This window comes from Rhinoraja longicauda, chromosome 5 (genome assembly GCF_053455715.1).
Source record: "Rhinoraja longicauda isolate Sanriku21f chromosome 5, sRhiLon1.1, whole genome shotgun sequence".
Taxonomy (NCBI): domain Eukaryota; kingdom Metazoa; phylum Chordata; class Chondrichthyes; order Rajiformes; family Arhynchobatidae; genus Rhinoraja; species Rhinoraja longicauda.
The window spans coordinates 60,704,399-60,848,577 of NC_135957.1; the positions used below are offsets into that span (position 1 = coordinate 60,704,399).

General features: G+C 43.2%; 3 protein-coding genes across 6 annotated transcripts; 1 reads left to right on the forward strand and 2 right to left on the reverse strand.

Annotated features, from left to right (window-relative positions):
- Positions 1-1,117: 1,117 nt before the first annotated feature.
- On the reverse strand, positions 1,118-42,355 carry scara3 (scavenger receptor class A, member 3). 3 transcript variants are annotated; one of them, XM_078399635.1, is made up of 7 exons: positions 41,643-42,355; positions 41,364-41,463; positions 25,583-25,639; positions 19,169-19,291; positions 16,059-16,157; positions 10,171-11,217; positions 1,118-3,085 (listed from the first exon to the last, which is right to left on the reverse strand). In XM_078399635.1, exons 2-7 carry the CDS (start codon positions 41,368-41,370, stop codon positions 2,688-2,690), a joined length of 1,731 nt encoding a protein of 576 aa, XP_078255761.1. In that variant the 5' UTR covers positions 41,371-41,463; positions 41,643-42,355; the 3' UTR covers positions 1,118-2,687. The 3 variants fall into 3 exon arrangements, with proteins under 3 accessions (XP_078255761.1, XP_078255759.1, XP_078255762.1); XM_078399633.1 differs by having other exon boundaries at positions 19,169-19,294; XM_078399636.1 differs by lacking the exon at positions 19,169-19,291.
- An 86-nt stretch (positions 42,356-42,441) lies between these two features.
- Positions 42,442-69,346, forward strand: clu (clusterin). Its single transcript, XM_078399641.1, has 9 exons — positions 42,442-42,598; positions 49,418-49,545; positions 54,653-54,801; positions 57,452-57,616; positions 61,799-62,186; positions 63,013-63,138; positions 65,002-65,222; positions 67,061-67,275; positions 69,168-69,346. The coding sequence occupies exons 2-9, from the start codon at positions 49,470-49,472 to the stop codon at positions 69,175-69,177; spliced, it is 1,350 nt and encodes a 449-aa protein (XP_078255767.1). The 5' UTR covers positions 42,442-42,598; positions 49,418-49,469; the 3' UTR covers positions 69,178-69,346.
- A 10,211-nt stretch (positions 69,347-79,557) lies between these two features.
- Positions 79,558-103,323, reverse strand: slc35f6 (solute carrier family 35 member F6). Of its 2 annotated transcripts, none has more exons than XM_078400188.1 (6): positions 103,099-103,323; positions 92,364-92,436; positions 91,030-91,201; positions 89,860-90,075; positions 84,837-84,947; positions 79,558-80,887 (listed from the first exon to the last, which is right to left on the reverse strand). In XM_078400188.1, exons 1-6 carry the CDS (start codon positions 103,173-103,175, stop codon positions 80,418-80,420), a joined length of 1,119 nt encoding a protein of 372 aa, XP_078256314.1. In that variant the 5' UTR covers positions 103,176-103,323; the 3' UTR covers positions 79,558-80,417. The 2 variants fall into 2 exon arrangements, with proteins under 2 accessions (XP_078256314.1, XP_078256315.1); XM_078400189.1 differs by lacking the exon at positions 103,099-103,323 and adding an exon at positions 101,513-101,633.
- Between the last annotated feature and the right edge of the window lie 40,856 nt (positions 103,324-144,179).

The following is a 144,179-nucleotide window of genomic DNA, read 5'->3' on the forward strand; positions in this document are numbered from 1 at the left end:
CTGTAGTTATCACAAATGTCTGGCTAGATAGAAGGTAAATAAAACATCATTTAATTGCCAAAATTATGCTATTGCAGCTCTTTACTTTGTATTGAGAAAAAATAAAATGTAATGAATGCATACAAATAATATATATCACTTATTCCTTGTTATTGCTTATTCCCAGATAGAGCAGGAATGGTCCCTAATGTATTAGCAATAAAGATATTAAGTGAGGGAGATGATCAAAGCTGTTCAAAGCATTATTGTACATGTTTTTGCTTGAATTTTTCAGATTTTCAGCAAATATGGAAGCACATGTTTTTTTTAAATACATTCAGGTTACGTCACATTTTTGTAAATTAAAGCAAAAACATTTTTTTCCTACAGTCCCAAATAAAGTTCATGTCAATTTTAGAGGAAGCTTTTATAGTTTTTGAGTGCATGAACATGTTTTATTTATTTGATATGGTATGGTGGTAATGGCAGGGAAGATGTTGTTTCGGAGTGCTAAGATTTTTTTTCTTTTGGACTGCTGGCAAAGTCGAACCTCTGACTTTTGGGCCATGAGTTGGACTTGCATTTAACAACAGACAACTATTTTAGCAAAAGGATACTTATCCCTGCAAAAATATAATGAATATATTTAAGAACATCACTATAGTATTAGGCAATAAGAGTGTTTGCATCATGCAGCAACATTGTCACATATTCTAATCTGTGTGTTATATAATGTAAATTCACTGAATTATTAACAAGCACCCCATTAAGAAAACAAAAGCACATTTTTCCTTTTGGGCGAGTCCTGCCCACCCCTGAACAGTATTCTGTATGACAAACTACTCAGTAGCACCGATGTCAATAGACAATAGACAATAGGTGCAGGAGTAGGCCATTCAGCCCTTCGAGCCAGCACCGCCATTCAATGCGATCATGGCTGATCACTCTCAATCAGTACCCCGTTCCTGCCTTCTCCCCATACCCCCTCACTCCGCTATCCTTAAGAGCTCTATCCAGCTCTCTCTTGAAAGCATCCAACGAACTGGCCTCCACTGCCTTCTGAGGCAGAGAATTCCACACCTTCACCACTCTCTGACTGAAAAAGTTCTTCCTCATCTCCGTTCTAAATGGCCTACCCCTTATTCTTAAACTGTGGCCCCTTGTTCTGGACTCCCCCAACATTGGGAACATGTTTCCTGCCTCTAATGTGTCCAATCCCCTAATTATCTTATATGTTTCAATAAGATCCCCCCTCATCCTTCTAAATTCCAGTGTCAAAGCTGTGAAGCACTATCATAGAACTTGGCACATTTTCATGCTGCTTTGACATTCATTTCCCAATAAGCGCGGTGATTAAACGTGGGATATCTTTCGCAGGAGTAAGTCTGAAGCAATCCAACGCTTTGAAACAACAAATTTTCAGAATTTAACACTATTTATGTAAATCAAGAAACAAATAATGCATTAAAAGTGGATGGAAATTAAAACAAATTAAAAGAACTTAATGTTTAAGGCAGTAAACATTCTGATAAAATTTGTTTATGGATTTAAATGTTAGGTGTAAAATCCCACACTATAGCCAGTTTTCAGAACAGAATAAGCCAGTACAGATGCAACTTCAAATGGTACATGAATATTTTGCATGAGGGTATACATCCAATGGTCCCCACTATGACTATGGTGGAGAGTCACAAAGTGCAGCCCATTTACTATTAATTTAACTGATAATCTGTCCAGCACCTATCAAGCTTGCCTATAGTGACCAACTTATTTTGATGCAGTTGCCCAAAGCCAACCTCAGAAAGTGGCAATCAGGAATTGCTCTTCTGGCATCAAAGCAACAATGTATTTATTTTTATTGTAAGGACATTCAGTGATTAGTTAAGAACCCTATATGGATCAGGCAAAGCTCCTGTGTCGCTCCACTGCACTGATGCCACTGTGGAGGCCTAAAATAGACATTCAGCTTCTTAACTGCACAACACCTGTATTAGGTGTGCATAGTCAGAGGGTATAAATTTAATGTAAGTAGAACAAGATTTAGAGGCGATGTAAGGAATTCACCCAGTTGATAGTTGAAGTTTGGAATGCCACTATCTGAGAGGAATGACACTATCTGAGAGGGCAGTAGAGGCAAGTACCATCATAACATTTAAGAAGTATCTAGAAGAGCATTTAAATTGCTAGGCCATAGAAAGCTAAGGACCAGTGCTGGCAATGGGATTAGTATAGATGAGCACCTGATGGTCTGAAGAAGGGTCTCTACCCGAAATGTCACCTATTTCTTTTCTCCAGAGAAGCTGCCTAACCTGCTGAGTTACTCCAGCAATTTGTGTCTATCACCTGATGGTCAACATGGACAGAGTGGGCTGAAGGGCCAGTTTCTAGATTGTAGCAATCGACAAAACCATCTGACTTTTAGCAGTCAAACCAAAACGACATTTAATCACTGCCATGACGTTTACTGTGTACAATACATTTCAACAATGACTTTTTAAAGTTATTGCTGGCAACTAAAAGTTGCATGTGACCAGGAGTTCACATGTCAGTGACGGTGACTACCTCAGATTAATTGAATCTGTTTCATAGTTTTGACATTAAATTCTGCTGATTAAAATGCAAATAAAGCATACATTTTGTGATACACGGTTATATAATTAACATACAATAAGTAAATCACCAATTAAAACAAAATAAAGTGCTTCGTTTTATGTTGATCCTGGTGGTCCTGGAGGGCCCATTTTCCCCATCTCCCCCTTAAGTCCCGGGGAACCTGGAAATCCAGTATCTCCTTTCCTTCCTGTTTGCCCTTTGGGACCAAGTGGGCCTGGTTTCCCTTGTGGTCCTCTGTCTCCTTTAGGACCAGCTTGACCCTGCACACCAGGCCTCCCTGAGTTCCCTTTATTTCCTTTGGGACCATGTTCTCCCACTGCACCTCTTGGACCTTTCTCTCCACCATCACCAGGGAGTCCATCCAAACCTCGTGCACCTTGTTTTCCCATGGGTCCCATGTCACCCATTTCACCCTTTGGTCCTGCAAATCCAACCTTTCCTTTTACCCCTTGTTCTCCTCTGTTTCCCTTTGGTCCAGGAGGTCCTGGCAAACCTATCGTAACAAAAAACAAAGAATATCTATAAATAAAATTTGGTAGCATTGATCAGAAAGTTAATCACTTTATTTAACATTCCTTTCACAAACACACACACCATTCAGCGTTATCCCACAAATAGAAGATTAGGTAGATTAGATCAGTAGAGGTAGTTGAGCCAGGGACTATGGCAAGAAACCATTAGACAGGTACATGGATAGGACAGGTTTAGTGGGATATGGGCTGGACGCAGGCAGGTGTGACTAATGTAGTTGGGACATGTTGGTTGGTGTGGGCAATTTGAGCCAAAGGACCTGTTTCTACACTGTAGAAACATAGAAAACAAACAAACATAGAAAATAGGTGCAGGAAGAGGCCATTAGGCCCTTCGAGCCAGCACCGCCATTCATTGTGTGACTCTATGACTCCATGAGATAATTGTTCAAGTAATCTGTTGTGGTGACGTTCATTGATGTGGAGCTGTTGGCTTGGGCACCAGAACTCTGTACTCTTCTCTAGATAGTGGGTTGCTTCGTATGTAAATAAACAAGAGATTTTCCTGGATCAAAAAGACAAAACCATGAACAAAGCCACAACTCTTCAATACAGTGGTGATAACCTAAATAAAGTGCTTTCTGAAACAGAACTTCAACCCATAAACTCACGTTCTGCATTATTTGCTTTTCAACTTTTGAGCAGTCAAGCCAACACAATGGAACGGTGGTAGAGCTGCTGCCTCACAACACCAGAGATTCAGTTTTGATCCTGATCTCAGCTGTTGTCTATGTGGAGTTTACACATTCTCACCCTGACAATGTGGAATTACTCTGGGCATTCCGATTTCCTCCCACATCCCAAAGATGTGCAGGTTTGTAGGTCAACTGGTTGTTGTAAATGGCCCCTAGTGCAAAGGGAGTGGATGAGAAAGTGGGATAACATAAAACTAGTGTGAACGGGCAATCAATGGTCGAAGTGGTCATGGTGGGCCAAAGGGCCTGTTTCTATGCCGTGTCTCTACAATAAAGTTCTTGCAGGAAAATAAAAAGCTATTACACGTATTCCTCAATCTGCAAACATCATTGACTCTTTGAGGTATGTGTCTACAACATTTCACACTATTCTTCATTCTGACAAATGGAGCTCCATGCTCTATGCCAAGAAATACACCGCACCAACATTTCCACTTTGTTCAGCCCTTTCAATTTACTAAATGGTGCTGAATAAAATGTTTTCCAGGAACAATTCCCTTTTTGTAAATTGAGGAATGGTTGTATTGTGGAACCAAGAGGAGAGAGGTGTTGCACTAACCCACGTTAGATCCCATTGTCATTGTGACAGCTGCTCATTCTGTCCAGGTTACCATCCTCCCACCCTCCCTCCCATTGACTCCTCTGATCAGCCAGTAGTCCAGCAAGCTGACTTTTGCCCCTTTCTACTTTCCTCCTTCTGCCCATTATTCTCCTGTGCATTTGCCTCTTCTTAGTGAGAATATTTTTTTAGATTTAGATTTAGAGATACAGCGCGGAAACAGGCCCTTCGGCCAACCGAGTCGGCGCCGCCCAGCGATCCCTGCACATTAACACTATCCTACACACACTAGGGACAATTTTTACATTTACCCAGTCAATTAACCTACAAACCTGTACGTCTTTGGAATGTGGGAGGAAACCGAAGATCTCGGAGAAAACCCACGCAGGTCACGGGGAGAACGTACAAACTCCGTACAGCCGGCGCCCGTAGTCAGGATCGAACCTGAGTCTCCGGCGCTGCATTCGCTGTAAGGCAGCAACTCTACCACTGCGCCACCGTACCGCCCTAATATGGGACCGCATGCACAGTAAATCACAATGAATGTGCTTGTACTTTGTTTTTTTAAAGGTCCTAAAACTATTTTGGAAGCATAAGACTGATACGGGATAAAAGGCTGTCAAGGACTGTTATGAGTTTGATCTCTACCAAGTCTCTTCTCAACCTTCTCTGCTCCAAGTAGAACAATTCCACTTTCCCCCAGATTTTCATGCAATAAAGACCACACATCCCTGGAACAATTCCAGCGGCTGTTTTCTGCTTTCTCTCCAAGACATTTACAGCCTTTCTAAAGTCTGGTGCCCAGAGAAAGACCCAATACAACAATGATGGCCAAACCACTGCATTATTGAAGGAAAAAAACTGCAGATACTGGTTTAAATCGAAGGTAGACACAAAATGCTGGAGTAACTCAGCAGGTCAGGCAGCATGTCAGGATAGAAGGAATTCCTTCTCTCCTGTGATGCTGCTTGACCCGCTGAGTTACTCCGGCATTTTGTGTCTCACTACATTATTGAAGTTGAATATCGCTTCTTGCTCTTGTACTAAATGCATATACTTGAAGCTTTCTTTCTTTGTCTTGCCAGTTTCAAAGATCTGTCCCCATTCACCACCTACTTCCACCCCTCTCCCCTGCTGTTCTAGAACTTTTTTTTTTATTCACAAAATGCTGGAGTAAGTCAGCAGGTCAGGCAGCATCTCGGGAGAGAAGGAATGGGTGACGTTTCGGGTCGAGACCCTTCTTCAGACTGATGTCGGGGGTGGGACAAAGGAAGGATATAGGTGGAGACAGGAAGATAGAGGAAGATCTGGGAAGGAGGAGGGGAAGGGAGGGACAGAGGAGCTATCTGAAGTTGGAGAAGTCGACGTTCATACCACCGGGCCGCAAACTGCCCAGGCGAAATATGAGGTGCTGCTCCTCCAATTTCCGGCGGGCCTCACTATGGCACTGGAGGAGGCCCATGACAGAGAGGTCAGACTGGGAATGGGAGGGGGGGGGGGGGCCTGGGCAGTTTGCGGCCCGGTGGTATGAACGTCGACTTCTCCAACTTCAGATAGCTCCTCTGTCCCTCCCTTCCCCTCCTCCTTCCCAGATCTCCCTCTATCTTCCTGTCTCCACCTATATCCTTCCTTTGTCCCACCCCCGACATCAGTCTGAAGAAGGGTCTCGACCCGAAACGTCACCCATTCCTTCTCTCCCGAGATGCTGCCTGACCTGCTGAATTACTCCAGCATTTTGTGAATAAATCGATTTGTACCAGCATCTGCAGTTATTTTCTTATATGTTCTAGAACTTTGTTCCTGTGCCCTCACATTGCACCCTTTACATTCTTTAGGCTTTTGCTTGTTCTCTCTACCAAAATGTGCCGAGTTCCAATTCACAGCTTTAAACTTCATCTGCCATGTATCCACACGCTCAATCTGTTCCGGTTCACTCGAAATCTGGTATCCTCCTCACTGTTTCCGCCACTTCCACGTTTTACGTCATCTGCAGATTTTGAAATCTATCACAGTTCACTCAAGTCCAAGTCACGAATAACTGCAATCACATTCTGGTCAAATAACACTATTTAAATGGTCAGCTTTAATAGAGCAGTTTGAGTCTGATGTTGGGCAGTTAAGCTAAAGAAACCAGAAGTTTTTTTAAATATACAAGCAGTCCCCACATTATGACATTCCTGAGAACAGCACCTAACCCAGAGTAAGTTGGACATGAACAAAAACAATGTGTGGGAGAGGATCACAGAAACTGCTGTAACTGGAGAGCAAGCAGGCACAGGGGCGAGCAGGCACGGGGGCGGGCAGGCACGGGGGCGGGCAGGCACGGGGGCAAGCAGGCACGGGGGCAAGCAGGCACAGGGGCAAGCAGGCACAGTTCTCACTGACTTAATATGTAAGTAAGTGAGCCTGCGCAACAATCCCAGTTTTCTCAGCATGACACAGCCCCTGGTATTTAAAGCTCGGAAGGGGGTGAGTGAGGATAGTAGGGTGAGAGGGCCCTTGGAAATGCTCCATACCCACCCAGCACATGATGTCAGCAGTCCTGAGGCAGCTACTAAATCCATCCCCATCCATCCTGCTGATCTCCAAAACACTCGTTCATGCGTATGGGGGGGGTACATAACAGAAAACACAGAACAATACAGGAACAGACACATTGGCTCATAATGTCTGTGCCGAACACGTGCCACGACCAATCAACTGCATGCACATAATCCATGTCCCTCCATTATCTGCTGTTTCTTCCCAGCTGTTATCAGGCCGAAAAAGGCCTGTTTCCGGCTGTATATATATATGATATAACTGAATCATCCTACCACAACCAGAGAGCAGCCCTGAACTACTATCTATCTCTTTTGATATCCCTCAGACTATCCTCGATCGGAATTTGCTGGCTTTACCTTGCACTAAACATTATTCCCCTATCATGTCTCATATAAATGGCTCGATTGTAGTCATGTATTGTCTTTTGCACACAACAAAAGCTTGTCACTGTACCTCGGTACAGGTGACGATAAACTAAACTGACTGCATACCAATGTGCCTAGTCAAATCTGCCTCCCCTGACAGCACATTCCAGGCAATCACCACCCTAACATATAACATATAACAACTACAGCATGGAAACAGGCCTGTCCGGCCCTACCAGTCCACGCCGACCATTCTCCCTGACCTAGTCTCATCTACCTGCACTCAGACCATAACCCTCCAATCCCCTCCTATCCATATACCTTTCCAATTTACTCTTAAATAATAAAATCGAGCCAGCCACCACCACTTCCACCGGAAGCCCATTCCATACAGCCACAACCCTCTGAGTAAAGAAGTTCCCCCTCATGTTACCCCTAAACCTTTGTCCCTCAATTCTGAAGCTATGTCCCCTTGTTGGAATCTTCCCCACTCTCAAAGGGAAAAGCCTACCCACGTCAACTCTGTCCGTCCCTCTCAAAATTTTAAAAACCTCTATCAAGTCCCCCCTCAACCTTCTACGCTCCAAAGAATAAAGACCCAACTTGTTCAACCTCTCTCTGTAGCCTAAGTGCTGAAACCCAGGCAACATTCTAGTAAATCTCCTCTGTACCCTCTCCATTTTGTCGACATCCTTCCTATAATTTGGCGACCAGAACTGCACACCATACTCCAGATTCGGCCTCACCAATGCCCTGTACAATTTTAACATTACATCCCAACTTCTATACTCGATGCTCTGATTTATAAAGGCAAGCATACCAAACGCCTTCTTCACCACCCTATCCACATGAGATTCCACCTTCAGGGAACAATGCACAGTTATTCCCAGATCCCTCTGTTCCACTGCATTCCTCAATTCCCTACCATTTACCCTGTACGTCCTATTTTGATTTGTCCTACCAAAATGCAGCACCTCACACTTATCAGCATTAAACTCCATCTGCCATCTTTCAGCCCACCCTTCCAAAAGGCCCAAGTCTCTCTGTAGACTTTGAAAATCTACCTCACTATCAACTACTCCACCTATCTTAGTATCATCTGCATATTTACTAATCCAATTTGCCACACCATCATCCAGATCATTAATGTAAATGACAAACAACAGTGGACCCAACACAGATCCTTGGGGCACTCCACTAGACACTGGCCTCCAACCCGACATACAATTGTCAACCGTTACCCTCTGGTATCTCCCATTCAGCCATTGTTGAATCCATCTTGCAACTTCACTATTAATACCCAACGATTTAACCTTCTTAATCAACCTTCCATGTGGAACCTTGTCAAATGCCTTACTGAAGTCCATATAGACAACATCCACAGCCTTGCCCTTATCAATTTCCCTGGTAACCTCTTCAAAAAATTCAAGAAGATTAGTCAAACATGACCTTCCAGGCACAAATCCATGTTGACTGTTTCTAATCAGGCCTTGATTATCCAAATAATTATATATATTGTCCCTAAGTATCTTTTCCATTAATTTTCCCACCACAGACGTCAAACTAATAGGTCTATAATTGCTAGGTTTACTTTTAGAACCTTTTTTAAACAAAGGCACAACATGCGCAATGCGCCAATCTTCCGGCACCATCCCCGTTTCTAATGACGTTTGAAATATTTCCATTATAGCCCCTGCTATTTCTGCACTAACTTCCCTCAATGTCCTAGGGAATATCCTATCAGGACCTGGAGACTTATCCACTTTTATATTTTTCAAAAGTGTCCGTACCTCCTCTTCTTTAATCCTCCTAATTTCCATCACTACTCTACTTGTTTCGCTTACCTCACATAATTCAATATCCTTCTCCTCGGTAAATACCGAAGAAAAGAAATTGTTTAATATCTCCCCCATTTCTTCCGGCTCAGCACATTACTGTCCACTCTGACTCTCTAATGGACCAATTTTATCCCTCACTATCCTTTTGCTATTGACATATCTGTAGAACCCCTTGGGGTTTACTTTTACATTACTTGCCAAAGCAGCCTCATAACCTCTGTTTAAAAAAAACTTGCCCCGCACATCTTCTATAAGTCAGGCATTTGTAACGTGGATAGGATCTATAATTCACAAGCATCTTCCAAATTATATAAAAACAAACAACTTTGTCAGAGGTTAGATGAATCAATAAATTGCACTCTGGGCTTACATAAATACAACGTTTTTTATTTATATACATTTTGCTGATTGCCATTGGACACAAGGTGCATTAGTTTTTACTCATAATTCAAATAAATTGCAAATACTTGTGTGTTTATGACGTACCTCCTCATAAATGTCATCTCATCTATGTCCTACAAAGGCAATCCCTTATTTTTATTAGGCCAATAGATTTGAGAGTTAGGGGCGTCAGTGGCATGTGTCTTTTTTGGTTCTATTAGTTTTATGTATCCTTTGCTCATACTTGAACCAAGAAAGCACACGTACTGATTCTTGAAAGATCAGTACTAATGCCTCCACAATCTCAACAGCCACCTCTTTCAGAACCCTGGGGTGCAGTCCATCTGGCCTAGGTGACCTATCCACCTTCAGACCTTTCAGCTCCCAAGTGCCTTTTCCCTGTAATAGCGACACTCCTCAGTAATTATGAACTATAATTGAGATTAAGATTTTACATGATTTATGTAGGAGCACATAAGGCAGGCCTGCAAAACCATTGCAATATGAGATAGGTCAAGTGTCTGATGACTTAAAATACTATTCAGTTGCACACTCAATCCTTCCACCATTCACCCATTTTACTGTTGCACCGACAACCATAACAACTGGAAATAAACTGCAGACACTGCATGTTTGTATTTAAAACAAAATGTAAAAGATGTTCACCTCTCAAAATTGTGAAGTTTTTGATTGCTTCCCCATGTTGCAAATTAATAATTTTCATTTCTTCCATAACGACACCAAGTTTGTTTATTTCTTTATTAAGTGTTGAGCTTAAGAGATTATAGCGTTGTCTTAACATATTAGTGGTGCCCTGAATAATGTCGAGGGAAATGTTGAGGTGGTAAAGTTCTTCTGAATGCGCTCCCAGTCCACTCGAACAAGATGCCCTTACATCGCTGATATATTTGATCATACTGTGCACGTGGTTATTCGTGGCATTGATGTTGGCCAGTATGGTATTAATTTCAGTTTCATGAGAAACCATTCGCCCCATATGGGTTTCAAACCTCTCTGCTGTTCTATTTTCATAATATTTTGCATGGTAGAGAATGTCCTGAATATTTTCTTCATGGTCGTCAAGGTAGGTGGATATATTGTCGAACTGCTCGTGCACGGACAGGAGTTGCAGGGTTAAGTCGTGCATGAACTCAGAGTTCTGAGAGATTGTTTGGAGCGTGGCGGCCAGAGTATTCTGAACACTTTTCACCATGCCATTCATCTTGCTCACTGCAGCCCTTAAGACTCCAAACACTTTTGTCGAGTTCTGCCAGTCTGTCACTATCTTCCGTAGCGTTAAGGTTTCCTCATCGTTTTTTCTTTGAATCTCTTCAAGCCATACAGAATTCTGGTTAGTGGTGATGTTAATATGTTGTACTCCAATACTTATATCATACTGATCCTGGGACAGTCTTATCATAAACCCATCGAGTTCCTTTACAAGTGTTTGCAATCCATTTACTTTCATTGAAAACCGTTCCATCGTTCGGTTAATCTGCTGAATAGACGCTGTATAATAGGTAACCTCCTTACTGATTCTGCGGTTGTCAGACGATAGTGTTTGATGATTTTGAACGATCTCATCCAGCACTGGCTCTTGTGCCAGAAGTAATTGCTGTATCTGTTCAAACTCTTTCTGCAAGTCAACAATCTCTTGAGCAAAGTGAGAAACTTCACGGCACGAAGAACAATTGTGGCTGACAGATTTTTGATCTAAGAACGAGAGGGAGTGATTTTTAAAATAAGTTATATTGTTTTACAAATCTCTCAACTTTTGTTGCACTCTCTGAAATTGACCTTCTACTTCCTCGTGTAATTATTGTAACTTGCAATTCGTTGTGCAGATGCAATCAATAACTAACAAATGTATACAAGAATCTTTATGATTATGTAACTAGGGTGACACAGTGGCTCAGCAGTTAGTGTTGTTGCTCCCCAGCTCCAGAAACCAGGCTTTAATTCTGACCTCTGGTGCTGTTCGTGTGGTGTTTGCACATTCCACCTGTGGTCGGGTGAATTTACTTTGGGTGCCCCAGTTTCCTCCGACATCTCCAAAACATGTTGGTTGATTAATTGGCTGCTGTAAATTACTCCAGGTGGACTTACGTGGAAAAAAGAAATAATGGAAAGTCGATAGGCCTGTGAGACTTTGATAGAAATATAAAATGATGAAATGGATAGATAGGGTATATAGTCAGAGTTTTGTTTTTCCCTATTGTGGAACTGTTAAATATTCGAGGGCATAGCTCTAATGTGCGAGGGGGAAAGTCTAAAGGAGATTTATGGACAAGTTTTTAGGTGCTGGAACCCACTGTCAAGAGGACATTTATGAAGCATTTAGACAGACACATGAAAGGACAACGAATGTTAAGGAATGTGTTTAACATATGATGAGCCTGGGCCAGTACTCACTGGAGTTTAGAAGAACGAGGGGGGACCTCATTGAAACGTAATGAATTGTGAAAGGCTTGGATAGAGTGGATGTGGAGAGGATGTTTCCACTAATGGGAGAGTCTAGGGCTAGAGGTCATAGCCTCAGAATTAAAGTATGTTCTTTTAGGAAGGAGATGAGGAGGAATTTCTTTAGAGGGTGGTAAATCTGTAGTATTCTTTGCCACGAAAAGCTCTGGAGGCCAAGTCAATGGATATTGTTAAGGCAGAGATAGGTAGATTCTTGATTAATATGGGTGTCAGATGTTATGGGGAGAAGGCAGGAGAATGGGGTTAGGAGGGAGAGATAGATCAGCCATGATTGAATGGCGGAGTAGACTTGATGGGCCGAATGGCCTAATTCTGCTGCTATCACTTATGACCTTATGAATGGGGGGTTATGTAGCAGATGTGCAGTTTAAATGTGAATTATAGTTTGCAAAGGCTGAAGGGCCTGTCCCTCAGCTGTACTCTATGTGTTCAATTTGCCACAATACCACTTCTTTGCAAGTACAGTTTTGCAAGATTAATTATTTCATAGACAAATACACGTTAATTATATTCTCTTGAGACAAACATTCAATGGCTCAGTCATAGGCCATTTCTCCCAGTTATACAGAGGGTGCTCACCTGAGGAAAATGGCCTTCACCACATTCTCAGTGTAACTGGAGACAGACAATAGAAATACCATCTGCTCCGTGTGGGACTCAGCTTGCGATTCCGGCGGCAGTATGTATGGATGAGGAAGCCCTGAATTCCTGATAGTTGCTCGCCAGAACTTTCCCGACAGCATATTAACATTAGACTCCACATGATGTGCTAGCTTCTTGAAGCTCAGCCATCCTTGTGCTGTGGAATATGTCTACTGTACCTTTGCCAGGTTACACTTGCCAGAGATTTAGCTTCTCCCTTCTTTTCAATGGAGAGGAATGGTTGCAATGAAGAGTTGAGTTTCAGAAAAAAATGTTTGTTAAAACTTAATTTACTGAAGCATAATTGATTGTTGTTGTGCATTGTTCTCAAAACCAGGGGGCACAGATATTAAGTAACGGTTGAGGCATTAGAGGGAAATTGCACATTTTTTCACCAGAGAATGGATGTTGTCTAGATCTTTTTGACTGAAGGGGCGGGTTCATCAGGCAGACACCCACAACATATTGAAACAGTACTTGGATGTGCGTCTGAAGAACTATAACCTGCAGGGCCATTTTGAGGGGGAATTGATCCAGAGATACAAGTGGGATTAGATCGGGGGATTCCTTTTCCACTGGCACAAACATGATAAACTAAATGGCCTCCATTGTATTGTAAGTTTTAAAATCATTGCAGTATTATAAGTGCCCGTTACTCCTTTTCATAACTGCAATAATCTTTTTTTTTCAGCACATGTGATTAACTTTTGATTGTTGTGAATGTTCACAAATGATCAAACTATTTGACAAATCTGAGGGGAAAAAAAAGACACAAGAGCGCTGGGGTAACTCAATGGGTGAGGCAGCTGGAAGATACGGAAAGGCGAGGTTTCTGGTTAGGACCTTCCTTTAGACTAATTTGAAGAAGGGTCTGAGGGATGTTCCAGACCCAAAACATTGCCTTTCGAGGTCGTCCAGAGATACTGCCTGACTCGCTAGGTTACTCCAACACTTTTCTGTATTTTTTGGTAAACCAACATCTGCAGTTCTTTGTGTCCGACAAGTAGAAGATCTGAAGAAGGGTCTCGACCTGAAGCGTCACCCATTCCTTCTCTCCAGAGATGCTGCCAGTCCCTCTAAGTTACTTCAGCATTTTGTGTCTATCGTAAGACTAAGTGCTGGTTGGAAATAGGAGTTAGCCAGCTATCAAATCATTTATGGGCAAGGCTTGATCCTTCTGATGTCTCTTGGAGCTCTGCACTTCCCACTTCCTCAATGGGTTTTCTCTGGAAGATCTGCTTTAGATCATTGTGAAAATAATGGATATCGGAAGAAGCACACATAGCTCGCCATTGCCAGGAAATTCTAGGTCAATAAATATTATACTTACCACACACTCGCATCTCAAAGCCAGGCAACAAATAATAGATGTAGAAACAAAGAACTGCAGATGCTGGTTAATACCATTAGGCTGAACACTTGCGTTCAATCTGCCAAGGCCTACTGGATCTCCTGGTGGCTAAACATTTTAACACCCCTTCCCATTCTCACTGGCATTTCTGCCCTGGGCCTCCTCCATTACCAGAGTGAGGGCACATGCAAACTGGGGGAACAGCACCTCATATTCCGTGTGGCTAGCTTAGAACCCAACGATATAAGCGGCAAATTCATCAATATTAGGTAACCTCTACCTAACACTTGCCCATCTTGCCTCCCTTGCATCTCTCCCCTCCCCTTTCCCTCCCCTAGGCCCACCTGTACTCCCACCTATTTATCCCCTGCAACCCCCGTCCGCCCCAACTTTCCTCTCTCCTTGGCTTCACAATCTGCAACTCTTCAAATTGCAGAGTTTCACACTTATTGTTCTTATCTCTGGCCTTTGTTCCAACTATTTGCCTGTCAAAACAAAATCCTTACTGGTGTCGGCCTGTCATTCTTCATCCTGCCTATCCCCTTTCCAGCTTTCTTCTCTCCCCACACACCCTCCACTATAATCAGTCTGAAGAAGGGTCTCAACCTGAAATGTCACCTATCGATGTGCTCCAGAAATGCTGCCTGCTCTGCTGAGTTATTCTGGGACCCCTATTCCAGTCCCCACCCCAGTTCCCATCTGCCCACCATCCCTCTCTCTGGTTCTACATTTCCCTCCTCACCTCCTTTTCTTTTGCATTTTGTCTTTTCCAATTATAACCTCCAACCTTTGTGAATATCTACATCTCTCCTTCCCCCAGCAGAGTCATCTATCGATGAACCCCCTCCTTACCTGGATCCACGTACCACTTGCCGTGTCTTGACCCACCTCTTCCCCTCATCTCTTTCCACCAGCTATCTCACTTCCACTCCAGTTATGAAGATTGGTCTTTCCAGATGAATCTGAAATTTCATCTATACATTTGCTTCCTCAGATACTGCTTAACCCACTGAGTTCTTCCAGCACTTTGATCCATATATAAATTGATTTTAGCTGGTGTATAATATGGCATCAACCATGGAATCACTTTGGATTTTGGTGCTGTTGACTTATGCACTATATGGATTGCATTAAGTTGCAAATCAAACAGATTACTGATGCAGTATATATTGCCTCAAATGGTGTTTGCACGGTTTATGCCTTAACCCCATGGCAGTTCTGAAAAAGCTGTGTGGTCTCTAATGTGCAGAAAAGAAGAAGCTAAACACAATGGTCTTCAATTACATTAAAGTTGGTGTTTAAGATAAATTGTAGTTCCTATTTCGATGACATGTCTATACATTGGGTGCTGTGATTAATACCTTTATAATCTTTGACTAATTGGCAGTTGGACTGATATGTAATACTGCAGGAGCTATCCTGTCACCTGGCACCATTTGCCTTGCATGACCTCAAACTGACACAATGGTAACTCGAATACACCCACAGATTTCCTTAGCCCACCAAGACATTTCATGCCCTACTAAGAATTAATAATTTATTTTATATTTCTCTTGTTTTCCTGTAAGCAAAGGGAATGCAATTGGACTGCAAGGTTATTTCACATTTATTCACAAGGAACTGCAGATAGAGACATATAAACATAGAAAATAGGTGTAGGAGTAGGCTATTCGGCCCTTTGAGCCAGCACTGCCATTCAATATGATCATTGCTGATCATCCAAAATCAGTAACCCCTTCGTGCTTTCTCCCCATATCCCTTGATCCCGTTAGCCCGAAGAGCTATATCTAACTCTCTCTTGAATACTCTCTGCTGGAATCTTGAGCAAAACACAAAGCCATGGAGGGACTCAGTGGGTTAGGCAGCATCTGTGGAGGGAATGGATAGGTGGTTTTGGATCAGGGCCTTTCTTCAGACTGTGTGTTTTCCTCCCACATCTCATCAATCAAGTGCAATCACCTTCAAATATTTTAAACTTCTGGATGAACAATTTTGCTCTTTGTTTCGTTATGAAATATTACATACAGTTCTACAACGACAAGATGGATGTCATTGACAAATGTGTTGTGGTGTCACTCACCAAGCTCTTTAATATTCACTTGCACAGAGCTAATCTTTGTATCGTAAAATGATTGGGCCATGTTGGTATCTTCGGTTATGGAGTCAACCTTTCTGAAGACTGCAATATACAACAAGAGGTTACACGCCCAAATGTCACACACAGCAGCAAACAAATGTGTCTTTAATGGATGATAATGCCCAGTGACCAATTCAATTTATGGCTGAATCATATCATAGATCAACTTCCTGGCAGCTGGAGGCGTCACAAACAGCAGTGCCTAGGTGAACCAGTCATAATATTCAAATCTGAATTCATTCTCCCATCCATAGAGGCCCAGGCTGGGAAAGGCGAGAAGGGAGAAAATAAGCCTGTGCTATTTTCAGAGATTCGGAACAATAAGTGGAATGAAGAAGATTCTCTGGTTATTTTGTGGCTGAGTAGACTGATTAAAGGATTTTCATATTTAAGTGGTTATTAATATTTAAAATGGGATCAAGTAACTGTGCCCAAAGAATAAATCCATATTTCAAAATTCAGCTCATTAGTTCATGGCACATTTGAAAGGGTTATATTGTTATGGAATTTACAACTCATTAATTGTGACAAATGGAAGCTGAATTAGCAAAGCATTTAGCCTCCATCTGTCACCTTAAACATTGCGATTTTACAAAATCCCTTCACAGTCTCTTGAACATTTAAAAAGATTAATAAAATTATCTTAATTTATAATTTTTAAATGGGCACAGTAACAAAATAGTACAAACCTCTGAATATGTTCTTAAGTCTCGGTCTATACATGAAGTGTTGTTGGTTTTATACATTGCACTATGGCCACTCATGCGGCCTCCAAGGTGATAACCACCTTCTGTGTTTTGGGAGGTTTCTCCTCTGGCCTCAGCATCTTAATATCCAGCAGCAGAAGGACCCTAGACTGAGGTCCTTCCCCATCGCGCCTTTGCATTGTCATGAAATAGCACGTTGGCCTTCATTGCGAGAGGATTTGAGTTTCGGAGAAGGTGGTCCTACTGCAGTTGTACAGGGCCCTGGTGAGGCCGCACCTGGAGTATTGTGTGCAATTTTGGTTTCCTAATTTGAGGAAGCATATTATTGCTATTGAGGGAGTGCAACATAGGTTCACCCGGTTAATTCCCAGGATGGTGGGTCTGACGTATGATAAAAGAATGGGTCGACTGAGCTGGTATTCGCTGGAATTTAGAAGGATGAGAGGGGATCTTATAGAAACATATAAAATTCTTTGAGGATTAGACAGGATAGATGCAGGAAAAATTTTCCCGATGTTGGGGGAGTCCAGAACCAGGGGTCGCAGTTTAAGAATAAGGGGTCACAGGTTAAGAATAAGTTTAAGAATTAGGACTGAGATGAGGAAAAACTTCTTCACCCAGAGAGTTGTGAATCTGTGGAATTCTCTGCCACAGAAGGCAGTGGAGGCCAATTCAATGGATGTTTTGAAAAGAGAGTTAGATTTAGCTCTTAGGGCTAAGGGAATCAAAGGATATGGGGAAAAAGCCAAAACGGGGTACTGATTTTGGATGATCAGCCATGATCATATGGTGCTGGCTCGATGGGCCGAATGGCCTACTCCTTCATCTATGTTTCAATGTTTCTATGCACCAAATTACCGTGCATCCCTCTGTATGTTCTCTTGCAGTCAGGATTATGCCCCTGGACATCTCACTGTGGTGGAAGGCTAACAGGTTTTGGGCAGAGCAAGAGTGTCACTGAGTTGATGGTCTTCCAGCAATACTTAATACTTGTCTCTGTGTATCCCAGGAAACAGCCCATGAATCAATGAATCTTGTGTTATGCAAAGTCTGCAAAGAGGTGAAACTTACAAAATTCTTAAGGGGTTGGACAGGCTAGATGCAGGAAGATTGTTCCTGGTGTTGGGGAAGTCCAGAACAAGGGGTCACAGTTTAAGGATAAGGGGGAAGTCTTTTAGGACCAAGATGAATTTTTTTTTTCACACAGAGAATGGTGAGTCTGTGGAATTCTCTGCCACAGAAGGTAGTTGAGGCCAGTTCATTGGCTATATTTAAGAGGGAGTTAGATGTGTCATATTGAATGGCGGTGCAGGCTCGAAGGGCCGAATGGCCTACTCCTGCACCTACTTTCTATGTTTCTATGCGAGTGACTATTCCCTCCCCGTGGCAGCCATCCCAGGTGTAGGTTGTGAGGGGAGTGATTTTCTAACCTTCCGGGATGGATTTGACCGGGAGGGGTTCTCTCATTGTCAGCCAAGCGAGTTCTTAATGCTTTTCGGTGAGTTTTAGTGACAAGGCATTCTGCCAAATGATCTAGGCATTCTGCCAAATGATTCACGCAGTCTGCTCGGGAAACCAGCCCGGAGGATCCATTCAGCCTTGGTCTCACATTGTCTGCAGAACATTCCATGTGGACCACTGCCGGATGGACTGAAGGACTTTACCATGAATGATAGGTAGTGCAGCAATATCCAGCTGACTGGGACAGGGTTATCCTTAACAGCATGCAATGACATTTGATGCCAGAATAATTTGGTTCCAAGTACTTCTTGATGTAGCCACACCTGAAGTCAGGAGAAGGGTAATGTTGGGTATGTTTTTACACCATTGTCCATTGGACCCGCTACAACCTTGATTCCCAGATGAACCAGAGGACAGCCCAGGTGATTGCCAGGCGCAGGAGCAGCGAATGGGCCACATCTGGCCAAGTACAAACAGCACACAAAGCACCTTGCACCCGTTATTGAGAGAGTGCCACACCCACAGTCCCATTAGTGTTAGACCTTTCCTGTCGGTTCCAGACAATTTGTGTTGCATGACTCAGCCCTTCTCACATGCACGAGTTAAAAATCTTTCAAATTATCCCAAAACGTCTCTTGCCAAAGTGATTACGATGGTAGTCCCACTGCTCCTGTTTCTCCTTTAGGGTGGTAATGGAAAATTTAGTTACGCAGCTTTCACCTGTGTCCTATTTTAACTGCTTTATGCGGGTCTGCACTATTACATTATTTTTGTCCTGCACGATGACATTGATTCATTCAGCGTTTCATTATTCATGCAAATTGATTGATCTATTAGATCGATTAGAAAATTCTGAATTGGGTCCAAATAACAGATCCACCTTACCTACAGATGCCAACACAGCAACAGCTATGATGAGACAACTAAAAAATATGTACAGCACTTTCACAGCCACACTTATTGACCATGGAGCGTGGCATCTGCAACAGCCGGGTCTTGCGGTCCTCTCTGCTTCATTAACAAACAGAATTACATCTGTAAGTTAAGTAAGAAGATCTCCAAATATTATTAAAATTACATAATTTGTACTTATTGCATGCACTTCCTGTAAATTTTAGCATTAGAGTCGTACAGTTATACAGCAAAGAAACAGGGCCTTTGGCCCAACCCATCCAAAATCAGCTGAGGCTTTTAATAACAAACACCAATAATATGGATTATATTCCATCCAGTCCTGGCTTCAAGGATTTCAAGTTATACCAAGATACTTTTCCCAAGTTCACAAGTCACAGGAGTAGAATTAGGCCATTCGGCCCATCGAGTCTACTCCGCCATTCAATCATGGCTGATCTCTGCCATCCCATTTTCCTGTCTTCTCCCCACAACCCTTGACACAACCAGTGAAGAAAGCCAATGGAATGTTGGCCTTCATAACAAGAGGAGTTGAGTATAGGAGCAAAGAGGTCCTTCTACAGTTGTACCGGGCCCTGGTGAGACCGCACCTGGAGTACTGTGTGCAGTTTTGGTCTCCAAATTTGAGGAAGGATATTCTTGCTATGGAGGGCGTGCAGCGTAGGTTCACTAGGTTAATTCCCGGAATGGCGGGACTGTCGTATGTTGAAAGGCTGGAGCGATTGGGCTTGTATACACTGGAATTTAGAAGGATGAGGGGGGATCTTATTGAAACATATAAGATAATTAGGGGATTGGACACATTAGAGGCAGGAAACATGTTCCCAATGTTGGGGGAGTCCAGAACAAGGGGCCATAGTTTAAGAATAAGGGGTAGGCCATTTAGAACAGAGATGAGGAAGAACTTTTTCAGTCAGAGAGTGGTGAAGGTGTGGAATTCTCTGCCTCAGAAGGCAGTGGAGGCCAGTTCGTTGGATGCTTTCAAGAGAGAGCTGGATAGAGCTCTTAAGGATAGCGGAGTGAGGGAGTATGGGGAGAAGGCAGGAACGGGGTACTGATTGAGAGTGATCAGCCATGATCGCATTGAATGGCGGTGCTGGCTCGAAGGGCTGAATGGCCTACTCCTGCACCTATTGTCTATTGTCTATTGACACCTGTTCTAATCAAGAATTTGTCTATCTATGCCTTAAAAATATCCACTGACAGCCTCCACAGCCCTCTATGGCAATGTTCCATAAATTAACTACCGTCTGACTAATGAAGTTCCTCCTCGCCTCCTTTCTAAAAGAGCGCCCTTTAACTCTGAGGCTGTGACCTCTAGTCCTAGACTTTCCCACCAGTGGAAACATCCTTTCCAATCCACTCTATCTATGCCTCTCATTATTTTGTAAATTTCAATGAGATCCTCCCTCAACTTTCAAAACTCCTGTGAGTAGAGGTCCAGTGCTGTCAAATGCTCATCATATGCTAACCCACTCATTCCTGGAATCATTATTGTAAACCTCCTCTGGACCCTCTCCATAGTCAGCACATTCTTCCTCAGATATGGGGCCCAAATTTGCTCACAGTACTTCAAATGCAGCCTGACCAGTGCCTTATAGAGCCTCAGCATTACATTTCTAAAATTCCCTCTCCATTCCCAACTTTTGGGAAGTCCTGGTCCATTACAATTGGCTCATGGAAGAAAACTACTCCAGTTCATGTATGCAATACATGAGATGCCCGTTCCAGTTAAATCTTCCATAATAAATAATTATGCTAAATCATGAGGTGTAAACTTCAAAGATGGAAGAAATGACTTACCCTCATATCCAATCAATGTTTCCACAGTAGATTATTGGGCTTATTGCGTAGCACCCACTGCCTGGCACCTATACCAACCATAGTTAGACAGAAGACTTTTTTTTTCCATTTTGCTTTGGGTGGGAGATTTTGTGCTTCCAGTCTCCTCCCTGCCATGCAATAATATTAAGATGCAGAAAGCCTTGTCGCTGGGCAGGGCTCCACTGTGATGGATCCATCTACCGTGGGCGGCACGGTAGCGCAGCGGTAGAGTTGCTGCTTTACAGCGAATGCAGCGCCGGAGACACAGGTTCGATCCTGACTACGGGTGCTGCACTGTAAGGAGTTTGTACGTTCTCCCCGTGACCTGCGTGGGTTTTCTCCGAGATCTTCGGTTTCCTCCCACACTCCAAAGACGTACAGGTATGTAGGTTAATTGGCTGGGTAAATGTAAAAATTGTCCCTAGTGGGTGTAGGATAATGTTAATGTACGGGGATCACTGGGCGGCACGGACTTGGAGGGCCGAAAAGGCCTGTTTCCGGCTGTAGATATATGATGATGATGATGATGATGATCTAGCTCCCTTCCACCTGGATGACTCTGATCTTATCAAAAGTCAGCTGATCATGAATTCTGGCCAATTGAGAACACTTATTTTACTCATACTAAGACATCACAATCCTAATAAGAAGGATTACTTCTTTACAGTTTTATGGGAACTCCATTCACCTGAATTGGGCAGCTTGGCCATTACAGAGAGCCTGGAATCAGCCTGCGAGTCACATATTGGCCTGACAGGATAAAGACAGCAGTTTTTTTTCCTTATATAACCTCAGTGGATTAGATTGATTTTACAAGAATCTGGCAGTTTTCTGGTTATTTTTTACTAATACCAGCTTTATACACAATTTTATTTAACTAATTGAATTTAAACTACCCAACTTCTTTCTCTGGATCATTAATACAAGCCTGCCTCTTCATTTCATTACTCAGACTGTTGCGAGATGAAATTCACAAGTACTTATATCAACCCAAGGTTGATTCCATTTACCTTTATTTAAGGAAATGGAATATATTTTATGTATTTTTCCTCACACACATCAGCAACAAACACACTACCAAACAAGAAGTCCAAATAGCCTTGCAAAATATGTATCTTCTTGTGTGTGCCAATCGTACCTCACCCAATCAGTGATTACACTGAGATTGAAGAAAGTAAGCTGAAATAGTGCATTGCACTGGGGTAGAAAATTTTGACTTTCCTTTTTAAAATTCCCCATATATTTTTCTATTGACATTGCGAGAGTACATTAAAAAGGGAGTACTACTCTTAAGGTTTTGCTTTGAACCATGCTAAGGAAAACATTTTCGTCTCAGATGCACAGGCAGCTACGATCACAAGGAGTTTGTACGTTCTCCCCGTGACCTGCGTGGGTTTTCTCCGAGATCTTCGGTTTCCTCCCACACTCCAAAGACGTACAGGTATGTAGGTTAATTGTCTGGGTAAATGTAAAAATTGTCCCTAGTGGGTGTAGGATAGTGTTAATGTACGGGGATCGCTGGGCGGCACGGACTTGGAAGGCCGAAAAGGCCTGTTTCCGGCTGTATATATATGATATGATATGATAAGATCAGCGAAACCAAGTGTGTACATTCTTGTTAAAATTAATCTAGGAATCAATGTATTCCTGAGTATAATAGTCAGGTTTCTCCACAAAGCAGTTTTACTTTCAGGATCTGACGTCTACTATTGAATAAAGCAATGATGAACGTTGATATTATTTTAATGCTGCTACCATATTTTAATGTTTTCTAGCAAGCAAGGAACTTTAGAAAATAACTTTTCCAGTTAGGCAAAAACTGTAGTATCAGGTTATTTCAGCCAATTTTCTGTTGATTTTGGAACTATGAACTGACTACTGCTATTTACGCCTTCCTTGGTCTCACGAGAGACTAAGAGCTCTTTGAGAGCAGCTCTAAAAAAAACATCTCTCATCAGAATATTGTCAAAATAAGCTTTGTGATTGTATTAAACCTTTCTTGATCACAAGAAGCAGATATAACTATTATTTTCATTCTGACTGACATTCAGTTTCCGTGTCATTGCAGATGAATAAAGTGTGATGAAGAAGATTGAGGAAAAGAAAGTTCTTTATGGGCATTTGAGCCAAATAAAATTGCAAACTCTGAGAGAAAACAAAATTGCCATTTGTTGTTGTATATTAAGGGAGTACAAAGGATTTATTGGGCAGTTCATGATCTATGACTAATTAGTGATCTTGCTTTGATTTTAGAAAGTCTGAAGCACAACTATTCCAGCATAGAATGTGTAGCATTGGTCAAACAAGACAAGATGGTACAACTCTGAAAATATGAGTCCAGAAATTAGACATACATTTTCAGAAGTGGGGTGTGGTAAAAGAGTATAATCTGGCCCAGAACATATAATCAGGAAGGAAGTTTTAATTCAGGCTCTCTAAATCGAATGGGTGGTACGGGGAGAACAGAGTAGTTGGTGGGGAAGGGAGGATAAGATGACAAGGCTTTCTTGATGAACTCTGCACAGTTGCTACCAGGCACACCCAGCACACACTGAGTAAAAATTCTCAGAAATGCTTTGTGTAGGAAGGAATTGCAGATGCTGGTTTGCACAGTAGACACAAAATGCTGGAGTAATTCAGCAGGACAGGCAGCATCTCTGGAGAGAAGGAATGGGTGACGTTTTGGGTTGAGACCCTTCTTCAGACTGAGAGTCAGGGCAGAAGGAGATATAGAGATGTGGAAGGGTGTGTGAAGACGAGAGATCAAAGGGGATGCAGTTCAGGTTAAACGTAGAATGGATCATTGTTAGCTGAGGGGAAGGTGACAACGAGGCATACAATCAGTAAACATTTAATCATGGGACAGTGAAACTAGTCGGAGAACTAGGAAGGGGGAGGGATGGAGAGAGAGGGAAAGCAAGGGCTACTTGAAGTTAGTGGTCAATATTCATACCGCTGTGGTGTCAGCTGCCCAAGCAAAATATGAGGTGCTGTTCCTCCATTTTGTGTTGGGCCTCTCACTCTGACAGTAGAGGAGGCCCAGGACAGAAAGTGGAGGAGGCTAGTGATAGTGGAGGAGGCTCAGGACAAAAGGAAAGTCCAGCATTTTGTGTCTATCTTCTCAGAAATGCTTTGTTTAGCAATATTTAAAATGTAGAATTTGTTGAAGGGACAACAAAAACTCTCCTTCACTATTTGTTCCATGGTGTTCTCCAGCCATACTGGACTTCCAACATCTCCACAGGTAGATGCCTTGACAGATCCATACTGATGTTGGCTCCCCATAGCATGAACGTAAATGGGCAGCACAGTAGTGCTGAAGATAGTGCAGAGTTTCATAGTTCCAGCGGAAAAAAACAACCCACTCAAAGAACTCAGCTGGTTGAATAGCATCTGGGGGAGTGGAGTCAGGGAAGTAACTGTCAATGTTTCTGGTCAAGACCCTGCATCAGGACGGGTCCTGACTAATGTCTGACCTTGTTTTGATCTTAGAAGGTCTAAAGTGTAACAAATGCAGAATGAGAGGCACACATGGGGAAGACAGTCGGAACCTTTCTCCCCCGGGTGGAAATGCTCAACACTAGAGTGCATAGCTAAAAATTGAGAGTGGGAACTTTTTTTTTTTACACACTGAGAGTGGTGGGGGCATGGAACATACTGCCGGGGGTGGTGGTGAAGGCAGATGCAATAGTGGCATTTAAGAAGCTTATGGATAAGCCCATGGAAGTGCAGGGAATAGAGGGATATGGATCATATACAGGCAGATGAGATCAGTTTAACGGCATCACGTTTGGCACAAACATTATGGGCCATATTTGTTCCTGTGGTTCAATATGGTTCCCCTGCTATACTGCTCTATGTTCTGTGTTCTAAATTAAAGTCTTGATGTAGAGTCCCAACCTAAATGTTGACAGTTCCTTTATCTCCACAGGTGCTTTTAAATTGTTGAGTTCCTCCAGCAGTTTGTTTGGCACCTCCAGATTCCACCATCTGCTGTCTCTTGTGTCTCCAGTTCACAGTACCGCGACCCGAGTTTGATTCTTCAGTACCGTGTTTGTGGATTGTGCACCTTCTCTCTGTTAACTCGTAGGTGTTCCCCAGAAATGTGTTTCCTTCCACATCCCAAAGACATGCTGATTGTCAGGTGGATTGGAGACAGTAAACTCACCACAATGCAGGCGGATGATAGGAGAACCAAGGATGTCAATGCGCTTTGGTTACAGGAAAATAGGTGGTAGAATAAGATTAGTATAATTACCCTGAACGCTAGCATAGACTTGATGGGCTAAATGCCCTCCTGCTAGATGGTAAAGAAATATTAAATAACATGAAATGACTCTGCCCACACTGGTCAGGGAAAGCACCAGATGGAGTTATGCCCAGATACACTCATCCACTTAAGAGGACGTGCTGAATGTTTTGATTTAGTCCCACCACCTAGCAAACCTATAATATGGCATTAACATGGTTTCATAGGATTAAGCTGTAATGTGAGGAAGATACATAATATGGCATTAACATTGGTTTCATAGGATTACGCTGTAATGTGAGCGGGATACAAACCACTTTGTTCACATCTGAAGGAATGCATCTCTTCTTCTTCTGCAGAGAAGTCGTCGTCTGAAACACAAATGCAATACTCAATTCTAATGGAGATGGTTTTGAATGACATCCGTCGTGGATAGGACAGGTTTGGAGGGTTATGGAGCAAACACGGGCAGGTGGGACGAGCGTAGCTGGGACATGTTGGCCAGTGTGGGCAAGTTGGTCCGAAGGGCCTGTTTCTAGTCTGTATCACTCTATGACTGTGTAGGCAAGTTGGTCCGAAGGGCCTGTTTCCACACTGTATCACTCTATGACTCTATCTATGACTGTCACCACTGAAACCACTATATAAAATTACATTGTCATACTCAGAGGAATGGATCACAGTGAAGACAAAGGATTTAAAATGGGTAGAGAAGGAATAAGGAAGTAATCCTTCCTAACTGGTGGACCCTGGCCTCGGTACCACTAACAGCATCATCAAAACTCCAAAGCCACACATCACACTTCCACTGATCTACCAATTCATCACCTTACTGGACACATCTGTTTAGTTTAGTTTAGAGATACAGCGCAGAAACGGGCCCGTCGGCCCACCGAGTCCGTGCCGACCAGCGATCCACGCACACTAACACGATCCTACACACACCAGGGACAATTTACAATTTTACTGAAGCTAATTAACCTACAAACCTGTACGTCTTTGGAGTGTGGGAGGAAACCGGAGCGCGCGTGGAAAACCCACGCGGGCACGGGGAGAACGTACAAACTCCGTACAGACAGAACCAGTGGTCAGGATCAAACCCAGGTCTCTCGCACTTTAAGGCAGCAACTCTACCACCGCGCCACCGTTCCACCACTGTATTCTGGGTTATTTAACAAACAGCTGGTCTTTTTGTGAATTGCAGGGCTCTTCAAACAACGAATAAATGTAACCAATTGATCTATTTTTGATACCAACTGAGCTAGAAGTGATTACCACAATAAAAACGTTATACTCTTGAGACAGGAAATGATACATTTATTGAATGTTTGCTATGGGGAAAAAAGAGCAGAATAGTAATAATTGACTCAATTATTAGGCAAAAATCCTTTAAACTGTATTATTCCAATTGGATATCTGATGCAATTGAATAGCAATAAATGATATATTTTAATCTGAGGTTAGTATAAATACTCATTACAGCAATTGGGTAAAAAAAAAGTAAAAGGTACTGGAAATACTTGGCAGGTCAAGCAGCATAGGTGGAAAGAAAAACAGTTAATGTTTCACGTCAGTTATAATGTTGGAAAATTTCCCTCTCTATTTGGAAGAATTTGTTTCCATTTGGGAGATAATAGGATTTTGTGGGATACTGATGTGCTATTTTCAGGGGAGTTAAACAGGAAACATAGTGGGAGGTGGCAAGTGCATTTGAAACACACATTGGTGCTTCATGTCGGGAGTATACAGAGTCAAGCAGTGTTGGTCTGAATCAGAGAGTTAATGTTTCATGAGGCCATGTCTAAGCAGGAAAGCAATGATATGTATGCCAACTGTAAGAACACATCCAACTGGCACTATCATTGACAACTATATCAAACTTCGATTATTTCAGTCAAACAGAGTTCAGTGCATTAAGGCATCATCATTTGCATGTGAATCCCAAGGCATAAAGTGCTATGAACCATGTACAGTTTGAATCTGTAATTCAAAGTCGAGCAACAAAATGCAAATAACCCAGGTCATTACAGTGAGATAGAGTGATACATTTTACCATAGTATTACCTTTCTACAAAATCTATAGATCCTCTCCTGCTGGCTGGCACTGTGCACATTGCCAAGCAACATCAGAGCAGGACTCTAATGACGCATAACTAGAATGAATCATCAGGTTCATTTATTTACAGAGTTCAGCACAGAAACAGGCCTTCGGGCCCAAATTGTCTATATTGACCAAGGCGTCGATCCAAGCTAATCCCATTTGTTAGCACCTTGCCCAAATCCCCATAAACCTTTCCTATCCACATACCAGTGCAAATATCTTTTAAGTATTGTAATTGTATCTGCCTCTCCCACCTCCTCTGACACCTCATTCCATATTTCCACCATCCTCCATGTAAAAATCTTGCCCCTCAGATCCCATTCTGGAAACATAGAACAGAGAAACATGGGTGCAGGAATAGGCCATCCGGCCTTTCGAGCCAGCGCGGCCATTCAATATGATCATCTAAAATCAGTACGCTGTTCCTGCTTTTTCTCCTTATTCCTTGATTCCTTTAGCTCTAAGAGCTAAATATAACTCTCTCTTGAAAACATCCAGAGAATTCCACAGATTCACAACTCTCTGAGTGAAGAAGTTTTTCCTCATCTCAGTCCTAAATGGCTTACCCCTTATTCTTAAATTGTGACCCCTAGTTCTGGACTCCCCCAACATCAGGAACATTTTTCCTGCATCTAGCCTGTCCTTTACGAATTTTATATGTTTCTATAAGATCCCCTCTCATCCTTCTAAATTCCAGTGAATACAAGCCCAGTTGACCCATTCTTTCATCATATGTCAGTCCCGCCATCCCGGGAATTAATCCGGTGAACCTACGCTGCACTCCCTCAATAGCAAGAATGTCCTTCCTCAAATTAGGAGACCAAAACTTCACACAACGGTCTCATCAGGGCCGGGTACAACTGCTGTAGGACCTCCTTGCTCCGAAACTCAAATCCTCTTGCAATGAAGGCCAACATACCATTAGCTTTCTTCACTGCCTGCTGTACCTGCATGCTTGCTTTCAGTGATTGATGTACAAGCAGACCCAAGTCTTGTTGCACCTCCCCTTTTCCTAATCTGACACCATTCAGATAATCGAAGATAAATCACAAAATGAGTAACTCAGCGGGACAGGCAACATCTCTGGAGAGAAGGAATGGGTGATGTTTCAGGTTGAGACCCTTCTTCAGACTGATGTCAGGGGAGTGGGCGGGACAGAGATAGCATGTAGTCGGGGACAGTAAGACTGATGGGAGAACTGTGATGGGGGAGGAGATGGAGAGAGAGGGAAAGCAAGGGCTATTTGAAGATAGAGAAGTCAATGTTCATACCGTTAGGGTGTAAGCTACCCAAGCGAAATACCAGGTGCTGTTCCTCCAATTTGCACTGGGCCTCACTCCGACAATGGGGAAGGCCCAGGACAGAAAGGTAAGACTGGGAATGGAGGGAGATAAAGTGCTGAGCAACCGGGAGATTTCAGTTTCTGTTTTCTGCTGCACAACCGCCAACAGCTGGGCTATCAGGTAGGTTAAGGCAGACTGAGCGGGGGTGTTCGGCGAAACGATCGCCGAGCCTGTGCTTGGTCTCGCCGATGGACAGAAGTTGACACCTGGAACAGTGGATACGTCCGGGTTGGGTCCGAACTGGGAGGTCTGGAACCGGAGCTGGAATCCACGAGGTAAAAGATGGAGGCGCAGGCACGTCCCGAGAAAACAAACGTGGCTGTGATAACGGGTCTGGGTTAAGACGTGGTCGTAGAGTCGGAGGGAAGGAGGTATCACTGAGGGGGAGCAGTGAGAGAGGATGTAGCTGAACTCTTGTTGGAGAGAGGAGGAGAACTTCTTCTAGGTAGACATACCTTGAGGAGATTTTGCAGTGGAGTGGACAAAATGTGTAGGAAAGAACTGCAGATACTGGTTCAGATAATAATCTGCCTTCCTGTTCTTGCCACCAAAGTGGATAACCTCACATTTATCCACATTCTACTGCATCTGCCATGCATCTGCCCACTCACCCAACCTGTCCAAGTCACCCTGCAGCCTCGCAACATCCTCCTCGCAGTTCACACTGCCACCCAGCTTTGTATCATCCGCAAACTTGGAGTTGTCACATATATACTAGACCAAGTGGACCCGTTGGGCCCAAACCACTCCTGCATTGGTGCAGCACCCTCTCCTCCCCCACCCTCTCCTCCCCCACCCTCTCCTCCCCCACTCTCTCCTCCCCCACTCCCCCCCCCCCAACCCCTCCTCCCCCTTTAATAGGAACCTGAGGGGCAACATTTTCCAGTGTTTAGAGGGATAAGGCTCAGGTGAGGGGAAACGGGACAAGCTTGGATGCTGCATCTTGGTCGAGGTGGACCAATAGACAATAGGTGCAGGAGGAGGCCATTCGGCCCTTCGAGCCATGACCGACATTCAATGTGATCATGGCTGATCATTCCCAATCAGTACCCCGTTCCTGCCTTCTCCCCCTGACTCCGCTATCCTTAAGAGCTCTATCTAGCTCTCTCTTGAATGCATTCAGAGAATTGGCTTCCACTGCCTTCTGAGGCAGAGAATTGGGTGAAAGGTATGTGACAAATAAACGACTATTGACTATTGACTACTATTCCATGCTGTGTGACACCATGACTCTAAGCAATGTTCCAATGCATGATCACAGGCATTTTACAGAATTCAAATCCATATGAGTACCAGTCCAAGGTGGAGTATGGAAGCAGCAATAAAATCCTTCACACCCATTCTCTGTGCAAGTTAATACTTGCAAAAGACCTTTGTTATGGAATTTTGATCTTAAGGTCCATAGTAGAAATTAAAAATTCATGACAAATCCGCTACAGTTATTATGGTTCATGACATTGTAGATGTCACTGGTGTTACCATGACAGCATCCTTTGTAAGCACCAGACCTGGCTTGACCTCGGTCCCAAGTACTGCAGCTCTATAATCATGTGGGAATGTGACTCAGAAGATACCTGGCCTTGTGCCATCTACACTTACTCCTCTTCAGCTTTGAATTGTGTCTCAGCTAAACTCCCTCTATAATCTCCAAGAAGCTCTCTCAGGCATCAGCCCTCTGCCACACCAGCCCTTGGATTATGGTTATAATGTTTTGCTTCATTGGTACATCTTGGTTCATTCAATTCTGTTTCTGTGAAGAGGGCAATTGTGCACAAATCTAACCAATTGGCCAGATTAAAACAATATTAACATTGCAGCATATTAACAATGATTCTTCACTCTTCATATAAATTCTCATAAAAGTTATTAGCTTGAAATGTAAATTCTCCTTTTTTTTCTTCACAGATGTTGTCTTAGTTGCTAAGCATGTTCAATATTTAATGATTTTATTTGAGATTTAGAGCATGTGCAATTTTTTTTATTTTTAACTTTAGCATTTCTTAATGCCTTCGACAATGTTAGCCATGCATGTGAGTGTGTACATAAGTGTAATGATTTTGGCTTGGTAAGAATAAAGAAAGGGAACTATAATAATTATTAGCTTGGTGAGACTTTCTCTCTGGACCCTCCATTATCCAAACAGTCAATCTTCCTTCACCACCATCAGTGACCAATCTTCTTTGTACCTCCCGCTCCCTCTCAACCAGCATCCCTCCCTTCCCCCAAACTTCACCAAACCTTCATCCCCTGTCCTATTCTCTTGGTATTCACCGTCAGCCCTCTGCCACCCACTCTTCTCCCAAAATGCAAGAATATAAATACATGAGGATACAAATATGTCTTGGTCAACATAGAAAATTTGGACTATGGGGGCAGTTTCTGTGCTGTGTAACTCTATGAATCCCAATGTTGCAAGGATATAAATGAACTGAGAAGGTAAAGCAATGTGGACTCCCAGGCACGCTAAAGAGGTTATTACAAGTGTACAACACCAATATCAATACTGGGATGTTTCTGCTTTCCACAGTCAGCTATGTACATAATGATTTAAATTTGCTACTTGTAAAACTGAAGAGGGCAGGAGGAGGGAGGTTTTGGGTTTTGCTATGATTATATTGAGGAAACTAGTTAGATCAACACAGCAGATAGACACAAAAAGCTTTTTTCAGTCTTAAGAAGGGTCTTGAACTGAAAGTAGACACAAAAAGCTGGAGTAACTCAGCGGGTCAGGCAGCATCTCTGGAGAGGAGGAATGGGTGACGTTTCGGGTCGAGACCCTTCTTCAGACTGATGTCAGGGGAGGGGGCGGGACAAAGATAGGATGTAGTAGGAGACAGAAAGACTTGTGGGAGAACTGGGAAGGGGGAAGGGATACAGCGGGAAGGCAGGAACTATCTGAAGTTAGAGAAGTCAATGTTCATACCGCTGGGGTATAAGCTACCCAAGCAAAATCTGAGGTGCTGTTCCTCCAATTTGCACTGGGCCTCGCTATGACAATGGAGGAGGCCCAGGACAGAAAGGTCAGATTGGGAATAGGAGGGGGAGTTGAAGTGCTGCGCCACCGGGAGATCAGGTTGGTTGCGGACTGAGCAGAGGTGTTGAGTGAAACGATTGCCGAGCCTGCGCTTGGTCTCGCCGATGTAGAAAAGTTGACATCTGGAACAGCGGATACAATAGATGAGGTTGGAGGAGGTGCAGGTGAACCTCTGCCTCACCTGGAAAGACTGTTTGGGTCCTTAGATGGTGTCGAGGGGGGAGGTAAAGGGACAGGTGTTGTATCTCCTGCAGTTGTAGGGGAAAGTACCTGGGGGGGTTGGTTTGGGTAGGAAGGGATGAGTGGACCAGGAGTTACAGAGGGAATAGTCTCTGCGGAACGCAGAGAGGGGAGATGAGAAGATGTGGCCGGTAGTAGGATCCCTTTGGAGGTGGCGGAAGTGTTGGCGGATAATTTGTTGAATGCGACGGCTGATGGGTGGAAGGTGAGGACAAGGGGGACTCTATCCTTGTTACGAATGGGGGGAGGGGGAGCAAGAGCGGAGCTGCGGGATATGGAGGGGACCCTAGTGAGAGCCCCATCTATAAGTAAGAGGGGAACCCCCATTTCCTAAAGAATGAGGACATCTCCGATGCCCTAGTGTGGAACACCTCATCCTGGGCACAGATGCAGCTTAGACGGAGGAATTGGGAGTAGGGATAGAGTTTTTACAGGAAACAGGGTGGGAAGAAATGTAGTCAAGATAGTTATCTATGGGAGTCAGTAGGTTTGTCGTAGATGTCAACCACTAGTCTGTCTCCTGTGATGGAGATGGTGAGATCCAGAAATGGTAGCGAGAAGTCAGAGATGGTCCAAGTATATTTAAGAGCAGGATAGAAATTAGTGGTGAAATTGATGAAGTCAATGAGTTCTGCATGGGTACAAGAGGCAGCACCAATGCAGTCACCAATGTAGCAGAAGTAGAGTTCAGGGATAGGGCCAGTGTACGCCTGGAACAGGGATTGTTCGACGTCCCTTACAAAGAGGCAGGGATAGCTAGGGCCCATAGCTACGCCTTGGATTTGGAGGAAGTGGGAGGAATCAAAAGAGAGGTTGTTGAGGGTAAGGACCAGCTCTGCTAGGCGGAGGAGAGTATTGGTAGATGGAAATTTGCTGGTGCTGCGGTCGAGGAAGAAACGGAGGGCTTCAAGACCCATGGTGTGGGATGGAGGTGTAGAGTGACTGGACATCCAATAGTAAAGATGAGGGAGTGGGGGCCTGGAAAACGGAAGTTATTGAGGAGACGGAGAGCATGTGAGGTGTCTTGGACATAGGTAGGGAGGGATTGGACAAAGGGGGATAGGATGGAGTCGAGGTAGGTGGAAATTAATTCGGTGGGACATGAACAGGCAGAAACAATGGGTCTGGCAGGATAGTTCTGTTTGTGGATTTTGGGGAGAAGGTAAAATCGTGCCGTGCGGGGCTGGGGAACGATAAGGTTGGAGGCTTTAGGGGGCAGAGAGCCGGAAGTGATGAGATCAGTAATGGTGTTAGAAATTAAGGCCTGGTGCTCGTCTGTGGTCATGGTCCAAGGATATGTAGGAGGAGGTGTCTGAGAGTTGTCGTCTGGCCTCAGTCCGGTAGAGGTCAACGCGCCAGACTACCACGGCACCTCCCTTGACGGCGGGTTTGATAACTAAGTCGGGGTTGCTGCAGAGTGAGTGGGGGGCTGTACGTTCAGGAGGGGAAGTTAGAGTAAGTCAGGGAGTGGAAAATTTGAGGTGGTTGATGTCCCGCCGGCAGTTAGAAATGAAAAGGTCCAGTGAAGGTAGATGGCCAGCTGGGGGAGTCCAAGAGAAGGAGTTCCAGTGGAGACGGGAGAAGGGGTCATCACTGGGTGGTGAGGACTCCTTCCCATAGACAAAGGCCCGGAGGCGGCGACGGAAGAAGAGCTCCACATGGTGGCGGACCCGGATCTTGTTGAGGTGGGGGCGGAGGGGAACAAAGGTGAGGCCTCTGCTGAGGACAGAAACTGTCTTGAACTGAAACGTCACTTATTCCTTTTCTTCAGAGATGCTACCCGACCCACTAAGGTACTCCAGCTTTTTGTGTCTATCTTCAGTTTAAACCAGCATCTGCAATTCCTTCCCACACATTAGATCAAAACAGCAACAGCTCAGAGCTAAAATTAGCGCAGGTTGGCCACCTAAGTATATTTTCTTAATAGTTATAAAAATTAAAACAGTTTGACCAGTGAACTCCAGTTTTGCTGCACGGCAAGAGACAAGGTGGGTTGATTATAACTGCAGACTTACCTGCCTCAGCAGAAGCCAATGCTGAAATAGAACCTATGCCCTTATTTTTGAGTAGGTTACAGGCACATGGCTAACTTGCACAGACCGGCCAGTAGCACACTTTTAGGTTGCAGAATGGAAAACTGCACTGGCATTTAAGAGGCTAGGGCCTGTCTTTAAAGGGGAGGCTCCTATTCACATAAAGTTAAATAAACAGCGCACAGTGGAAACACCTGGCAATGTAGCCCTTTCAATGTTTGAGAATCAGTGCTCATGATGCAGAGAGTGCCTTCAAAAATGGTGAAGGCGGGTCGCACAGTTCCAGTAAAAGCACAGCTGCAAACCTTCACAGAAAAACGTACTTGACCAAGCTACTGCAGTCATCCGATCTTTCATTCCTGGTCGCATATCAAGAAATCTGGTGGTAACAGGAGCAGAGTGAAAATAACCTCTGCAAAAATGTGTGGAAAAAAATTGAGGCATCTTGAAGCAACAATTCAACAAAATTGAAACCAAGCTGCCTTCAAATTCTGGGAGATATTACATTAAAGAACAAGATATATCTTTGCTGTATCAGGAGATGCTACAATATGGGCAGCGGAAGTTGCTAGCTGAAGAATTACCAGCAGATGTTCAGGCATTTCGGGGATCGCTCGGTGTGGTCAGCACCATGGATGCAGAAGTCAGTCCTCATTTCCTAACAGATATCATTTGGTCCACTGATCAAAGTCGTTTCCAACGTCGCCCTTTCTCCAAGGAGCTTCCAGTCATTCATCAAAATTACACCGGCAGATGTGAAGAACTCCCACAGACTATTTTTTGAACTGTTTTGCGGCATTCTTTTTTAAACTCTTACGTGTTGGAATCAGTTTGCTTCAATAAATAGTCTCTATAATTTCTATGGGCGGGTAAATTGCACACAGAACTAGTTCATCAGCCGTTGTGGATCCCCTCATAGAATAAGGGTACCAGGTGCAAACACTGACTTGTAGACAATCGACTATAATCTTCGTGAAGGGTGAAGTTTGTTTGAGAGACTATTCAACCTACTTCAAGGAGTCTGATGGTAAGGTATTTCTTACCTTCTTATAGTGAGAATAAAATTTAGAACAAATAAAAACTAAAACACGGTGCATTACTTAGTCGGAAAAAAAATCACAGCTATTAGGTTATAAAAAAGCCAACCTTCTAAGTAAAAATTATTTAGAAAACAGTCTCCGGACCAAAACATTGACTCTGTTGCTCTTCCCACAGCTGCAGACTTATACATTGAGTATTTCCAGCATTATCTGTTCTTGTTTACTAAAATGTAAACTAGCCACAAATACTAAAACACCCTCGGCCTTAGTTTAGTTTATTGTCACGTGTACCAAGGTACAATAAAAAGCTTTTTGTTGATTGCTATTCAGTCAGTGGAAAGACTATACAAAATTACAATCTTGTACAGATACAGGATAAAGGGAATAATGTTTAGTGCAAGATAAAGTCCAGTGGAATCTGATTAAAGATAGTTCAAGGGTATCCGCCGAGGTAGATGGTAGATAGACACATAATGCTGGAGTAACTCAGCGGGGCAGGGAACATCTCTGGAGAGAAGGAATGGGTGACATTTCGGATCGACACCCTTCTTCAGACAGAAGATGGTAGGTCAGAACTGTTCTCTAGTTGGTGAAAAGATGATTAAGTTGTCTGATAATAGTTGGGAGGAAACTGTCTTTGAATCTGCGGGTATGTGTTTTCACACTTCTGTACATCTTGTCTGATAGGAGAGGGGAGAAAGAGTGTCCAGGAGGGACTCGCCTTAATTATGCTGGTGGCTTTGCCGAGGTAGCATGAAGTTTAGTTTAGTTTATTGTCACGTGCACTAAGGTACGGTGAAAAGCTTTTGTTGCATGCTAACGAGTCAGAAAGACAGCAGAAAGAAGTGTGGACTGAGTCAATGGAAAAGAGGTCGGTTTGTGTGATGGTCTCAGTTGCGTCCACAATTCTCTGCAATTTCTTGCGGTCTTGGATGAAGCTGTTCCCAAACTATGCTATGACACTTGTTGCTGAGGCCAGCAGGTGGTTATTGGTGGTGGAGGGAGGGGTGAGAAGTTGATAGAAATGGATGCATTTGGTAGTCATCATGTTCGCTACTTGCAAAATCTAATTTAACTGGTCTAATAAATGAGCAGACAAATTCATTTCCATGCCTCACATTCAGAGGCAGCAGAATATCCTTATGCAAATGTTTTATTTTTGCTCCTAACCACCTTGAAAAGGGAAACATTAAAGACGTACAGGTATGTAGGTTAATTGACTGGGTAAATGTAAAAAATTGTCCCTAGTGGGTGTAGGATAGTGTTAATGTGCGGGGATCGCTGGGCGGCGCGGACTTGGTGGGCCGAAAAGGCCTGTTTCCGCGCTGTATATATATGATATGATATGATATGATTAATACATTTTTAGTTGCTGTAGTTCCTTATTGCACACATGCGATTTTTGCTGCCAACATTTTGTTTTGCTTATTTACCTGGCATTTACTTACAGCCTTTGGTGCTATTACACAATGACACTCATGAAGCACATGTATATCTGTTCAAATATAGCAATGCTGCATTTTATCTCTCAGAAAATCTTCCTATCAGATGAGCATATTTCTAATACGAAACGTTTCAGAACATCACGACATTATAAAATTCCGCTATTAACAAGCCTCAACCAGAGCAAGGTCTAGAAATAAATCACAGAGTCTTCACAATTCTCTTGGTTTTATGTTTATATATACCAGCTTTGGCTCAGTGGTTCTACTTTTTCCATTAAAAAAGATTTTACGTTTTGTGCCCCTCACATGAGACTTGGCTGATACTTCCTTGCAAAACCAAGAAAGTTGTGGACTGTTGCAAGTGCTATGCTTTGATTGCGACATTAAACCAAGGTCCTGTCTGCCCTCTGTGATTGATGTAAATATTTCCATAGCTCCATAGAAGAAACGTGTAGATCATCTACCCAGAATCCTGGCACGCAGTTATCCCTCAACCAGCATCATAGTTTATCTCATCAACCAGCATCATAGTTTATCTCAGTTTATCTCAAATTATTCTCAAACGGAAAATGCCAAGTGGTGTCAATCAAGTCAAGTCAAGTCAAATTTATTTGTCACATACACATACTCGATGTGCAGTGAAATGAAAGTGGCAATGCCTGCGGGTTGTGCACAAAAATAATTACAGTTACAGCATATAAATAAAGTTAATAAGTTACTAAACATAGCACAAAAAGTGTCGACAAAAATTTAGTCTCTGGGGTTATCAAAGTTGACAGTCCTGATGGCCTGTGGGAAGAAGCTCCGTCTCATCCTCTCCGTTTTCACAGCGTGACAGCGGAGGCGTTTGCCTGACCGTAGCATCTGGAACAGTCCGTTACTGGGGTGGCAGGGGTCCCTCATGATCTTGCTTGCTCTGGATCTGCACCTCCTGATGTATAGGTCCTGCAGGGGGACGAGTGTAGTTCCCATGGTGCGTTCTGCCGAACGCACTATTCTCTGAAGAAGGGTCTCAACCTGAAACGTCACCCATTCCTTCTTTCCAGAGATGCTGCCTGTCACGCGGAGTTACACCAGCATTTTGGGCATATCTTCAGAAATTCAAATAGTTGTCTAAATTGGGGATAATTACTCAGCCCAACTGTATACACACAGGATTGCAAGATTCTACAGTGCATCACTGGAAACAATGAAATTGGCTTTCAGAATGGAGAAGACTTTAACTTGTCAAATCCATATAAAGCTAACCACCTGGTCATTATCACATCGTTGTTTATGAAATATTAATGTGTTCAATTTGAATGTTGTGTTTCCCACAGTACAATTTTGTTGATAACCATTCTATGCCAAGAGAGGCCATAAAAGCAATATCATTCATATGGGTGTGATATTATAAAATTCTCACACTCATTTCGAGAGCATGAAACCAAGGATTCTTCATCCCTTTCCATGTGGTCTATATCTCTCTCATACATCTGCTTGCATTTGAAATAATTAAAATCAGGTACTGCCGCAGGCAAGGAAACATCACAGACCCATGTCCTATCACCCAGAGATGTTGTTTTTGAGAGAGTGGACCTAGGGAGGAAAAGTATTCAGCTGGAGTTCGTGGTACCGGACACCAAATTCATCTCATGTCCATGTGGGCTACAAAGTGTATGGTCCACTTGAATATTATGATTACTGTGATGGTGGTACAGTGGCACAGGGGGAGGCAGATATAGCAGACCTGGGCTTGATCCTGACCTCAGATGCTGTCTGTGTGGAGTTTGCACCTTCTCCCCAGAGTGAGACCGTAAGTGTTTCTACCGGCTGCTCCACATCCCAACAAAGTCCGGGTTTGTAAGTTAATTGGCCTCTGTAAATTGCCCCTAGTGTGTAGGGAATGGATGAGAAAGTGGCTTATCATACAACAAGCATGAACGACTGATCGATGGTCAGCGTGGACTCAGTGGGCTCAACGTTGGTAAAACTTACTTATTCAATTCTATAAAAATTACAGTGTGAATATAGTTAGCATAAGGATTGAAAAGTTAAAGGTGTTATTTTTTAGTTGACAGAGTCAAACTCCATCCATCACCAACACCAACAACAAGTCACAGGCTATCTGCCACGAGTACAAACCAGGAAAATTAATTCTTACATTTCTCTAATTTTCCATTATTCATTGCAAAGGCTCATCCTAAAATTCACAGCATTGCAGGTGCCCTGAAAGGATGTGTTCTCAGTCCTTACTATACTCCCTATTCGCTCATGACTGTATTTGACTCTAACTCCATCTACAACTTTGCAGAAGACACCACTGTGGTGGGCCGAATCATAGATAATGATGAGACGGAGTACAGGAATGAGATCGAGAATTTAGTGACAATAACTTCTCCCTCAATGTCAGCAAGATGAAGCAGCTAGTTATTTTCAGGAAGCATGGTGGAGTACATGCCCCAATCAGCAGTAAGTGGAAATAACTGAGAGCTTCAAGTTCCTTGGCATTAATATTATCAATGATCTGTCATTGAACAACTGCATTGATGCAACAACCAAGAAGGCACACCAATGGCTCTTCTTCCAGAGGAGGCTAAGGAAATTCAGCATGTCTCCAGTGACTCTTACATACTTCTACAGACGCACAATAGAAAACATACTATTGGGTTGCCTCAAAGCTTGGTTTCAGAACAGCTCTGCCCAAGACTGCAAGGAATTTCAGAGAATGTAGCCCAGTCCGTCATACAGCTCAGACTTCCCATCTACACTTCATATTGCCTTGAAAAAGCAGCCCACATAATCAACCTCATGTCCTACCCTGGTCATTTTTTCTTCTCCCTGATCCCATTCAACAGAAGATAGAGTAGCTTGAAAGCACACACCACCAGACTTGGGAACAGCTGTTTTCCCTCTATTATCAGGCTTCTGAACAATCCTTTCATAAGCTAGAGTACTGTCCGATTCACCCTTACCCCATTGTGGACATTAGACTTTGTCTATGAAATTGATGCACTACAATGTTGAGAACTATAATTCTGCACTCTGTATCTTCCCCTTTGCTCTACCTATTGTACTTGAGTTTGATATGATTGTATTTATGTATAAAATTATCAGATCTGATTAGATAGCATGCAAAGCAATGTTTTTTTTAAAAACTGTATCTTGGTACACGTGACAATAATAAACCTTCAAAAAAATGCAGAGTTTAGTTAAATATCATGCATATAGTTCAATCAAGATATAGTCCAATGACTCAGACTGCACACAAAATCAATCAAAAACAAAATGCAAATCACTTTAAACCAAAATCTGGATTGGATTTACAACCCCAGGAAAATGCTACCTGAATCCAGATGTTTTAGTTATGGTGTAAAGTCAATTGTTAGATGGAATCCTCTTAACTCTAAAATGGCTTTCCCTATTTTCTATTTCAGTATTTTTCTAAAGTAGCTCACGTGAAAACATGGAGACATTTTTTTTTTTAAACGAGCTCCTAGGACTCACACCTGCAGGGATGAGGAATGGTGAACTGCAGAGCCTTACTTTGCTAATTTCACGTGCTCTCCTGCTGAGTATTTCCTGACAGAGTAACAAAGATTCTCTCAATTAATCAACGGGCACTGCTGGCCTTTTGTTATCCATTATTCCAGTACATCTATGAACCTGGACAAAGCCTTCCGATTAGGGTGATCATCCCAAGCAAACTTGATCTCATCCTCACCTATGGTTATAATTGTAGGAATCTAATTCAAGTAAACACTGATTGCTCTCCACCCAACCCACCCTTAACCTAGCTGCATTTCAAAGAACTGTAGGTCATTATAGCCATTATCTCCAAACTTAACCTCAATGTATCAAATTAGCAGCTTGTAATTTAGGGAACACCTTGTGCAGCCTGTTTACTGGCAATATTGCCAACCTAACGTTTTCTTATTTTCCTTGCTCGTCATCTCTTGGCTCGCTCATCTCTTGGCCTGATCGAACAAAGTCAAGTTTATTAACTGAGTTAGCGTTCACCCTATGCTTACCACACACTGCAAGTAGTGCTTTTTCTAACTTTTTCCTAAAAGGCCCAGTTGTAATTTTTTAATGTTATTATAACTCTCCTTTCTAGATTTCCCATCTATAAAAGCATACCTCTCAATGTATCTTATTCATCCTTTTCAAAATCCTCCATCGGATCACACCTTGACCTCTTGCCTCCAGCGAAAGCAAAAACCATCTCATGCAAAAACCATCTCATGCATGCAATCTAACTCCTGGAGTTCTAGTACATTGTGGAGAATCCACCCTCTATTGCAGCTGATGTCAACATATCCCTTCTGAGGTATATGGTACTCTAGTTGCGGTCTAACCAGGTTTTTCTTCAGCAAAGCAACATTTCCTCTCATTTTCTAGCCCCATAGTAATAAAAAAACTTTCATTCCATTATCCTTCTGGATGACTGCTGAAAGGAGTGCTACAGTTACATATTAATTGACCAATACATTCCTTGAAGGGAATGTTCCCTTCTCCAATGTTATTCATAATTACTTGTATACAAAGTTTGAACAAATACAAACTGAAATTACACAACAAACTATTGCCTAACAAAGGATGTTTCATCGTATTTAGGTTCTGTTACAATTTATGAAATGAGATCCAATGATAAGGTAACTGCACAGCTTGATTTAAGAATAGTTTCAAAATCAGAAACCCTCAGTTATTCAGTTCAAAACCTTTACGCTCTATGTACTATTGGAACGAGCATGAATACACATATATAGACTTGCATATATACAATCTAGTTCACCACGTTAACCTTTCAGAAATGCAAATCTATAAAATTATTTTTTTAAACTGTGTGAATAAACATGCTAACAAAATTAAGCACCAACCTTTCATGTTCTCTTGTTATTTTTTATATCCGGAGAGCGTCTGCTGCATCTCACAGTAAAGAAACGACTTTCTTGGAAACGTTAACCAGACAAGAACTTCCTGTAATACAGTAAAGGTTCAGGATAACGTGGTGTTCATAGCTGAAAACAATTAATTGTTAAGAAAATTACTGTACTTACAGTCTGTGTTCACATATTCAAATGTGTATCACTGACTATATTTAAAGAAATTAAAACCTTCTTGTGTTATTTGGGCAAAAAAATGTCATGATTACATACCTACTTGTTTTCATCGAATTTTCCTTCATGAAAGCATGTCTGGAAAACGCAGACTGCAACCAAAAACTTCAACTAATCCTTCTTGTTCTGGAGCCTGAATAAACTTCCTCACCGAGAAAAAAACAAACTGAATGTGTTTTTGTCCAAGCGACATGTTTTGCATGTTTTGACCTCGCCTTATTTTACATGAACACTTTCAGAGGCGCTTGCACCAGCCACAGCGTTTGCGAGCTACCCGGGGGACCACAATTGGACCAAGCTAATCGTTAACAAAGATCTTTGGGCTGGGAATGAAACATGATAATATTATTCTGACAAGTGTGCTTTTAAAGTAGGATAAAGTTAGCCAATCGCTCATTTTCAACTGAAATTTCAGAAATGTGACAACAAAAACACAGCATCACAGCCAACACGTGTGAATGCAATAAACCTATACTATTAACCCGACCTGGCAAAAGAAAATTAGTTATCTCAATGTAATGGGATGATGGTTCTGAACACCAGCGAAAATGATCAGTGTCAAATGTTGTGCTTTCAGTGAGGTGATGATCCCTGGTGTTCAGTGATTTCAGGTGAGGTGGAGGGGAAGGCGTGAGAGGGGAGTGAGATGGTGCAAGTGCAAGTGTGTACAAGTACAAGTACAAGTGCAAGCAGCCCCCTGGACTGCCCGCTGGCTCAGGGTGCCGCCGAGCGCCTGCAGCTTGTCTGTTGCCGCCCACTGCTGGGGGAGGGCGGCATCTGCAGCGCCAGTGGCTGCCTGTGTGTGCATTGGTTGGGAAAAGACACAGTCCATCTCGACTTTTCCAGAAAGACCCAGAAAGCTGTTCAACATTGCGTATTTGGTGACTCAACAGTAATTTAAATGTAACCTTGAGTCCCAGCATAAAAAGGCCCCAGTATAGCTGGCGAGGCGGAGATCAGCGGGGCAGGAAAGGAAGCCGGCTACTGTGTACAAGGTATGAACGAACGCAAGAAAGAGGAGCTGTGGGAAATGATCGCTCATGATTCAAGAGAGGGCTGCTGCTGCTGCTGCTGCTGCGTAAATGTTATTTAGAATAGACTCGGATCTTTATTATAATTGAATGGTTTGATTTGGGAATGTGATGCTTCAAAATATAAAAAAGGAATGCGTGAAAGGAACATAATATGAATATAAAAGGAATAATCCAAAGGCTAAGCCAAACAATATTGGCATTTATAAACATGCATTGAACAAGATAAGTTTTTTTTATATTGAATGAATTGCAGGTGGAGCAAACTGTTCTTAGTTTTGTTGCACGTTCTTATGAAAACAAGAGCCCGGTGTTTGTAATCTTGTCTAACGTAAACAATTCTTCTTTTCTGCCAATATTTTATTTCCTTGCTCGGCTCACACCTGAGGTTCAGAACGTGAGGGAGAGTTGAAAAGTCTGACCTTAGGAGGTAGGGATGCTGATGCTGCAAAGATACATTATTCGTAGTGTGAAGGTATTGGGGGAATTCCTACCAGTTCTACCATATAATTAATATGATCACTTGGGTGTTATTATTTAGTGCGTTTGTAAATCACATGAGGGAATGGTGGTAATGGGGTGTTAAGTAGTGGTTAAATCCTTACCCATTTTGATAAAATAATTTAATAAAAACTGAAGCCTGGAAATGATCAGATTGTAGATTCATCATTTTTGTGTTGTATGAAGCATTCTCAATGTTGTTTAAAATCTGTTTGTGAAATGACGCACTTTAGGCAGCTATACATAATTAATCTCCCCTCCCAAAACTGCTTGATAGTTGCAATTTTAAATAGTTTGGATCCACCCTTAATCACACAAACGAATTGTCCAGTTAGTTAAACTGAGGGATATAATAAACAAATTCCCTATTAAAAAAAAGTAGTGTAGTGGACAGGAGAGAGTGTGGGAGCACCGAACTGGTTGTGGTTCCATGGGGTTACCATCATTTTTTTTCAGTAGCTGGTTGTTTGCAAATGATGCATATAATGGATATGAGGCAGCATTGAGCATTTCCATTGTCAAGGGAAGAGAGCACACGTGAGTTACGCAGGGGAGACGGGGATAAGTTGCATGGACTTGCTCTCGCTACTTGCCGAGCTGAAGCAGATTGCTGCCCCCTCTTGTCCAGACTTGGAAGAGGAGCCAAATAGGAAAGAAATAAGAAATTGCGAGATATTCGGTTTATTATGTTTTATATATAAGAAAGGCGATGTTGTAGATACCAAAGCTTAGTGTTCCTTGCATTGTCATTGTTATTTGAAGTAGACTTTTGTCAGGCTCGTTGGCACACGTCCAAAACTGCAGTCGCATGTTCCAAGCTGCCGCAATCTGACTGCACCGTGGGGATTTTTTTAGACCAAGAGTTACGTGCTTGTCGCCACAAATGACCTGAACTTTGATGGACCATATTCATTAGATTAATGCACATATAACAGAAACATTTTGTTTTCAAATTAATGTGTTTTAATTCTGGAAAATATGACTTGAAGTCATCTTCTTGCTTTAATCGTATGTTTTTGAACTATGTCATGAACCGCCCAGAGATGCAGATCTAAATCGGAAACATTCACAGAGTTAAAGAGTAAGATTATATGCTGCCAGACATCTTTGTATACAACATGGTTCAGTATTTTTAATTTTAATTTTGCGATCATACCATTTTAATCAAAAGAATAATTTGTTACGGTATGTACAAAGTGGAATCGCCCACCTTTTTCAGATGACTAGATGCGATCACAAATAACTTTGTTTGAATATACAGTAATGTAGAAGGAGACATTGGATAACTAAAATAATAATAATAATATTTGAGTTTGGCAGAACTACATGTAAAAGGCTCAATTTCTCATGCAATGTTTGATTGGGAAGCATCGTTTTATATCTTTCAGATATCTTGCACCAGTTTGTTAATACGACTTATTTCTACAAACGTAATATCTGCTTGTTTTGGGTGTTAAAAAGAAAAGCTAAGTTTGCAGTGATCCCAAGTATGTCCAATGTTAAAATTGATTTACGGTGCATGAATTGGTGATACATTTTTAATAAAATGAAAATATCTTCACTGCGGTCACGGAGACTATTTCATGACCTCTGGGTATCTCAATTTTTACCAAAATGAAGAAAAAAGTGTATTCAAGTAAACAAAGTCTTGAAAATGGCAATTTATTAAGAGCCTAAATATTTTGATATCCGATCTTTTGCATTCACCTGAAAGATTAGGTATAACTTTGATGTATGATTTCAACTGAAGGATGAAGTCTTTAACAATATCACAGTACTGGACAAGATGCAAGCCACAACTTGGGTTATGGTTTGCATGGAAACATTGCATCTCGGTTGCAAAAATGCTACTGTTGAGCTAAAACTGAAAGCAAAGAGGCACTGCACATCCCCCATATAGATTAACAATAAATCCAGATGTGTTCAGAACAATTACAACTATTAAGTTGAAGTTGTGCGTACTAAGTCTTTGTAAGAGCGTTAAGAAAAAGATCTCTGGTTCTGAGGATCAGATCATGATTCCCCTTTGCCTTGAATTGCAAATAATGGGAGGAGCTTGGATAATTTTACTGCAATTAATTGCCTCGTCTGCTCTGATAGCACTGCCAAAAAAAAACAGCCTCTATCAACAAGGACAATGTGAAGCACAACCTCTCGCCACAAGGACAATGGCAGTACAACCTCTAGCCACAAGGACAATGGCAGTACAACCTCTCGCCACAAGGACAATGGCAGTACAACCTCTAGCCACAAGGACAATGGCAGTACAACCTCTAGCCACAAGGACAATGGCAGTACAACCTCTAGCCACAAGGACAATGGCAGTACAACCTCTAGCCACAAGGACAATGGCAGTGGATGAATAGGAATACCACCACTTACTGGTAACACAATTAACACAATATTTGCAGTTGAGAATATTATCCCTGGTCCTTCAACATTACCAAATCCTGGAAGTCCCTACCCAACTTTACTATTTTGAAAGGTCATTCGTCCTTCTCAAGGATAGTTAAGGAGGGGAATAGAAGATGGCCCTGCCAGAAACATGCTCGTCTTGAAATGAATAAATAATTACTTCAGTGCTGCATACTTTCAGCTAACATCACAGTAATTTACTGGAATGGCAACTTCAGAACAGCTTATGGTACCTTGTTCAGCTTGTTCAGCTGTTTCTTGTTCAGCTGCTCGTGGCTAAGGTGCTTAAAATTGCTAATTTAAATTTTAATCATTTGCATTCCTTAGTATATTCATAATAAAATGGAGAAATTAAAGTATACATTTTTGAGCAATGGTACTTGTTCAATAAATGCCTAAATGATTTTTAAAAATTATTTCAATTATCGGGTAAATATTTCCAATGCCTGACTGATTATTTTCTATTAACTTGGCCACTGACGATTTGTAAATGGGATAAGAAAACTGGAGTTGAGGGTTTAACCATCATCACAGCCAACAGATATTTTCAGTGAATACAATCTTAATTACACCAAGGAACCTTTTCTTCTGTTGCTATTGAAAATTTGCATTTTGGTATTCAGCTGTTTAAAGCATTCTCCAGCAGATCACAACAATACTTCATTTGTGAATGATTCATGGGTCTAATTTTGTTGGATTAAAATCCAAGTACTTGCAGTTATGCGATTTTCTTGATGACCTTTTTATTTGTCTGCATTGTGTAGACATTACCAATGTCAACATTTATTATCATTCCTAATTGCCCCAGAACTGAGAAATGATGTGAGAATGAACAGATTCTTGTTACATATAGATCATATCAATTGAAAATATCTGGTTTCCTTGCTTAATAAAGATCTGTAGACCTGATCGGTTCTTTTGAAAATGCAATGTTTTATGTCTGATATTTCGAAGTCTTCCAGATGTATTTAATTACTTGAATTAACTTCCTTGTTTCTGAGATTTGAATTTATTTCTCTAGATCAACGATCCAAGTCTGTGGATTTAACAAAAGCTTCTTTCCACCCACAGCCTGCTGCAAGTAGACGTGCAGTAGGTCAGGAGTCAAGAGGTTTTGAAATAGTGGTATTAACACTGTTCAAAAACCAAATGGCATTAAGGAATGCCTTTCAAAATGCTTGTGAATATCAAAGGTCTGGTGGGAAAATAAGTTTATTGAAGTAATTTAGAGATAGCAAAGATTGAGCCTTTTATGATTCGTGTATTTGGACCAATAGTTTACAAATATGTTGATTCTTGTTGACCATTATTTACTCTTCGTATCTAGAAGTCTATTTAAGTGCATCCAAATTTGGATCAGACTAGCTTGAAGCCATGCCTGCCCTTTGAAGAAAATGAGAGTACAAAGCATGCAACTGTGGTCTTGCCCTGTCAGAGATATTTCCTTTATCGTGTCTATTCCTTTCCCAGATTCTCCACATCTCAAAGCTAAATTGTTTTCTCTTTCTCCTAGTTTTGACAGAAGATCTCTGACTTGAATTGGTGACCCTTTCTCTTTCCACAGATGCTGCCAACTCTCTGAGTGTTTCTCTTTTTATAATGGGGAAGGGAAACTGATCCAAGGATCTTAATGCAGGAGCATTGACGCCTTCAGGAGGTGATCTCATTGAAACATACAAAAATTATTGCAGGGTTTGATAGGATAGATGTAGGGATGATGTTTCCCTTGATTGAGGTGTCTAGAGCCAAGGTTAACAGACTCAAAAATAAGGTGCCAATCATTCAGGACTGGGATGAGAAGAGGTTTGTTCACCCTGGATAGAGAATCTTTGGGATACACTACTCAGTGTCTCATGTCTGTGTAGACTCGGTTACCTGAAAATATTCAGGAAAGAAAAATCTATATATTGGATAATAAGAGAATCAATGCAAATGGCATTAGTGCAGGAAAGTAGCATTGAAGTATGCAAACAGCCAAGATCTTATTTAAGGGAAGTGCAGGGATGAGAGTATGAATGGCCTACTCCTGCTTCTACTTCACGTGTCCTTATGCAGGTTAGGGACTATTATAAAGAGAAACCAGCCATTCAGTTTGGCAATCACATCAGTGCTTGTCCTCAAAAATACGAGCTTTAATTGTTCATGGCTATCCTAAATGTTCAAATGTCATCATTTTAGTCCCTTAGAAGCAAAATAATGTTTGAGAATGGAATTATAATTTTCAGTATATCCAGTGTTTAGCCTAGTTGGGTGCATTCAGAGGTCTTTAGGATTTATTAAAAATTCTGCAGTAATGTATTCAGTTTATTGCAAAAATATCTATAATTAGGTCTCCATAATGGTTCTGTGCTACAAATAAATGGAATGTTTCTTTTGTGGAGTATCAAGCACAGCAGGCAAACAAAAAAATCCTAAATGGGGGGGGGAAGGAGATGCAGATTTCAAAATGATGCCAGTAGCATTCTGTCACAAACATGCATTAAATATTTGCAAATTGCAGGTAATGACTACGAGAGACTTGTTCTAAAAAGAAATGGCGAACAAATATTTCCCCATTAATTGTTAACCCGTACGTTGGAGTTCTGTAAAGTGTGTTGGCCTTATGATTGTACCCTTTTTAATCTGGGCAAAATGATTTACTCCGTCCCTTGGTAACACAATGTGCTTACAAGGCATCGTTGTTTACCTAACTTGTTCTCTCTTTACCACCTTTCTTAATTTCTCAACTGATAAACTCGTCATCTGGAATCTAACCTTGAATGAGCCATAATTTCTCTGTGGATTCTCTGGTGCTAAAATGTTCATCCATTTCTTAGTTCTGAATTTGAATTTGACTACTGTCCCTTTGGGTGGTCTGCCACGGACCCTTCTCCAATCTTGTGCTCCTTCATCTCTCTGCAGTTTATATCCCTAACCTGCACCTATTTAGAGGCAGGAAATATGTTCCCAATGTTGGGGGAGTCCAGAACCAGGGGCCACAGTTTAAGAATAAGGGGTAGGCCATTTAGAACGGAGATGAGGAAAAACTTTTTCAGTCAGAGAGTTGTAAATCTGTGGAATTCACTGCCTCAGAAGGCAGTGGAGGCCAATTCTCTGAATGCATTCAAGAGAGAGCTAGATAGAGCTCTTAAGGATAGCGGAGTCAGGGGGTATGGGGAGAAGGCAGGAACGGGGTACTGATTGAGAATGATCAGCCATGATCACATTGAATGGTGGTGCTGGCTCGAAGGGCCCAATGGCCTACTCCTGCATCTATTGTCTATTGTAAACAAATAATGGTGGTGGCTTTGCAAATCTTTCAGTCTTAACTTTTCAACTTTTTTTAAAATGTGCTATTTCCCCTTGACTCTTTCTATGATCCTAATATGTGGGTAGCTCATCCAACGCAGGACCTCCTGAGGCACAATTTTACCAAATGTGATTCCGCTCCACCCCTCCTTCCAACCTTGAAGGTCTCATGACTTGCCTAATGTGATTCTGCTCCACCCCTCCCTCCAACCTTGAAGGCCTCATGACTTGTAAAGGATCATCTTCCTATCTTATCAATACCACCATGGAAAAAACAGGAACATATCTTCAATCCTAGATTTTCATTTTCCCAATGTCTAAAACTTGAAATGGCTGACTCTACTGAAATTGCTCTTTCTCCAAGATTGTTTTTGTATTTTTGAAACACAATTAGTAAGATAACTGGTTTACATCTTGAAACATGTTTACATCTCCTGAGTGAATTGAGGTAACAAGACATATTAAAATCGGTTCCTTTTTTGTAGACTGCTTCTTCAATTGACATAATTGATGGATTACACATTCTCTCTGGTTTGATAACATTCTAATCCAATCAACATTTATTTCCTTGTCGTTCAGACAGCAATTTGCTAATCCACATTCAAATCAAGAGAAAAGAACAGAAGACATCATGTTAACCTTTTGGGTAGTTGTCCTGCTTGCTGTGAGTGAAAGTTTGCAACAACATCCACCGGAGAAACTCAAAGGTGAGTGGTGTTTAAGATGCTCATGGTTAAACTCTCTAGTACTTTGTTTACTACCAAACCCCCTCCTGGTTCATATTGTGCATGTCCCACTCTTTATTTTGCTCTGTTGAACTTTTTAAAATGGTGGCTTAAACCAAGCTTTTGCCCATGGCTTTCCCTCTGTTTTCTCAATGTGACTGGCTATTCATACTGTTTGATGGCATGACTGTTTCTGAGCACCTCATGTACCTCAGACTGTCCTTGATAATGAAATAAATGTCAGAACAGTGGAAGGTCCCAGCTCAGACATTGCTAGATGTTTATTGGCAGCTTTTCCATTTTGTAAAGTCAGCAGAGGGTGCTATCACTTCTCAGTTGACTGTAAATCCAAGGCAAAGCCAATTGTCGTCCTGCTTTATCGAAAAGTTAAAACAAAAAGTATGCTGCACAACAAACTGCACCTTTACATCCCTGGAGTACTGTGCTGAGTTCAATTAAGTGTTCTCTTGCAATGCATGTAGTTTCATTTCCAAGTTCCAACCATTACCAAAATACTCTTAATTTTTTGGTGTAACATTTGGCCAGAATGATTTGTTTTCATCTTTTTCTTGGCAATAATCAATATGCACATAGCAGCCAATGTTGCCTGCCCTTCTCTATTTACGGGTGGAGCTCAGGTACTTGGACACAAAGTGGGACTGACTCGCTCTGCTCACGTCATGTGTCAAATTTAACATGCAGAGTCAAGCATGTTGCAATTAATCAAATCATGGAGAAACATCACCAGCCAAATTGTGAAATGAAAAAGATTTTTGAAAAACATAGTGTTCTAGGATACACTAAGAGCTAAATATTAAGTCAAAAGAATGAACTAGGACAGTCCCTTTAAGTTATTAGTGTGACCGCATATATGCACTTATACTGCTGGTGACATTGCATATATTGCAACTATCAAAAGGATACACGAGAGCTATGGGTCTCTTGGCCCACCGTATCCATACTACTGGCTATCCCACCTGGGACCCTCAAAGTACTATGTTCATTGCCAGCTATTTGTCAGAGCCTTGCCGTCTCCTTCCTTGCCTCTCGTATCAGCCTGAGATATATCTCATCTGGCCATTGGGATGTACCCACCTTTTAAGGCTACTGTATTCTAATACAGGACATCTAATCTCCTTTTCAATGGTAACTAGTTCTACAATTCCACCGTCCTACTGCCTGATTTCTCCTACTGAAATGTCCTTCTCTTTTGTGAAATATTCATTTTATAGTCTCGCCTAGATCCTTTTCTATTTTCACTTTGGTCTCTATTGGGTCGTATTGTTTCCCCGGTTACCCTCGACCATAAAACAATAGTAAAGAGCTTGAGATTTTCCTTAATCTCGTCTACCAGTGCTATTTTGTGCTGCCTTGGTTTCTTGGCTTTTTAAATTAACCCTTTGGACCTTCTACCCTCTCGTGGCCCTCTCCAGTTTCCAATTCTCTAAACCTGCTCTGAGATATATATTTTTTCCATTATCCAACCCGTGATATGAGGAGACATTAAACAAACTGGAAATGTTCCCAATGGTAAAGAGAATGTTGAATGCAGATATAATTAATGTTTCAGAATTTAAAAAGGATTATATAATGAAGAGTTGTCTCAAGTTATATAGAATCGAAGAAGCAGAGGACGTGGAAGGAAAATGACTATCAAATCTGAGAGAGTCTCCGAGTGGGTTCCCTTGAGAGATGATGGAAGCAGCTAGTAATTATTATGTCATGTTCAAATTGAATTCATTTCAAAAAATATTTATGTTAAAATGTGGACATGATTTTTTTAAATTTGGACTATTGGTTCAATTTATTTGCTATTTTTAATTTGGTGTTTAGCAAAATCATTAATTTTAATTATTACTAGATGACCCGTTGGGTTCCCGTTGTTACTAAAGGTTCTTTAGTAACTTGTCAGTTTCTTTGTTGAACTAAATTAAGGCGCATGTTGCAATAAAAAATGCTTGAACAATTCGTTGGGCAGAAAGCAGCCAAAACGGTGCACAATAGCGCACCAATTTGAACGAAACTTGATACTGCACACCGCAGGCGAATGGTGAGTAAGGTGCCCCTCAAGTTGTTGCACTTCCGTGTACCGTTTTGGCTGTATTTCGGGAACATGTATACAAGATGAGATTTTTAGTAATATATACATATACACCGATCACCCAAAATATTCTGACCACTGACAAGCTAAATGAATAACACTGATTATCTTGTTACCAAGGCATGTGTCAAGGAGTGGGATATATTAGGCAGCAAGTGAATAGTCAGTTCTTGAAGTTGATGTGTTGGATGCAGGAGAAATGGGCAGGAGTAAAGACCTGAGCGACTCTGACAAGGACCAAATTGTTATGGCCAGACGACTGGGTCAGAGCATCTCTGAAACGGCAAGGGCTGTGGGGTGCTCCCGGTCAGCAGTGGTGAGTACCTACTGACAGTGGTCCGAGGAGGGACAAACCACAAACCGGTAACAGGGTGTTGGATCCCCAAGGCTCACCAATGCACGAGGGCAACGAAGGCTATCCTGTCTGGTCTGAACCGACAGAAGGTCTACTGTGGCACAAGTCACAGAAAATTTTAATAGTGGTCATGGGAGGAATGTGTCACAATACACAGTGCATCGCACCCTGCTGCGTATGGGGCTGCACATGGAAGACCAACAGCATATTAGGCAGGTGGACATAATGTTTTGGCTGATATATATATATATATATATATATATATATATATATAAATACTTTAGTCAAGAGAGGCAAGGACATTCAGCATTTAAGCACAATTGTGTTGACAACCTTACCAGACAAGCAATATTGCTAGTGATTGCAAAGTGCAATTTTGTTGACCATTGCAGATTTCCTTCCAGTTTCGTTTGAGTTGTCAGCATGTAGGCAGATACTTACAGCTAGGTCATTTTGTTTCAAGGCTTTTGTTGGGATGAATAACTTTTGTTACTCTGCATTGTAAATCATTTTCACAAACTTCTGGCAGTAAAGCCACTGTGTATGTGGCAGAATTCCAGTTGCATGGGATCTTGTAGAATAGCTCACTATTGTGTCGATACACGATTTAGCTTGGTGTCCAATTGCACCTTTGCCCAAGCTAATGACTTTAGTTTGAATTAATGACATCTGCATTTTCCTGAAATAGAGACTGGATTTTTAAACATGTAATTTGATATCCATTGACAAGTTCAGGCTTTCCTTTCTTTAATTCCTTTAGCAAAATGTTTGGCTTTTCATAAAGACACATGTCTTTTCTTACGGCCAGTTTTTTTACACTTTGGTGTTTTTTATACCACCATAAGGACACTTATTAACACATCCAGGTGACAAATGGGATTTGTGCACTGGTCAATGGTTTAGTCAGATTTTGAAAAACTGATTCTGAAAGCAAATTCTGCATGGTTGTCATTTATTGCAAACAAAGTTTTATTGATGGGTGAAATTTTCAAGTCAGACTTTGGTATTGAATTTATTGGTTAAAACTGAAAATTAAAGTCCTAATTATAATAATTCATTCTGTATAGCATATTTGGATGCAACTAGTAGTTTTGGACCTATGGTTTCCACAACATTTCCATTACTGGGGTTTCACCTTGCTTCATCCATCTGGTGTAGACACTGATTGTTGGAATAGACAACTCCATTTTCAACATATCACGTGATGTGAAATAAATGGTTGTTTTTCTAACCTAGAACTTTCTATGAGTTTCAATTGAACTAAACAAATCCAAAATTTGATTCCGACATGTGTCACATTTGTAAGACATGGCAGAGAAGTCGTTTGAATTTGGTTTATGATTAGACTGAGACGATATGTTCCTTTATTGTTGCCCATGTCAACTGGAAATGTCCATTTGTGGATGATTAGTGATAAGTTTAGTTTGGATTAGCCCAATACGTTCCTGATTGAATTGTTCACTTGTATGAAGTGTAGCATAACAAATACTTACAACCCAGCAGTATGACTATTGATTTCTCCAAGTAACCCTTGCATCCATTTTCTCTCTGTCCCCTCCCCAACCAAGTCATTGAACTAACTTCAAAGCCATCTTGTTGAGTCTCGCTGTCTGCAACTCGTATTCATCGAGGGCACAGCTAACAATGAGTGGCCTGTTTCCTTTATCATCTTTTTGCATATCTTTCATTCATTTGTTCTATATCTCTCTAGGTCATCGTCTATATCTCTTGTTTCCCTTTCCCCTAACTCTTAGTCTGAAGAAGTGACTCAGCCCGAAACATCACCTATTCCTTTTCTCAAGTGATGTTGGCTGACCTGCTGAGTTACTTCAGCTTTTTGTGTCTATCTTATGAAGAAAAGCTACTTTGAGGCAAGGTATTAGTGGCCACACATCGGTTAGGAAATGGAATATATATCAGACAATAGACAATAGGTGCAGGAGTAGGCCATTCAGCCCTTCGAGCCAGCACCGCCATTCAATGTGATCATGGCTGATCATTCTCAATCAGTACCCCGTTCCTGCCTTCTCCCGATACCCCCTGATTCCGCTATTCTTAAGAGCTCCATCTAGCTCTCTCTTGAATGGATACAGAGAATTGGCCTTCACTGCCTTCTGAGGCAGAGAATTCCACAGATTTACAACTCTCTGACTGAAAAAGTTTTTCCTCATCTCTGTTCTAAATGGCCTACCCCTTATTCTTAAACTGTGGCCCCTGGTTCTGGACTCCCCCAACATTGGGAACATGTTTCCTGCCTCTAACGTGTCCAACCCCTTAATAATCTTATACGTTTCGATAAGATCCCCTCTCATCCTTCTAACTTCCAGTGTATACAAGCCTAGTCGCTCCAGTCTTTCAACATACGATAGTCCCTTCATTCCGGGAATTAACCTAGTAAACCTACGCTGCACGCCCTCAATAGCAAGAATATCCTTCCTCAAATTTGGAGACCAAAACTGCACACAGTACTCCAGGTGCGGTCTCAGAGTGACATTATGTTTAAGTAAATGAGCAGAACATGGAGAATTCATTGGAACATTGAAAGTGTTGGGATGAAAAATTAATTGCTTGAATAATTGCAGTCTGAAATAAAGGTTATGTAATAACTGAAGTTGATGTGTTGTACATTCTAGAGCTTTCAACTGATGGACAAAAATATCTAAATAAACAAATCGATGCTGCTATCAATGGAGCAAAAGTTATGAAATCTCTCGCAGATAAAAATGACAGAGAACACCAAATGTTTCTACAAAATTTGGAACAAACCAATAAGCGAAAAGAGGTATGATTACATGTTCTACTGGTTCAATTTGGAACATTTGTACAGTAAAAACAAATTTTGCATCACAACAATAATACAGCCTTTGAAAACATAATTATGGTCATACTTTTTTTCTCATGGCTTTCGGTATCTCAGATTGATAACCCTGAACTCTTGGATCTTGAGCTAATCTCCCGGTGTGGGACGAATAAAGGAATATATTATTATTATTATTTTAGCCTTGCTTTCCATTGTCTTTTGTAGTTCTGGCAGTAAACAAAGGAATTTACTTTCTCAATCTCACTTCCTCTTGTTTTGTGAAGTGTTGTTTAAAGTCTTGGACATGCCCAAATTATGATTTGCCATTTTATTTCCAGTTGCATAACTTGACATTTGACATGACTTATTGAAAGTTGTGTCTGCTAAAAAAGGATTACGGTTTCCATCGTGTTCAAAATTATAACAAGCAATGCATTCAGAAGACACTGTCTTTCAAAATGGGTACATTAAAAGGCAAATTTACTCAAATCTATTTATTAATGTGCTAATGATTACACCATGCACTCATTTTTAATTGTATTATTATGCCCTTACAAGTAGCACAGACATTTTCAGCCAAAACGTCATTGCCAAATTATTCACGATTTTGCAATCTAACCAAAAGCTGCATCTATCTAATTGAAGGACAAAGGTGGTGCCATTAAGTCTATTGGCATTCTTAACATTACTATCATTTTTAACTTAAAATAGAGTTCTCACATTCTTAATTACTGAAGCTGATGTTCACTGGAAGAATGTCCAAACTCCGTACAGACAAGCAACTGTAGTCGGGATCGAACTCTGGTCTCTGGCATTGACAGGCAGCAATTTTACCGCTGCACCACAGTGCTGCCCTCTTAAAGTTTCAACTGTTTCATTAACATTGCCTCTGTCGTCTGTGGCTTATGAACTATTAAACAATTTACTATGAAAGTAATCTGATCAAGCTCCAAGCGATTACCTTTAATTTCTTTGTCACCTCCCTATAATTGTGGTGTTGTGAAGTAGCATGATATTGCACCACATCAGTCTGCTAACTTTGTCTCCCGTCTCCAAGATTGTGGAAAGAATTTGCTGACCCAGCTGTTGATTTTTCTTCTAATCTTTACCTTTTAAATGCTTCCAATTCTATTCCACCCCTCTACTCCACCAACAGAAGTGGCAAACTGAGTGTTGTCGCTCTACATTCCTGCCTCAGTTAAATTGAGTTGAGGGCAATTTATCTACATGTATTTGGTGGGCAATTGAAAACATAAGTCGTGGAAGGTGTTGGGGATGTAATTCCAGGTGATCACTTGTTTGATCCAGGCCTTAGCACTTCAGTTTCAAGCTTAATCTGATAGCAGATGCTTTCTGTCATCTGGATCACTGAGCAGGAATGATAATATGACACTAATAAACTAGGTGTAGAAAAAGACTTCCCTCTGGTCAGACATAGTGTGTCTGCTGTTTCCCCCAGCACAGGCGTGAGAAACACAAGGCTTTTGAGGAAAAACCTAAGATCTTGCGTCACTCGTTTCCCTTTCCCCTGACTCTGTCTGAAGAAGGGTCTTGGCCCGAAATGTCACCTATTTTCTCCAGTGATGCTGCTTGACCTGCTGAGTTACTCCAGCTTTTTGTGTCAATCTTCGGCTTAAACCAACATCTGCAGCTCCTTCTTACACATCTTATGTTTAACTTGTGTTCATTTTGCATCCCTTCTTAAACCCGACTTGCTGCACAATGCAGAGTGCAAGTGGTCTGGAGAAAGAGGAGTTTAAAAAGAGACACAGTTGACAGGGTAGAACAACTGATGTTGCTCAGACTAGACATCTAGAACTGGCACACAGTCTCAGAACTAGGAGTTGGCTGTTCAGAACTGAGATGGAAAGGTAGATTTCTTCACTTGGATGGTACAGTGTCTACCCAGTAGGGCTGTGGTAGCTTAGATTCTGAATGTATCCATTAGTCACCTTTCAATAGGTTCTTGGATACTGAGGGTACTGAGAAATGTAGGGTTAATGCAGGAAAGTGACATTCGGGTAAAAGATCAGCCCTAATCCTATTAATTGAGGGAAGAGGCAAGTGGGGCCAATTAGCCCACTTCAGCTTCTGTTTCTAGTGCTTCCTGTACCATGGTACATGTGACAATAATAAACCTAAACCTCCTTGTGCTCATTCAGTTATTTCCCACCAAAGGATATACTGAACCAAGTATTTAATTAGATTCATTGTCCCTTCTCCCATTTGACTTTGCCTAAATTGTTAGATTAAACTGGAAATTAAAACATTCCTTCATATTTTAAGTTTATAAAGATCATGCTTAAAATTATTCCAAGACATCCTGAACTGTTTAAAAAATGAAAATATAGTGTCATGCTGACTATTAAAGAATGAGTTATTATTTGAGTTCTAATACCAGTTAAAAAGATGGTTTGGGGATATTAAAGCAGTACTCTGAAAGTGCACCGAATATACATAACAAGTATATTTTGAGTGAAATGAGGCGAGTGTGTTGAATGACTAAACTATCACAAATGGGTATTACAACATCTATTTCATGGATGAAGACGGGACAATTGTGTTTGAACTTAACCATGTGTGAACTATACAGTGGCAAAGTAAACAAGTTTTTCTTTTTACTGTTAATCAGGAGGCACTTACAGCTGCCAAAGATGCTCAGAAAAAGCTGAATGAAGTTGAGCAATGTCAAAATAAAGAGAACCTCTGGGAAGAATGCAAGCCATGCTTGAAGCAAACTTGCACACAGTTCTACTCTAGAGTTTGCAGAAGAGGCTTCAGTATGGTTGAAAAAGAAGTAAGTAATATGTAAGAAACCTTTCAAGTGTCTTATTACTTAGAAAGTGTACTAAGATGTTTAACATTATTAAGAGATATGCCATACAGAAAAAGGCGCTTTGGCACGTTGTATCTATGCTGACCACTAAAAACGAACCTATACCAATCCCATTTACCAGCATTTGGTGTGTACTTGTATGTAGTGCTGATTCAGTTGCGAATCCAGACTCTGTTTGAATGCTGCCAGAGTATCTGTCTTCATCATTTTCTCAAAGAGTGTTCCAGAGTGCAATTGGCCTTTAAATTAGAACATTTCATCCTTGGATACACTCTAAACTATTATTCATCTTAAATCCATGCCCTTTGGAATTAGATACCTCTACCATGGGAAATAATTCTTGCTATCTGCCTAAATTCTGTATAGCACTGCCAGGTGCTGTCACAGCCGCCACTGCTATGGTACCATGAAAAACTAGCCCAGTCTCTCCACTCTCTCCTCGTGCTTGGGATGGAATAGTTCATCCATGTGAATCTCTTCTGCACTCCCTCTTAGTGTAATTATGTCCTTCCATTAGTGTGGCGAGCAAAATTGGCCTGGCCAACCAATGTTTTGTGAATGTGTACCAATGAAAGAGCCACTCCAGGTCCCTGCTAACGAAGGCAAGCAACTTTATGCCTCCGCCACCTGTTCTGCCATTTTCAGGATTGTTTAGGCGTATACACCAACATTCCTTTGTTTCTTAATGTTCCCTTGAGCTCTATCATTGCTCTGCCATTTTACTAGGTGATCAATATCATTCTCTAGCCTTTCTACCTTCCTCACTGTTTAGCTGGCTTTGAACAGTTGTTCTATCAAAGGTAATACTGATTATTACAGTGTACTATGAGAAATGGGAGCATTTATGCAGTTGAAAGAGACCAACACTCTTGAGCTTTTCCTCTTCATTCTGCTCTTTCTATATAATATAAACTACATTCTGAAGGCAAGAATACAATTTTATGAAGGGAGAAATAAAAATTGAATATTAAAATCTGCTAAATATATGGCCAGTGGAACTTATTGTGCACAATTTTGGGTGGCTTTTGCTACATCCCATAGATTTAAACAGAATCCGAGCATTCCTGCAAATATCCTGTTTTGGGGCATTGACAGCATCAGCCTGCATCTAATAGAACTGAACATTTGTAATAAAAAGCAGAGAAATGTCACAAATTGAGAGCTCATAGCTTGTAATATTGTGAAGGTCTCTTGAGAACATGATGAATTGACGACTCTCATGATTTGAATTTTTTAAAATCCAAATAAATATTCACTTTAATACTACTAGTTGCTGTTCTCACTTCGAATGCATAAATGACAAACTGCACAGTCACTCACTCTTATAATTTGAAAATAAGCTAATTTCTGTACTAACCCTTTTGCCTATGTTATTGTTTAATCTTGACAGTGCTGAAGTAAAACTTTTGTACTCATTCCCCACACTATTTTTTAGAAAGCTTAGCTGCACCAGATTTACAAAGGTCAAAACTGTTGGCATGTGTAAAACTGAAAAATACATCAGTCCTGCTGGGCTTGGACTTTTGAGATAGTTTAAACAATTCCTCACTTATTGTTCTTACTAAATGCCTATCCAGATCAACCGCAGTTAATCATTTGATAAATCTGAATCACTTAATATCTTATTCAGTTTTACAGATTGAGAATGATCAGCCATGATCACATTGAATGGTGGTGCTGGCTCGAAGGGCCGAATGGCCTACTCCTGCACCTATTGTCTATATATATACATAACTTCAGAGACACCCCCACTTGTATTGTTAATAGAAAAGTTTTAATTTATTACTATCATCTTTACCGAGATACAATGGGGGAAAAAAAACAACCAAATTTACAACCAAATGTAAAAGAAGAGACAGTGCAGAAAATAGTGTTACAGCCACAGAGAATAAAAGTGCAAGGGCAGCAACGACGAAGATTAGAAATTATCCTAGGCCCATGAGAGGTCTATTCAAGAAGCTGTTCCTGAATTTGGTGATACGTGCATTCAAGGTTTTGTATCCGTTGCCTGACAGGAAAGGAGAAAGAGGAAATGTGAGTTCCCTTTGATTATGTTAGCTGCTTTCCTGAGGCAGCGTGAAATGTAGATGGCGTTGATTTGAGTGGGGGGCATGATAAACACAATTCTTTGCAATTTCTTGTCATTTTGGACAAAACAATTGCCATACCAAGCTCTGGTGTACCTGGATAAGAGGCTTTCAATGATGCATCTGTTTTAAAAAAAAAATAATTGGTAAGAGTCATTGGAGGCATACCAAATTTACTTTCTTCTGAGGAAGCAGAAGTGTGCTTGAAAATGCCTGGGAAAATGAAACCCTCAACCATCTCAACTTCAACACAGGGGCATGTACTTCACGCCGTTTCCTGAAGTTAATGACCAGTCCCTTTGGTTTGCTGACATTGAGGGTGAGGTTATTGACTTGACACCATTTTACTAAGCGATCTATTTCCTTTCTGTGCTCTGTCTTGTCATTGTTACATCTGGCCCACTATGGTGAAGTAATTTGCAACTTGTAAACAGAATTTGGTTGCACAGCCATGAGAATACAGAGAGTACGGTGAAGTGTTGAGAATGCAGTTTTTTGGGGCACTTATGAATTATCGTGGAGAATGTTTGGTCCTCTGTCCTTACTGATGGAGATGGCAATGACCCAAGCATCACAAGAGTTCCTGGTCAATATTTATCATGACAAAATAAGTTATTCTTAACATCACAGCTGATTAACACCCTTACTTTATAAAATAAAGTTTGCAATCTATGTAGAGTTTCACTTTCCCTTCAGTCCTACAATGGCTGTTTGACTCCCAGTGCTCTAAGAAGTAAACTGGAAGTAAACCACTAACGTATTTGGAGGCAGGTGATCAGGTTGGAAGAACACTAACCAAATTAGTTACTGTTACTCAAAAAGCAATAATCCTGACTATTTCATCCAATAATTAGAGCAAACACTCTAATTATTGCCTGACTCAGTAGGTCAGGCAACATCACCTGAGAGCACCCAGTATAATGTGTCAGGCTCACGAGAACCTTTTTGTGACATGAAATGTTAACACTCCATCTCTACAGATGCTGTGTGGTATTTTCAGTATTTTGGGACTTTTTAGATTTCAATTTAATTTTCCTATCCTTATCCCTGGGTTACTGCTGCCCCACTAGCCAAGTAGACCATCCAATCATGGGAGGTGAAAAGGTTTGTGGAAATCCTCAATAATTCATGCATTGCTTCATTAGGAGCTTCACGCTTTTTCAATGTTTGCCACTGACTATTGTTCTCGGCAGGCAAATCAGTATTCTTGCTCCATGCAGCTTTGACCACAGAACATGCAAAAGTAATAGCATAGGGACAGGCTCTTTGGCCCACAATATCCATGGCAAACATGATGCCAAGTTAAACTAATCTCTTCTGCCTACTCATGATCCACATCCCTCTATTCCCTACATTTCCCTGTGCCTACCCTAAAGGTTATTATCACACCTGCCTCCTCCACACCCTTGGCAGCATGTTCCAGTTTTTCTTTTCCACACATCTTTGAAACTTTGTCCCTTTCACCTTAAAACGATTCTCTCTACTCTTTGACATTTCGACCCTGGCTGTCTATTGCACCTATGCCTCTCATAAATTGATATAGTTCCATCGGGTCTCCCTTGACCTATAACATTCCACGTTTATCCAACCTCTGCGTATAGCTAAAGCCCTCTTAATCCAGGTTGCATTGTGGTAAACCTCCTCTGCATCCTTCCTGTAATGGGGTGAACAGAACTACACACAATACTTCAAATGCAGCTTAACCAATGTCCTACTGTCTTTTACCGTGACCTCCTGACTTTCATGTCCCCAGACCAATGAAGGTGAGCATACCATATGCCTTCTTTACCACTCTTATCTACTTGTGTTGCTGCTGCCAGGAAGTGCTCCAAGATCATAAGGACATGCAGAGATGCATCAGAGGAAGGACAAAGAATGTTTTGGTTGCAATTCTTATACGGATTAATTGAAATTTGTCATGCTGATATAAGTGAACATAAATACCTTTTGTGTTTTTGTTTATCAGTGCAACTTATTTGGAATGAAAAGTAGACTGGGAAAGAACTGCTATAAAACATCTATAGAATCTGATCGTCAATTAATTTCTCCCAAACAGGTTGAAAAATTCCTTAATGATACACCAGCAGTTTCTGTTTGGGTTAATGGTGATAAACTGGACTCGCTGATTGAAAAGAATGACGAACTGGGTGAACAATTTGAACATGTTGAGAGACGGTATGAAGATATGGATGAACTGTTCAAAGAGAGTATAAAGGTCTTTGAAACAATGGATAGAATGCCGAGTAGTCCCTTCGACAGCATTGGAATTTTCCCAAAGCATTTTTCCTTGTTTCCAGATTACTCCTTTCCCCAGTTTAGACCCAACGTCTTTGATGGTCATGGAATGCTTTCCTCTTTCTTCGACATGACTCAGAGGATGTTTGACAGATTCCATAAAATCGTGCATGATCCCGAATTAAATAAAGAACCATTTCCTGAGGAAGGTAAGCAATAATCATTGGTACCGTTTTACTCTATTTTAAACAGATGTTTTATAAAAACCATAACCTTTAAATTTGCCTGCAGCAATCTTTGGCCAATCACCAGAAAAATATAAGAACATTCAGATTTAAAAATTGGAAAGGTGACAAATAGTTGTCGGACAGTATTGAAAAGGGGGCATTTGTCCTGGCTAAGCTTGGGCGTTTGGCTTGCAGAAGACTGGGCTGTATGAAGAACTGCCTGTGAAGTGCTGCACAGTTTATCGTTCAGTTTCTATTCCACTATCAGATTCAGTTGCTGAAATGATAAACAACATTCGTAATTAACCAAAACCCTTGGATTGTCTGCACTGAGTGTTTGGGGGTGGGGAGAGATGTAATAGTTACACTTATTTTTTGGATTGGTCTCTTTCTCATTAGACATAACATATTGTTTGACCTCTCAAAGTTAATTAAAATTAATGAAGAGATGAACTGAGATACAAGATTGAAAAACTGCAATGAATGTGCAGGGTGAACATACAATTGGAAAATAAACTTTTGTTATAAATGCAAGGTAATGTTTTAGAATCGGAGATTTGGCCCTCTGGTCAATGACGACTGCAAAGTACCCACTGGATTCAGACAAATCCTATTTTACACACCTCACATTCCAATTGTGGACACTACCCTCTGATTCTATCACTCATCCACACCCTGGGGGAAGATGTTTGTGATCATAAACTCCAGAGAAGATACATTGGTAGAATGATATTTTTCCAAGCTATCCATTCTCTGAATTGGTCCACAATGTTTGTTTTTAAATTATTCTTTTCATTTATTTTAATAGAGGAACAAAATGTGACATCACCAGATGGACAGGATCAACTCATTTGTCATGAAATTCGTCGGAACTCATCTGGCTGCATGAAGCTTTCCAACCAATGTGAAAAATGCAAGGAGCTTATGTCGTTGGGTAAATTAATACATTCAGACAAACATTGAGAAAGGATGCGCACAAATCTATTGTAAAAAAGGGGCCGTTTTGTAGGAAGATTAAGATCTTATTTGAACATAATCGATAGTTAGGGGAAGTCTACAAACCGTCTCAACTGTTAAAGCAGCAAATACATTAAAGTAAGTGAACTTAATTATATGAAGAGTGTAAGAAAATAACTGCAGATGCTGGTACAAATCGAAGGTATTTATTTCACAAAATGCTATTTCACAAAATAATTATATGAAGATGTCAGAGATTTCCCTAACCTTGCACAGTTGTGCATAAAGTCCCCAAAGAGTAATGTTAAATTATTGGAGGCGAGGAGGGGAAAGATTTTAAGAATCAGAGGGGTAACTTTTTCACACAAACAGTTGTAGGTGTATGGAACGAGCTGCTAGGAGGTAGTTGAGGCAGGTGCCATCACAATGTTTAAGAAACATTTAGACAGGTACATGAATAGGACGGGTTTAAAGGAATATGGCCAAATGCAGGTAGATGGTAGATGGGACATGTTGGCCGGTGTGGGCAAGTTGAGCCGAAGGGCCTGTTTCCACGCTGTATGACTCTGACTCTATCATTCATCTGAGTCACAAACCATCTCTGCTCTTGTGAGATAGAAACAGATAACTTGAACTAGTGTCCAGGCGAATGCTTATTCCTCAACTAATGAACATTAATAATGTGAAAACATTACAATTATGAATGCAAATTCCGTATATGCTCACATAAACATTTTCTTTAGTTTAGAGATACAGCACGGAAACAGGCCCTTTGGCCCACCGAGTCTATGCCGACCAGTGATCCCCATGCACTAGCACTATGCTACACACTAGGGACAATTTGCAATTCTTACTGAAGGCAATTAACTTATAAACATGTATGTCTTTCGAATGTGGGAGGAAACTGGAGCTCCCGGAGAGAACCCACGTGGTCACAGGGAGAACGTACAAACTCCGTACAGACAGCACAAATAGTCAGGATTGAACCTGGTCCTCTGGCGCTCTAAGGCAGCAACTCTACCGCTGCGTCACCATGGCACCCCAGTTTTTGTATGATGACAAAAACTCTGCACAAACGTAATTAAATCGGTTGTGAAAAAAAGGTAATTCTTGTTAAAAGGATTTTGAGTACAAGCATACCTGGAAAATATTGATGTATTGGAACCAAAGAGAAGAATGGAACTAGAATTTAATGTAAGCAAATAGTATACCGAAGATTGACACAAAATGCTGGAGTAACTTAGCGGGACAACTCTGGAGAGAGGTGATGTCACCCATTCCTTCTCTAGAGATGCTGCCTGTCCCGCTAAGTTACTCCAGCATATTGTGTCTATTTTCAGTGTATAAGAGCATCTGCAGTTCCTACCTACACAAGCAAATAGTATAGACGCGATTAAATGAAAGCTGGAAGGACAAGGTACTAGGGGGATTGTATTGATGGATGAAATGATTTGGAGGATAAAGTCTAATTGGTGAAATCAATATAAATGAAGCTGACATAAAATAAAATTATGTTAATAATTTGCATTAATTCAACATGCAATGAATTGCAGAGGGCAGTTGCTAACTTACCCACTTGAAGTAGCTAATGTTGGAAACTAGTAAATTATTTAACAAATTGGTGTAAATTGCCATTCCACAACAAACTTTGCCTGTGGTCATACACCATTATTTTCCCTTTCACGATTATACCGAGAGACATCCTATATCTTGCTAATAATGTTTCTCAATTGGACACTTACAAATATAACATTCTGAACAATCGTGAACCTGTTGATAACAAACCGGACACTGGTTTAACAATTTTGGATATTTCTATGATTGATTTTCTCTTTTCCAGAGTGTTTTGATGCCAATCATAAACCATTACGAAAGTCATTTGAAGAATCCCTCTCAATGGCAGAGAATTTTGCAAGGAAATATGATAATCTAATGGAAGATTTTCAAGAGTACATGGAAAATAAAACAAAGGAGTTGGAATCTCTTAACAAACAATTTGGATGGGTGTCTAAGTTGGCAAATTATACAAAAGGCCCAGATGGATTTTTCAAAATTAAAGCAGTAAGTTTGGACATTGACACATGGTGGGGGTTTGTCATGTGGACGTGGTTGTATGCTAGGAGAATTAATTTGTGTAACATTTTAAATATTTATGCAATAACAGAATACATACCATTTTTGGGAAGAGTTTGAACTATTCCAAATATCAGCACATGCAATCTATTCTATAATTCATATGTGGTACCACAGCAAACTCTTCGTAAGGATTGATTGGAGCATACCGGTTAAATCCAATCATAGTCATACAGCATGGAAATCTGCTCTTTGACCAAACTCGTCCTTGCCAACCAAGGTACAGCTCGTTTCATATACCCACTACCCTTTGTGTGAAAAAGTTGCCTCTTGGGTTTCTTAAATCCTTCCAAGTCTCACCTTAAACTTAATATCCTCGGGTTCTTTTTTCCCCCTACCCTGGATAAAATACTCTGCATTCACCCGATCAATTCCCTTCATGATTTTATACACCTCCATAAGATCACCCTTTAGCCTCCTGCATTCAAAATAATAAGGGCCTAGTTTGCCCAATCTCCCTATAGCTCAGGCTCTCAAGTCCTGTCAACATCCTCGCAAATCTTCTTTGCACTCTTTCCAACTTAATGATGTCCTTCACAGAGCAGGGTGACCAAAACTGAACAAATATTCCAAATGTGACCTGACAATGTCTTCTACAACTGCAATATGTCCCTAACTTCTATACTCAATAACCTGTCTGAAATCCAATGTACCAAAAATCTCCTTTAACACCCTATCTACTAGTGTCACCACTTTCAGGTAAGTATGTACCTGTAACCCTACATCCCTCTGATCCACAACACTAAACATTCCCCTACCATTCATCCTGGTTTGACTTACCAAAATGCCGCATCTCTCACTTACCTACATTAAACTCCATTACCTACTCCTCTGCCTATTAGCTCAACTGATCAAGATCCTGTGCAATTTTTGATAACCATCTGCACTGTCAATGACAGCACCTATGCAAGTGTCAGCTGCATGTGTATTTTTTCTGCTCGGGGCATTCAACTGCAACCATGCTGAACTCTAGATCTCCAACATCCTCCTCAACAAAATAGTAATTTACTCATCAGTTGCTTCAGGACTTCATCTTATCTGCTTATTGCAGCCCTTCTTTGCTTATTCCTGTTCTCCCACTTTTGTTGTAAAACTCTACGATGCAGATTTGTTACACCTTTGAATTTGTAAATGCTGAACATTGCAGCAGACTTGTTGGTTTACTTTTTTTGCTAACCTATATGCAACAGATGATTTCTATTAGAGAGGCTGAATTATAGTAGGAATTATGAGCTGACAATTTTTATTTCCAATATGTACAGATAATGACTAGCTGGTGTGCTGACTAGCATTTTTTTTAAAAACCAAAACATTCTGATACTGTATAGCTCGGCTGACGTGCAAAGCCTGTCTTAGGGACTGCCTTCAGGCGGCCAAAAGAGTTTCCTCCCACTTTAACACTGAACCTCAGGGGCAGTTTTTTTCCACACCCTGAGGGTGGTGGGTATATGAAACAAGCTGCCAGAGGACGTAGTCAAGACAGAAATTATAACAGCATTTAAAAGACACTTGGACAGATACATGCATAGGAAAGGTTTAATGGGATATGGGCCAAACGCGGGCAGGTGGGACTAGTGTAGATGGGGCATCTTGGTCGGCATGGCAAGTTGGGCCGAAGGGCCTGTTTCTGTGCTGTATGACTATCCTGATTACTACAGGAAATGCATGATAACAATAATATTCCTGGCAGCTCTTAGTCAGAAGGCTATATTTTAAACCAATTGTGTACAGCTGAAGAGAAAATGTGTTATTTTTTTCTTATGCAGATAATGTCAAAATCTGATAACAACAGTACATCCAGCATTCCTGAGACCAATGTCACTGTCCAGATATTTGATTCACCCCCATTTACTTTTGCCATCCCTGGAGACTTCAACTGGGATGATGCAGAGCTCTCAGAAATGCTGTCACAGAAAGCATTGGACCTTTACAATGAGAAGAAGATTTTAGAAGACTTACCAACTAATCAGCTGGAAACCATGTGAGCATCAAATTTTTCTTTACTGAAGCACTTATTTGCACTCTTTACCTCTAGAACTAACAATTCATATTCCCTCACTCTTTATATATTTGAGATCCAAGCCTGCTGCATATATCCTAACTTGCTTCGAATTCAGTCTTCTATGGGCTTGAAAAGAGTACATAAAACTCATCATTCAAATCCAAGGAGTTGTTCCTGAATATTCCAGCTTTACAACTCCAGGGTATTTTTACTCCTTCAATATCTCTCCGATTATCCTGAATGTAATTAGTCCATCATTGTCCAACTTTTCCTTCAGGTGGCAAGATCCTGAACTCTGTAACTCTATTCCTAAACACTTCCCCCCATCTCTCTCTCTCTCATTTTATTTAATCCATCTTTTTGCCCAGACAATGGTTATCAGCATCAATTTCTCCTTTGCGTCAAGTGCTTAGTTTTAGTTTTGGGATACAGGCCCTTCGCCCACACCAACTGACGATCCCTGCATATTAACACTATCCTACACACTGGGGACAATTTTTACATTTACCAAGCCAATTAACCTACAAACCTGTAGTATAAGAAAATAACTGCAGATGCTGGTACAAATCGATTTATTCACAAAATGCTGGAGTAACTCAGCAGGTCAGGCAGCATCTCGGGAGAGAAGGAATGGGTGACGTTTCGGGTCGAGACTCTTCTTCAGACTTCTTCAGTCTGAAGAAGGGTCGCGACCCGAAACGTCACCCATTCCTTCTCTCCCGAGATGCTGCCTGACCTGCTGAGTTACTCCAGCATTTTGTGAATAAAATAACCTACAAACCTGTAAGTCTTTGTGTGGGAGGAAACCAAAGATCTTGGAGAAAATGTCAACCCACATGGTCATGGGAAGAACGTACAGACAGCACCCGTAGTCAGGATCAAACCTGCAAGCTCTAATGCAGCACCTCTACCGCTGCGCCACCAGGCCACCCCTTTTGATAGCACTGCTGTGAAGCACTTTATCTATCAAGACTGTTATTGTATAGATTTGCCTTAATTATGGCACATGTACACCAAGCATACTTTAATACTCCCAACCTTTCAAAGGCCCCACAACGCTTAATTTCAAGCAAACCAGTACTTGCCCAGCAAATAGTTGCATATTTGAAGTGATCAGTTCCCATGTCCAATATTTTAATTGTTTTATTGGGATTCTGCAATGCCTACAAGATTGTAAAAACACTTTAATTACTGACATTGTCTCTGTGGTAATGTACAAGTACACAATGAGCAGTCAATGTAGCTCCTTAAAGGGATCATTGCTATTCTCCCAAAGGTCACTAGTATGGGATCAAAATGTTATTAATCCTACTGCCCTCCCATGAATTGACACTGAGACACTAGACTTTGCTGGAATGCTTTCCAAACACAGCTCACTTTAAAAAAAAAAAACATACACTTAACAAGAGCTGTAAAGCAGGAGATGCCAAGTTTTCACTCTTCTCTGTGCCTTCAATAAAATGAGGACCAACAGTCAGCTTGGTTTGGTCTCAAATTCTGTCACTCGGGTGGGGAACACAATTTTTACACTCCCTACCTTTCAATTTAACTAGTGTCAAAATTACATACGTTTACATACCACATTTCACTTTATGTGTTGCAAAATATGGTTTGATTTGTATGTTGACTTCAAGGGTGTGGAGCTTTCTATATCCAAGTACTTAACATAACTGAATTTACCAATAATTAATGCTCACGGTGCAGTATTGTCTGTGACTCATTTCTCCACAAAATCCTTAATCTACAATTAACTTGAAGATTGAAACTGTGGTGGTTGCTTGTTCAGCGTTTGCAGTAAGTATTTGAATTATGCACATAACCACTTTAATGCAAGGTTTGAAAATCCCAATAACTTCTCCCTTGCTTTACAGAGAAGCGTGAAAGGAGCAAGTTCTTGCTTTACTTGCTTAGAAGACTACTTCCATAAACCTTACTGGGTAGCAAATAGGTTTATAGCACAAAACTGCTGAGAATCCTCTGCACTAATGTTACTGGCATACTGCACTGCTGCAATCACTTAACATGAACTATTAAATAAATGCTATTGGAAGCAAGTATTGTGGCTGATTTTTAAAACAGTTCCTTCACTTAGGATTTACGGTGTATTTGGAGGCAAGGTAATGTGCAAAGACCCTAGTCTTAAATTTTATAGGGAGGGCTATAGTGTCAGATATCAGCTCTCATAGGTGATAATGTTGTAGTCCGTGGCCTATTAACAGAATAGTCAGACAACCAAAATCATTTAACCTCTTTATTCTACTCACCCAAGTCAAGTCAAGTCAATTTTATTTGTATAGCACATTTAAAAACAACCCACGTTGACCAAAGTGCTGCACATCTGATTAGGGGGGAAAAAATGAAACATTCAGTGGCAGGGGAGCGTTTAGAAATGCTCAGGAAGCTAGTGTAGTCTCTCTCTCTGAAAGCTTACATTTACACACCTTTTATACCCTAAATACATGTGCCAGTAGTTTTCCATCACTGCCTTATATGGCAAGTTTACAATGCCCTATAAATCTTTGTGTCTTTCGGGACCTCCGTGTCTGTCGTGACCTCTTCTTTCTTGGGAACAAAGGGCAGTCCATATGGCAAGATGTTCTTCTTAACACTTCAAAGCTTTGAGGCCAATTGCTGATATCAGAGGATACGATCAGCCATAAACCACGCTTCCATGCTGACAACAGGATGTCCCAGGAATAATCCGAGCTGGAGCTTTTACACTCCTGCAATGAAACCCACATTGCTGCATTCGTAATGTTAGCCCTTACATTCCCCTCTTTGATTATGCTACAATCAGTCTTTTAAAGTGGCCGATTGACAAATATTTGGCATATACATGGACCGAAGCAATAACAGATTAACAGAATCCCAACAATTAACACAACGATACTGCCATAATGGATAATCGGCCCCCACAAATATCCTAAACCAAACCAATCCCATCCTGAAGCATTTATTTGATTTTGGGCTAAATCCGCCCCTATTTTCCTAATCAAGCCAAGTCAATTTTATTTGTATAGCACATTTAAAAACAACCCACATTGACCAAAGCGCTGTACATCAGTTCAGGTACTAAGAACAAACATACAATGGCACACAAACATAACAGCACACACATAAACAGTTCACAGCACCCCCTCAGAGGGCTCAAACACTAAATGCTCTTTCTATAACCTCCTTCACATGCCCCGCAAAATTGGTGATATTAGAGGATACATCTGGTACAAATGTACAACATTCCTGCCCTATCATAGCACAGGTACCCCCTTTCTCGGCTAGCAGGAAATCTAGGGCCATACGATTCTGGAGAGCGACAAGACGTAGGGCCATCATTTCAGTTGTTAGCTGGCCTATTTGTTCCCGAGTCTCGTACAGTCCATCAGCAGTACAATTCGCTAATTGTTCCAGGGCACTAGCTAAGTTTCTAATTTCAGTTCCCGCCCGAGCGGTTCCCCATCTCGGGAATATTATCCACCAAAACCTCTCAACTCCTGATACAGTTCGTTTAGAGCGCCACTCTAGATGCTGTGGAGGATGATTTATAATTCGTAAATGTGGGATTACAAAAGCTAGATAACAGCACCCTGTCCAGGTCTCATAAGATCCCTGATCATGCTGTGGTGAAAGTCCTGGTAACCAGACATGCCCAGCTCCCACATATTAAGTAAATCCCATTAAGAGGCCTTGGGGGAACTGCAGTACTGATATGGGTGCATGTGCTGAATCCCACAGACAGGCTCCATTTGGTCTAGATCCCATTCTGCAGAAACAAGTTGTATTTATTGGTGTTTCTGGAGAGTCATGAGGAGAATTAACTTGTATCCGGGGCCAATTCACCTGTGTTTGATTAAGATAGGGTCTCAAGGACCACCCATTAAAACATTGACATCCACAGTCATCTGATTGGTTGTCATAATCCGTACACCAATTATTGGGGCCAGGGCTCTGTGATTGATTCAAAAAGAACCGGGCAGACCTGGTGTTCTAAAGCACCAGCTCACCCTCCGAGCAAATGGTTATCGCTCTCAATACTAGGCAGTAAATAAGTCAATAGTAAAGCGTGCACGGAATAGGAGTAAGGAAAGGTGTTATCCATAAAATAGTTCACCATGACGTTGCTACGCCTGATTAAAAGCTTTGTCAACTTGTAACAAGAATTTAAAAATACCTGGACTGAAAGACAAACAAAATTCCCATGTAACCTCCAATTTTTCCAAAGTACAAGGCAAATTTATTTCATAGTGTGCCATTTGCTCATTCCACTATACCTGCAGCTTGTGGATGATGTACGCAGTGGAATTGCTGGCGGATATTTAACTGTTCGCACATTTCCTCATTAACTTTGGCTGTAAAATAGGGTCCATTGTCCAAAGTGCTCAATGTACACACTAGTCCAAACCTCGGCACTATTTCTTTCATCATACAGTGGGTGTCATTCGAATTTAACTCCGTTTGATTCTGCATTACCCTTTCCAGTTCTTTTTCTACCTCTTCATTCTGTCTCCAAGTCATTACATCAGATAACCATCCTGAAAATTGCATTTCTTGTAATCCTTTATCCCAAGCATTTTGTAGTTTTATTCCTTCTCCCATCAATCATCCTCCTCTCTGTATCTTATTTTGTAGGGTCTCTATATGGAAGGAATTTAACATCCCTATTGCAGTCCCAACACCTCCATGTTACATTCACTCTGCCTCCTGGATTCATATTCTATCCTGGCGGTCAAATTTAACACATTCGGGGATCTAACCATTGGGGTACAAGTTGTATACATTCGTCTTAAATGTCCTACATTGGATTCTTCCTGGGTAGTCGCTCGTACTGACCAGATTATTACTAGGGGGTGCGTTCCCTCTATCTGGGTAACATTGGTACACGCCAACCAATCATCTTTCTTCAGAATGCAAGTGCTGCTACTTGCCCCCCAGCCGTTCCAGCCCTTTCTGCTCCATTCCCTTAACGCAGTTTGATTACTCAACCATGCGGTTCCATTTCCTCTTTCACAAGTCATGCTTACGTTCCATTTAGTGGTCAAATTGGCCTTCCCTTGGTTATGTGTAATAACCATTAGTTGTCCTTTTGCTGCATACCCTCCGCACCCCTCAGGGCATTGTACTTCATACTTCTCTACTGCGCATGCTGTGTTGGCTGGACATGTAAAGCCCTCCCGCGTTCTACTGCAAGAGTCCCTTCTCCAGTCTATTCTTCCCCTCATCTCTTCTCGTAGGGACGACTGATGTAACCCTCGAGTTCGTCTAGACCGACCCTGATACGGCTGCTGCTTCTTACATGGAAAACTAAATTCATCTGTCACGCATTGGAAATTAAACTGGCACAAAGCATGTCCACAGGGTACAACCCAATAGGCTTGGTCTCTCAATTGTTTAGCTCTGGTCTTATTAAACCATCCTGAGCAGGGTCCTATTCTTTCTGCCTTCCAGGGTATTGTGCCATTGCCTCCTCTGCATATCATCTGATCGTCTTTACATAAATGTCATGGAGTAAATACAGATTAACCACAATCCCATATAGATCTTGAGTGCACTTCCCCTAATAGCAGGAGTAACAATAGCAAAATAGCAACATCAATAGCAAAATCAATCCATCAGCTAAACACATCAACAATAACTAAGCAATACTTATAACTATGTTCACGTGGCAATTCAATAAAATCAATTTGTAAACCCCAATGTATTTTGGGGTGATACCATGTAGCATTTATTACATCCAACATTCCCCTCTTACCAGCATAGGTAAGAGAGTGCACATAATGCCACAAAACAGGTAAAAGAGCGTTAGGGACACAAACTTTGCCAGAGGCAGTAACCCAAAGCGAGTCACATTCGCGAGGGGAACACCCATCCTGGCTCCACTGGTGTCTCTCAACCTCGGGGGCGTCCCCCTGAAGCTGGCAGATTTCCAAAACACTGGGCATAGCGGTAGTTGCAGAAAACTGCTGTTGTTCACCTGAAGAAACTAAAATGGTAGGGGTCAGGGCCTCTGTGCGTGCCAATGTGTCAGCCAATGCATTCCCGAAAGAAATGGGATCCTTGACAGATGTATGCGAATTACATTTAATGACAGCCAAGGTTTTCGGGAGTGTTAAAACCCGCTAGTAGATTTCGGACAAACATGGCATTTTTAATAGGAGTGCCTGCTGCAGTCAAAAAGCCCCTGTGCTGCCACAGGTTACCAAAATCATGTGCAACCACAAAGGCATATCGTGAGTTGGTGTAAATATTAGCACGTTGGTCAGCGCAAAGGTGGCAGGCCCGCGTGAGGGCAAATAATTCAACCTGCTGGGCAGCATGAGGTGTACTGAAAAAGGCGAGGGTAGGCAGTATCCTCAATCTCTAGCGCCGATTGTACGGATTCTTGTTCGTGGCGCAACTTAACCCTTTCACCAATGGTTGTCTGGGACCCATCCATGTTCCCTGATGCTGCCTCATAATCAGGGGGTTGTCCCGAGTATCCTGGCGGGGAGGATAGAACTGGGACTGGCACCACCGCAGCCGGTGGCTCTGCCTCGTCACCCTCGGATTCCTGATTACCTAATAAAGCCGCTATAAACTCCATAACATAACAATAACATAACAAAACTTTATTGTCACTCGGCACAACACCGAACAAAATTTCAGCAGTCACAGCAAAAAAAGAAAAGAACACAGGACACACGACCCCAACACAAACATCCATCACAGTGACTCCAAACACCCCCTCACTGTGATGGAGGCAACAAAACTTCCCCTCTCCTCCCCCCCGCACCCATGGACAGACAGCTCGACCCCTACCGAGGCAACCGACACGCACAGCCCCCGCAAGGGGATGGAAGGCCCCCCGGCCGAGCCGCACCGGGCACTGAAACGTCCCGCGGCCGCACCGGGCGATGTTAAGTCCAGCGGCCGAGCCGTACCGGGAACCGAAACATCCCACGGCCGAGCCGCACCGGGCACTGAAACGTCCCGCGGCCGAGCCGCGCCGGCGATGTTAAGTCCCGCAGCCGAGCCGCGCCGGGCACTGAAACGTCCCGCGGCCGAGCCGCGCCGGCGATGTTAAGTCCCGCAGCCGAGCCGCGCCGGCGATGTTAAGTCCCGCGGCCGAGCCGCACCGGGCACTGAAACGTCCCGCGGCCGAGCCGCGCCGGGCACTGAAACGTCCCGAAGCCGAGCCACACCGGGCACTGAAACGTCCCGCGGCCGAGCCGCACCGGGCACCGAAACGTCCCGCGGCCGAGCCGCGCCGGCGATGCTAAGTCCAGCGGCCGAGCCGCACCGGGCGATGGAAGGCCCCGCGGGCGAGCTGCGCCCCGGGGAAGAGACCTAATAAAAGAAAGGTTTCCCCCGCCCCACCCCCCCCAACACACCCACCCCCCCCCCCCCCCCACACATACACAGCCAAAAACAGAAACAAAAACCATCCCAACACCGACACAAACAAAAAAAAAAGACAAACAGACTGCCAGAGAGCCGCAGCCGTTAGGCGCAGCCAACTCCTCCCAGGAAGGCAAGTGGTTCGGATTCTGACTTTTGTTGTTGTTGTGCGGGATATATCCCTTTGGTTCCGTTTAACATCCCGTTTTAAATTCTGCTCGGGTATCACGGTCAAGTCTTAGATCATACACCTTACATTCCGCTTGCAAAATATTGCATGTTTTCGGTATTCCCAACCTATCACACACTGATATCCCTCTACTACTTGCATTTTCCCTCCAACTTCGCTCCCTCAACTCCTGATGGCGCTTCTGCACCCCCTCTCTCCATTCTTTAATCCTCTTTGATAGTCTCTACATTCCATGTACCTCCCACTGGCCAGGCCTCGTTTCCTAATCTTTTCATTAACGAAGCAAATAAATAAATAAATAAATAACACATGTGTTGTACCGGGGCACCGCCATCACTCTTATCCAAAGACTGTCCCATATGTCTGATTGCCAATTATCCAAAATTATGTTACCAATAAATACTGCCAATAAATATTACCAAACGATCAATTTCACCCAGACCAAGACAATGACAACAAGAGTGACTGCCCCTGCCCTTCCAAATCCGGAACCATCCTTAGCAGTTCGTCTGTGAATCTCAGTTGAACACGAAATCAACCCCAAACGAGGGACTTCAGTGTCTGAAAGACGTCAACGTCCGGGGTCTCGAACAACGGTCGAGAAGTGCACTCTGTCCCCTTCGGACGTGTTTCAGTCACCGCTGCCTCTTAGTCATTCGTGGTTGACGGTGCCAAAGAGATCCTGCCGACTACGCCAAATGTTGTAGTCCGTGGCCTATTAACAGAATAGTCAGACAACCAAAATCATTTAACCTCTTTATTCTTCTACTCACCCAGGTGGGAGAGAGCTTAGATACCGGGCGGAGCGTTTAGAAACGCTCAGGAAGCCAGTGTAGTCTCTCTCTCCGAAAGCTTACATTTACACACCTTTTATACCCTAAATACATGTGCCAGTATTTTTCCATCACTGCCTTGTATGGCAAGTTTACAATGCCCTATAAATCTTTATGTGTCTTTCGGGACCTCCGTGTCCATCGTGACCTCTTCTTTCTTGGGAACAAAGGGCAGTCCATATGGCAAGATGTTCTTCTTAACACTTCAAAGCTTTCAGGCCAGTTGCTGATATCAGAGGATACGATCAGCCATAAACCGCGCTTCCATGCTGACAACAGGATGCCCCAGGAATAATCCGAGCTGGAGCTTTTACACTCCTGCAATAAAACCCACATTGCTGCATTCGTAATGTTAGCCCTTACAATAAGAAGGGACATTAGACTAAAACACAATGCAAGTGGGGCTATAGCCTACTACTAGAATGTTTTTATTGCCATCTCACCTCCCCAATCAAACTAATTCTGCAGCTTGAGCCACTCCTGGAATGTTTCATTAGTATACTGCTCAATTTTAAATAAAGTTATCTACCTTTACTGCTTAGTCTTCGAGAAGCATTTGAGTTCCACACTTAATTAATTTACAACCCCAGCTTTCATATATTTCAATTCCTTCAATTTATCAATTCAGATAAAAAAGTGTTAAAATTATGAACCACAATTCAAGGCTGAAGTAGTACCTAAAGAGTTAGGATCCAAAAAGTCACAACAAGCGGAAACAGGATTAGGTCAAGGTTCACAAATATTGACCATCTTCACAGGGGATGGGAAAAAGTGAGGAAAATTGGAAGAGCAATAAGCAAATTGTAGAGCTCAACACCTCAGCTTTAATAATGCAAAAAAATTAAACTGGGGAAAGAATAAAAATAAGCTGCTTTAACTTTGTGGAAGGTAGGAATGCCAAGATGGTGAAAATCTCATTTGGAAAAGTAAGGACAGTGTGGGAATTTGCAAGGGAAGTCACACCTGACCAACTTCAATATTAGAGATTAATAGTGTATTGGATGTGGTCTATGATTCCATCAATGCCCTACACAAGGTCAAGTCAAGTCAATTTTATTTGTATAGCACATTTAAAAACAACCCACTTAAAAACAACCCACTTAAAAACAACCCACGTTGACCAAAGTGCTGCACATCTGATTAGGAAAAAAAAAAGAAACATAGTGGCAGGCAGCCAAACACAACGGCGCGGCCATCTCGAACAAAATGTTTAACTAAAGCAGAATGGTGTCCCGCGGCCGCGCCGCACCGGGCGATGGAAGTGGTCACACTAACACCCATGGGCTCAGTGGCTTGGGTTAAATAAGGTGATAGTTCATGATAATTTGCTATTCATAGGATATAGGAACATGGCAAAGTTCAAATTATTACATGTGCAGAAAAAAGGAGGAAAGCTTTAGAGGAAACTCTAGGTAGTCTGTTTGGGTAGAAGTGGCAATGGAACTCAGTCTTGAAGCAATTAGCCCCAGTTTAGTAGAGTATGGGTTCAATTGCCTCCTGGTGTAGACTTAAAATGGGAGATGCAGCTTGGTCATTACCTTGCATTATCTTATAATCAGAACCATCCATTGACCCACAGCAATCTGCATGCAGCACAGTAATCCAGATTCCTACTCATTTCTGCTATTACACCAAGCTTCCCTTGATCAGCAGAGCAGCTAACACATACTTTGGCTTTTACTCTCAAATTCTAGTCCAGAGACAATTGTGGCACTGGGTAAGGAAACAGCTTTAGGACCAAACATCACTACTCTGTAGAACCGTCTCCACTCCACTGAGAAAAGCCTCTCTTTACCAGTACTAACATTTTGAAATCCCAGAATTTTCCATTTGTGAACTGAAGAATCCTCAGTTAGATGATAGCAACACCACTCGCAAAATCCTAATACTGGCTCTTGAACTGGTCCGAAGAAGAGCCCCCAACTCGAGACATCATCAAACCTTTTTCTCCAGAGATGCTGCCTGACCTGCAGCTACATCAACACTTTGTGTCTATTTTTGGGATAGATCGGCATCTGCAGTTCCATGTTTCTACTGGGGGAAGTGTCAGACAGCATCTAGTGGGGGAGGGGAAAGGAATTGATAAGGAACTGAGGTGTTTGGAGTGAAAGGCTTGAAAGAGGGAACCTGGGTTGCATGCAGGTTTTCCCCACTGTATCCCAGTACACACGACAATAAATCTATACCAAATGAAGGTGAGAGCAGGAGTAAAACTAAGAGTCCCTGATGTTGGAGAAATTGGCATTTATGTTGTCAGGTTATAGACAATCCACATGTTCCATGAGGTGCTGCTCCTCCGGTTGGCGTTTGGCCTTATCCTGGCAGTGGAGGAGGCTGAAGACAGATTGGTGTGGGAATGGGAATGGGAATGAAGATAATTTGCAACCGGGAGCAACAGATAGGCATGGTGGACCGAGTACACGTGTTTGGCAAATGAGTCAGTAGTCTGTGCTTGGTCTCACTTATGTAGAGGCCACGTTGAGCACACCAAATATAATAGAACTTAATGTCTGAATTTCCAGTACTAAAGCAGCAAGATTGCTTCCCTGGAAAAATGCCAGGCAGCTTTTGCTCTCTCATATACCCAAATACTTGCTGCAGATGTAGCCATTTTGGTCAGCATCAACTCTACCTCAAATAGGTTAGCAATCAATTTTCAGTTCAAATCTATTAATTTTGAGCACCATGTTGTTATACAACACATTAGATTCCAATTAAAATCCAAGGGAAATTCCAGCCAATTACCTTCCTGTGATATACTTTCTAACCCCTCTTTGATTTGTTGATAATTTGAAGCTAGTTTCTCTATCAGCCGACTTATTGACAACTAAGATGGCTTCTGAAAACAAAATACTAGCATTCTTGCAGTCTGAAGTTAGGAATATTCTGGTTAGGCATCATCCAATGAGATACCAAGTTAAAATGTTAGGATGATCGTAGAAGCTGGCTTCTGTTTCAGGAACTCCATGAGCACGGGCAAGGTTATGAGCTTGTAGTACAGTTCTCATAATCCAGGAAAGAGTCTCCATCTCAGAGCATTGAGTGCCAATTTTGGTATTAGTCCAAGATTTATTTAATGTGGGACCATACTTGCCAGTAGAAACATTGCTCACTCAAAATCAATTTGAAAAGATTTAACATCGATATAGCCCCATTTCCAAAAAGCAACAAAATCTAGGATATTGTTGTACACAATGTCATGAAGACAGGCATTTAAATTAAGTGGAAATTGAGTCTTATAAAAGCCTCAAAGAATGAACTATTTCCTTAATTAAACTGGCTGGAAGTGTAAGATTTTAGTGGGAGCCAGGGTTTTCAGAAGTACTTTTCTACTGAGTCATAGAGTGATTCAGCATGGAAACAAGCCTTACAGCCCAACTTGCCACACCAGCCAACATGTCCCAGTTACGCTTGTCCCACCTGCCTGCATTTGGTCCATATCCCTCCACACCTGTCCTATCCATGTACCTGTCTAACTGCTTCTTAAACATTGGGATAGTCCCAGCCTCAACATCCTCCTCTGGCAGATTGTTCCATACACCCACCACACATTGTGAAAATGTTACCCCTCAGATTCCTATTAAATCTTCCCCTTCGCCTTAAACCTATGTCCTCTGGTCCTCGATTCGCCTACTCTGGGCATTTACCCCATCTATTCCTCTCATGATTTTATGCACACTGCTTGTATTGGATGCACGGGTACAGGTAGACAGTGGGCAAAACCTTGCCCAGATAAAGTGGATCTGGAGATTAGTATGTGAGAAAGGTGGTATTAACCAACCACATATTTGTGGTCAAAAATCAAGCACAGAGAATGCAATCTTAATTATATTCACAATAATGTAGAAATGGCAACCTGCTGCAGTGAAGTGTTATATTCTTTATCGGCATAAAAAGGTCACATTTAACATTCTGCTGCAAAAATATTTCACATGAAAGCAACAATCTCTTTACAATTGTAGACAAGCCCATTTAAATTACTCCCATTGATCAGTAAATTAATTCAATGTAAATTTCAAGTCAATTTAAATTGCAAATAACAGTTAGCACTGGTAACCATTTAAAAAATCAATACAACAGCAATTTTAAATGATTCTGGCAATACTTTGTCCATAAACATGAGATAAATGTTAGAGGGAAAACAGTTATACATGGTAAACAGATCACGAGAGTTACAGATAGTCATCGCATCAGGTTTTCATTAAAGTGCTTGAGCTTCCAAAGGCCTCCACCAACAACTGCACCACCAGTAGATTCAGGTATTGCAAAGCTGGGTAGAGAAGGGTCAGGCTGACAAATTCATTTGCTCTCGTCAGAACACCAAAGTTGTGACAGTGGGGGCTAATAATGGCCTACAATGGACAGATCAAGGGTTTCACCAGGAACACCTTGAAGGGGAGCACTTAGGTTTACTGACTATTACCTCGAGTTGTGGAAGATATAACATAGGTGGATCGTTCAGCCAACCAAGCCAGATGTTTCAAACAGATGTTACTTTAGCTGCCTTGCTTGGAGTTCGAAACCAGGTCTCTTAATATATCTTTCCCCAAAATACGCAGCAATATTGTGATCCAGGAAACTTGACTCCATAATCAGCCATTCGAGTGTCCGTTTTATTCCTCCCCGCTAACGTAATTCTAAAACCACCAATTGTTAAAGACAAAACCTCCTTTGGTCATTGTATGCAAGAAAGGCATTGTCACCCTAAACTTTAATCCATTTAATTTTCATGGACTGGAATTTATGGAGTCTTTTTCAGTCAATAATTCGTCCCTTTCAGGATTTTCCACCCCAGGGCTCTGGTACCAAGGAAGCCTTTCTAGGATTGGTTTATGGAACCCATTGTAGAGGGCTGCACCTGTCAGTAGGATTATGAAGCCCAGGATTTGGAGACCATGGAATTGTTCCCAACCCACTGCGAGGCTCACTATCCAGATTATTATGGTTCTTAGACTGTCCAGAACCATTCGCGTAGTTGCACTGATTTCTTTTGTCACGCTAATACCAGCAAAATTGAAGAAAGAAATGCTCAAAATATTTCCCAAGAGGGCCAGAACAATTAATGGCTCCTTTCCAATTTGGCAGAAAGCATCAAGTGCATCTTCAAGAACACCTCTTGGGTTGCCACCAAATTCCCCCACTGGGATGAAGTACATTGGAATCAACAGCAGAGTTAGGATGATGAATCCAAACATGCCTAAAGACAAATAAATAATTAAAGTCAAGATATTTAAGACAAGTTAACCTAAATAATGCAGCAGACGTGAATCAGATTAGCAAAAGAGCAGATGACATAGGTAGCAATTGTTATGAATTTCACACTCGCTGGATTCATAAATTTGAAACTACCAAATAAACATCAGTTTTTGCTTCAAAGTGTTAATAATCACCTGATAGGTATCAGTTAATAGTGCAATTTGCAGCATGCTGGATTGCCAGAGAAAAACCCTTAAACATTTAGTGACAGGAGAATGTTTGAGCTTTGGGCAGGCAAAACAATATTATTCCATGAGTAACACAAGTAAAAAAAACTAATTCAAGATCTACCTTTGTGCATTCCAAAGTAATTTTAATTCTGACAGACTGGGAAATGTTGACCTAAAAGCTGAATGTCATTGTACTTTAGCCACAACTCCAATACTTGTGCACACCAAGGATCTACAACTAAAGGTAGTGTTATAAAAAAGGGCAGGTTGTTTATGGGGGAAATCAGAAATATTTTTTTCACCCGGCAGAATGTTGGCATCAAGGGGCAGCAGGTTCTCAACATTTCTATAGCAGTATCTAGAAAAGCAATTGAATTGCAAAGACATTGAAGGCCATCTTCCAAATGTCGGTAAGTGGGATTAGTATTGTTAGGTGTTCTATGATTGGCATGGACAGGAGGCTGAAGGTGCCATTTCTCTGCTTTATGACTCCAAGCCTACTGGGCTTTGCTTTAAAATCCTTTGGGAACTTGGGTCAAGGCACTAGCAATGGCTTTCGTTAGTTAAGGCACGTTATTTTTCAATTCACGTTAGGAGTGGTAAATCAGTTTCCTACATTGTTATTAGAATGGGTTGCATCCAAAAGTAGCAACTGGAGTGGGGAAGTGAAAGAGGAACTTTTTTTGCTTGCAAAAATAAAATTCCTAGGAGCAAAGATGATTGCAGAAAGCAGTGAACATTGCCTAGTCCACCTAATAATACAATACAATACAATATATCTTTATTGTCATTGTACCCAGGGGTACAACGAGATTGGGAATGCACCTCCCATACGATGCAATAATTTAAGTAATTTAGACAGCAGCAACCCAACGAAACGAAACAGTTGGGACTTTGCTTTTGTCTTTGCACTACAAAGAATCAAAGTTTTTACCAGCCAAACACTAGTTTAAGGGATCTCAAGCTTACACTAGCACAACCCCTTGAGCAAGATGGTACACAAATGTTCTCCACAAAATGAAATTTAAACAAGCTCAATATGCACAAAAAGACAGAATGCAGAAATTTATCTTTCAAGACAAATAATTTTAAGTTGAGAAGTTTCCTCCTTAATTCTTAATAAATATCCAATTGTGAAATTTCTAGTCATCCACTTTAAAATGTTTTAAGCCAATATGTTCCCATTCTTCACCACTTCAAACCTCATTTACTGCAATTGGTAATCCCAATGAGGCCCCCTTTAAATTGGTGAGACTAAGTGAAGTCTAGATGACTGTGTCAAACATTTGTGCCCTGTTCAAAGCATACTGGTTCTCCTCGCTGCTAACAATCTTTACTCCCTTTCTCATGTAGACCTTTGTCTTTGGCCTCCATTGTCAAAGTGAATCCACATGCAAACTGGAGAAACAGTACCTTGTATTCCACTTGGGTAGCTTACAACTCAAAAACATGAACATAGAATTCTCCAAATTCAAGTTAACCACTCCCTTCACCTCGATAACTTCCGGTTTCCAGGCCCCCACTCCCTCATCTTTACCATGGATGTCCAGTCACTCTACACTTCCATCCCCCACAAGGATGGTCTCGAAGCCCTCCGTTTCTTCCTCGACCGTAGAACCAGCCAATCCCCATCTACTAACACTCTCCTCTGCCTAGCAGAGCTGGTTCTTACCCTTAACAACTTCTCCTTTGACTCCTCCCACTTCCTCCAAACCAGAGGCGTAGCTATGGCCACTCGCATGGGCCCTAGCTATGCCTGCCTTTGTCGGGTACGTCGAACAATCCCTGTTCCGGACATACACTGGCCCCATCCCCAAACTCTACCTGCGCTACATCGACGACTGCATTGGTGCTACCTCTTGTACCCATGCAGAACTCACTGACTTCATACACTTTACTTCCAATTTCCATCCTGCCCTTAAATATACTTGGACTATCTCCGACATCTCCCTCCCATTTCTGGACCTCACCATCTCCATCACAGGAGACAGACTAATGACTGACATTTACTATAAACCCACTGACTTGCACAGCTATCTGGACTAAACTTCTTCCCACCCTGTCTCCTGCAAAAAGCCTATCCCCTACTCCTAATTCCTCCGTCTACACCGCATCTGCGCCCAGGATGAGGTGTTTCACACTAGGGCATCAGAGATGTCCTCATTCTTCAAGAAACGGGTCTTCCCCTCTTCCATTTATAGATGAGGCTCTCACTAGGGTCTCTTCTACATCCTGCAGCTCTGCTCTTGCTCCCCCTCCCCCCATTCGTAACAAGGACAGAATCCCCCTTGTTCTCACCTTCTACCCCACCAGCCAGCGTATCCAACAAATCATCCGCCAACATTTCCGTCACCTACAACGGGACCCCACCACTGCCCACATCCTCCCATCCCCTCCCCTTTCTGCGTTTCGCAGAGACCGCTCCCTCCGTAACTCCCTGGTCCACTCGTCCCTTCCTAACCAAACCACCCCATCCCCGGGCACTTTCCCCTGCAACCGTAGGAGATGGAACACCTGTCCCATTACCTCCCCCCTCAACCCCATCCAAGGACCCAAACAGTCTTTCCAGGTGAGACAGAGGTTCACCTGCACCTCCTCCAACCTCATCTATTGCATCCGCTGCTCTAGATGTCAACTTCTTTACAACGGCGAAACCAAATGCAGGCTCGGCGATGGTTTCGCTCAACACCTTCGCTCAGTCCGCCTTAACCAACCCGATCTCCCGGTGGCTGAGCACTTCAACTCCCCCTCCCAGTCTGACCTTTCTGTCATGGGCCTCCTCCAGTGCCATAGTGAGGCCCACCAGAAATTGGAGGAACAGCACCTCATATTTGGCTTGGGCAGCTTGCAGCCCAGCGGTATGAACATCGACTTCTCCAACTTTAGATAGTTCCTCTGTCCCTCTCTTCCCCTCCCCCTTCCCAGTTCTCCCTTTATCTTCCTGTCTCCACCTATATCCTTCCTTTGTCCCGCCCCCCTGACATCAGTCTGAAGAAGGGTCTCGACCCGAAACGTCACCCATTCCTTCTCTCTCGAGATGCTGCCTGACCTGCTGAGTTACTCCAGCATTTTGTGAATAAATACCTTCGATTTGTACCAGCATCTGCAGTTATTTTCTTACACTCCCTTCACCTTGGTGCACACATTTCTCCCACCATCTCCCGATTATTCCTCCCCAAACCCCACCAAATCACCCTTCTCCCCCCCCCCCCCCCCCCCGTACACTCATCTCCCATTCAAGGCCACCATTTCCCTCATCACCCCTTCCCTCTACCTCATTCCCTTCCACGGCACACCTCTTCAGCTTTACATCTCACTCCTCGCCTTGTCCTTGTCGCCTCTGGCCTTTTTCACTTACTCTACCCATTTTCAAACCTCTCCCCCTGCTCCTCCCCCAATCACTTGCCAGGCTTTGCCCTGCCTGCCACCATTTTTCCAACTTTCTCACCATGCTCCAATCAGTCTGACGAAGGCCCTAGATGTCCATTCCCTCCACAGATGCCACCTGACCCATTGAGTTCCTTCAGCACTATTTTGCTCAAGACAGTTTCTAGCATCTGCAGTTTGTCCCCATATTCTCAATCTTGTTGAAAGAAATCCCATTAAGATTGGCCAACTCCTCAAACAAACCACTGCAATGGTGGAAAATGAAAGCATGGTCACGTTTTATGGCACACTCACTTAAATGGCTTAACAGTTCCAAAGACGTAAATATCATACCTTCTGTGCCCACAGCTCGAAGTGGGTGGACATCATGTTTCCCAACAAATTTTTCCTCTAGCACCATCTGAATAGCAACAATTATTTGTGCCATGACAATAAGGAGGTCTCCTAAAAGATGAATTGAAAAAGATACCAAATAGATTGAATGACTGTTGGCCCATTTTACCCTTGACACAGGTGTGAGACTACAACTTAATTTAGTCTATACAATTTTAGCATGAAACATACAGTTCCACTGATTAGAAGATAGAAACCCCACGATACAAAAAGCTGTTTCTGTGGGGAACGACAATTGTCTGCCCAGGTATACTCGGAAGGCTGTTTGCTATTAAATGTCACAGAACTGGGATGGGTCCATGAACATGTGCGAGATTGGGTGTTAGCAGTCAGCAATGATTAAGCATCTTGCAAGTTTGTGACTTGGATTGGTCAGGAGGCAAGCTAGAGATTTGAGATAAATAAACGAAAGCCCAATGAACTGAAGGAAAAATAGGATAAAGGACCTGTGCATGTCCATACATTAATTAAAATATGTTTAGATAAAATAGATTTTATTATTAATACTGGATAGGAGATAACTTTCCTTAAATAACTCATTGTAAAATTTGAGACCTGGTGGGTTACAGTAGAACAAAGAACTTGATAGCACTTGGTACGTTCTCAAGGCTGTTACTTCAGCCTCATTAACATCAATTCCAACTTGTGCTGCATGGAGTTTGCTTGTTTTCCTTATGACCACGTTTCAATTTCCTCCTACATCCCAAAGTGTTAGTAATTAACGGGCTGCTAAATTAGGAATCATATAGGTAAATGGTAGAATGGGGGAATTAATGGAAATGTGATAGGAATAATGGGATCAGTGCTAATGGGTACTTGAGAGAGCATATTGCTCTGTTCCTCGGGCGACTCTGGGTCTCTCTAATCATTGTTTAGTTCACCTTATTCCGACCTACAGGCAGAAACTAAAATCTGCTAAACCTGTGGTCAGAACAGCGAAAAGGTGGACAAGCGAGGGCATTGAAAAACTACAGTCCTGCTTTGACCGCACTGATTGGAATGTGTTCAGGGAAGCAACCACAAGCCTCGATGAGTACACAGACACTGTGACATCCTATGTCAGCTTTTGCGAGGACAGTTGCATTCCCAGGAAGTCCCGGATCTGGTTCAACAACAAGCCCTGGTTCACAGCAGAACTCAGACAGCACCGCCAGACAGCAACAGATGAGGCCTACAGGAGCGGGGATACAGACCTCTACAGGCAGGCCAAGTACAAGCTGAGAAGAGGAATCAGAGCTGCCAAGGAAAGGTACTCTGAGAAGCTGAGGAGCAAGTTCTCAGCTAATGACTCTTCTTCAGTTTGGAAGGGCTTGCAAGAAATCATCAGGTACAGGAGGAAAGCCCCACACTCCTTGGACAAACGTCAGCTGACCAACGACCTGAACTGCAGGTTCGAGAAACAGAAACATAACCCTGGAACCCCCAACCCCCCAGTCACCACTTCACACGTACTCAAAGACTGACTACAGTTTGCAAAGACTGGATCCGACCCCACCCACTCCTCCCCAAGCAGCAATTCACACCAACTCAAAGACTGGCCCTTTACCTACCCCCCCCCCCCCCCCTCCCATCCCCCACCCCCCACCCCCACCCCTCCGCAATCACCAATTTGCACATCCTCACAGAATGACTCCAGTTTAACAATAGAAATTGCGGAGGTGGAGAGGCTATTCAGAAAACAGAAATCTCCAGGACCGGACAATGTTTCCCCCTCTACCCTCAAGCTCTGTGCCGAACAACTGGCACCGATCTACAGACATTTCCAACCAGTCCCTGCAAACCTGTCATGTCCCTGCCTGCTTCAAGGTCTCCACTATTGTCCCTGTACCCAAAAAGACAAGGATCACTGGTCTTAATGACTACAGGCCTGTCGCACTTACCTCTGAAGTCATGAAGGCCTTTGAAAGACATGCTGACCCAGCTGAAAAACATCACAAACCCCCTGCTGGACCCCTTGCAGTTTGCATATAGGGCCAATAGAGATCAGTGGACGACGCAGTCAATCTAGGCCTGCACTTCATTCTCCAGCACCTAGACCACAAGGGGACCTATGCCAGGATTCTGTTTGTGGACTTTAGCTCTGCTTTTAACACCATTGTGCCAGAGCTACTACACTACAAACTCTCCCAGCTGACTGTGCCTGAACCCCTCTGGCAGTGGATCATCAACTTCCTGACAGACAGGAAGCAGCATGTGAGGCTGGGAAAGTACATCTTGGACCCGTAGACCCTCAGCATAGGAGCACCGCAAGGCTGCGTACTCTCCCCTCTCCTTTACTCTCTCTACACCAATGACTGCACCTCCACAGACTCCTCTGTCAAGCTCCTCAAGTTTGCGGATGACACTATCCTGATTGGACTGATCCAGGATGGGGAGGAATCTGCCTACAGATGGGAAGTGACACAGCTGGCGTCCTGGTGCCATCGCAACAACCTGGAGCTCAATGCTCTCAAGACAGTAGAACTAATTGTAGACTTTCGAAGTGATCCCCCTCCCCTCCCCCCACTCACCATCAACAACACAAGTCACATCTGTGGAGTCATTTAAGTTCCTTGGAACCATCATCTCCAGGGACCTTAAATGGGGGGCCACCATCGACTCCACAGTCAAAAAGGCACAACAGAGGATGTACTTCCTGCGGCAACTGAAGAAACACTATCTGCCACAGGCAATGATGGTGCAATTCTATACTGCTATCATTGAATCCGTCCTCATCTTCTCTATCATGGTCTGGTTTGGCTCAGCCACCAAGCACGACATCCGGAGGCTGCAATGGATCGTTTGCACAGCTGAGAAGGTTGTTGGCTGCAACCATACACTGCAAGGGCCAGGAAGCGAGCGGGCAAGATCATCTCTGACCCCTCTCACCCTGGCCACAAACACTTCCCTCTGGAAGGCGACTCCGGACTGTCAAAGCAGCCACAGCCAGACATAAAAACAGCTTTTTTTCCCACGAGTGATAGTTCTACTCAATAACCAAAGTCTGTAGTCTCTTTTTTGCTCTGGTTTATTTTCACCCACATGTTTAGACCATAATGGTGTATCCTTATTGTTTTGATGTGTTTATGCTTTATTCTTAATTGTTAACTGTATGTTTGTGTTGTCAATTGTGAGCAGAGCACCAAGGCACATTCCTTGTATCTGCATACTTGGCCAATAAACTTATTCAATTCAATTGATTGGTAGCGGCCCATGGGCCAAAGGGACAGTTACTGTGCTGGAGGAAGCCAAGATGCCCAACTGAAACACCTAAATCACCTACAAAATAGACAATAGACAATAGGTGCAGGAGGAGGCCATTCGGCCCTTCGAGCCAGCACCGCCATTCAATGTGATCATGGCGGATCATTCTCAATCAGTACCCCGTTCCTGCCTTCTCCCCATACCCCCTGACTCCGCTATCCTTCAGAGCTCTATCTAGCTCTCTCTTGAATGCATTCAGAGAATTGGCCTCCACTGCCTTCTGAGGCAGAGAATTCCACAGATTCACAACTCTCTGACTGAAAAAGTTTTTCCTCATCTCAGTTCTAAATGGCCTATCCCTTATTCTTAAACTGTGGCCCCTTGTTCTGGACTCCCCCAACATTGGGAACATGTTTCCTGCCTCTAACGTGTCCAACCCCTTAATAATCTTATACCTTTCGATAAGATCTCCTCTCATCCTTCTAAATTCCAGTGTATACAAGCCTAGTCGCTCCAGTCTTTCAACATATGACAGTCCCGCCATTCCGGGAATTAACCTAGTAAACCTACGCTGCACGCCCTCAATAGCAAGAATATCCTTCCTCAAATTTGGAGACCAAAACTGCACACAGTACTCCAGGTGCGGTCTCACTAGGGCCCTGTACAACTGCAGAAGGTCCTCTTTGCTCCTATACTCAACTCCTCTTGTTATGAAGGCCAACATTCCATTGGCTTTCTTCACTGCCTGCTGTACCTGCATGCTTCCTTTCAGTGACTGATGCACTAGGACACCCAGATCTCGTTGTACGTCCCCTGTTCCTAACTTGACACCATTCAAGGAGGATATTTCTAAGGAGGCAAAGACAACGAAGGAAACATTAAGGCAATAGCTAAAATGCCAGTGGAGTCATCCAAATGGAGACTGGGTCTGTGCCCAACTGTCCTTGGTGGGTAGGGTAGTGCTTGTGTACAGGATGATCGCTGGTCAGCACAGACTCAGTAGGCCAAAGTGCATGTTTCCACGTTGTATCTCTAAAGTATATGTCTTTAAATTTTAGAGCTTCTGAAACTTAAGTAATAAGCTGATGCAGTTCTATAAATGTAATAAGGAAGCCAATGCAATTCATCCAACCCAAAACTATTCATCCCCAAGGAAGTATTTAGTTTCGTTTAGAGATACAAACCCTTTGGCCCACCGAGTCAGTGCTGACCAATGATCACCTGTACATTAGTTCTACCCTACGCACTGGGGACAATTTATAGGAGCCAATTAACCTATCAACCCGCACGTCCTTGGAATGTAGGAGGAAACCAGGGTCGACCCACGAGGGCATGGGGGGGGGGGGGGCATCGTGAAGGGGAGAGGAAGAACAATGGAGGACCCATGGTGGGAGGACTGCTGAGAGGGAGAACAATGGACAACAGGGAGGGGGAGAGGAACAAAGGACAATGGGGACCTGGTGTTGGGGGGGAACCGATGCATGTGGGGGGGGGGGGTGAAGAACAAAAGGAGGAGCCGGCGTATTTTGTAACTTTGCTGTCAGTGCCGTAGGTGGCTGCTGTTTGTATACATTGGGTATACAAGCAAAGAATTTCACTGCCTAGTCACGGAGAAAATCCACACGGTCAAAGAGAGAACGTACACACTCCATATAGACAGCACTAGTCAGGATCAAACCTGGGTCTCTGTCGTTGCAAGGCAGCAACTCTCTATCGCTGCGCCACCCTATTCGATATGGATCTACATCCAGAGTGGAGGAAATAACAAACACATCATTACCTGTTATCACCCGAGATAGGTGCTGTCCTGGCCCACTCCTTCCACTGACAAAGTCCGCCAAACCAACAACGACAAGTCCACAGATGGTGAAGAAAATTCCTACCCACTGGCTGACTATTAACTTGCGGCCCAAGAAGGCAACAGAGAGCAGTCCTGTAAAGACAATCACAGCTCCTCGAAGCATCTGGAAGCTGGAGGCATTGGTCAAGGTCAAAGCTGGGGAGAGATGAACAAACATAATAGGTGTTAGAAAATGTAAAACTAGAAAAAGCAAATTCACAACAGGTGGGGAGATAATTTTAGACTTTGGAGATACAACGTGGAAACATGCACTTTGGCCTACTGAGTCTGCGCTGACCAGCGATCATCTTGTACACTAGCACTACCCTACCCACCAAGGACAATTTAGTTTTTACCAAAGCCAATTACCCTACAAACCTGCACGTCTTTGGAGTGTGGGAGGAAATGGGAGTACCGGGAGAAAACTCAGTCATGGGGGAGAATGTATAAACTCCATACATACAGCACCTGTAGTCAGGATCAAACCCAGGTCTCTGATGCTGTAAGGTAGCAACTCTACAGCTATGTCGTCCCTATTGCGAATTGGGATGTTATGGGAATATAATTGAAAACACAAAATTTATATACGATAGTGTTAGCACCATGGCTAAGTTACCAGACTAGTAACTTGGGTGCCTGAACAACCAAACACTGATACAAATCTCAACACAGGAGTGTAGAATCTTTTACAGATGGAGATACAGCACAGAAACGGGCCCTTCAGCCTACCGAGTCCGCACCGACCAGCGATCCCCGCACATTAACACTATCCTACACACACTAGGGACAAATTACATTGATGCCAGGCCAATAAATCTGTGGAGTGTGGAAGGAAACCCAAGATCTAAGTAAACCCACCCAGGTCACAGGGAGAACACACAAACTCCGTACAGACAAGCACCCATGCCAACCCCAATTAATCATCTCATTCTTATTGTAGCCCTGCAGTTTGCCTTTCACAAATTACCCATTTTTTTTCATTACTAGTCAGCAAAGAAACAAATACACAATGCCACCGATTGACTCTATATCCCCAAGGCCATTCCAAATAGGAGATGCATTTTAATCACAAGGTTATATAGACATTCTTCAAACACTCAGTAGACTTACCAATGTACATAATGCTCGTGGCCAGCATGTCACACAGAGCAGGTGGAAGGAAAATGAAAGAGGTGAAGCTCCTGGCAGAAGCCATTTGTGGTTCTGGTTTTTGTCGATCATGGCACAAAACTATGTAGAAAACAACAAGACAGCAGACTTCCCCAAGGAACATTCCCACTGCCTACAAACAACAAAAGTGTTAAATTGTGTGTGGTCTTGTTTAAGGTCAGATAGCATTGGCTTTCAAGTGAAGATTTTAAATACTAGTGTAAAGAAAGCATGGAACCAGTTTGTTTTACATACAACAGATTTCATTTCTGAAGAGGTGACCAAATGGATTGATGAGCATGGTTGGAAACATTGTCTCCAAGGTACCACATGTTAACAACACGATATAGATCAACTGGAAAAGTGGGCACAGGAATAGCAGATAACATTTAAAATCAGACAGTGAGATGGGATGTACTTTGGGAATTTAAAGCAGGTCACTTAAAGGAAACCAGACAGGACCTGCATAGCAAATGGCAGGACCCTGGGAATGTTGAATAGAGATCATGCACAAATTCCTTGAAAATGGCACCACAGGTCGACAGGTCGTGAGGAAAGAATACGGTGCGCTATTCATCAGCAGAGGCACTGAGAAAACAGGCTGGGACACACAGGTTGTACAAAGCATTGCCTTGGCTGCACCTAACAGCATTTTGTGCAGTTCTCGTTGCCACACAGGAAAAAACAAATATTAACCAGAGGATGCAGAAAGGATTCAGAAGGACACCACTTGGTTTGGAGGCTGCAAGTTAAAAGAAGAATTTATATGGGCTGAAAGCAGAGGTAAGATGATTGAAGTATACAAAATTGAAAGGCGTAGATATGATAGGCAGAGTCTATTTTCCCATGGTATCCAAAACTAGAGGGTATCAATTTAAAGGAAAGAGGAGGTTTGAAAGGGATCAGAGTGACACATTCTCTCTTTCTCTCCATCCCCCTCCCGGTCTGTATTGAGCAGATAGACAATAGACAATAGACAATAGACTATACCATAGCATGTGGAGTATACCATAGGTGGAGAAGGCTGGAAAGTACCATTTAATAGGCATCTGAATCTTAACAGGTACATGAATGAGTGGGCAGAGTGATATGGAATTAATGCAGTTGAGTGAAATTAGTGTAGATAGGCATGATGATTGACATGGACATGGTGGTTCTATGTTGCACAATTATGACTAATATTTTCTTGCCTCATTCATCATTGCTCTCATGCATGGATGGAGTGGTTGATGAGAGTACCCACAAGTTAAATTTTCACATGTTATGGCAGCAGCTGCTAGCTAGCACATACTCGCCTGAAGGAAAGGATGATTGAACTTGTGTTTCGCTGATCCATGGCAACCCCCAGCACTGAAGTCATCTGCCCACCTGACAAGTTTAAAACAATTGTGAAAATAATGCTTTGCAACACACTGAGATCTTTGTCATAAGATCATAAGTGATAGGAGGAGAATTAGGCCATTCGGCCCATCAAGACTACTTCCCAGATGGCTGATCTATCTCTCCCTCTGAACCCAGATTTGTCATTTGATCTTAGCTTCTACCAACATTTTCCTTCAACAATAAATGTTAACACCTTATAGCCATGAATAACACAAGGAGTCTCGACAAAATGTGCGAGAAGGCATTTAAAATAAGAGTTGCTAATTCAGTTGGAGTCAGCAGTCTTTCCAAACAGAAGTTCAGTAGACCATGGAGATATTAAAGTACTAACCACATTGCAGAAGGTCTAAAGTCACCAAACCAAACATTTACTCCTTTGAGGACTTTTAGCAAACCCAACTTTAAGGATAAATCAACCAGTTGTTTCATGGTAACTATCACCAGTGACCAATTAAACTTTTGTATTAACTGAATGTTATAAACAATTTGCAGCTATTGTACCAAGATTTGAATTCTGGATGAGTTCCCTGACAATTTGCACCTTAGTCACTACAGCCAAACTCACACTATTCAGACTGAAGGTCTGAAGAAGGCTCCCGACCAAAAACATTGCCTATCCATGTTCCCCAGACATGCTGCTTGACCCATCGAGTTACCCCAGAACATGATCATCTTTTTGTAAGTCAGCATCCATTGCTCCTGGCGTCCATAACAAGTGTTTATTTGTATTCACTACCCAACTAGTTTCTATTTAAAATGTAACAGCTTAGGCTGATAAGCAAGCCAAACCCATTAATGAGTATTGTGAGTATTATTAGGCAATTTCCATCATCGCCCCTCATCTAAATTCTACCCATTGTAGACCAGGGCCAGGAAACATCAACAGCAAGATTACCAATGATAATGGCAGTACTCAATATGAACTGGACGAGGGAGAGTTGTGAGGAGCAATCACAGGCTCATTTGATATCCATTGTACAAACAGGGAAAAAGCATTTCCCCAGCCAAAATACATGGATGCCAACTGTTGCCTCCATCTTATCTGCTACTACCTTGGCATTAGACAGAAGCCATGCCTTCATGGTCATAAATAATTCTGTATCACAACCTTTATTTGAAGAACAAATCCTTGTGGATTAAAATGTGGACACATTTATGGTACTGTCTTTGACTAGTAATTGACCAATAGTTGGCAAGATGTGTAAATAGTTGGCAACGGCTATTTGGCTGAGCACAAGCCAAGACAGGAGTGCCTTCAGGATATCCTGCTTCCAAATGGACTGATCGCTGGGTGTAATACCTCTAGCAGGAAGAACTAAGCAGGCTTTGCATTATAAGAATACAACATCCCAAATGAGGGATTTAGAACAAATTTGGCAAGCTATGAACAGTGAGACAAGACTATCATGGAATATAGATCCGTTACAGATAAGTGGAGAAGTGGCTTCGGAGTTCAATGTGACCAAACGAGGTATCACACTTGGGACGTCAAATGCAAGGGGAAAGTCTTGAACACAAATAATGTACAGAAGGACACTAAATGCTGGAGTAACTCAGAGGTCTTTCTCTCCAGAGATGCTGCCTGCCCCACTGAGTTACTCCAACATTTTGTGTCTCTCTTCGATTTAAACCAGCATCTGCAGTTCTTTCCTACACAATGCACAGATGGATCAAGTCCAAGTTCATAGCTTCTTGAAAGCAACAAGTAGATAGCAGTAAAGGCTGCATATGGTATACTGGTTTTCAGTGGTCAGGGCATTGGACACAAGATTCAGGAAGTCATGTTACCCGAGATTTCAATGAACTTTGGTTAGACTGCTTTTAGAATATTGCGTGCCATACTGATCATCCCATTACAAGAAGCATGTCGAGCTTTGGAGAGGGTACAGAGGATGTTTTCCAGAATGCTGCCTGGATTAGAACTATTAGCTACAAGGACAGGTTGGCCAAACATGTTTTCTTTGGGGCATGGAGGTTGAGGGGAGATCCAATAGAAGTACATAAAGTTATGAAAGACAGATAGGGAATAAAAGAAAAATAAGTGCAGGGGTGGGCCATTTGGCCTTTCCGTCAATATGATTATGGCTGATCATCAAAAATCAGTACCCCATTCCTGCTTTTCCCCCCATATCCCTTGATTTCTTTAGCCCCAAGAGCTAAATCTAACTCCCTCTTGAAAACATCCAGTGAATTGGCCTCCACAGCTTTCCGTGGCAAAGAATTCCACAGAGTCACAACTCTCTGGGTGGAAAGGTTTTTCCTCATCTCAGTCCTAAATGGCCTACCCCTAATTCTTAAACTGTGACCCCTGGTTCTGGACTACCCCAACATCAGGAACATTTTTCCTGCATCTACCCTGTCCAATCCTCTAATAATTTTATATGTTTCTATAAGATCCCCTCTCATCCTTCTAAATTCCAGCGAATACAAACCCAGTTGACCCATTCTTTCATCATACATCATTCCCACCATCCCGGGAATTAACCTGATGAACCTAAACTGCACTCCCTCAATAGCAATAATGTCCTTCCTCAAATTAGGAGACCAAAATTGCACACAATACTCCAGGTGCAGTCTCACCAGGCCAGCATGCCATTAGCTTTCTTCACTGCCTGGTGGATTGAAGCCTTGCCAACTACAAATGAGACAGCCGAGACTACGGTAACACTTATTTTAAAACAGATTATACCTCGCTTTGGATCCTTTTGTGTGGGACCACGAGGGACAATGAATATGTAATTCATACTCAGGTTTGCTCACCCACACCCACGTAGGTGAATAAAAAGGCACCGTTTCTTTAAGGTGTCTAATGTGGTTCTTTGTCTGAAAGCGTGGAAAACGAACTTCAACAAAACTGGCAGGCTCATACCCCTTAATTCCAAGACTGTAATGCTTCATCATACTTAGCTTGCACCCACTTCAAAAGAAACCACAAGTTGGAGAAAGAAAAATGCAATGCTGGAGTTGTACTGAGGGCTGGGATATCAACATTCCCTCTTAGACCCACTTAATGGCAGGATTCATTCGTACCCTGCATTCCACCTCCAGACCTGGATGCAATGAAAGATATTCAAGTGTAGATCAGTGTCTCAGAAGTTAATAGGAACACGAAATTCACCAGATTTAGCAGTAAAGTGAGTTGATAAAGGCTAGATCAATAATATTGAATGCAGGTGCATCATTTTCAGTGCTGAACATTTGAAGCGATTCCCATCCCACTAACTAGAGCAAAAGAAAAAGACAATAGAAACACATTAATTGTCTTTACCACTTCTAGTCCATGTAAAAAGGAATAAATAGCAATTACTTCATACTGTTGTAGTGCAATAAACATAAAGGGAAAAATGTGTCATGAGCAGGTGCTTAACCTTTAAGCAAGTCTACATCTTTCAATATGGCAGCAGAAGTAGATAATATAGTCTGCTCTTCAGCTGAATAGAGTCATGGTTCAGCCTCATGGGGTCAGATAGCTAAACATATATTCTGCAACTGATTATTCACAGCCCTCCAAAGACTTGCAAAGACTTACAGGGACTTATTCCAAAGACTTACAACATCAAATGTTTCTCCTCAATTTACTAAACCTGAAGATCTATAGCCTTTACTCAAACATCTAGCCACACCCAGTCCAATGCTAATTCACTCACTTCAGTACAGGTCATTCCTTCATCTGTGAATCAACACTACACCTCCATGGGACTTGTAGCTGCTAACACAAATTTGTAGATACCAAGTGGATGGGGAAGACAAGTCCCAGATCCTGCAACCCAGCGTTTAAGGCAGCCATGGAGGTAGGGAATGCACTGGTTATCATTTTCCAACAATCCACTAATTCTAGAATAACTTCCAGATTGGCAGGTAGCAAATGCAACTCTAGTACTTGAGGGTTAGGAAAACTAGATCTGTTAGCCTGACCATACACCAGGAATAAACATAGATTAGAATGTATTAACTATTAAACAAGATAATTGGAAAATATTATCAGTGTTAACACAAATGTAAAAACCAGTAACAGCACAAACTAGCCCTTCTGCCCACACCAGTTACAATATCCAACACATCCTGCAATTTCAGCTTTCACCAAACCAGCCTATTCAAACCATTGCCTCATTTCAGACCTCAGTGGGATTGGAATCCTTTGAGCACTTAATGGTCCCTGGTCATGTCACAACAAGGTTTAAATCCCAGAGAAAAGAACAGTGCACCACAAAAGGTCAGCAATTTCAATGCATTTATGGGAACTTGTCACATCACTCAATATACCAGCACTGGCAGCATGCTGGCAAATCTCCACTATCCATCTCCAAGGAGACTGTAACAAGCACAATAGACAATTAATAATGGGATTTATCTTATTGGGCAGGCTGAGCTGATACTCTTGTTTATAAGAATTGAGAAGATTTAATTTTAAGATACAAAAAATCTTATAGGATTAATGTTTTCCACTGGCCAAAGGAATCTAGATCCCGAAACACCCAATTCGAGATATTTTCTTTATTCTACACTTACTCCCCACCATCTCCTACTGAAAGCAAGCTTGTTTTTTCCCCCTAGTTCTGACAAAGGTTCCCAGATCTAAACATTAACCATTTTGCCTTCCACAGATACTGCCTGATAAAATGAGTTTGTCCAGGATTTATAGAATGCATTTCAGAGTTCATCATTCTGAATTGACAAGAGAAAAATGTCTTCAATCAGGAGTGGGGCAAACCTGTTATTCTCTAATAAAGAGGGCCATGAAGGCTCACCAAGTATATTCAAGGCAGAATAGATTTAGAGAAAGGAAATCATGGAATGTGTATTTAATGCATACACTAAAGAGGGACACAGGCAAATTCAACCATGATCGAATTGAATGAAACAGCAGTAAAAGGGACAAAGGGCCCAATCCTGCTTCCATGTTATTTCTTTAGAGACCGAAGCAGCATCTGGTATTGTAGGTGAAGCCTTCTGCAGTCAACATAATCTTGCACTCCAACCGACAAGCAATACACTACTTGCTCTGATCAACATCAACTTAAAAGACAGACTAAAAGTCAGAATATTGGATTATAGAAGTTGAGAGGTTAAATTACAGTTGTACGAGACATTGATGAGGCCACATTTACAGGCCATATTTAGACCATTGTGTTCAGTTTTGGTCACCTCCTTATAGGAACGATGTCAAGCTGTAACGGGTGCAGAGAAGATTTAAGAGGATGTTGCCTGGACTCGAGGGCCTGAGTTACAGGGAGAGGTTGAGCTGGCTAGGACTTTATTCCTTGGAGCGCAGGAGGAGAAGGTTGTAATAATAGAAGTGTACAAAATCGTGAGACGAATAGATCAGATAAATGCACAGTCTTTTACCCAGAGTAGGGGAAATCAAGAACTCGAGGACAGGATTAAGGGGTGGGAGATTTAATAGGGACCCAAGGGGTAACCTTTTTTACACAAAGGGTAACTTTTTTTACACAAAGGATACATGGAACGAGCTGCCAGAAGAGGTATGGGTAAGAAGGAACTGCAGATGCTATTTTAAACCGAAGATAGAGACAAAAAGCTGAAGTAACTCAGCGGGACAGGCAGCATCTCTGGAGAGAAGGAATGGGTGACGTTTCGGGTAGAGACCTTTCTTCAGACAGGTTAGGGATAAGGGAAACGAGAGATTATAGACGGTGATGTGGAGAGATAAAGAACAATGAATGAAAAATATGCAAAAAAGTAAGGATGATAAAGGAAACAGGCCATTGTAAGCTGTCGCGTTAAATTGAGAAACTAGTGCGACTTGGTTGGGGGAGGGATTGAGAGAGTTTGAGTGCCTGGGCTACCTGAAGTGAGAGAAATCAATATTCATACCACTGGGCTGCAAGCTGCCCAAACGAAATATGAGATGCTGTTCGTCCAATTTGCATCTAGCCTCACTCTGACAATGGAGTCCGCATCGCAGAGGATCTGACGTGGGCAACGCACATTGCCGCACTGGTGGGTAAGGCTAAGCAGCGCCTTTACCACCTTAGACAACTGAGGAAATTCAGAGTGTCTCTGAGGATCCTTCATTGCTTCTACTCTGGGGCTGTAGAGAGCATCCTGTCCGGCAACATTACAGTCTGGTTTGGGAACAGCTCTGCCCAGGACAGGATAGCCCTGCAGAGAGTAGTGCGTTCGGCAGAACGCACCATGGGAACTACACTCGTCCCCCTGCAGGACCTATACATCAGGAGGTGCAGATCCAGAGCAAGCAAGATCATGAGGGACCCCTGCCACCCCAGTAACGGACTGTTCCAGATGCTACGATCAGGCAAACGCCTCCGCTGTCATGCTGTGAAAACGGAGAGGATGAGACGGAGCTTCTTCCCACAGGCCATCAGGACTGTCAACTTTTATAACCCCAGAGACTAAATTTTTGTCGACAATAATAGTAACTTATTAACTTTATTTATATGCTGTAACTGTAATTCTTTTTGTGCACAACCCGCAGGCATTGCCACTTTCATTTCACTGCACATCGTGTATGTGTATGTGACAAATAAATTTGACTTGACTTGACTTGGAGGAGACTGAAAACAGAAAGGTCTATGTGGGTAGACACAAAATCTCCAGGAGCTGGAGATCTCCTCAAGGTCTGTGTGGGAATGGGAAGGAGAATTAAAGTGTCCAGCAACTGGGAGATCAGGTTGGGTCAGGCGGGCTGAGCGAAGGTGTTCTGTGAAACGATCGCCCACATTTGGTACAGGAATCCACATCTTGAAAAATGGATATACTAGAGGAGGTTGGAGGGGGTGCAAGTGAACCTCTGCCTAACCCAAAAGGACTGTCGGGGTACCAGGACAGTGGAGGGAGGAGGTATAGCGACAGGTGTTGCATCTTCTGCAGTTACAGGGGAAGGTACCCGAGGAGGGGGTGGTTTGGGTGGGAAAGGATGAGTTAACAGGGAGTTGCGAAGAGAACGGACTCTGCAGAAAGCGGAAAGGAGTGGAGATGGGAAAATGTGGCTAGTGGTGGGATCCCATTGGAGGCGGTAGAAATTTTGGAGGATTATCTTTTGTATGCGATGGCTGATGGGGTGGAAGGCAAGGACTAGGGGGACTCTGTCTCTGTTGCGACAAGGGGGAGGGGAGCAAGAGCAGAGCTGCGGGGTACCAAGGAGACACGAATGAGGGCCTCATCTATGATGGGAGAGGGGAACTCTCATTCCCTAAAGAATGAGAACATGTCGGATGTTCTAGTATGGAACACCTCATCTTGGGCGCAAATGCGGCGCAGACAGAGGAATTGAGAGTAGGGGATAGAGTCTTCGCAGGAAGCAGGGTGGGAAGAAGTGTAGTCGAGATAGTTGAGGAAGTCAGTGGGTTTTTAATAGACGTCAGTCAATAGTCTATTTCCTGTGATGGAGATGTGAGATCAAGAAAGGGGAGGGAGGTGTCGGACAGAGATGATCCAAGTAAGTTTGAGTGCAGGATGGAAATTGGTGGTGAAGTTGATGGTCCATGAGTTCTGCATGGGTGCAGGAGGTAGCACCAATGCAGTCATCAATGTAACGGAGATAGAGTTCAGGGATAGAGCCAGTGTACACCCATAACGGGGATTGTTCAATGTACCCTACAAAGAGGCAGACATAGCTTGAGCCCATGCGGGTGCCCATAGCTATGCCTTGGATTTGGAGGAAGTGGGAGAAGTCAAATGAGTTGCTGCTGAGGGCGAGAGACAGCTCCGCTAGGTGGAGTAGAGCATTAGTAGAGGGAAATTGGATGGTTCTGCAGTCGAGGAAGAAACAGAGGGCTTTAAGGCCTTCCTGGTGGGGGATGGAGGTGTAGTGTGACTGAACGTCCACAGTAAAAATGAGAGAGTGGGTGCTCAGAAAGCAGAAGTCATTAAAGAGACGAAGGACATGCGAGATATCTTGGACATAAGTCAGAAGAGATGGACCAGTGAGGAAAGGATGGGGTCGAGGTACGTGGAAATCATTTCCCTGGGACAGGAGCAGGCAGAAACAATGTCTGCCAGAGCAGTTGTGTTTGTGGATTTTGGGAAGAAGATAAAAACAGGTTGTGCGGGGCTGGGTAACGATAAGGTTGGAGGCTGTGGAAGGCAGACGGCCAGAAGTGATGAAATCAGTAATGGTTTTTGAGATTATGGCCTGGTGCTCATCTGTGGGATCATGATCCAAGGATAAGTTGGAGGAGGTGTCCGAGAGTTGTTGCCTGGCCTCAGCCCGGTTGAGGTCAGCGCGCCAGACTACTATGGCACCTCCCCTGTCGACGGGTTTGATTATAATGTCGGGGTTGCTGCAGATTGAGCGGGAGGGCTGTACGTTCAGAGAGGGTGAAGTAAGGGGAGTGGAAAGGTTAAGACGGTTGATGTCACACCAGCAGTTAGCAATAAAGATGTCTCGAGAGGGTAGAAGGCCGTTCTGGGGGGTCCAAGTTGAGACAAGTACCATCATAATGCTTAAGAGACATTTGGATTGGTACATAGCTAAAATGGCAGCAGAGGGTTATGGGCCAAGCACAGGCAGGTGGGACTAGTGCAGATCGGGCATGTTGGTTAGCATGGACAAGTTGGGCCAAAGGGCCAGTTTCTACACTGCATGACGCTATGACAAGCAATCACATTTCCACGGATGCCATTTTATACATCAAGTATTGTAGCATTTACTTTTGTTTTAAACAGAGTGAAGCATGAGAAAAATTAATGTTTTGGATTTCATTGAAGTGTACAGCTCCACATACTCTGGTACCTCATTTTTACGATTCACTTCCTTCCCTTACCCCCACTTCCCATCCAAATTTGTAATTTAAACACGCATGTAATTAAAATATACAGTTTAAAAAACAAATGGCTAGATTGAGGTCCTCACAGTGCAAAGTGCCTGCCCTTCAACAGTTGAGTCCCGTTGGTTACTAGGGCGCAGAGGAAAGCCCTGCAGTGTGACCCCAGTCTTCTTGCCTTGGGCTTGGCAGCTTTTAAGGCGAATTAAGTGCACAAAACAAGGGTCGAAATCCCACAATGGGATCACGGCGTTAAACCCTGTTTAAGGTATTAAACACTCTGCTTAATGCAAACAACACAATTTAGTCCATACCCTGCCTTGCCCCACAGGAGGCCGAAATTAATTTCCTACGCCGGATGGGATCTCGAATAGATGATATTAGGAACAACGACGCTGGTGGATTTCAAATAAACTGAATTAGAAGAGGATTTGTAAACAAAATCTCCAAATGCAAAATGCTAGCAGATTATCCGTTGAAAGAGTGAGGGAGTGAGTGGGGGGGGGGGGGGGGGGAGAGGAGTGGGGAGGGGGGTGGGGGAGAGGGGAGTGGGAGGTGGGGAGAGGGGGGAGGGGAGAGGGGGAGGGGGAAAGTGGGAGTGGAGAGAGGGAGTGGGGGGAGAGGGGAGTGGGGGGAGAGGGGAGTGGGGGGAGAGGGGGGTGGGGGGAGAGGGGAGAGAGGGGAGAGAGGGGAGTGGGGGGAGAGGGGAGTGGGGGGAGAGGGGAGTGGAGAGAGGGGGGTGGGGGAGAGGGAGAGTGGGAGTGGAGAGAGGGGGGTGGGGAGAGGGGAGAGAGGGGAGTGGAGAGAGGGGGTGGGGGAGAGGGGAGGGGAGTGGAGAGAGGGGGTGGGGGAGAGGGGAGGGGAGTGGGGGAGAGGGGAGGGGAGTGGGGGAGAGGGGAGTGGGGGAGAGGGGAGTGGGGGAGAGGGGAATGAGGAGTGGGGGGAGAGGGGAGTGGGGGGAGAGGGGAGTGGGGGGAGAGGGGAGGGGAGGAGAGAGGGGAGGGGAGGAGAGAGGGGAGGGGAGGAGAGAGGGGAGGGGAGGAGAGAGGGGAGGGGAGGAGAGAGGGGAGGGGAGGAGAGAGGGGAGGGGAGGAGAGAGGGGAGGGGAGGAGAGAGGGGAGGGGAGGAGAGAGGGGAGGGGAGGAGAGAGGGGAGGGGAGGAGAGAGGGGAGGGGAGGAGAGAGGGGAGGGGAGGAGAGAGGGGGAGGGGAGGGGAGGGGAGTGGGGGGGGAGGGGAGTGGGGGGTGGGGGGTGGAGGAGTGGGGGGTGGGGGGTGGAGGAGAGGGGGGTGGAGGAGAGGGGAGTGGAGGAGAGGGGGGAGTGGAGGAGAGGGGGGAGTGGAGGAGAGGGGGGAGGGGAGGAGGGGGGAGTGGAGGAGAGGGGGGAGTGGAGGAGAGAGGGGAGTGGGGGAGAGAGGGGAGTGGGGGGGAGGGGGGAGGAGAGAGGGGAGTGGAGGAGAGAGGGGAGTGGAGGAGAGAGGGGAGTGGGGGAGAGGGGAGAGGGGAGGAGGGGAGTGGGGGGGAGGGGAGTGAGGGGAGAGGGGAGTGGAGGAGAGAGGGGAGTGGAGGAGAGAGGGGAGTGGGGGGAGAGGGGAGTGGGGGGAGAGGGGAGTGGGGGGAGAGGGGAGTGGGGGGAGAGGGGAGTGGGGGGAGAGGGGAGTGGGGGGGAGGGGAGTGAGGGGAGAGGGGAGTGGAGGAGAGAGGGGAGTGGAGGAGAGAGGGGAGTGGAGGAGAGAGGGGAGTGGAGGAGAGGGGAGTGGAGGAGAGGGGAGAGAGGGAGAGGGAGAGGGAGAGGGAGGGCTTCCATCAATGAAGCAAGCTGCAGCTGAACGAGGTGCCCGTCTCTCTCTCTCTCTATATATATACATATATACACACACTACACCACACCAGTCACTTACTTGGCCGACAGTGTGTTAATGGAGCCAGTGACGAGCATGGTCGCTGCCAGGCACAACTGATACTTGGACCAGGCCATCGTAGAGCTGAGATAAAGCAGAGTGGGCCGGGCATGCAGCGGCTTTATAAAGAGAACTAACTCCAGTTCCCAGTCATTACAGGAACCAGAGAAATCACATGATTAGTCAGCTGAGACCTGGTCACACTGAGCAACTGCAACAAGCAACAAGCAACAAGCTTCGTGCAACCAACCACCAGCAGGCTGAATGAAAGACAATCCCAACTCATCCAGCCTTCATCTGTGGTGGTGGTGTTGTTGTTGTTGTTGTTGTTGTGGGGGGGGGGGGCTTCAATTTACTGGGGGAGTAAATGTTTGTGATTTTTTAAACCAGCTTCATATTTTGCAACAAAAAAAAATAATCTCTTAACTTTCACTTTCCCTTCCTGTGGGATTTAGAATTTTAAAAAAATGTAAACAATTGCAGGGCCTTTGGGGAAAGGGGGAGTGAAGGGATATTTATTTGGACCTTTTGCACTGCATCATTTTCAGTTTTCTGATGCTTAGTTTTCTCATTCCATGGACCTCAACAGTTGTTGAGACAACAAAGCAGTCATGTGACATGTTTTGCACTGCTTCTAACTGAGGTGGCAATCTTGTGGAAGTGAGTTTTAAAACAATCACAGATGTCCCCAAACTCTGAGAATTAACCTTGTTACTTAAAATTGGCAGTAGATAAAAGGAGTCCCCTAATTAAACCCGATTTTTAACCTTCAGATAGATGATTAGTAGTTCTATTGTTACAGTTCTTTTACTAATGAATGATTAAAAACAAAAGTTTTAGGCTTGTGACTTTTAAAAGATTAATTTAAGAAGTCTGAAATAAGTTGCTTTCCAATTGTGTAAAATTACTAACATAATTACTTGCATAGATAGAAATAAAAGGCATAATTTAGAACTCCATTACAACAGAGGTGATAGTAAACCAGTGCCAGTTGGTATGGGATATTGGTGACAAAGTGGCCAAACAATCAGTAAAAATGGGTTGAATCAGCAAGCTTGCCGATTATGACTACTAGTAAGAGATTTGTGTTACAATGTCATCAAGGTTTGGAATTAAATATTTCAGGATACTTAATTTTTATACGGTGTAGGTAAAATTAAAGCCAAAGGTGGAGGGGCAGGTAGTGTCGAGAAAGCAGAGGGACTTGGGAAAGGATGGAAAAGTTGGCAGGGAAGTGGCAGATGGAATGTAGTGTAGCAAAGTGTGGAGTCATGCATTTTGGTCGGAGGAATAAAGGCGTGGATTATTTTCTAAATGGGGAGAGAATCCAGAAATCGGAGGTGCAAAGGGACTTGGGAGTGCTGATGCACGATTCCCAAAAGGTTAATCTGCAAGTCGAATCGGCAGTAAAGAAAGCAAACACAATGCTAGCAGTTATTTTGAGAGGGCTTGTATACAAAAACAGGGATGTAATGCTGAGGCTGTATAAGGCGCTGGTCAGGACGCATTCGGAATGTTGTGAACAATTTTGTGCACCATATCTGAGGAAGGATGTGCTGGCTCTGGAGAGGGTCCAGAGGAGATTTACAAGAATGAGTCCAGGAATGAGTAGGTTAACATATGATGAGCGTTTGACGGTACTGGACCTGTACTTGCTGGGATTTTAGAAAAATGATGGGGGACCTCAATGAAACATACAGAATAGAGAAAGGCTTGGATAGTATGGATGTGAAGCAGATGTTTCCACTAGTGGGAGAGTCTAGGACAAGAGGTTAAAGGACCTCAGATTTAAAGGACGTTCGTTTAGGAAGGAGATGATGAGGATTTTTTTTAGTCAGAGGGTGGTGAATCTGTGGAATTATTTGCCACAGAAGGCTTTGGAGGCCAAGTCAGTGAATATATTTAAGGCAGAGATAGATAGATTCTTGATTAGTACAGGTGTCAGAGGTTATGGGGAGATGGCAGGAGAATAGAAACAGAAAATAGGTGCAGGAGGAGGCCATTTGGCCCTTCGCGCCAGCACCGCCATTCATTGTGATCATGGCTGATCATCCACAATCAGTAACCTGTGCCTGCCTTTTCCCCATATCCCTTGATTCCACTAGCCCCTAGAGTTCTATCTAACTCTCTTTTAAATTCATCCAGTGAATTGGCCTCCACTGCCTTCTGTGGCAGAGTATTCCACTTCACAACTCTCTGGGTGAAAAAGTTTCTTCACGCCTCAGTTTTACATGGCCTCCCCTTTATTCTTAGACTGTGGCCCCTGGTTCTGGACTCCCCCAACATTGGGAATATTTTTCCTGCATCAAGCTTGTCCAGTCCTTTTATAATTTTATACGTCTCTGTAAGATCCCCTCTCATCCTAAACTCCAGTGAATACACCCCCAATCTTTCCTCATATGACCGTCCCTCCATCCCAGGGATTAACCTCGTGAACCTACGCTGCACTGCCTCAATTGCAAGGACATCCTTCCTTAAATTAGGAGACCAAAACTGCACACAATACTCCAGATGTGGTATCTCCACACAATACTGCAGAAGGACTTCTTTGCTCCTATACTCAAACCCTCTCATTATGAAGGCCAACATGCCATTCGCTTTCTTCATTGCCTGCTGTACCTGCACGCTTACTTTCAGTGACTAGTGTACAAGGACACCAAGGTATCGTTGCAATACCCCTTTACCTAATCTAACACCATTGAGATAATAATCTGCCTCCTTGTTTTTACAGCCAAAGTGGATAACCTCACATTTATCTACATTATACTGCAGCTGCCAAGCATCTGCCCACTCACTCAACCTGTCCAACTCACCCTGCAACCTCCTAAAATCCTCTTCACAGTTCACACTGCCACCCAGCTTTGTGTCATCTGCAAACTTGCTACTGTTACTTCTAATTCCATCATCCAAATCATTAATGTGTATTGTAAATAGTTGCGGCCCCAACACCGAGCCTTGCGGCACTCCACTCACCACTACCTGCCATTCTGAAAAGGACCCATTTATTCCTACTCTTTGCTTCCTGTCTGCCAACCGGTTTCTATCTATGTCAATACCCTACCCCCATTACCATGTGCTCTAATTTTGCTCATCAACCTCCCATGTGGGACCTTATCAAAGGCTTTCTAAAAGTCTAGATACACTACATTCACTGGCTGTCCTTCATCCATTTTACATGTCACATCCTCAAAAAATTCCAGAAGATTAGTCAAGCAGGATTTCTCCTTCATAAATCGATGCTGACTGGGACCAATCCTATTACTGCTACCCAAATGCGCAGTTATTACCTTTTTAATAATTGACTCCAGCATCTTCCCCACCACCGATGTCAGGCTAATTGGTCTATAATTCCCTGTTTTTTCTCTCGCTCCTTTCTTGAAAAGTGGGATAACATTAGCTACCCTCCAATCCACAGAAACTGATCCTGAATCAATTGAACATTGGAAAATGATCACAAATGCATCCACGATTTCTAGAGCCACCTCCTTGAGTACCCTGGGATGCAGACCATCAGGCCCTGGGGATTTATCGGCCTTCAGTCTACCCAATACTATTTCTCGTCTAATGCAAATTTTTTTCAGTTCCTCTGGCCCCCAAGATCATCTGTCCTCTAGTACACCTGGGAGATTGTTTGTGTCTTCCTTAGTGAAGACAGATCCGAAGTACCTGTTCAACTTTTCCGCCATTTCCTTGTTACCCATAATAATTTCACCCTTCTGCCTTCCCACATTTGTCTTTACTAATCTTTTTGTCTTAACATACCTAAAGAAGCTTTTACTGTCCTTCTTTATATTCTTGGCCAGCTTTGCTTTGTACCTCATCTTTTCAGCCTTAATTGCCCTTTTTGCTACTTTTGTCCTTTGAAAGTTGCCCAATCCTCTGGCTTCCTGCTACCCTTTGCTACCTTATACATCTTTTCTTTTAGTTTTATTTCATCTCCAACTTCCCTTGTCAGCCACAGTTGCCTCTTACTCCCCTTAGAATCTTTCCTCTTTGGAATGAAATGATCCTGCATCTTCTGGATTATGCCCAGAAATTCCTGCCATTGCTGTTCCACCGTCACTCCTGCTAGTATCCTTTTCCATTCGACCTTGGCCAGCTCCTCTCTCATGCCTTCATAATCCCCTTTCATCAACTGCAACACCGACATTCCTGGTTTAACCTTCTCCCTCTCAAATTGCAAATTAAAACTAATCATATTTTGGTCACTGCCTCCAAGCGGTTTCTTTACCTTGAGTTCCCTTATTAAATCTGGTTTATTGGACAACACTAAATCCGGAATTGCTTTCTCTCTGGTAGGCTCTAGTACAAGCTGCTCTAAGAATCCATCTCGGAGGCACTCCACGAACTCCCTTTCTTGGGGTCCAAAACCAACCTGATTTTCCCAGTCTACCTACACATTGAAATCCCCCATAACCACAGTTGCATTACCTTTGTGACATGCCAGTATTAACTCCTGCTGCAACATACCCCCTATATCCAGGCTACTGTTTGGGGGTCTGTAGATAACTCCCTTTAGTGTCTTTTTACCTTTACAATTCCTCAACTCTATCCACAGTGTTACCTCTCGCAAGGGACTGAATTTCATCCCTCACCAACAGAGCCCCCCCACCTCCTCTGCCCATCTGCCTGTCCTTTCCATAGGACGTATAACCCTGAATATTCAGTTCCTAGTCCCGATCCTCCTGCAGCCACGTCTCTGTAATCCCCCAGAATGGGGTTAGGAGGGAGAGATAGATCAGCCATGATAGAATGGCAGAGTAGACTCGATGGGCCAAATGGCCTAATTCTGCTCCTATCATTTATGATCTTATGAGTTATGAACTGCTAATATCCATGTGGTTAAAATACTCTTTCAGTGCTTTCGGCTGGGGACTTCCAGATGCAATAATGATGCTGAAATGGTGATATGCTCCCAATTTAGGTTGATTTGTAACATGATGGGAAATTACAGACTGTACTATTCCTATGGACCTTCGACCCTTGTCTTCTTTATATTAGAATTAATGAGTTTAGATGTTCTTGTCCAAGTAGTCTTGGAGAACTGCTGAAGTGCAACATGTACATAGTTCCCAGAAATGGGCATCGCAGGTAGAGAGGGAGATCAAAAAAGCATTTGTCTTGCTGGCCTTAATCAGTCAAGGAATGGAATATAGAAGTTGGGATATTACATTACAGTCGTACAAGACGTTGGTGAGGCCACATTTGGAGCATTGTGTTCAGTTTTGGTCACGCAGCTGTAGGAAAGATGCCATTACGCTGGAAAGAGTGCAAAGATTTATGAAGATGCTGACAGTACTCGAGGGCCTGAGATATAGGGAGAGGATAGAACTTTGGTCGTGCAGGAGGCTGAGGAGTGATCTCATAAAGGTATATAAATAAAATTATATAAAATTATGAAGGGAATAAATAGTGTAAATGCACAGAAGCTTTTCCCCAGTTTGGGCAATCAAGAACTAGAGGGCATAGGTTTAAGATGAAAGGGAAAAGATTTAATAAAAACCTGAGGGGCAACATTTTCACACAGAGTGGTGAATATATGGAACGAGATGCCAGAGGAAGTAATTGAGGTAGGTTCAATAATAACATTTAAAAGACATTTGGACAGGTGCCTGGATAGGAAAAATTTAGGATATGGGCCAAACATGGGCAAATGGGACCAGATTAGATGGAGCATCTTGGTTGTGATGGATGTGTTGGGCCTACATCCGTGCTTCTGTTTCTGTTTTCTACTGCACAACTGCCAACAGCTGCGCTATCTCGTGCAGGTTTTGCTCGCGTGGATAATATGGAACTTGCATGCTCTATCACTCTACATAGGTAGTACAGGCTGCACGATAGCCCGAGGGAGATAATCTATTTGTTGTTGGGTTGAGTGAAAATCAAGTGAATTGTTTTGTCCTGGATGATGCCAAGTCTCTGAAGCAGTGGGAAAATTAACCTGTACAATTAAGTGGAGTCCTATTTATGTCTTGATTGTGGTGGGGACGCTTAGAAAAATCATGAGATGGATAACTTGTCTGAAATAAACTTTGACCTGCAATCGTAGCCACAGTTGCCGCGTCAGTTAAGGTTCTGGTCAATGGCAATTTCTGCGATGTTGATCTTGAGGGAATTTGCAAAGTTATAGAATGTCAGGGGAGGTAGTGAAACCCACTCTTGATGGTGATTATTGACTGCCACATCTGTAGTGTGAATCTTTTTTTTGCTACTTACCTGTGAATCAGATCTTTCTACCTGCAGACATGGCCATTTTCACTATCTTCGAAGCTGAGAGTGGAATTGAACATAGCACACTTAGCAAATATTCCTTCAAATATCCCTTCTTCTCACCATCTGGAGGAAAGCTTGTTGAGGAAACACCTAAATATGATTAGATCTGGCACACGGCCTTGAGGATCCCATGCAGTTCCAACCTGCAGTTTACATGGACAAGCACAATCATCTTTCTTTATGTTATTTGATTTTTTTTTTAGATTTAGAGATACAGCGCGCAAACAGGCCCACCGAGTCCACACCGCCCAGCGATCCCCGCATATTAACACTATCCTACACACACTAGGGACAATTTTTACATTTACCCAGTCAATTAACCTACATACCTGTACGTCTTTGGAGTGTGGGAGGAAACTGAAGATCTCGGAGAAAACCCACGCAGGTCACGGGGAGAACGTACAAACTCCGTACAGACGGCGCCTGTAGTCAGGACCGAACCTGAGTCTCCGGCGCTGCATTCGCTGTAAGGCAGCAACTCTACAGCTGCGCCACCGTGCTGCCTTATGAATTCATAAAGTTATACAGCCCAGTTATTACCGGCCCTTTGCCATGTAATGTCCGTTGACTAACAAGTTCCCAAATATAATCATTTACCAGCACTTGGTCTGTAGTCTTCAATGCCTTGGCTATTCAGATACCTTTTAAATGTTGTGAGAGTAGCTGCTCCACCAGCCTCTCAGTATGTGCCAGATTGCAACCATCCATTCACAGACTTATTTTTCTCTTATCCTTTTTAAGTTTAGTTTAGTTTAGAGATACAGTGTGGAAACAGGCCCTTTGGCCCACCAAGTCCGCACTGACCAGCAATCCCAACACTACCCTACACACAATAGGGACAATTTACACTTATACCAAGCTGATTAACCTACAAATCGCTATGTCCTTGGAATGTGGGAGGAAACCGAAGATCTTGGAGAAAACCGACGCAGGTCACGGGAGAACATACAAACTCCGTACAGACAGCACCCATAGTCGGGATCGAACCCGGGTCCCTGGCGCTTCAGGCACTGTAAAGCAGCAACTCTACCATTGAGCCACCACGCTGCCCTCGGCCAACTCCCTTCCGCCCAACTGAAAACCTAAGCCATTTAGTTTTAGATGTTTCTGTAATGGGGACAATTCCTTTACTCTCCACCCTATCTATTGCCTCTAATCAATTTATACCTCAGTAAGGTATACCCTCCACCTTCTCAGTGGCAAGGAAAGCAAATGCAACCTATCCAGTCTCTCACCTTAACTGAAATGCTTCATCCCAGGCAATGTTGTAGTGACATGAACTGCTCACTGTATTCCAGCTGAGGGCTTACCATAGTTTTATAAACCATGACCTCTGTGCTCACATAAACTGTGCCCTAGTTAATTAAAATCCGAAATGCCTTCTTCACCATTTTATATGTCTGTGATGCCAGTTTTCATTCCCTAGGGCCTAACAATCATGGTATGTCATAGCCTTATTGGCCCTCCCTAAATGCATTGCCCTACATTTAGCAGCATTCCATTCCATCTGTTCTGTCCAATTTACCAGCTGATGAATACCTTTCTGTAGACTATAGACTATTCTCCTCATTCCCAACGATACCTCCATGTCCTCCTCACGTCTGCTGAAATCTTACCGATCATACCTTCTAATTCATATCCAATGCTGTCCAATTCACCTCTACCCCATTACGGACATTGGACATTTTCTATGGAACTAGTGTACTATAATGCTGAGAACTATATTCTGCACTCTATATCTTCCCCATTCTCTACCTATTGCACTTGAGTTTGACTAGATTGCATTTATGTATAGTGTTATCTGATCTGATTGGATAGCATGCAAAACAAAGCTTTTCACTGTACCTCAGTACAAGTGACAGCAATAAAGATAAATCTTAACTAAATCTTTAATGTGTATGACATTCAGCAAGGATCCAAAAAGTGATGCATCACTGGTCACAGGCTTCCAAGCACAAAAGCAACCTTCCATCATTTCCCTCTGTCTGCAGTTATTGAGCCCATTTCCAACTTGCCTTGGATTCAGTAGGTTTTAACCTTTCAAAACAGCCTTCCATATCGGACTTTGTCAAGGCCTTACTGAAGTCAAGGTAGACTACAGCAAATGCTCTGCCCTCATGAGTATATTTTGGTACTTCTTCACAAAGCTCAACCAAGTTAGTCAGATATGATTTCTCACCACAAAAGCTATCCCTAATCAACCCCTGGCATTTAAAGTGCGTCCCTCACGCAGCAGTAGAGTTGCCACCTCACAGCGCCTGAATTCTGGGTTTGATCCTGATTATGGGTGCTGGCTTTGCGGAGTTTGTACGTTCTCCCTGTAATCACATGGATTTTTTCCGGATGCTCTAGTTTCCTCCCACATTCCAAAGGTGTGCAAGTTTGTAGGTTAATTGGCTTCTACAAATTGTCCCTAGCATGTAGGATGTGAAACTGGGATAACATAGAACTAGTGTACAGGTGATCGTTAGTCAGCAGAAACTCAGTGGGCCAAAGAGCCTGTTTCCACCTTGGATCTCTAAACTACACCAAACTAAACTAAACTCAACTAAACTAAACTAAACTAAACCTTCACAACTGCCTCTAGTCTGCCTTGCATAGGAGAGACATTCAGTCAACACAATACAGGGAATAAAAAAAGAGTTGCTACTTGCTACTTGCTACAAAACATCACTGAAGTCTCACCTATTCAGTACTGCCTTCAACCACTGAAGATCACCCCACCCTCTGTCTCCTTTCTCTGTTCATTTACTTATCTATCTATTTATTCACTTCCCTATGTTCTCTAAATCCCTGTAAAGCGTCTTTGAGTATATGAAAAGCGCTATATAAATGTAATGTATTATTATTATTATTATTACTTGCATTGGGTTTCTTAATCCTGGCACTCCCTCTGGTGGTGAAACTGGTCCTGCCCCTGTTGTTGCAGTGCACAGGTTACAGGAAATCAATGAATCGTATAATCATTGCAGTAAGGAAGGAATCATCTTCGGAGAGAGGGAATGGGTGACGTTTCGGCTCGAGACCCTTCTTCAGACTGATGTCAGGGGAGCGGGACAAAGAAAGGATATAGGTGGAGACAGGAAGACAGTGGGAGAACTGGGAAGGGGGGAGGGGGGGGGGGGAAGACAGAGACAGAGGAACTATCTAAAGTTGGAGAAGTCAATGTTCAAACCGTTGGACTGCAAGCTGCCCAAGCAAAATATGAGGTGCTGTTCCTCCAATTTCCGGTGGGCCTCACTATGGCATTGGAGGAAGCCCATGACAGAAAGGTCAGACTGGGAGTGGGAGTGGGAGGGGGAGTTGAAGTGCTCAGCCACCGGGAGATCAGGTTGATTAGACAGAGGTTCACCTGCACCTCCTCCAACCTCATCTATTGTATCCGCTGCTCCAGATGTCAATTTCTCTACATCGGCGAGACCAAACACAGGCTCGGCGATTGTTTCGCTCAACACCTTCGCTCAGTCCGCCTTAACCAATCTGATCTCCCGGTGGCTGAGCACTTCAACTCTCCCTCCCACTCCCAGTCTGACCTTTCTTTCATGGGCCTCCTCCAGTGCCATAGTGAAGCCCACCAGATATTGGAGGAACAGCACCTCATATTTTGCTTGGGCAGCTTGCAGCTCAGCGGTATGAAAATTGACTTCTCCAACTTTAGATAGTTCCTCTGTCTCTCTTTTTTCCCCTCCCTCTCTTCTCCCCTCCTTCCCCCCCCTCCCCCCCCCCTCCCCCCCCCCCTCTCCCCCCCTCCCCCCCTCCCCCCCTCCCCCCTCCCCCCCTCCCCCCTCCCCCCTCCCCCCTCCCCCCCTCCCCCCCCCCTCTCCCCCCTCCCCCTCCCCCCCCCCTCCCCCCTCCCCCCCTCCACCCCTCCCCCCCCCTCCACCCCTCCCCCCCTCCCCCCTCTAACGCACCAGCATTCCCAAGTCCTTTTTGCATCTCCAAGCTCTTTAACTATAGTCTTGCAATTTTTTTCTACCTTTCATTTTTCAAAATTTACTTGACCATATCTGAGCCTGTTCAGTTCAATTTAGTTGATTGTCACGTGTAATGAGGTACAGTGAAAAGCCTTTGTTGCGTGCTTTTTCCTTGGCCATTGATTTCTGAATCACTACTGCTCGCTGCATGAAATTTATTCCCTCCTGTCACTCCTGTTCCCTTAGTCATTCACTTTCATCGTTTGTTATTTGTCCTTCTGCCAAAGAAAATAATGCCTAGAAATTGAATATTTCTTGCATAAAGGCATGAATGGAATATTTTATTGTCACATGTGACAAGGCACAGTGAAATTCTTTGCTTGCATACCCAATGTATACAAATAGCGGCCACCTACGGCGCTAACAAAGTTACAAAGTACGCCGGCTCCTCCTTTGTTCTGCTCCCCCCCCCCCCCAACCCCCAGTGGTCCCCCCCCCCCCCCCCCACGCCGGGTCCTCCATTGTGTGTAAACATACACAACAGGACCAATCTGTGAACATTTTGCCTCAGCACACACAGGCTGCAAGATTCAATATTGAAAACAAGACTCCTTAATATACTGCACATATGGTAAAAAATCTTCCTTTGTCCAATCTGCCATTGCATATTGCTAATCTTTCTCCAAGCTTGCTCTGCCATTCAATAAGATTATAGCAGAGACTCAATGTGGAGACACAAAGTTTTAGAACTGTGTCTCACCTCATTCTTTCCACTGAAATGTAACAGTTTGTGTTTTCATGCATTACATTTATTCTGCCAGGTGTACACCCATTCCACCAGTTTGTCTGCATAATCCTAAAGTGTATTGTTATTCACCTCGCAGTTTACTATGCTTCTGTGTTTTATGCCAACTACCAATTTAAAAATTGTGATCTCTCACAAAAATAATTAGGATTGATTAACCAAAGTGGGGGACCTGCTACTCATTCTGAGGTGCACCGCACTATGCATCCCTCCAGCTCAAGAAACAATCATACACTATTTGATATAAGAAGATAACTGCAGATGCTGGTACAAATCGAAGGTATTTATTCACAAAATGCTGGAGTAACTCAACAGGTCAGGCAGCATCTCGGGAGAGAAGGAATGGGTGACGTTTCGGGTCGAGACCCTTCTCCAGCATTTTGTGAATAAATACACTATTTCATTTTTTGTTCTCATTTAGCCATTTTTTTAAATCCATCCTGTTACTGCTATTTTTAAATCCCTCAGCTGCAATCAACTACAATCTTATTTTGGGGCACTTTTTGAAAGACTTTAATACTTTTGTTGAGATGGATGATTTGATCCATTGTATTCAGTCACAGAAGTTTAGAAGAATTTTCAGCTTTGTTTTTTTATGTAGTTAGCTATTGGCAGTCGTGTGTTACAGGGTGAAGGGGTTTGAATTCCAAAAACAAATTGACAAAATTCCAGAATATGATCTGAAACACTAGTTAAAAATTTGGAAATTCACAATAATTAAGATGGAATTTATCATAATCATTGGTCTGAACATGTGCCTGTATTTGGAATTGGTTTTGTATTCCCAAGCCCTGTTAAATTTCAAGGTTAATGTGTGCAAGGGATGCTGAAGCTAATTGCCAAAACCCAGCTGCTCCTGTTGCTGAGATGTTAACTCAATACAGATTGGAAATTGAATCTGGATCAATTAGTTTACTTGGCTTATCACATAAACCAGATAGTGCCTTTTTTTCCAGTAACCCTCAAGGGAACTTAATTTAAATTTTCTCTGTATGAATTACAAGTAAAGTCTGCGATTTTGTATAAACAACATCAGTATAAAAAGAGTTGACAACACGGAATGAGTAAAGCTTTTATTCATGACTAACAACATTATGAAAACATTTATTCAGCAAGAGACAACTGCTGAAAACCAAACTGCTTTAAAATCAGATAGCAGAAATTCCAGTGTTTGCACCTTTCTACATAAAAGCTGGGTTACTGGATAGCAACCTCGTGATTCTATAAACCTCTAGAAGGTCACCCCACAAACTCCTTCATGACTGTGAAATTCAACCTGCAAATTAACCTTTTGGGAATCCTGCACCAGCATTCCCAAGTCCTTTTTGCATCTCTGATTTCTGAATCCTCACAACATTTAGAAAATAGTCTATTCCTTTATTCTACAATAGTCTACCAAAATGCATGACCGCACACTTTGCTATGGTGTCATCGATCTGCCGCTTCTCTGCCCACTCTCCAAACCTGTCCAAGTCCTTCTGCAGGCTCCCTCCTTGCTCCACTACTTGCACCTCCACCTATGTATCATCCGCAAATTTGGCCGCAAAGACATAAATCCCATCATCCAAATCATTAATATGCAATATGAAAGATTGCGACCCCAACGCCGACTCCTGCGGAACACACACATCTGGCAGCCAACCAGAAAAAGACCCCTTTATTCCCACTCTTTGCCTTTGTCATTCGGGCAATCATCTATCCGTACTAGTATCTTCCCTCTAACACCATAGGCGCTCATCTTGTTTAGTAGCCTCACAAGCGGCACCTTATCAAAGGCCTTCTGAAAATCCAAGTAAACACCATCCACTGACTTTCCTTTGTCTAACCTGCTATTTACCTCTTCCTGTGACTAGTTGGACCCATTGCTGTTTGTCATCTAGATGAATGATTTGGATAAGAACATATGTGGCATGTATGCAGATTAGCATTACCAAGTATGCAGATGACACTAAAGTGGATGGTATTCTAGGTAATGAAGATGATTGTTAAAGATTATAGCAGGATCTTGATCGGTTGGGCAGGTGAACTGAGGAATGGTTCATGGAATCTAATACAAGGAAATGTGGGATGTTGCATTTTTGGAAGTCTAACATGGGCAGGACCAACACAGTGAATGGTAGAGCTCTAGGGAGTGTTGTGATGATGAGGGATCCAGGAATGCAGGCGCATGGTTTCTTGAAAGTGGGGAAATTTGCAGAGTTACAGCAGCAAAGTGGATAGCAAAAATAGATAAGCATTCATTATAAATAAAATAAAGATAATTATCTTTAATTACTGGTCTACTGGGAGCAGTGTTGGTTGTGCAGTCCGACAGCAGCAGGAAGGAAGGACCTTTGTTATCTCTCCTTCACACACTTCGTAGATAGGGTGGTCAAAAAGGCGTTTGGCAGTTGGCCTTTATCAGTCAGAGTATTGAGTAATCATGTTACAGTTGTGTAAGATGTTGGTGTGGCCACATTTAGAGTATTATGTTCAGTTATGGTCACCATGTTATAGAAGGGTTGTTGTCAAGCTTGAAAGGGTTCAGAAAAGATTTGCCAGGATGTTATATAAGAAAATAACTGCAGATGCTGGTACAAATCGATTTATTCACAAAATGCTGGAGTAACTCAGCAGGTCAGGCAGCATCTCGGGAGAGAAGGAATGGGTGACGTTTCGGGTCGAGACCCTTCTTCAGCCTGATGAAGAAGGGTCTCGACCCGAAACATCACCCATTCCTTCTCTCCCGAGATGCTGCCTGACCTGCTGAGTTACTCCAGCATTTTGTGAATAAATCGATTTGCCAGGATGTTGTCAGGAACTCGAGGGAGTTCTAGGGAGCAGGCTGGGACTTTATTCCTTGGAATGCAGGAGAATGAGGGGTGATTTTATAGAGGTGTACAAAATCATGAGAGGAATAGATCAGGTAAACGCGCAGAGTTGGCGAATCGAGAACCAGAGGACATAGGTTTAAGGTGAAGGGAGAAAGATTTAAGTGGAACCTGAGGTGCAATTTTTTTTTACAGAAAGGGTGGTGGGTGTATGGAATAAGCTGCTGGAGGAGGTAGTTCAGACAGGTATTATTGCAACGTTTAAGAAACATTTAGGCAGGTACCTGGATAGGATAGGTTTAGAGGGATATGGGCCAAAAGCAGGCAGGTGGGACTAGTGTAGATGGGGTATGTTGGTTGGCTTGGGCAAGTAGGGCCGAAGGGTCCATTTGCACTCTGTAGGAGTTTATCTCTTTAAATCCAAAGATTACCTGTTGGAAATTCATTGATTAATATCTGACGATAGAATTAAGTGACTTTGGGTAGACAAACTGAGTAATTACCCGATAAAAAGAAGACACAATGTGCTGGAGTAACTCAACGGGTCAGACACCATCTCTGGAGAACATGGGTAGGTGACGTTTTGAGTCAGGAGCTTTCTTCAGATTGAAGAGGGGTCCTGACCAGAAAAGTCACCTATATATCGGGCAACTGAACTATCCAACCACAACTAGAGAGCAGTCCTAAACTACTATCTACCTCATTGGAGACCCTTGGACTATCTTTGATTGGACATTACTGGCTTTATCTTGCACTAAAATATATTTTCTTATCATGTATCTGTGCACTGTGAATGACTCGATTGTAATCATGTATTGTCTTTCCATTGACTGGATAGCACGCGACGAAAGCTTTTCACTGTACCGTGATAGGGGTGACAATAAACTTAAACTAAACTAAAATAAGTTCTCTTGAGATGCTGCCTGACGTGCTGAGTTACTCCAGCACTTTGTGCCTTTTTTTAGTAAACCAGTATCTGCAGTTATTTGTTTCTATATTTCTATATAATTAAGTAGATGGTAGTTACTTACATTTAAGCAGCCCTTTTAGTGAACAGATATTAATTTAAGGCTTCATAGTGTAAAACATTGTGATGCCAGCTCTACCCAGTGTATAACTATCAAATACACTGATGGAGGACAATTTATCTTCTTCACTTCTTTGAAGTTTAGTTGTTCTATTTAAGTGAACTATTTTGTGATTCACTTTGGAACAGTACTGCTGCTTGGCTCAGATTGCAGCAGTGGGTGAATTATAGATAGACACAAAAAGCTGGAGTAACCCAGCGGGTCAGACAGCATCTCTGGAGAAAAGGAATAGGTGACGTTTCGGGGTCGAGACTCTCCTTCAGATCAGCAACTGTAGTTCCTTCCTACACCCAGGGTAAATTATGTTTGACTGCATTTTCATGTGCTGATATTTGTTGCCATTCATGCTGATCAATTTATGCTGTCACTGGGAATTCAGAGGTCACAAAATACATTCACTCCCAGAACCCAGAGAATTGAAGAAACCTGGGTTTCAGTCAACCTTTGATCTAATATTTTATTTTTAGCCAAGTTTGTGGAACAATGTGCCTTGAGGAATTTCCATTTGTGAAGGAAACCATAGAATACATTTATATTTCAAATGCATAGAACCAAATATCAACAACTATTAATCAATTGTGCTCTAATTTGATCTTTCTCCGAGGCTTCTCAATAAAATAAGAGCAGGTACAGAAGACAGCTGAAAACAACATGAGAAATAATCTCATTACAATTTGTTTCCATCATAATACATGCTAAATTATATACAGGATAAATTTCTGCTAAATGAACAGAAGTTTGTTGCTTGTTCTATGAATGTTCTTGAAATAGTGACAACCTTAGGTATGTATAAATATATTTATGTAGGAGTCATTACTACAGAAATGGAACTATGCACAACAGTAACAAAATTGCTCAGAGTTCTGATGGAAAATTGCCAGCCTCAAATGTTAAATCTGTTTCTCCTGCCTCTGCCACTCAGTACTGATGACATTTTCTGTTGTTATTTGTAACAAAATAGGTCCTAGGAGAATTCCTCCAAACAAGTCTGATTGTATAATGGAGAACAGTTAAGTAATATCGGTGAGGATAGTAATGCCTAATAACGGCAGGTAAACGTTTGGAAATAGGAAAGGGAGATATCATTTACCGAGAGTTTGCTTAAATCAATTTCTACATTGATCCTGAAATGATGTGATTGAATTAATGTGCTCCATGCAACATTTTATACAAGGACAAGCATCAGGCATCAGGAGTGCCAGCCTGACTCATCTGAGCTAATAAAGCAGCCACTTTTCTTCATCTGTATCATTTAGCCATCGTCGTTGTGCATAATAGAGTGAGAAGAGGTGGCGATTGGAGAGATTGTGTATAAATAGAAGATAGAGCGAGATTTGGAAATAAATACTAAATGAGCCTTGAAATGGCTGCCACAGAGTCATGAGGTAACTCAGCGGGTCAGGCAGCAACTTTGGAGAAAATGGACAGATGGCGTTTCAGGTGGAGACCCTGTCCTTATATCTATGGCTTGAACTGGCTGGACTGACTTCCTCTTGGTTTGGAGAATATAGACCTTTTCCTCAAGCTCACCTCACACCTAAAATTTAAATTGACCTGCCCACTTATGTGAAGGAATAAAACACCTAATTACGTTTTAGTCCATAATGATCAATATGACTTGTAGATCAAAATTCAGTAAATTAAAAGGAGAGCATGTATGTAAGTAGTCCATCATAAAATGCAAGTGTTCATGATTAAAAATATTCCTCCTTTTCAAGAGTCCGTCTTTACATCTTCTAAAGCAGTTGAGTCCCTCTTAGGTATATTTACTCCTGGCACCAATTTTCACTGACTTTGATATTCATAGTGGTACACTTTCCCTGGCACCAACTGCTGCCGAGAGCCAGTACCTGCATTCACTGGAGAATAGCTCACCCGAAACTAACTTCTGTGGTGGTACAACTCTAGTGGGAATGTCTCTTATTGTCATATATTTGAGTGTCAGTCGATGAAATATCTCATGACCAATGTTGATGTCTGCAAGATGTATGACCGGATTTGGAAAAGCTATGCAACTTCAGGTCTTCATCAAATGCAAGGGACAGTCATTGACTTTATCGTTGTGCCAGGAATATGCCACTATTTCTAGCAGCTAATCGAATAAAGCAGCCAGCTGCTATTGGTATTTCTATGGCATCTGTTTTCGTTTTCCATGACAACCAAAATGAAGGGTTCAATTATTAGCAGATTTGCATAGTTCAATGTTCAGAACAGTCTGGACTGACGTATTGAAAATTAGATCATTCAGGTTTCATTTCAATCTTTGAACAGATTTAATTGCAACTGCATCTCTAGTCTTAATAATAGTCATTTGCAAATGAACTGGAATGGTATGTAATTTTGTCAGTGGCACATCAACAAAACCAAGAGCTTGGGGTTTTACCAATGTCAGACAAAGTTGAATTATTTCAGGGCATGATAAAAACTTTTGACTAAGAATTGTTCTTGGCAAGAGCAGACAATCACGAGTGCAGGTTCCTATTATGTCACAGGCAATCCTGACTTAAATTATGCCACAGGATCTAGATCCTGGAACATCCCAGCTGACTATGCTTCACTAAAAGCACTTCAACAGGTCAATGATGACAGAAGAGCAGAGTGGTTATAACATGGATGGAGGTCATTTGGCCTGTTAAATCTGTATCGACTACATCCAGCTAGTCCCACTCTGCCACTCCCTTTCCCATAGCAATAGAAATTATGTATAGGAAGGAACTGCAGATGCTGTTTTACACTGAAGACAGACACAAAATGCTGGAGTAACTCAGCGGGACAGGCAGCATCTCTGGATAGAAGGAAGGGGTGACATTTCGGGTCGAGACCCTTCTTCAGTCTCACCCATTCCTTCTATCCAGAGATGCTGCCTGTCCCGCTGAGTTACTCCAGCACTGGAAATTATTTCCTTCACCCAGCTCACTTTTGAATGTTATAGTTGAATCAGCCTTCACTGGTAATTTGACAGTACATTTCTCTTGTTCTTCATGCTATTATGATTCTTTTGCCAATCCTCTCTCTACCTTGACCCATCATGATTTAAAATATAGTAATTGCAACTTCCAGTCTATCCATCCACATAACAAATCTCTCATCCGTGCTATTATTTTAGTAAATGCATCATTCCTAAACCTATACATGGTTTCTAAAGTGTGGTGCCCAGAATTGTGCATAATAACAGTGTGATTAATCCACTTGTACTCCATGCCTCTACTTATAAAGGCCGGGATGTCATCTGTTTTTTTTAATGATTACTTCCTCTACCTGCTTTGTCACCTTTAATGAAGAATGTGTATTTATCTCCAGATCCCTTTGTTCCATATGCCACTGTAGTTCAATGTGCCTCCAAGTTTTGATGATCTACAGATTTTTAAATGGTGCCCTGCAAAACCAAGTCCCAGTCATTAAGATAAATTAAGCAAGGCAGTGATCATTGTGCTGATTCTTGTATTCCATAATACACACTCTGTAGTCTAAAATGCAACCATTAACTGTATGCTCTGGTTTCTGCTGCACAGCCATGAAACTCTCCCTTTTATTCCATGGACTTCCATCATGATGGAGTTGCCAATTAGATTCAGCACAGCCTAAAATACACCAGACAATGACTTTGCCCAATAATTATATTTCTTTATTAATCATGATTAGGTGAAACAACTCAAATGTTCACCTCACGGTTTCCAACAATTCCAAAACTCATTATTTAATTCATTAATTACACAATGTCCAAAACACACTACTTTTATTCAGATTTTGCCTGCTCCTGGGGGTCTCCCGTAATCCAAATCCCAATTATACCCACTTCATTTAGTGATCCGCGATCTACATCTTCCCCATCCTCACCGTATCCTGCCACTGTTGTATGGACACACATGAATCCCCTCGAAAGATAAGATGCTGAGAGAACTTTAGTCTCCAAATTTGAGGAAGGATATTCTTGCTATTGAGGGCGTGCAGCGTAGGTTTACTAGGTTAATTCCCGGAATGGTGGGACGATCATATGTTGAAAGACTGGAGCGACTAGGCTTGTATACACTGGAATTTAGAAGGATGAGAGGAGATCTTATCGAAACGCATAAGATTATTAAGGGGTTGGACACGTTAGAGGCAGGAAACATGTTCCCAATGTTGGGGGAGTCCAGGACCAGGGGCCACAGTTTAAGAATAAGGGGTAGGCCATTTAGAACTGAGATGAGGAAAAACTTTTTCAGTCAGAGAGTTGTGAATCTGTGGAATTCTCTGCCTCAGAAGGCAGTGGAGGCCAATTCTCTGAATGCATTCAAGAGAGAGCTGGATAGAGCTCTTAAGGATAGCGGAGTCAGGGGGTATGGGGAGAAGGCAGGAACGGGGTACTGATTGAGAATGATCAGCCATGATCACATTGAATGGCGGTGCTGGCTCGAAGGGCCGAATGGCCTCCTCATGCACTTATTGTCTATTGTCTATTAGTGCTAAACTCACTGCATTGCTACTTTAGTATCAAGTTTACTTCATCTTGAGGATGCAACTTTCATGGTCATTTGGCACGGAAACAGGCCATTCGGCCACTCCAGCATTTTGTGTCTATCCTCATCTGTTTGTTCTGTGCTCAGGGTCAGCTCCTAGACCTGTGTCCACAGAACTGAGAAAAAATTAGCATTAATTTCTCACTGTGATGCTAACCAGATGTTCAGGTGGGCTCACATGACCACGCTTCACTATGATTCTTTTACAAGCAAGATGGAGTGGGTGAGTGGGGGGGGAGGGGATGAGGGGGGTTCATGGGGGATGGAGTGGATGAGTGGGGGGGGGGATGAGGGGGGTTCATGGGGAATGGAGTGGGTGAGTGGGGGGGCTAGGGTAATAGGGGGAATAAGGGGGTTGAGGGGGGATGGAGTGGGTGACTGGGTGAGTGGGGGGGAAGAGGGGGACTGCGCGAGGGGAGAGTGCTAGACCAATGCAGGAGAGGTTTAGGAGGTGCAGGGGGGATGGAGTGGGTGAATGGGCGGGAGGGGGGATAAGGGGGATTGAGGAGGTGAGGGGGAGGGGAGGAGGGGGGTTGAGGGGGGATGGAGTGGGGGGAGGGTGAGAGGGGGGATAATGGGGGTTCATGGGGGATTGAGTGGGTGAATGGGGGAGGGGGGATGGGGGGGGTGGAGTGGGTGAGTGGGGTTCAGGGGCGATAGAGGTGAGTGTGGGGGAGGGCGAGTGGGGAGGGGGAGTGGAGGAGGAGAGGGTGCTGGACCAATGCAGGAGAGGTTTGGGCCCAACCAGCCCACGGTCTAGTATGACAATAAATGCGACGTGACTGTTCCACTATTCACTACAATGCCAAGCCATGATATAGCAATCCTCAAAAGCCATTTGGCAGACTGTATATTTCACATAAATACCATTTCCCTCATCTACATTCTCTGCCACTTTTTCAAACAACTATACCGTTAATTCATAACAACCAGCAAGGGCAATTAGAAACGAGCCATTAACATTTGCCATGCCAGTCACAGGCAAATGGGACTAGAGTCGTTGGACAACTTTGTTGGCATGGATAAGTTTGGCCAAAGGCCTTGTTTTTATGTTGTATAGGTTTATGATGCTGTAAAAATTATTGCCCATTGCACTCTTAGCTAACTTCAGATGTGGGTACATAATTATGTATCTTAGGCCCCCCCTCGGTCATGGCTGACCATGGGTGATGCATCCTAGTTGGCTGCTTGGCTAGAGCAGCGTCGCTTGTGGCTGAAGAGACCAATGTGGGAGTGACAGTCTCTGTCTCAGGGCACTTATTATCATGTCCTAGAGGGCAGGTGCCACTAGGCTGCCCTGAACACTGCTCTGGCTAAAATAAAATCAGATTTACACCACACATCCAGACCCGGGTGCTGGGTTCTGACTGCGGGTGCTGTCTGTACGGAGAATTGTAAATTTGTCCCTGGTGTATAGTGTACGGGGAAAGGGCTGTTTCCGCACTGTATCTCTATTGTCTAAAGAAGTTAATGCAGCAAAGATTAGAGGCAAGTTTGAATAAATTGCTTCCCTTTATTTTCATTTGTCATAATGCCTTTTTGAGGGAGTTTTTGAAGAGGAAGCTTTCTTTTTATAATTTCCCTAGGTTGTCAATTATCACCTTAATCCAATATGATAATAGACAATAGACCATAGGTGCAGGAGGAGGCCATTCAGCCCTTCAAGCCAGCACCGCCATTCAATGTGATCATGGCTGATCATTCACAATCAGTACCCCATTCCTGCCTTCTTCTCCCCATACCTCCTGACGGGAGACCTTGGTACACAGGTCCCATTCACAATAATAAAGCTACCGGCATGGAACATGAGGAAAGGGGCAAAGTTACCATTTCTTAATGCCAACATAAATTCCAAAGTTTAGAGCAGAGGAATTGCAAGATTAAGCATTCTTCTATGAAAACTCTCTATTAACTTTGAAATGAGTTATTTAAAATTTCATTTAAATTTATATTGGCAGTATCTTTATTTTATGGCTAACTATGTAGCACTGAGATTCGTAAAGCAACAATTAGGCTCATTTGAGATAAAATCCTTTGAATCCTATCCTTAATCTTTTGCTATTTTACAATGAAGGAAAAGTAAATAAAGCCAAATGGTATAATGACGACATATTGACACACAATACACAACCTCATTTCAGTAAAGAAGTACATAACCCATAAAGACAAACATTATAAAATACTAGTTACTAAAGCTAGCAACAATTTCCCCTGTAACCATTTACTTTGCTAAATCAATACTTAAAAAATTGAAGACGTTTTAAACAGATCCTGTTAGCACAGCATCTCATAACAACGATAAGATGGTTTATCAGCACTGAAATATTTAAATGGCATTGACTTGTAGAACAGGTATGTGGTTGTAAATTTTCCAGTACAAAGGACAGTTAAAGAAACAATATTTAACACATCTGTTGGTGATTGTCCAGGGTGATTGTCCAGAGTGAGTCTTTAAAAAAATGTGATTAATGGTTTTAAAATTTTAAATGTTACCATCTTTGGTGTAAATTGTAATCCTCATTTTGTGATAAAGAATTGTCCATGGTGTAAGAACTCGGATAATCACTGGTGAGCCAGGCGGTTCAAAGCATGTGGAAGGTTTTATGTAGCATACTGCAGACGGATTTGAGCAATTTCTTAGAGATTGCATCAGATCAAATCTTTAGAGTCCAATCAGATCTAGTTAGGAACAGTGCTGGAAAAGTAAACACCTTTTAGGAGAAAGAAGCAGCATGTGTACTCAACGACATCAGGGTCTAGAAAATGAATGTGAATAAAATGGCGGAGTCATTTGCAAACATCTTCAACCAGTGTTTTAAGTGGATCTCAGTCCCCTTTTAAAATGTCTGCCATCAATGAAGTGAGCCTTCAGTCAATCTGATTCAGGTTATGTAGTATCAAGAACTAACAATGAAATTCGAAGATAGTAAAGTCTACAAATCCAGCCAATATCCCAGCAATAGCCTTGAAGATGGGAATACAGAAGAAGGGTCTCGACCCGAAACATCACCCATTCATTCTATCCAGTGATGCTGCCTGTCCCACTGAGTGACTCCAGCATCTTGTGCCTATCTTCGGTGTAAACCAGCATCTGCAGTTCCTTCCTATGCACTTTGTATTTCTAGCCAGACTGTCTCTGTTTGATTGCAACTTTTGTGTTTGTTCAACCAATCAACGAACAATCTGTGATAAATCCTGTTCACAAAAAATAGGTCAAATCCAATCTGGCCAGTTTCCATTCCATAGGTTCATGCACAATAAATTGAAAAGTAATGGAAGGTAGCAATGATTATCCTATCAATAACCAAATACCGATGTTTAGTTTAGGTTTTGGCTGGGCCAATAGACTTCAAACCTCATTGCAATCTAGGTTCAAATGTATAAGAAAATAACTGCAGATGCTGGTACAAATCGATTTATTCACAAAATGCTGGAGTAACTCAGCAGGTCAGGCAGCATCTCGGGAGAGAAGGAATGGGTGACGTTTCGGGTCGGGACCCTTCTTCAGACTGATGTCGGGGGTGGGACAAAGGAAGGATATAGGTGGAGACAGGAAGATAGAGGGAGATCTGGGAAGGAGGAGGGGAAGGGAGGGACAGAGGAGCTATCTGAAGTTGGAGAAGTCGACGTTCATACCACCGGGCCACAAACTGCCCAGGCGAAATATGAGGTGCTGCTCCTCCAATTTCCGCCGGGCCTCACTATGGCACTGGAGGAGGCCCATGACAGAGAGGTCAGACTGGGAATGGGAGGGGGAGTTAAAATGTAATCCGAAGAGCTGAATTCGAGAGATGAGATAACACTGACTGCCCTTGATATCAAGGCAACATTTGATAAAGTGTTGCATCGAGCTATTCTGGTAAAACTGAAGCCAAAACATGCTGGTGATTTGAGTAAAATTGAGTAAATTTGCTGCAGGAGTCTCTTTATTCTGTGCACAATTCAATTCTGTTCATCTTATCTTTCCCAACAGAGATTAAATTTTTCTGCAAAAAAAATAGTTGCTTGCAAGAGAATCAATTCAAAAATATATGTCTAAGAAGATTGCAGCTAAAGGCTTTTATGCTGGCTAGTTACATTTTCAATGTAGAAATCACGATAATGCCCATTACATTGTTATTGTGTTTAACCACTGGGAGGAAATGTAATGTAATTTAAAAAAATGCACATAATATTTTTGTGGCTTGATATTATATTTCCCAGTAATGACTTATTTCTTTCAGTTAAAATTTAATCTTACAATGAATCCATTCGCTAAAACAAAGCCAGAGCTCTGATGAAAAATGGAAAGCGCTTAATAGATGCAGACATTATGTCAAAATAACATGGGCATTTTGAATCTATTTACAGAATGGTGCAACAGGATCATTCTCAGAATTAAATTTCAGAATAAAAGGACGTACCTTTAGAGAGAATTTTCAGAGGTTGCTGATGGATGAGTGTTGGAAATGTACTAAGTTCAGCGTTGGTAGTTCAGAAGGATGTAATCTTGTCCTCACCTACCATGTGTGTGCAATCATTAATGTTTCAGTAGAATCTAAGGGGCTTCACCTAACACCATCCTCAATTGCCTCTTTCTCCCATCTCCACTTGATCATTCATCTGAAGATTCAAGTAAAAAGCAGCCTCTCTCCTCTGCACCTCATCCTCTGCAGTGTTCAGAGGCACTTTCCCAAAATGGGGTCTCCACTCTCTTCTGTGCTCTGCCATGCTTTGCACTGTTTCCAAACCTTGTGAAATGACTTTCATCAAAGATTTCAGGCAACACTAGTTAGCTCCAACCGGACTGGACACATATATAATTGGATGCTGTGATTATGCTGATCGATGCTGAATTGAAAATAACCTGAAGGAGCACAAAGTTTGTGTGTCGTGCTGGCCAAATGAAGATGGGCTAATATTGCAGTTTATCGAATTTTCTAGTGTTTTCTGATCGGTTCTGTTCTGCCAATTTTCCCAATTTAACATTTTCATCTTTTGTTCGAACTCCTTCACAGGTTCACCATCAAGCTCTATGATTTTCCTTGCTCCTTCACTTATCTGTGTATACTCTAATTTCTCTTACTCCACCATTGATTGCTATGCTTTTTGCTAGTTAGGCCCTGAGTTCTGAAGTATGCCCTGCAAACCTGCACTGAAAGCTCATTTTCGGGTCTGAGGAAGGGTCTCGACGTTTCAGGTCTGAGGAAGGGTCTCGACCCGAAGCATCACCCATTCCTTCTCTCCCGAGATGCTGCCTGACCTGCTGAGTTACTCAAGCATTTTGTGTCTACCTTCGATTTAAACCAGCAACTGCAGTTTTTTTCCTACACACTGAAACCTCATTATGTTGTTCAGTGTCAGATCAGATCTAATAATACACATGAGGAAAGAACAATTTACTTTTAATGCCTTAACAGTAGAAAAGAGCATACCAATTGATCGATGGTGGGCTGATCAAGCAGATTAAGATGCATTGGATTCACGTGACTTGCTAGTTTGGATTCAAAAGTAGCTCAACCAGAGAAAACAGAGGATAGTAGTGGAAGAGTTTCATTCTTTCTGGAGATCTGTGACTCTTGGTGTTTGAATGGGGTCAGTGCTGAACCCTCTGCGTTTGTGATATATAAATAACAGACAAAAATGTAGAGGCTTACCAGGATGACAAGGTGCTGGAGTACTTCAGCAGGTCAAGCAGCATCTCTGGAGAAGATAGATGTGACGTTTCTGACTGAAGAAGGGTCCCAATCTGAAACATCACCTATCCATGTTCTCCAGGGATGCTGCCTGATCCGTTGAGTTACTCCAGTACTTTGTGTCCTTTTGTGTAAACTAGCATCTGCAGTTCCTTGTTTCTAAGTTTACCAGGGTGCTGCCTGAATTAGAGGCTATTAGCTATAAGGTGGGCAAACTTTGATTGTTTTCTCTGGAGGGAAACCTAATAGACATTTATAAAATGATGACAAGAAAAGGTAGACTGGAATATACTGCCAGGTGATGTGGTGTGGTGGTGCTGGTAGATCCAGATATGACACAGGGCAGCACATTGGCGCAGTGGTAGAGTTGCTGCCTTACTGCACCAGATACTTTTGATTAGTACGGGTGTCAGAGGGTATGGGGAGTAGGCAAGAGAATGCGGTTTGGAGAGAGAGATAGATCAGCCACGATTGAATGGTGGAGTAGACTTGATGGGTCGAGTGACCTAATTCTGCTCCTATCACATGAACATGATTTTATACCCTGGGTCGATCCTGACTATGGATGCTGTCTATATAGTGTTTGTGCATTCTCTGTGTGACCACGTGGGTTTTCTCTGGGTGCTCGGGTTTGCTCCCACGCTCTAAAGACGTGCAGGTGTGTAGGTTCAATGGCTTATGTAAAGGAAAATCCCTATTGTGTAGGATAGTGCATAGGGTAATGGCAGGTTGGTGCGGACTCGGTGGGCTGAAGAGCCTGTTTCCACGCAGTATCTCTAAAGTTTAAAAACAGTGGAGTTTAAAAGGCTTTTAGATAGGCACTTCAATTTGCAGGGAAAGGTGTATATTCAGTATAAGCAGACAGAAGTGATTAGTTCTAATTTGGCATCATGTTTAACACAGACACCATGGGGCAAAGGGGTGTTTCTGTGCTGTACTGTTCTAACTGAAGCTAAAATATTCATTGCAAGATGTAAACTATGTGGCATGTTGGCGCAGCTGGTAGAGCTGCCGCTTTATAGTGCCAGAGACCCGGGTTCGATCCTGAGCTCGAACACTGTCTGTGCGGAGTTAGCACATTCTCCATGTGACCAGTGTGCACCCTCCAGGTGCTCTGGTTTCCTCCCACATCCCAAAGACCAGTAGGTTTTGTAGGTTAATTGGCCTCTGTAAACTTGTGAGTAATGCAAGGAATGAATAGAGTGTGGTATGACATAGAATTGGTGGGAATAGGTGATCGATGGTCAGCATGGTCTCGATGGACCGAAGGGTCTACTTCGCTGCTATATCTATCAAATAAAATGCTCACTAGATCCAACAATAAGTCTTTTGATTGCTTTTTTAACAAACTAAAATGCCCTGCTTTTCATAAATAGACTTCTGTATTACTGCAATGACCTGAAAATATGGTTGATCCAAGTGAACTGAAGCATTGGCCAGCAGCTGCTATGTACATTCTCAGCCTGAGAGCTCCAGGAATAAAAAGCTTTTCAATCAAGCCAAGTTTCAAAGAAGCAACAGCTGCCCCTGAGAAGCTCAATTCAAATAGCCTCATACTCATCTATGGCAATCTCTCGCATCAGGCACGAGACATTTTATCAGAACAACCGCTGATAGAGCAGTCATTGCATTATTTTAAGGAATTTCCATTTCCTTATGTTTCAGGATATGGGTGTTGCTGGAAAGACTCGACTCATTGTTTAAACTCAGTTGATCTTTAAAAAGGAAGTGCCGGTGGATCCTCTAACTGAACGGGTTTAGATCTTGTGGCGATAATATAACTGATAGAAAGTCTGGAAACCTGAAACAGAGTAGATAAAGTAATGGCAATGTATATTAAAATTAGCATCCATTCCTCTCTACTATAATCTTGACCGCTATTAAAGGCAGAAATAGTTCTTCACTTGCCATGATCCCGGCATGGTCTTTCACCCCTCACATTATCTAACAGCTTGGTAATCATTATGCATTCAGCTCGTCTACAAAGTAACACCTCCTTTGTCCTACAGTAGATCGAAAGCTCAGTGGTCATAATGGTTACTGTGATAATTAAAAAGGTTCACAGCCAAGTGAGAATGCTGATGCCACTCAGCATATAATTTCCCCACACAATTTGTCTATTTGAGTGAAAAGATAGACATGTTCCAATCCAGCAATCACTTAACAGGGGTCAATTTATTGTGTTACTGTGAAGAAACAGAGCAGGAAACAGCCAGAGACAATCAGAACCAGAAGCTAATGTAGAACCTGTAGGGACATACAGATTAGCGGGGGGGGTCTCGAACCCTCGGTTGGGCTAACGAGTCACGGGATGCGGGAGCGCGAGGTATAGTTGTGTCTGGCGCCCAGCTGGAGAGATGAGATTAGATTGTATTGGCTAGTTAAGTAGTGCGTGTCCAAAGTAAGGAGTTGCAGTTTGTTACGGTTACCTACGAATAAAGACCTTTGAACAATAACGCTCGTTTTGGACTCACTACATTGGTGACCCGAACGCGAAGAACACGCAGAATGTCGCAAGTGGGAGCAAGCACGGGCGAGGTTCACCTACCGCCATTCTGGGCCCATCAGCCGCACCTGTGGTTCGTACAGGCGGAGTCGCAGTTCCATATTAAAAAGGTGGATAGCGAACTGGAGAAGTTCCACCACCTCGTGAGCTGTCTGCAGGCGGAGGTGGCGGCGAGGGTCAATCAATATCTGACCAGTCCACCCCAAACGGAGCAGTACGTGGGGCTCAAGAGGCTCCTACTGAAGAAATTCGGCTGGAGCCAGAACCAGCGGGCTCTGAGGCTGCTCCATCTACCAGTGCTGGGGCAGCGGCTGCCGTCCGAGTTGATGACGGAAATGCTGACCTTGGTGGGCGACCATCAGCCGTGCATGGTTTTCGAAGCGGCATTTCGAGAGAAGCTACCCCAGGACGTCAGGCTGGTGTTGGCCGACGTCTCGTTTGACGACCCGGGAACGTTCGCCGAGAAAGACGACGTGCTCGTCAGGGAGCGGCACACCCGGGACGACTCGGTCAATCGTGTCTCGAGGCCCAGCGGCAGTCGGGGGAGCGGCCGGGAGAGCGACGGCTCGGCCGCTATTTCGCAGTCTGCCAGGCAAGAGGGGGCTGCAGAACATGTTTATTGGTCGCGGGCACAACCAGCACGGCAGAATAAAAGCGGCTGATGTTTCTTCCATCGGCGGTGGGGCAGTGACGCCCGAAGTTGCAGAGCCCCGTGTACGTTTCCGAGAAATGCCTGGGCCGATCGAACGTAGAGGCAGTTTCGATTGGCCGTAATTGCTGCCTCTACGTGACGGACCAAAAGACCGGGATCGTGTTTCTGGTGGATACGGGAGCGGTGGTGAGTATTGTACCCCCCTACGGCTGTGAAGTTCAAACGGGGGGGAAGGGGCCGCCCCTTATTGCAGTGAACGGTAGCGCCATCCGCACTTACGGTAAGAGGACTATGTCCCTGTCCTTTGGGTCCAGGACCTACCGTTGGAATTTCATCGTGGCGGATGTGGGCCATTTTGGGTGCAGACTTCCTATGGGCGTTTTCGTTGGTCGTAGACGTCCACGGTAGCGGCCTGCAGCCCTCGGCCGACGTACGGCCCCGAAGTACGGGGACTGCGGCCCCTCCAAGTACCGCCCCACCAAGTTCAGCGATCCAGGCCATCACGGCCCCCGGTCAGTTCGATGCGGTCCTAGCGGAGTTCCCGCAGCTCCTCGTTCAGCGGTTCGATGCACCTTCCGAGAAGCATGGGGTGGTGCATTTCATTCCGACCGAGGGCCCGCCGGTTTTTGCCCGGGCACGGCGCCTCCCACCCGACAAGCTGGCCATGGCTCGAGAGGAGTTCTTGAGCTTGGAGAGGCTGGGAATTGTGCGGCCTTCAAGTAGTCCGTGGGCCTCACCCTTGCACATGGTTTCCAAAGCATCTGGGGGGTGGAGACCATGTGGGGATTTCCGACGACTTAACGCGGCAACACGGCCGGACCGCTACCCGATTCCGCACATACAGGACTTCTCAGCTAGCCTGGAGGGGGCTACAATTTTTTCGAAGATCGATCTGGTGCGGGGATATCATCAGATCCCGGTCCATCCGCCGGACATCCCAAGGACGGCTACCATTACTCCGTTCGGATTGTTTGAGTGGTTGCGCATGCCTTTCGGCCTTAAAAACGCAGCTCAGGCATTTCAGCGTCTCATGGACCGTGTGGGTCGAGGGTTGCCGTTCGTGTTTATTTATCTCGATGACATTTTGATTGCCAGCCGTTCGGTCCAGGAGCACTTAGTCCACCTCCGCACTATATTCCAGAGGCTGCAGGACCACGGCCTGATTCTGCACCCGGACAAATGCCAATTCGGCCTGTCGGTGGTAGATTTTTTGGGTCACCGGGTTACATCGGCCGGAGCCACCCCTTTGCCAGCTAAGGTGGAGGCGGTCCGCTCTTTTCCACGTCCTACTACCATCAAGGGATTGCAGGAATTCATAGGCATAGTGAACTTTTATCACCGGTTCGTGCCTGCAGCAGCTCGGGTCATGCGCCCCCTTTCTATGGTAACCCCGCAGAGTTGGTATGGTCCGCATCTGCAGAGACGGCTTTTGTCGCGGTCAAACAGGCCCTCGCCAACGCCACCATGCTGGTGCACCCGCGCTCCTCCGCCCCCACGGCGCTGACGGTGGACGCCTCAGACGTGGTGGTGGGTGGGGTTTTGGAGCAGCAGGTCGAAGGTCAATGGCAGCCCCTGCTGTTTTTCAGCCGGCAGCTCTCGCGAGCCGAGCTCAAATATAGTGCGTTTGATAGGGAGCTCCTGGCCCTCTATTTAGCAGTCCGCCACTTCCGCTATTTTTTGGAAGGCCGTTCTTTCGTGGCCTACACGGATCACAAACCTCTGACATTCGCTTTTGCTAAGGTTTCTGATCCGTGGTCAGCTCGCCAGCAGCGGCACCTCACCCTAATTTCGGAGTTTACCACCGATGTCCGTCATATTGCGGGTAGGCTTAATACTGTTGCTGATGCCTTGTCCCGGCCGGCCATTCCCTCTGTTGTGGTGTGACGGTTTCCCTTTCACGCCCTCGCCCGGTGGTGCCTGCCGCCCTGCGGCGTAAGGTTTTTGAAGCCATTCACGGCCTGGCACATCCGTCCATCAGGGCGACTTCGGCCATGGTGCCGCCCGGTTTGTCTGGCACGGCCTGTGGAAGCATGTGGCGGCCTGGGCACGGGCCTGTATTCCATGCCAAACCTCCAAAGTTCATCGCCATGTCCAGTCCCCATACCAGAGTTTAGAGGTTCCCCCAGTCCGTTTTTTCCACATCCATGTGGATTTGGTGGGTCCATTGCCTTATTTCAGGGGTTATACTCATCTGCTGATGGTGTTTGATCGGTTTACACGTTGGCCGGAGGCGCTCCTGTTGTCGGACACCTCGGCGGCCTCCTGTGCACGGGCTCTGGCGTTGCATTGGGTGGCCCGTTTCGGCGTACCGGCTATCATCACCACAGATCGGGGAGCCCAGTTCACCTCCTCCCTCTGGGCCGCGCTGGCACAGTTGTATGGGTCTCGCTTACAGCAGACCACCGCCTACCATCCCCAATCCAACGGGATGGTTGAGTGCTTCCATCGGCAGCTTAAGGCGTCCCTCTGTGCCCGACTGACCGGCCACGATTGGGCTGACCAGCTGCCTTGGGTCCTCCTCGGCATTCGTACGGCTCCAAAGGCCGAGCTAGGCACATCCTCGGCCGAGCTCGTCTACGGTTCGCCCCTGCGGGTACCAGGTGACATCCTCCCTTCCGCCCCCGCTTTGCCACCATCCGTTACGTCGGTGTTGGGTTCCCTCCGGGCACGGTTAGGTTCTCTGGCTCCAGTCCCGACCTCCTGGCACGGAAGCGCGGCGGTCCACGTCCCGTCGGACTTGCGGGACTGTGATTTCGTGTTCCTGCGGAAAGATTCCCACCGCCCCCCTCTTCAGCCTGTTTATCAGGGCCCGTTTCAGGTACTGAAGAGAGGGGCTCTCACTTTTACCTTACAGGTGGGTAATCGCCAGGAACTCGTTTCCGTATCCCGGCTCAAGCCGGCCCATTTGGACCAGGACCTCCCTGTGTCGGTGGCCCAGCCGCCCCCCTGGTGCCGCCAGCGGCGCCTTGTTTGCCACCCCTCAGCCCCCCGCCTCCTATGGTTGGGCCCGGGCCCCCGTTCCCGATCAAGCGCTCTCCGTCGTCTACGCCCTCCGCTTCCAGGGCCCCTCCATCGCCTCCGGCGGCGGCGACCTCCCCGCCTCCCGTCACATTGGCGGTATCGGTTTCCCCCCTCCGTACGCGTTCCGGGAGGGAGGTCCGGGCACCCGTGAGGTACGGTTTCGAGGGTTCTGGGGGGGGGTCATGTAGGGACATACAGATTAGCGGGGGGGTCTCGAACCCTCGGTTGGGTTAACGAGTCACGGGATGCGGGAGCGCGAGGTATAGTTGTGTCTGGCGCCCAGCTGGAGAGATGAGATTAGATTGTATTGGCTAGTTAAGTAGTGTGTGTCCAAAGTAAGGAGTTGCAGTTTGTTACGGTTACCTACGAATAAAGACCTTTGAACAATAACGCTCGTTTTGGACTCACTACAAACCTATCTTATTTGATGTTGGAAGTATTCAGGAAATCAACTGATTTACATTGTATTCAGGATAGAAAGAAAGACACATAGTGCTGGAGTAACTCAACGAGTCAAGCAGAATGTTTGGAGAACACAGATAGGTGATGTTTTGGGTCGGAACCTTCCTTCAGACTGATTATGTGGGGGATGGGGGAGAAAGCAGGAAAAGTGGAAGGGCAGGTATGATGTGGGTGGAACGTAGGTGGAAGGGGAGGGGAGAAATAGATATGGGTTCAGGTGGGGCACGTGAGATGGGGGGCCGGGGGGTAAAACGGGGGTTGGGGAAGAAGGAGGTCATGGGTTGTAATTACCTAAAATTGGAGAAGTCATTGTTCATACCGTTGGGTTGTAAGCTACCCAAACAGAATATGAGGTGCTGTTCCTCCAGTTTGCACGTGGTCTCACTTTGGCAATGGAGGATGCCCAGGACAGAAAGTCGGTATGGGAATGGAAGAGGAGTGAAAATGGTTAGCAACCGGGAGATCCAATGGGCCTTGGCAGACCAAGTGTAAGTATTTGGTGAAATGTTTGCCGAGTCTATGCTTGGTCTCGCCGACAGGAGGCCACAGTGGGAACATCGGATGCAGTAGAACAGGTTAGAGGAGGTTCTAACATCAATACTACTGGGCATCAAGTCTTTCACATGAATATAGGAACATATAAATATGGAGCAACTGACCACACAAACCTGCCGCACCGTTAAATATGATCATAGCCGATCTGCTCCAGGCCTCACCTCCTCATGTGCTAGTCCCCCAAATCCCTCAATTTCCTGATCATTCAAAAATATATCTACTTTTTCTTTAAATACACCCATGTTCGAGCCTCCACAACCCTCCAATACAAATAATCCCATAGATTCACCACCCTCTGTAAAAAGAAGTTTCTACACACCTCAGTTTCATATGACCAACCCTAAATTGTTCATTATGTCCCCTCTTTTGAGATTTCCCTCAAATTAATCCTAACTACATCTGTAGTTAGAAAGGGAAGATCACCATAGGTTCATAGGTTATAGGAGCAGAATTAGGCCATTCAGCCCATCAAGTCTGTTATGCCATTCAATCATGGCTGATCTATCTTTTCCTCTCAACCCCATTCTCTTAGCTTGTTTCCATAACCCCTAACACCCGGACTAATCAAGAATCTGTCAATCTCCGCCTTAAAAAAATCTCCATTGACTTAGCTTCCACAGCCTTCTGTGGTAATGAATTCCACCAGATTTTCTTCAAAATGTATTGAGCTTTTTTCATCAAAAAATAGTGATGAACTCCAATTATGATGATACTCCTGCAGGGCTACAAGTGCCAGGATTTAACTCCAGTGACAATGAAGGATTGGCAGGCCAGAATTGTGCACAAGGTGGGTAAAGGGCGGCACATCATATCCCATGGACATGCTGCTCGTGTTCTTCTTGGTGGGAGAGTTTGTGGGTCTGGGAAATGTCCGAACAGCCATGGTGCATTTTGTAGATTGGACAAATTGCAATATTTGGGGGGAATGAATTAGTGGATCAGGTGTTAATTAAACACGTAGCAATAGGAACATTTTTATGTAGCCACTCGCGATAGAATGCATTGCCTGAGACATGGTGGAAATAAATTCAATTCTAATGTTCAAAGTGAAACTGGATGAACACTTACTATCTAAGAATTTGCCAGAACCGTAGCAAATGGGAAAGAACAGCAGCGTGACATTTGGCTCTTCTGAAGAGCTGGAACAGGCTTGAGAGGCTGAAGAGCATCCTGCTTTGATATATCAGTCTATGATTACATAACTTGGGCGGCACAGGTGGCGCAGTAGTAGAATTGCTGCCTTACAATGCCAGACACCAAGGCTCGATCCTGACTGCGGGTGCTGTCTGTACGGAGTTTGTACGATCTCCCTGTGACCTGCGTGGGTTATATCCGGGTGCTCCGGTTTCTTCCCACACTCCAAAAACGTACAGGTTTGTAGGCTACTTGGCTTGATAAAATTGTAATTTGTCCTCAGTGTGTATAGGATAGTGTGCCGGAATCGCTGGGTGGCATGGACTCCGTCGGCAGAATGGCCTGTTTCCGCGCTGTATCTCTAAACTAAACAAAAGTAAATTAAACTGATCTAAACTTAAACAGAAGGAAAGAATTGCAAGTGCTGGTTTAAATCAAAGATAGACACAAAATCTGAGGAAGGGTCTCGACTCGAAACTTCACCCATTCCTTCTCTCCAGAGATGCTGCCTGACCCGCTGAGTTACTCCAGCATTTTGTGCTATCATAAAACTTAAACACAGATATTCATGATGCTTCTGCCTGTTAGTATCAATTAAATGTATTTACTTCTTTCAAAAATAGCAGATAGTTGTATTAGTGATAATGCATAAAATTACTTTTTAATGTACTTCAGTACACCCATATCCCTGAGCATTTCTATACCAGTCCAAAAGTAGTGGACACAAGAGAATGGAGGAGGTTGAAATGCAATCACCGGAGGACATCTGCTAATCTCACCATCTGCTGTACACAAAGGGCAGTGAAAGTAATCTGCATTCACAAGAAAACACACCATTGTAACCTAACCTAACCACCATCTGCAATAACTGAAGATGAATGTCACGGAAGAAGCATTATAGGCATAAAAGCTGATGGCAATAAACTAGTCAGAATAAGGGTGAAGTACATCTGCAGAGAAGCATTCACGAGTGTCAGAAGATTTATCACGGTTCACTGCTGCATCAGAACTGCAGGCATTTGCATTCTTAGTTTTATACTGATTATGAGGAGAAAAGAGCAGCAGAGCCTCAGGTTTCACGATGGAAAGGGTTTTGACTGAAATCAAATTTGCAGGAATGAAAGCAGACTGATACCAAGTATTTTTAATTTGTTCTCTTTATTCTACAGCCTCTTGTGAAGTCAACAAACCTGTTGTCCTTATTAGAATGTGCATAATTTGTTTGTCTCTGCATTTTTATGGTTGTAATTGTTTTTTTTATCTTGATTGAACTTGTTTATTAGGAACTTCCCTTAGAAGATAATTCAGAAGCAAAATGAAGAGGGGGAAATCAGGTTACAAAACATTATTATGCATTAAAACTTTGAAAGTGTGAATAAATGAAACTTAATGAAGCTACAAAGAAAAATAAAAGGTGGTGAGATTAGAAACTGCATTGTCTTACTTGGTTCAATGCACAAGAGGGATTTTAGGATACATTGTGGTGAGATTAATACACCAGGGAAGACAATGATAGGGTCAGGGAGTTGTACACCATTGAATATGCCCTTTGGCTCAACTTCTCCATGCTGACCTAGTAGGCATATTGGGCCAGAAACATTTGTCTGCATTTGACCCATGATCCTCTAAACCATATCTTTCCAAGTATCTGTCCAGATGTCCTTTAAAAGTCATAATTGTATCCGCTTCTATAGCTTCCTCCAGCCGGCACCTCATTGTAGATATAGACTATCCTCTGAGTGGAAAAGATTACACCTGAGGTCCCTTTTAAATCCCTCCCCTCTCACATTTAAGGCAATAAGTTCTAGTTTTAGAATCTTCTTCGCTGGGAAAATAAAAACGACGAGTGTTCATTTTATCCATGCCACTAATGAACTTGTACGCCTCAATAAAATCATGATTCAAAAAACAAAAAAGTATAAGTATTGACACAGCCAGAAAGTTATATTGACCTTTATAGAAACCCTGTCCCTATCACATTTAGAAATAAATAGTATCATGCTAGTCATTAAGACATCATTTTCACAAGGAGGGCAACAAAATAAATCCTCTTCATCTAAACAGAAGTCTATAGCAAAGAAGGTTTGCAATGGATAAAAGATAACAAATTCCCAGCATTATCTAAGATTTACCATAATTGAACAACAGGCCGATGAGAAATATACAAGGAAGAGAACCATGGATTGGAAACACAAGTTGAGACAGGTATTTATATAGAGGTGAGAGGTTATCTTATGGTAGAGCAATATGTGCATTGAATCATCTCTTCAAGATTCAAGATTCAAGATTCAAGATAGCTTTATTTGTCATCCAAATTGGACGAAATTCAGTCATCCACAGTCCAACAATAAAAGCATTAAATAGGCATTAAAATTACACAACCCCAAAAACACACAAAAAAAGAAACATCCATCACAGTGAGTCTCCTCCAGTCCTCTCCTCACTGTGATGGAAGGCCACAATGTCTTCAACAAGCCAATTAGCTTTAGTACAAAATAAAATGTTCTGTGAGACAAAATGCTGGCAAACATAAGAAGTTGGGTTATACAGAATGGCACATGACCTTTTACTTCCTTGTTGGCTGATTGGTTTCAAAAATAGGAATATTGGCCTGAATTACATCTTCATTTAGAACAGAACTGCCTGCAAGAAGCTTCATGTGCATCTGTGTGTTCATGACTATAATGCTTGTGCCTTTAAACACAGCAGTGGGGAAAATGGTGGAGGTCAGATGTCGGTGTGTCTGACCACCTATTCTGAATATCGTTAATAATTGTCCTCAATTAAATCTGCATTTCATTGGATTTTACTTTATAATTGTTATAATGTTTTTGAACATTGTTTCACGGCAGTTAAAAAGGTCTTTGACAGCATGTGATAGTCAAGAGGTTAGGTCACAGATTCCATTACCTGAGGCCAGCATTTTAAAGGGTAGTTCTGACAGGTATCATACTGGGAGCAGGTATGAACCACAGGTCACATCAGGAACAAACCAGCCCAGTTACATGACAGTAATTGTTAGTGAGAACTGCACTTGATACCTTAACACAATCTAAAAGAAGGATTAATCATGCACTGGCTCTGATTTATAGGTCAAATTTTATTATATAAAATGATTCTGTGCAAAGACTGCATTTATGAACACTTACAAAACATACCCAATGGGATAAATGTGCTCAGTCTGTATACCATAGAGCAGTGGTTCCCAACCTGTGGGTCGCGACCCCAAACGGGGTCGCGACACCAATGCCATGGGGTCGTTAAATGATTTTGAGCTGATATGAATCTATCTATCTATATACTATTAAAACTCAGATCTTGTATCTATATATATATATTCCACGATGTCGGTGAACCGTAGCGCCACGATTTTTGTACCGCCTTAATCAGCATGCGGTTCGCTGCTGGAAAATGATTTTTTTATTTAATTCTGTCGCATATTTTTTAAGTTACACAGGTTTTAAAGCAATGCCCCCCCCCTTATTGAGGTTTCGATAGAGGGCGCTGCGGTCCGGCAGTGCTCAGTACGCATGCGCGGAATCTCCTCACTCTGTACTCAGCACGCATGCGCGGCATCTCCACACTCGCACCAGGACGCCGTTAGCGGCGCAAGCCCGCGATCACCGGCTCATAAACATATTTTACATAACGGTGGAAATTTGTGTGTTCGAACAATTTTGAATTGATTTGCAATTAATTAATGTTTGTAGGAGCTTTGGAATTTTTTATGAATAAATAATCTATAATTCAATAATCGCAATATATGGCAGTTTGTTGTACAAAAACCGAATGTATATATAAGATATTTTAAGGGTTGGGGTCGCTTCATGATTGCTTGTTCTAAAATGGGTCGCTATATTTGAAAGGTTGGGAACCACTGCCATAGAGGTCTTGCATGTCACAGGTAACTCAATGGAAAAAAAATCACATGCAATTTTCAGCTACGACTGATTATGTCTGGTCTTATTTACATACGGGATAAATAAATTTTTGCTTTCGTTAGGACTAGACCAAGTGGACCCAAAGGGCCCAAACCTCCAGCATTGGTGCAGCACCTTCTCCCCCTCCTCTCCCCCTCCTCTCCCTCCCTTCTTCCCTCGCCTCCTCCCCCTCCCTTCCTCCCCTTCCCTCCCCCTCCCTCCTCCCCCTCCCCTCCCCTCCCCGTTCCCTCCATCCCCCTTCCCCCACCCCTCCTCCCTCCCTCCCTCCTCCCCCTCCCTCCTTCCTCCCCTCCCCTCCCCCTTCCCCTCCTCCCCCTCCCCCTCCCCCTCCCCCTCCCCCTCCCCCTCCCCCTCCCCCTCCCCCTCCCCCTCCCCCTCCCCCTCCCCCTCCCCCTCCCCCTCCCCCTCCCCCTCCCCCTCCCCCTCCCCCTCCCCCTCCCCCTCCCCCTCCCCCTCCCCCTCCCCTCCCCCCTCCCCTCCACCTCCCCTCCCCCTCCCCCTCCCCCTCCCCCTCCCCTCCCCTCCCCTCCCCCTCCCTCTCCCCCTCCCCCTCCCCCTCCCCCCTTCCCCTCCCCCCTTCCCCTCCCCCCACTCCATCCCCCTCAACCGCCCTTATTTCATAGGAATCTGGTGGGTAACTTTTTCACACAAAGGTTTTTGGGTGTATGGAACGAGCTGCCAGAGGAGGTGGTTGAGGCAGGGACTGTCGCCGAGTTTAAGAAACAATTAGACAGGTACATGGATAGGACAGGTTTGGAGGGATATGGGCCAAACGCAGGCCGGTGGGACTGATATAGCTGGGACATGTTGGCCGGTGTGGACAAGTTGGGCCGAAGAGCTGTATGACTCTATGGGGCAAATTTGAATGATTAATAGGAAATAAAAATAAAAGACAGTGCAGATTTTGTTTTGATTTTGAATATCGAGGGTTTGAAATAAGAGATAATATTGCATTTTCATTTATTATTTAATAATTTCACAATCATTGCAGCAAATTTTCTGTATTGGCACTTCAGAGATGAAAATATTTCTTCTGTTTTGCCATGGAGGTTAATGACCAATAGAAGTTTCCTCTGTTTACTTTTGCACATAAATTTGTAAAGTTACCAGATATGTTTTACAAGCTCTGATTTTTACTTATACATTTGTATCTGTGAAATAGCACAATGTACAGATAGCCTGAAGGTTTATATTTTTAACACCACATAAGCTTTTTGAGAGCTCATCCCAAGATGTACTGCTATAATTACTCTGAAGCAAGAGAATTCTAAATTTAGAATGTCCAACAGAAAGGTGTAAAACAGAGCTTTTCTCAGCTTAAAGCTGTTAATACTGTAATATTGACTTTTACTGAATCTGCACAGTTAATAAAGGACATATATTGTCACCACTTGTTCCCTATTTGTCTTTCACTGTGCTGCATTGCATTTACAAGATTTCATCATGTCAGATGTAATAGCTATCAATTGATCCTTTGTAAAAAAATAGTTTTATCATATTTAACTTATGAGTTCATATATTCCCATGCCTACTTAAAGCAAGAAAGGAAAATGATATGCAAAATTACCACATCAGCTGGCTAGCCATTTAATGAAAATTCAAAAGTTGTACAGAGCGTAATACAGAGGTGGCACAAGTAGTCGAGTTGCACTTCCTGTGACTTACGTTCAATCCTGACCTCTGGTACTCTCTGTGTGGAGTTTGCATGTTCCGCCTGTGACCACTGGTTTTCATCTTGGTGCTCTGGTTCCCTCCCATATCCCAAGGACACGCGGATTGGCAGGCTCATTGCTCCTGTTGCGTAGATAACTGTGTGACTGGCGAGTTGATGGGAATGTGGGGAGAATAAAATGAGATTTGTGAAGGATTACAGTAAATGGGCGCTTGATGGTTGGTGGGTTGAATGGCCTGTTTCCGTGACATATGTCTCTATGACAGTAAAATAAGTCTTGCTAATTTTGGGGGAAAGAGCTTGGTTGATTAGTTTCTTTCATGGTGATATAAGACTGCTGAGAATAACAAATGGTGACATTAAATGTATGATAAAGCACCCAGAGAAATGTTGTGTATTTCTATAAAAGCAGGAATGCCATCAAATCAAATCTCAAGTGACAGGAGATCTACCTCATAACATGGGAAAGGACCTGAAGGTAACATCCGTTGAAAGATGAATCATTGCAGATCCTTTTTAGAAGCAGAAAATTGCAAGTCCTGTCAAGGATTGTTAAATGATTTTTTAAATATATCAGAAGCCAGGAATGCCCTTGAGTGATCTAACAACTGTAACTGAGAAAGCAATTTTCCTCCTTTTAAAGAATTTGATTTTCTCAGTTTTTTTTAATGTAGGTTATGGAATGTACAGAGTGTTCCTGTTCTTTAAAATAGATTCTTGAAGTTCTTTTATAGGATGAAAACTTCAGTGTCAAGGTCAGGATTTGTCATTGAATCAGTGGTGAGCAGTAAACTTCCACAGTGAAGGTAGTTCTGTGTCATCAGATTTCTTATGCTTCCATCTTTGAATCTGTAGATGAAGGAGGTAGATATTGAACTCAGACAGGTTCGGGCAGCATCGGACAGCATCTATGGAGGGAATGAACAGATGACGTTTTGGGTTGGGACCCCTCTTCAAACTGAGCGGAGTAAGGGGGAGAAAGCTGGATGAGATAGGTGGGGAGGGGCAAAGCCTAGCAAGTGATAGGTGGATAGACACAAAAGCGGGAGTAACTCAGCGGGAGAGGCAGAGAGAAGGAACGAGTGATGTTTCGGGTCAAGACCCTTCTTCCGACTGAAAGTCAGGGAAAAGAGAAACGAGAAATACAGACGATAATGTAGAGAGATAAAAAACAATGAATGAAAGATGTGCAAAATAGTAACGATGATAAAGGCAACAGGCCATTGTCAGCTGTTTGTTGGGTGAAAACGAGAAGCTGGTGCGACTTGGGTGGGGGAGGAATGGAGAGAGAGAGGGAATGCCGGGGTTACTTGAAGTTAGAGAAATCAGTACTCATACCACTGGGCTGTAAGCTGCCCAAGCAAAATATGAGATGCTGTTCCTCCAATTTGCGTTTTGCCTCACTCTGACAATGTAGGAGAGCTAGGACACAAAGGTCTGTGTGGGAATGGGAAGGAGAATTAAAGTGTTTAGCAACCGGGAGATCAAACAGGAGAGGGGGGTGATTGTCCGATGGGTGAACAAAGCTAGCAGTAACCCACAAACCTGCCTGCTTAATGATCCATTTTGGTTTTTCACAACTGGAACTACTGCCGGAGGCAGCAGGCAGGTTAACAAATCTCAGAAATTGCAGTTGACAGATGGACAGGTTTATCATGGATCAGCAGATCAAGAAGAGATCTCATTCTGGCTGCATTGAGTGGATGTTTCCAGTAATGGGAGAGTCTAGAACCAGAGGACACCATCTCAGAATAGAAGTACATACCTTTAGGATGGAGATGAGGAAGAATTTCTTTAGCCTAAGGGTGGTGATCCGGTGGAATTCATTGCCACAAACGGCTGTGGGGGCCGACATTGGGTATTTTTGGTTTAGTTTAGAGATTCAGCACCGAGTCCATACCGACCAGCGATCTGCACACATTAACACTATCCTACACACACTAAGGACAATTAACACATACACCAAGCCAATTAACCTACATACCTATGCATCATTGGAGTGTGGGAGGAAACCGAAGAACTCGGCGAAATCCCACACAGTCACGGGGAGGATGTACAAACTCCGTAAAGACAG

Coding starts and splice junctions, on each gene's coding strand:
- clu (XM_078399641.1), top strand. CDS start 49,470: ATGTTAACCTTTTGGGTAGTTGTCCTGCTTGCTGTGAGTGAAAGTTTG. Junction 49,546..54,652: donor TCCACCGGAGAAACTCAAAG/GTGAGTGGTGTT, acceptor TGTACATTCTAG/AGCTTTCAACTGATGGACAA. Junction 63,139..65,001: donor CAAGGAGCTTATGTCGTTGG/GTAAATTAATAC, acceptor TCTCTTTTCCAG/AGTGTTTTGATGCCAATCAT.
- scara3 (XM_078399633.1), bottom strand. Junction 19,295..25,582: donor CTTCAGATGTGAACAAAGTG/GTTTGTATCCCG, acceptor TTGTTAATGAAG/CAGAGAGGACCGCAAGACCC. Junction 11,218..16,058: donor AGTGAATATTAAAGAGCTTG/GTGAGTGACACC, acceptor TCTCGTTCTTAG/ATCAAAAATCTGTCAGCCAC.
- slc35f6 (XM_078400188.1), bottom strand. CDS start 103,175: ATGGCCTGGTCCAAGTATCAGTTGTGCCTGGCAGCGACCATGCTCGTC. Junction 92,437..103,098: donor ATTAACACACTGTCGGCCAA/GTAAGTGACTGG, acceptor TAAACTTGTCAG/GTGGGCAGATGACTTCAGTG. Junction 90,076..91,029: donor CACGAGCATTATGTACATTG/GTAAGTCTACTG, acceptor ATCTCTCCCCAG/CTTTGACCTTGACCAATGCC.